This window comes from Macaca mulatta, chromosome 4, assembly GCF_049350105.2.
Source record: "Macaca mulatta isolate MMU2019108-1 chromosome 4, T2T-MMU8v2.0, whole genome shotgun sequence".
Classification (NCBI taxonomy): domain Eukaryota; kingdom Metazoa; phylum Chordata; class Mammalia; order Primates; family Cercopithecidae; genus Macaca; species Macaca mulatta.
This window is the reverse complement of record NC_133409.1, coordinates 134,867,031-135,011,209: the sequence shown is the minus strand read 5'-3', so window position 1 is coordinate 135,011,209 and position 144,179 is coordinate 134,867,031. Positions and strand designations below refer to the sequence as shown.

At 41.3% G+C, this 144,179-nt stretch overlaps 1 protein-coding gene and 1 long non-coding RNA gene across 3 annotated transcripts; both read right to left on the bottom strand.

Annotated features, from left to right (window-relative positions):
* Positions 1–43,491: 43,491 nt before the first annotated feature.
* On the bottom strand, positions 43,492–116,881 carry TNFRSF21 (TNF receptor superfamily member 21). 2 transcript variants are annotated; one of them, XM_015136511.3, is made up of 6 exons: positions 116,387–116,881; positions 93,833–94,484; positions 91,837–92,331; positions 66,098–66,363; positions 47,027–47,255; positions 43,492–44,907 (listed from the first exon to the last, which is right to left on the bottom strand). In XM_015136511.3, exons 1-6 carry the CDS (start codon positions 116,480–116,482, stop codon positions 44,678–44,680), a joined length of 1,968 nt encoding a protein of 655 aa, XP_014991997.1. In that variant the 5' UTR covers positions 116,483–116,881; the 3' UTR covers positions 43,492–44,677. The 2 variants fall into 2 exon arrangements, with proteins under 2 accessions (XP_014991997.1, XP_077855949.1); XM_077999823.1 differs by lacking the exon at positions 116,387–116,881 and adding an exon at positions 110,110–110,305.
* Positions 80,577–83,234, bottom strand: LOC114677598 (uncharacterized). The gene is made up of 3 exons (XR_003728960.2): positions 83,082–83,234; positions 80,944–81,007; positions 80,577–80,712 (listed from the first exon to the last, which is right to left on the bottom strand). It is a non-coding gene; the product is annotated as an uncharacterized LOC114677598 (long non-coding RNA).
* Positions 116,882–144,179: the final 27,298 nt, after the last annotated feature.

The following is a 144,179-nucleotide window of genomic DNA, read 5'->3' as shown; positions in this document are numbered from 1 at the left end:
AGATTGACGGTGGGTCTGCCTTTCCCAGCTCACTGACTCAAATGTTAATCTCCTTCAGCAACACCCTAGGAACAATATGTTGCTTCCTTCAATCCAATCAAGTTGATACTCAATATTAACCACCACACCTTCTAATACTTAATCATCTCATTGAAGAAAAGGGGATGAACCTAGAGTAGGGTAGATGAGAAACTCTCCCCATGTTTTGTTATAAAGTATGTGCACTCAACAAAGGGACCCAGCTGAGGCAGGGCATCGATGGCTGAAGTCCAGACACCATTCCCCTCCCCAAATCTTGTGTCAGCTAGAAAGAAGGGACACATTTTTGTAATTCATTCACCAAAAGGGTACTCACATAACACACGCTAGGTTGTGAAGTGCCCAGGGCCTTTCTATTATGCACTTCAGGGCCTAGAGTGACACAGTTTTGTCACCTGCACCCTGCCCTAAAACCAGTCCCTGGACTCTGCTGTTAGGAGCCATGGGAGCATCAAGGAATTGTCAAAGAAGCCCAGGCAGGAAGCTGGTTCCATTCCTCAATCACATGGTGAAGAAGTCGGTGCTAATGCTTCTCTATGTGATTGATTGAACCTGACTATATAACCTTGATTAGATATTGTTTCCGTGGACAAAGTTCCTACAAGTTGCCACGTTGCTATCTTCCCAACTCCTGTTCATTCTGTCATGTTGTGTGTTTAATGCACATTGTTTCCTGGTTAAACCAGTTTTCAGTGTTGATATTTAATACATTTACCTTAAAAAAAAAAAAAAAAAAAAAAAAAACCCTACAGGGTGTTTCCATTTGTACAATGAAAAGTCAAACAAACAGGCCCCATAACTGCCACTCAAATGGTAACATGGCCCTTTTGTTAAGAAATACAATAGCATAGGCCTTCTTTTTCATCTTCTTTCTAAAGTTTTCCTGTACCCTGTCAGCAACTTCTTATAATGAAGAGAAGATACTTATAGTTACTTAGATTACCATGGTATGCTCTTGATCATTTACATATATGTAAACTTAAAATCTATCTTTAACCCATAACCACATTTCTATACTATTCTGACTTGTGAGAAGATGACACATATTCTCAAAATTATCAAATCTTTTATTATGTCTTCCCACAACAAGAAAAATACTACCACTACAAAAACCCCAGTTAGCATCATAAACGTATTTCCCAAAACATTACTGTCTCCCTGACTCCTGTTCATTCTGTCATACATTCAGTTTTGACCAAATGGTCAGTTGTTCATAATAGTTTCAACCACATAGTAAATAATGGTTTGATACAAGGTATAAAAACCGGAGATCAGGGTCTCGTGTTCCCTCTGCATCCCTGAATGTCCAAGACTCTAATAAGTTAATTATTCTTCAAGTGCCTGGAGATAGTTTGCTTCTGTCTTCCAGTCTTCATCATTTTCACTGTTATTTTTCCACTTCAGATGTTGTTTTTCTTCATCCATGTCAGCAGTATGTAGAGACGATGCTGGAGGTTTCTTTTTTGTTTTTTCAACATTTATTTTAGATTCAGTGGGCACATGTGCAGGTTTGTTGTCTGGGTATATTGCATGATGCTGAAGTTTGAGTACAAATAATCCTATCACCCAGGTACTGAATGTAGTACCCAACAGTTAGTTTTCAATACTTGCCCCCCTCCTTCCCTACTCTAGTAGTCCCTATTGCTGCCATCTTTATGTTCCCAATGTTTGAGTACCTGATGTTTAACTCCTAGTTATAAGTGAGAATATGCAGTATTTGGTTTTCTGTTCTTGCATTAATTCACTTAGACTAATGACCCGCAGCTGTGTCCATGTTGCTACAAAAGATATGATTCCATTCTTTTTCTTTTCTTTTTTAAATCTTGGATATTTTAAATTTATTCTCTGGTTGAATCATGCTTTTTTTATGGCTACAACATTCCATGGCATATAAGCACCACGTTTTTTTATCCAGTCCACCATTGATGGGCATCCAGATTGATTCCATGGCTTGGCTACCGTGAATAGTGCTGTGAGGAACACGCGAGGGCATGTGTCCTTTTGATAGAACGATTTGTTTTCTTTTGGATATATATTCAGTAATGGATTGCTGGGTCAGATGGTAATTCTGTTTTAAGTTCTTTAAGAAATGTTGGAGGTTTCTTATGGGCTGTAATTAAAAGAGAATCAGGGAAGTCTTCCTAAAATATAGACACCAACAAGTACCACAAGCCTGAAATCTCCAATGAATGAACCTCCTTGGGTGTAGGTGTTGCCTTTCTCTAGGATCACCTATTTCTCCTCTTGGCATTTTATTACACAATTTTTCAAACACAGAGAAATGTTGAACTATGTGTGCAGTGGACACCTCTAACTGCAGGTTCTACAATGGGCATTTTTGCTGCGTTTATTTATTACAAAACTAAGCATCTATCCCTTCATCAATACATCATATTTTTATGCATGTCAGAGTACATTGCAGACATCACTACACTTCACCCCCAAATTCTGCAGCATGTATATCATTAACTAAAGCTTAATATTTGTTCATGACTCCTTTTTTTTTAAGGTTTTATTTACATACAATGAAATGCACAGATCTTGAGTAAACTAATGGGTCTTACTTTGGATCCTCTTTTAAGATACAAATATTATCCGTGGAATAACTCCTGAAGTCTTTCATGCCTGAGCATGAATTGGACTTACTTGTTAGCCTTTTTCTTCATATAGAAAAACCCATGACAAGATGGAAATACATAGAAAACAAGGCAAATGGAATGTGGAATATATTTCTAGTTACCTACAATATTACTGTGAAAATCAATACTTCTAGGAAACATCATTTTCACTAGCACTTATAAGGATCTTCTGTGTGCTAAGGCACTGAACTGATTTCTTTATAAGCATGTATTCAATCTTCACAACAATCATGAGGTATATGTTGTTATTATTATTATTGTAGAAATGTGGAGATGAAGGTTCAGAGAAGTCAAACAACTTGCCCAACATCACGCAGCTCACAAGTGGTACAGCAGAAACTCAGAACTGGGCAAGTCTGATTCCCCAGCCCCACTCAATATCAACATTTCACCAGTATTTACTGAGCACTTACTAAATTCCTACCACAGTTCCAGGCATCTGACACACAGTGGTAATCAAAACTTGATGCCTAGAAGGGCTTACAGGTTAGTAGAGGAGATACATTAAACAAATGAACACATAAATTTTGTTTAGTAAATGAATTTTCATGGAAATCATGAGTGGTAGATTTCATTAATCCCTGATAACGTATTGCAAAATGAAAAAAACTAGATGCCCAAAAATAAAATTGGTCAAAGGCAACAGTTCTAATAAGCATGCCAATGGGATTAAAACACAGATCAATTGAAAATGAAGACCATTAATGGCACATGGTAGTTTTCTTTGTTGGCAAGATTTTGCAAGGCTAAAGAAAACAGAAACAGATGCAGTCAGCAAAATCCTTAGACTGAAATGGAAGCGAAAAAGAAGACAAATTCAGTTGAGCACAGAAAACAAATTGTACAGACTTAGCCTGTGACCCTGCTGACCTGGAGAAAGATGAAATAGCCCAAGAGGTAAAGATCAACAAAGAAGAAGCACATCTCAGAAAATTGGGTAACATAAGCAAAAGGTTCCCAAAGAAGACAATAATCTTGGGGGGAAAAGTCACCAAAGTGCTGTTTTTTTGTTTTTTGTTTTTTAAGAACTCTTTTCACATAGCCAAATAGCAGGATGTTCTATTGCTTTTACATTGGTACTCCTGATAAGTTGTATCCACACTTACAATTACACAGAGCACGTATATACCTAGGATCCATCTACAGCAATTGAGACAAATATTCCTTAAATACAGAGATTTAGGGCCCAGTTCCATAAGAGAGAACAATGGGGAATCAAATTAGATTGCGTTTGTCTTATGTCTTAGAAGGGATGAGGGAAGATTAGTATCATTACAAAGATTATTACAATGATTATTTTTAAAAATATTTAAATCGGAATCTCTGAGGATAGGGTTCAGATATCAGTAGTTTAGGTAAGCTTCTTGGATTGATTCTAATGTGTAGCCAGGGTGAAAAAGCATTAGCTTTGAAGAAAGAGCCTGGGGGTTGGAGTCAGAGAAGTGTGAGTTTCAGTAGAAGTTACCAGCCTTGTGGTCTTAAAGCAAGTTACTAATGTCTATTTCTGTTTTCTCTTTTAGAAAATTGGGATGAGAACATTAATCTTATAGGACTTTTGTGAGTAGTAAATAGGACAATGTAAATGCAGCCTTTAACAGAGTGCCTGATATGGCAGAGAGGTGCCATTAAAGTCACTGAGGCTATTCTTTACACATGTCCTAATAGCAACAAATACATATCAGATTTGAATGATTTTGCAATGGCTACACACCAACCAACTCTGCCTGGATTATTAGGAGATGCCAAAATGACTTATTTCTTCCCCTGTTACACACACATGTATACACATATATTTACACACACACACAAAGGCAATGCTGTTCAAAGGAAGCAGCAATTAATTTCTAGTTGGGAAACTAAGCACCCAGGACCAGAGGAAAGGGAGAATAGGAAGGTAAAATACTGTCAGGAAGGGCGGAATGAAGAGCTACAACAGTATCTCAGGATGCTGCGGAAGGTAGGTTTAGACCCAAAGACAAAGAACTGACATCTTAGAAAGCCAGACACAAACATTAGCCTGAGATGAGGACTGTTGGTTTGGGGAACAGGAAGAAAAATCAAACAAGTTAAGGACTCTCTCCAAAGGAGGTCTGGGATCCGTCTTGAATTTTTATGCTCCAAACTCTGTATAGTTAGGTCATTTATGTAATTCTTACTGCCTGTGGCAGAGTTGCTGCTGCTCTGGTCTGAATGTATTTCATAATTTCCAACAGTAATACCTAACAGCTATTAAGCACTTTCTGTGTGCCAGACATAGTGCTAAGCCCTTTATATGCATAGAGAGAACTATATGGAATAAGCACACTCTTCTTCCCATTTTACCAATGAGAATGCTTTGAAAGGTAGTTAACTTGCTAAGACTCACACACTTAGTCTTGTGGTAGGAATATGACGCATCCAGGTCCATCTAATTCCAACACTGAGGCTCTTAGAACTGTGCTGTGTGCCCATACCTACTGGTGTGAAAATCCCTTTACTAATTAACAAGGATTTGCCCAGCAACTGCTTTGGGGAAGAAACATCAGGGCAGCAAGATGAATCAGACAAGGTTCCTACTGTCACATAATGTGCAGTACCTCAAAGGAGCCAGATAAATGTGCACGTATTTATTAAAAAGAGCCATGTGTGAAGGGTTGCCAGACACAAAACACAGGGTGTTCAGTTAAATTTCAATTTCACATAAGAGACAAATTTGTTTAAGTATTTCCTATGTGATATTTGGGACATACTTAAACAAATTTATTTGTTTGACCTGAAGTTGAAATTTGACTGGGTGTTCTGTATTTTATCTGTTTACCTGTATTTTATCCGTATTTTATCATGTAATTGGTTTTATGACAGAGATTTAAAGTGGAAACACGGAAGTGAGAGCTCTGGAAACAAAATCAAGGTATGAGAAATGGCAAACAGATGGGATGCCAAACTAACTCAGAAGAAAAGAAGATTGTACCTAGTTGTGTAGTTAGGAAGGGCTACAAGGTAGTATTTAAGCTTAACCTTAAAAGGTGAATAGGGTTTGTTTGTATGTGAAAGAGCAGAGATGACGTTCCAGGTCAAGGAAACAGTGTGAGCAAGGGTGTGGAGGTGGGGAAAAGCTAAGTTATAACTCAGTAATGAATTGAGGTGGTTTAGAACATGACTTTTTCTGAGTCCAGAGTCCATAACTATTTCATCTCATGAGTTAGAGAAGAATGAGGTCTTCACAAGGTAAACACCAGCAATAGCGGTTGGTTGGAAACAGATTGTGCAGGGACTAGAATGCCAGGCTGAATCCTGCAGGCTTAATTAAAAATAACTCAGTATGAGGGAACACATAACCTTTCAAGATAATTCCATGTCCAGATCACACCTAACAGAGAGACTCCAGCAGCCTTTGGGAGTGAGAATGAAGAGAACAAAAAGAGCCCCAAAGCAGGTCAGTCAGCCAGATGCTGCCCCCACCACCCCTGGGCCCACATCTGTGAGGATGTCCCACAGTGTAACTTGGTGTAATGGAACCAAGAAGGCCCATGGCATTTTATTGGCCAAAGATGCGTTTGGCTTCAGCTAGATGTCTGTATCCAAGGCACAATGTCTACCTTATACTTGTTTTTACCCCCCCCCCAAAAAAAAGAAGGAAGAAAGAAAAAAGAAAAAGAAAAAAAAATGCACAGTGCATCTCCCTTGTAAGTCAGAGAAAAAATAGGAAAACCCTTTAACAAACTTCCTCATAGTTGTGCTGATCCTTAAAAATGCTTTCCTGATGAGTAGTTGGCCAGAGAGGATAGTCATTCTAACCTTATCTGGGTTGCAAAAATGTGTCCTTTCATCCAGTTGTTTCACCTCTGGAGGGTGGAGTGTGAGGAGACTTTGGAGTAAGGGTGGGAGGTGTTGGGGCAGGTAAAGTGGACAAACATGTGTTGTCTGCTTGTCACCAATGACTCATTTGAGAGCACCTGCTTTCTTGGGGCTACACTTTCACATAGTTTCTCATCCTGAAGAGCACCTTACCACATAGGCGTTCACCCAGTTACTCATCCAGCTGAAGCTCTGGAGAGAGACAAAGAATTAATCAATTAATAACCACACCCAAGATCTCAATATTGAAGAGCTGTGTGAATGATGTGCATTGGGGGTGGGAGAGTCCTTTAGGAAAATCAGCTCCTCACAGGCAATACGTTGACTGAAACCTTTCCCAGCCAGGAAAAGAGCCATAACCAAAAGCAGCTGCTATTTGCAAAGGTATGCCAAATTTTCAAAAGTATTTAGTACCCAGTGTCTGTTCGGGCCAAGAGCTACATACCTTTGAAAAGTGGCAAATTTTTTCTGTAATTCTGATGTTAAATTCACTTAATTTTTTTTTTATCTCGATCATGCTGAATGCAGACCAAAGATACCAGTTTGGCAAAACTAATTTATGGAGATAGAAATTAGAATAATTGCTACCCCAGAGTGGAGGGGAGGTTGACTGGGAATGGGAAGGTACACAAAGTAATTTTCTAGAGTGATAGAAATGCTCTGTATCTTGATTGGGCGTGGTCGCTCACGCCTATAATTCCAGCACTTTGGGAGACCAAGGCGGGTGGATCGCTTGAGCCCAGGAGTTTGAGACCAGCCTGGGCAACATGGTGAAACCCCATCTCTACTAAAAATATAAAAATTAGCTGGATGTGGTGGCATGTACCTGTAATCCCAGCTATGCAGGAAGCTGAAGCAGGAGAATCGCTTGAACCCAGGAGGCAGAGGTTCCAGTGGGCTGAGATTGCAATACTGTGCTCCAACCTGGGTGATAGAGCGAGACTTGGTCTCAAAAAAAAAAAAAGAAAAGAAAAAGGTATATATAGTCTATATCTTGATTGGGGCGTTAGTTTCAGATGAGATACATAAGTTAAAACTCATCAAATTGTGCACTTAGTGTGTATTTTATTGTAAAGAAATACCTATTGTAAATACCTTGATTCTAAAAATTTCTTTAAATGCCTGCTCCCTAATAGCAGTTAAGAGTCAGTTTTTGCCACATGCTCTTGGAGACCATCTTTTGTCTGGAGCCTGAGTTAGCCCTTTGCCAAAGAAGAGATTTCAGCAAATTCTACACCCCCATAAAGTAATCCAGAAAATCACTGGCAGTGACAGTCAGAGTTTACAAAATTCTCCATAGCCATGAATTTTACATTTCAATTTCGTTTTGTATTTTAGCATGTATTAGAAAACATATGACTGGGTGCAGTGGCTCATGCCTATAATCCCAACACTTTGGGAGGCTGAGGTGGGAGGACTACTTGAGCTCAGGGGTTTGAGAGCAGCCTGGGCAACATAGTGAGACCTTGTCTCTACTAAAAATTTTTAAAAATTAGCCAGGCATGGTGGTACATGCCTGTAGTACCAGTTACTTGGGAGGCTGAGGTGAAGGAATTGTTTGAGCTCAGGAGGTGGAGGCTGTAGTGAGCCATGATGATGCCACTGAACTTCAGCCTGGGCAACAGAGTGAGACTCTGTCTCAAAAAAAAAAAAAAAAAAAAAAAAAAAATGAAGTGGCCCAGTAATTACATGGGTTTACAGATGTTTCTCAAGTGAGACTAAGTAGAGAGTGATTGTGACAGCTATTACTAGTTGCTAACATCTTCTTACTTCATTTACAGAACCCCAGTTTGGTTCAGGAAGCAATGTTCCAAGTTTAAAATATTCATGTCCCTAGACTACGTTGTAGCTGTGGTGACTCTGTGATCCAGTTCTGGCCAATGAGATATAAGCAAAAGTCTACTGGATGGAGATTTGGGGAAAACTATTGTTTTCCTGATAAAACGGATCCCACCATGGGCAAGTGCCTTTTTCTCTTTGATTCTTCTCTGTCCTCTGTCTTCATCATGAAAATAAGGTGAAATGGTTGGATGAGGTACAGCCATCTTTGACCATTAAGATGCTAAGGGTGGCAGAGCTGGAAGGAAGAAGGAGGCTGCTTCCCAACCATAGTCTCTTCATTACACAAAAAACTCCTCCCACTTTGGTTAAGCTACTGAAGTAGGGTTTCTTTTATATCCAGCCAAATCCAATTCTGGTAGTTTAAAGATTTTAACTTAAAAATATGAATTAACTATAAGTATAGGCAGTACACGATCTTGCAGAAGACCTGAGTGTGAGACACGAGGAACGGGGGGTCTAAGAAACACGGGACTATACTGTGAGCTCCCTGAGGACAGGGACCACATCTGATTGTTGTTGTTACATATTTTCATGAGCCCAGCACTCGGACATAGGAGGTGTCCAATTTGTATTTGTTGGATGAAACTCTCTGCCAAGTTAAGCAAGGAGCCATATTTCAAAAGAGCTTATCTCCCAGGCCCAAAAAATCATTTTCTTTATAGGAACTTGGTAGGGACAGTCCTGAATTTAAAAGGTTTCTTCTTCAACCAAATTCAAATTCTTCTTGAGGCTAGAGAAGGGTTCCATTTCCTCTTGACACATCCTTATTAAAGGAAGACAATAACCATACGATGCCATTCAGAAAATTAAAATCGGGAACCCAGTGCAGATTCTGAGACAGGGTTGTTCTCTGATAGTATATCTGGACTCACAGTAAGGTTCTAGCCTTCCTGTTGAGGATTACAGTGAAAGACCACCAGAAAGCAAATGTGCCATGCTTGTTTGCTTGGTGGTGAGGCTGCATTTGTGCTTATGCCCTGGTGTGTTGGAGCTGCCTTGCAGTGGTGAGAGTTGATTGTGTCTATCTTTTACCACCTCCTGCTTCAGTGACTTCCTGCTGTAGCTTGAAATGGGCCATGGTGGAAGTATTTACTCTCTGGAAATAAGCAAATGTTACAAATCAGAGTCCCCCCAACCCATCCCGCTCCCAAGAGCTGGTTATTAAACATCTACCAGTGTACCACTGTGCTTATCTGTCACTGTTTCCTCTCTCAGGTAGTCACTGTAATGCCAATAATGATAGTGCTTTACATTTGGATAGTGGGTTCCAGTTTTTAAAGTATCACCACATAAAGGATTTCATTTGACTCTCTCAGCAGCCCTAAGAGGTAGACAAAGACTTTGTTATTTGCCTCATGTATTAGTTTCCTATTGCTACTGTAACAAATTGCCACATATTTAGTGGCTTAAATGGACACAAACATATACCATCTTAGAGTTCTGGGAGTAAGTCTGAAATGGGTCTCAAGGGGCTAAAACCAAGGTACTGGCAGGGCTGTACTCCTTCTGGAGGCTCTCGGGAGGAATCAGTTCCTTGCCTTTTCTGGGTCACAGAGGCCACTGCATTCTTAAACTCATGTTTCCATCAACTTTCCATCCTCAAAGCCAGCAACAGCATCATTCTGACTTCTGTTTCCATGCTCACATCTCCTTCTCTGACTCTGACTCTTCTGTTCCCTCAAAAAGACTCTTGAGATTCCATTGGATCTACCTGTATAATCCAGGATACACTCCTCTCTCAAGATCCTAAATCACATCTGCAAATCCCTTTTTGCTGTTTAAGGCAACATGGTTACAGGTTCCAGGAATTAAAATGTGAACATTTTAAGGGGGGAAAAGGGTCATTATTCTGCTTACCATACCCCCTTTTATAGACAAGGAAGTCAGCTCTGTAAGATGATGGCTCTGGTTAAATTCATTTAGCTGTCAGTGGCGAGGAAAGAGTTGGCTTGAGGCCCATGCTTTTCCCACTGCAGTGTGCTGTGTCTGTAAATATTTGTCCAACACCTGGCCCAGGGCAGGGGCACATTCTGGGGCAAAGGATATAGTGGATAGCTGGTATCTGGGAGACTGAACCTGTGACTTTATGGGCCCTCCCAGGTCCATGCTTCTGCTGATGACACATCCTCCACTTTTCTTCCCAGAGTCTCTGAGAGACCTCAGAGTTGGGAATACAATTACCTAAAGTCTCTCAGAACTAGATTTTCCTTCTTTTTTTTTTTTCTTTTTTTTTGAGACAGAATCTTGCCCTGTCACCCAGGCTGCAGTGTAGTGGCGTGATCTCGGCTCACTGCAACATCTGCCTCCTGGGTTCAAGTGATTCTCTTGCCTCAGCCTCCTGAGTAGCTGAGACTACAGGTGTGCACCGCCATGCCCAGTTAATTTTTATATTTTTAATAGAGACAGAGTTTCACCATGTTGGCCAGGCTGGTCTCAAACTCCTGACCTCAAGTGATCAACCTGCCTCAGCCTCCCAAAGTGCTGGGACTACAGGCGTGAGCTACTGCACCCAGCCCAGAGCTAGATTTTCTATGTGTTGGCTGAGACATAACTAAGGGCTTACCAAGACACATGGACACATTTCCTTCCACCCACTCTTTAGCCACTCAGCACTCTGACCCCTTTCTTTTCTGGGACTGAGCTTCCAGCCTCATAACTCATGGCACTTTCTATTCTGTCTCTCAGGTTATCATCACCTCCCTTCCTCAGATGAAATAATATGTAAATAGAGGAAACTATTAGGATGTCAGCTCATCATAAGGACATCTGTGACACTCAAACTGATTGGATTCAAATCAGAAGAAGGATTAGAGCCCCCCCCCACTCCTACTAGTACTCTATGCCAAGAGAAGGCAGCAGCTTTAAAGATGCTGAATTCGAAAGCTTGTGTCCTTGTTCACATACTCTTCTTCCAATTCATGGCCTGACTTTGGGCAATCACTTCTTCTGAGCCTTCATTTCCATCTCAGGGTTGACACAAGAAGCAGTTCACTCCTTGGAATGCTATAGCATAATGTAAAAGTGCTGGATCTAGCATCAGACTTTCTGAGTTCACAATCCTCGTTCCGCCAGTTATTAGATGGGCAAAGTTGGAAAAAACACTTCTCTATGTATCATTCTTCTTACAAATAAAATGGAGATGCTAATGATATCACCATTTTACAGACTTATTGTAATGATTGAATGACTTAATGCAGGTAATGTACTTTAGCATAGTGCCTGGCATATCATAAGCCCTCAATAAATGTTAGTTATAGTTGTTGCAGGTCAGTGATTTTTAAACTGTGGTCCCTGAACCAGCAGCATCAGCTTCACATGGAAACTTACTAAAAATGCAGATTTCCAAGACCGTTTCAGACTTTCTGAACCAGGAACTCTCAGGATGATTGAACTGAGTTTCTCAGGCCATTGAATCCTTACAAAAAAAAATCTGTAAGATTGTGACATTATTAGCATCTCCATTTTATTTATAAGAAAAATGAGACCGAGACAAGTGTTTTATTCAACTTCGCCCATCTAATAATTTGTGGAATCAGGGTTGTGAACTCAGGCTGTGGCCTAGCAATCTGCGTTTTAACAAACCCTGCCGGGCGCGGTGGCTCAAGCCTGTAATCCCAGCACTTTGGGAGGCCGAGGCGGGCGGATCACAAGGTCAGGAGATCGAGACCACGGTGAAACCCCGTCTCTACTAAAAATACAAAAAATTAGCCGGGCGCGGTTGTGGGCGCCTGTAGTCCCAGCTACTCAGGAGGCTGAGGCAGGAGAATGGCGTGAACCCGGGAGGCGGAGCTTGCAGTGAGCCGAGATCGCGCCACTGCACTCCAGCCTGGGCAACAGAGCGAGACTCCGTCTCAAAAAAAAAAAAAAAAAAACCCACAAACCCTTTAGAGGATTCTGATGCTACATGCTAAAGTTTGGGAACCACTCATGTAGATGCTTCTAAAATCTCTTCCAGTTCTGGAATTATATTATTTCATGCAAGGTTACACATGTATCCAAGGCCCCCAAAATTATTATTATTCATGCATGTTGTTCCACAAACATTTATTACATCTCTCTTCATATTAAGCTCCGGGGCTAAAAAGCAAAGACATAGCTTGTGACCTCAAGTAGTTTATAGTCTATCTCATTAGCCTTAATTTATAAGTTTTAAAATATATTATTTGTAAATTTTTCTGCATTTGATTCACGACTACCTGAGTTTTACTATACTAAAAACAGCATTCTTTAAACAAAAAATTCTGGTGGTTACAGTTAGAGTAAGATATTAGCTAAGTGACCTTGAAACTCCGTTTCTTCGTTTTTAGAACGAGACTAGTAATACCTCATTCACTAATTTGTTGTGAAAATTAATATAATTAAATGTGATGACATGTATGAAATGACAGTTCGTTATAAATGTCTAATAATGGTCAGCTGGGTCACTATTTGAGTCTAGTCATAATTAAGTATTGTTGATTAGTATTGATTTGGCTTTACAGTTTATGTTGTTGATATTCAAACAAAAAGAAAATGGTTCAATTCATTGTATGTTGAAATCTAGCTCCTCAATGCTATAAAGAGCATACATCACATTCACGTTCTCTTTTTTAGAACTCAGGTGATGAAGACCATCTTTGTAGTTCAGAAATAAATCAGAGAAGTAACTGGTATTTATCCAAAAGGCCACATTAGAGCCAGGAATCAAAGAAAATTTAGACCAGCTACAGTCTCCTCAGCTATTTATGGTGTAACTTTGAAATTCCCTTGGAAACCTCCCTTTTGATTCTATCTCAGAACATGTTATCTGATTAACTAGGCAGTGTACAGGTTGCAGAAGAGTTTCAACTCTTTGTTTAAAATCAAGGACCTGCCCCTGAGTGTGAACTGGAAACAGAGCCCTTAAAGTTATCCAAATTCAGTTCAGCAAATATCACCTTGCTGAAAGGCCATGATGGACTGCTTTTGAAGTTAGTTTTGAAGTTTCTTCAACCAACAGGGCTCACTCTGAGCTTGGAAACTTTCTACACATCAGGAGAAGAATAGCAACGATCCGATTCATTGAGATGAAGCATTCTGCCTGCTTTTCCTTTATCCACCAGAACTAAAGAGTCTTCCTTGAAAGTTTCTGGGGTGAGATTTTAAATGTGTGCCAAGATCTTGCTGCTCTGTTAAGTCTTGGCTAAGGAGAAAACAGCTGCTGAAAGGTTAATCTATCACCTTGAGTCCTATCTACAGGTAGGAACATGTCTTCTATTTATTGAATCACACTCTTTAGGTACTAGCCCTTCACTACTGCTCCTGACCTTTCACCAATCTCCACTTGTTCAAATCTAAATGGCATCTCACTTGCCAATGAATCCATGTAAGCCTTGGAGTTTTAACAAAACAATAGTCCCAGATTCTAAGGTGTAAGACAGTAAATTAAGATAATGTCTTGAGGGCTTCGGTGTTGAAAATCTAGCTCTTGATAAGTGCTATAAGAGACACGGTCTAAGATGCTTTTTGTCTCTTTGGGTAGCTCATTTGTCCACAGGGATGTTCTGTAGGGATCTGGAATTTAGCACCTTCAGACCTCAAACCATCATCATCTTAATTCACTGAGTGCCTACTATGTGTGTGTCATGTCCTGTGCAAGGCATGTTTCTTACCTGACCTCATTTCAATCCTCACAACCCTGCAAGGTTGATTTTATCAATCCTATTTTACAGGGGAACAATATCAAACCTCAGCCTGGTCACATAACTTAGCTAAGAATTAATGGCTAATTCAACAAAAATGAGATTGGTCTTCAGGCCCATCTGACTCCAAAGCCCATATTTTTCCTAATTTAGCTAGTGGCACAAAAATCAATCCATGTGTTCACAACAGAACACTGGGTATTAATTGCTCCCTCCCTTGTATGCCCAAAGACCTCTCTTCCATCTGATGGGTCATCAAACCTTATAATGGCACCTTTTAAATGGATTTCTTTCTGCCTTCTTCTCCATCTGCATCTCTAGCCCTCTGGTTATGATCAAATAAATAAAATTTCCTCCTATCACTTTCTGCACTCCAGTTTTCATGGCCCTCCAATTCATCCTTCATGCTCTTCTTGGAGTCATCTTCCTAAGACTCAAACCTGATATCTGTGTTTAGATTTAGGTGTTACAAGCAATGGAAGTAAAGTATGGCAAGTACTAATCTGGGAAGATAGGTAGGTACTATGAACACTTAATAAAAGGCTCCTAAATGGTTAGGAGCAAGGTTTGGGGAGTAGGAGATAGGAAAGGCATCCTGAGGGAAATAATAATTCAGCTGATCCATGAGGGTTAAAAAAGAATTATACAGGTATAGTGTGTCAAGGACTGGGCTATTAAGACAGGAAAATATATGCATGAAGACTTGAGGCAAGAAGGGATTTAAAGAGAAAAGGGAACTGAGAATAGAGATCAGAGAAAAAGAAGGAAAAGCAAGGTGTTGCAGAAGCCAGGGGATGAGACTGTATGAGAAGGCAAGAGTGGACCACAGTGTCAATGTTGCCAAGACGTTAAATAAGATGAGAGCAAAGAGCGTCCATTGGATTCAGCCACGGAGAAATCACTAATGACTGCACCAAAAGCCCTTTGAGTCAGTGATGTGAACAAAAGTTAGGTCAGTGTTGAGAGAAACAAATGGACTGTGAGGCACTGGAGACTGGAACTGTAGACAAATCACGCAAATTTAAAACATGTCATTATTTTTTTCAGATTCAGGGGGTCCATGTGCAGGTTTGTTATGGATAGATTGCATAATGCTAAGGTTTAGGCTTCCGCTGATCTTGTCACCAAATAATGAACATAATACTCAATGGGTAGTTTTTCAAATCTTACTCCACTCCCTCCTTCCCCACTCTAGTAGTCCCCATTGTCTCTTGTTCCCATCTTTGTGTCTGTGTGTACCCAATGTTTAGCTTCCACTTATAAGTGAGAAGAGGTGGCATTTGGTTTTCTGAATTAATTCACTTAGGATAATGGTCCCCAGCTGCATCCATGTTGCTGCAAGAGACATCATTTCATTCTTTTTTTATGAGTGTGTAATACTCCACAGTGTTGGAGTTTTCTTTCTCCAATCCACCATATTTTCTTTATCTAATCCACCACTGATGAGGACCTGGGTTGATTCCATGTCTTTGCTATTCTGAATAGTGCTGTGATGAACAAGCGAGTGCAGGTATCTTTTTAAAACACCATATCTTTATGTTATTTGTTCATTCTGGACCATTTTCCTCCTTTCTTGCTTCTTTCACTATCTTGCCTATACCCTTCACACCCAATTTCTTTTTCTACTGAAATCCTAGCCATTCTTTGAGACCAAATAAAATACCATCACATCCTGAACTTGCCTGCATTCCTGGTGGTTAGAATGTAGTGTTCCGTACTTGCCACATAAATCTTTGCTGAATTAGCAAACTATTCCCATCTGACTGATCACATGACATCTCCTTTGTGTGCCTGTTATAGTACTTTCTTCTTGCTACCTTTTAATCTTTTTAGTTGTACACACCTGTCTGCCTGACTATACAACTTGATGACAATGAACTAGCTACATATTAGTCATTTTTAAACATCTCATATTTCTCAACTAAGTGCATTGGGCACTGTTGTCAATCAAATTGAATTTAACTGACTATTCTTGGTCTTGCATTGATTTAAGCACATTACATGATCTTTGTCCTTAGAGACAATGATTGTTAATTGTATCTATAATGGAAATGAAAAACCTTAGGATTTGCTAGTCATTTTTAACTTTTCTAAGTATCTCCACTATGATTCACATGCTTTCCATATTCTGAATTCTGTAAGTCATTATCAGATTGGTTAATTCAATATATGTGAATGAATACTCTGCAAATCAACTCGGTGATCCAAGTGAAACAACTCAACTTTTAAGTTGAGTCCTCATGTCGCAACTCATTAATGAAGCTGAGTTATCTATTCACACATTGCTCTCTTTTCAAAGAATGCCAGGCAATTGTTAAACCAAGCCAAACTAGAAAAAGTAACATTGAACTTTTGGGTTTCTAGGGACTACAACCAAAGGAAGAAGTCATATTCTTAAATCCTAAGCGCCCAATGATCATTTGAGAAAGGCTGATTTAAAGGGGGCAACAACAGTAGCTACAATGATGGATAAATTATTATGTTGTGGGTGGATTTTCAAAACCTTAAAACATTTTTTGTTGTTGAACATTTTCACAGAAAAACATTTTTGTAGTTGAATTTAAAAATTTTTGTAGTTGACAAAATTAAGATCTACTTTCATTCTGTTTGACCAGTACAACTTATAAGCTCCAGTTTTTAAGTGTTTTGGAATTTCTACCAAGCATATTTCACAATTCTTCTGTAGTAGAATCTGGAATTTTTGTCACTTTCCCTTCAATAAAGTCCCACCCTTCACTGCATGTTAAATATCAAGCAGAAAGAGATAAACGACTTATCCCCAGCTCACATAATATAATTGGGATTAAAATACAAAGGTCCATTTTTTTAAAGCAAAATTCTGAAGCAACTATGGCTAAATAATGATATTTAATAAAACTGAATAATGGGTACCCAGGCAATTGCTATATTACTCTCTATTCTTTTCTCTAGGCATGACCTGTACATTTAAAATAAGGGGGAAAATATCCATATAGTCCAAAAAGTATTAGAGAACTGAAGCAGGGAAAGAGTTTCTTGTATTGATTTTTAATTAACCAAGTTCTCCACTTGCCCCATGAGCACTTAGAGGTTGGAGATATTTCTTCGGTTTTCAGAGGAAGAAACAAAAATAGTTAAGAAAAAAAAAATGATTCCAGAGCAAGGCCAAGTCAAAGCTCAAGTCAGAGTTAAAATTCCTGGGGTATCAAAGGAAGGGAGGCTTTCTTCAAATATTTATTGGCATAAAGGACATTCAATTAGTACTTATCCAATTAATTGGTTGCTTATTTAATAGGAGTAAAAGCTCAACACCTTGGGACAGGTGGCATATGTCACCTTCTGCTCATCGCCAACAATGGTAGTGTGGGCCCAAACTCAGGAGACCATTGTATGACCTTCTTAGTAGTGGTGACAACTTAACACAAAACAGCTCCTACTGAGGAGGATCCCTGCTTTTGTACGGTGGCTGACCCAGGAGGATGGGTACTGTCAATGGCCTTGGTATTGTAGAGCAAAGTTAATGAATCCAAAGACTAGGAAAAGCTACAGGACCTAAGGGCAAGAAAGAGCAGAAACACCCTAAAGAAACTAATTGTCAAGCAATTTGCCCTCATTTTGCCAGCATTCTGTTGTTACAGAGGTAGCTAGAAGGGATGGATTTGGTTGGTGAAAGAGGCCCCAAAACAAGAGAGTGCATGGTGGCTCTGCTACAGCCCTTTAATTCTGCTCTCTCCTTCAGTTCAATCCACAGCATCGATTAAACACTTTCAATGAGCACCAATGGTAAGAAACTACACTATCCTTTCTCTTCTGCCTCCTTGATGTCTTCTCTCTCTCTCCCTCCCTCTCTCTCTCTCTCTATCTCACACACACACACACACACACACACACCCCTGAAACTGTGAGCAGCTTGTTCTGCCCACAGGGAACCTGTGTCCAAAGTCCATGAAACGTCACTTTAAGCAACTGTAGAGAGTAGAATGGTGATAAAGGAAGGTAAACTTCAACTCTAAAGAAAGATATTGCCTGAAAAAAATAAACTGATCTTTTATCAAAGCTCATTTCATCACAGCTGTTTCAGGACTCCTTAGTACGGTTTACTCATAATCTAGTTACAACACTTGACTGAACTTCTCCTAAGTGCCACAGCAGCTACATATGCATCCTGCGTCCACCTTTCCAGGCACTGACTGTTCACCTTATCCCCAATGTCCTTCACGGATGACCCCCTTCTCTCTGTCCAACGTTATCTCCAACTGCCCATGAAATGCTTCCTCCAACAGGAAAGTTCAGGCTTGTCATGGACCTGCTCTTTCTCAGGTGCATATTGGTTCAGGTTCCCTTGGGAAGTCTCCAGTGTCCACCATTCTAACCAGAATCCTTCCAAGCCTTTGCATCTCTACCCCAGCAGGCATGCCCTCTGGAAGTCTTCAAACCAGGAAGCTCCTCAGCTCCTGAAAACTCGTGAGGCATTGACAGTCTCTCCCCTCACTAGGAACTTACCACATAAATTCTCTGTGGGGACAGTTACCTGTCTCCCCTAACCAAACTGAAATCTTCTTTTAAGCTGAAAGTTTGAATTGCAGTCTCTGAGACAGCATCATGGGCCATGGCAGGGCCTTGAGCACCCTGGGTTTCCACTGCAGGTGTAAGAGAGGAAAGCGGCGGAGAAGCTCTGGCAATTCAAGGAAATGGAAAGAGCACAAGGACCAGGACGTGCTGTGACTTTGAGATGACATGAGTGTATTAACCATGTAGATTTTCCCTTTGTTTTGTCTCAGCTCAGGACCTTAACAAGGTGCAAGAGGTGGAAAGGATACAGGTCATATGTACCCTGAAGCTTCTTGGGCAAAATGTAAGTCAAAATCCCCCTCTCTGGTGAGAGAGAGAGAGATCGGAGTCAGAGCCACAGGAAGTACAGGGGTGTGTGTGTGTGTGTGTGTGTGTGTGTTGTCTGCAGAATGACTCCTCCATGGCCATTGATTTCATGCACCTCTCTGAGCAGCCACAGCCCTGGTTAGAGTTAAGATTCCACCCAGGCCAGCACACTGAGACTGAGAAGGTCCTAGGGGGAATTCTGAAAGGCTAGAGCTGGAAAGAACTTAGAGAGCAAGAATCCCAAGTCACCCACTGCACAAATGGAGCAGTGGAGCCTGCAGCTGGTGCAGAGCATGGACCAAGCAGGCTACAGCTGAGCAAGAACAGCCACTCAGGCACTACCTTGGGGTGGGGCACACATGCCCACGGGGAGCCTTCCTTGGTACTATAAAACACTGCCAATGCAAAAATACAGGAGCAGTGAGACTCAGCTTCTCATTAACTGGCCATCCTGGGCTTGGCAGTACATGTTGTCTTTCCAAACCTTGCTACTGGGCCTGGCAGTAAAACTTCTCCTCAGAGACTCCACAGGGGAATCAGAGGTGGGTAGAGAAGGTTTAAATAAGTGCAATGTATGAAGAGGTGGGGAAGAGGGATGCCTCAGTGGAGAGGGGCACACAAGGTGAGCCAAAGAGAAGCCAAGGTCAGCCATGGACATATGACTACAGAGGCCTCTGGCCGAATTGAGCAACGCGTTTTCTCCTGTCTGCAGGGGAGGAAAGTCAGACGAGGCGCGTTCTGGGAGGTGCTTTTGAAAATCCCTGCCTGCAGAATCCTTTGGCTTACATCACCTATAAATGTTAGGTGACAGCATAGCCTAGAGGAAAAGCTGATGGTAAGATGAGACCCAAAAACAGACTGTGAGGTCCATCGGAAAACTCCAGCCTTCCCAAGGAGGCCACCAAAGCTGCAACTTGGAGTCCAAAGCAGGGCCAAACCTCAGAATATGGCAGTTCCTTAGGGACTTCTTGTCAACTTTTTGTCTGAACCTGCCTAAGGCCAAGATATCCTGTGCCTCATGCCAGCCTCACCCTCCTGAAGTATGCTTTCATCTCACCCCTCCGTCATCAGATCACTCCCCTGGTTTCATCCTGCCTCCTGCTTCAAGTCTAAACTTTGCTGCTCCGTTCCAGGCCTCCACAATCCAGCCCAGCCTCACTCTCCATCCTAGATTCCTCCCTCACCTCCACACCTTCCACTTTACTGTCCCCTGCACTCTGTGCTCCCTCCTGACTCTGTGGTGTCTTCCCCCACTCTTCTACTCAGATAGTCCTGTTTTCTCCCTCTGGCTAAAAATAAGTTACCTATTCAGCAAAGTGTGGCTCACTTCTTCCACGAATCCTTCTTCTTTACCAATGCACACCCATCTCTCCCTTCTCCAAATGTTGTTATAGCACTCCAATACCCATACCAACCCCAATTATGTTACTAATGCCAGTGCTGACACTATCACTGATAGTAAAACTTATGCTGACCTAAACTGTAAGTAATTTTGTGTTCTAGCTCCTTTAATCCTCCAACAATCCTAAGAGACATATACTCTGATTATCCCAATATTACTTGCCTGAAAACAAGAAAGGAGATAGAGTACTCCAGTGGTAAGTGTCTTCATATTTGGTGGATATTTAATATATAAGAGGCCCTCAGTGGCATCCAATGAGAGGAGAAAGCTATTCCCACTTCTCGGCTATAGGGCCATTGCCCCCCAAATAAATCATCCCTGACCTGACTCAGGGTCCAGGATAACCAGGTTTCAGGCGAGGGAAGCGGGAGCATAGGGAGAGTTGCATTTATCATCGTAAATATCTTAGGTCTTGTTAAATATCTGATACATTACATGTGTGCATTACATTTTGTTGAAGCCATGTATAAACATTCAATTACTCTTCCTTGGCCTCCACTGAAGCAGAACTCATTGTCCTTTTAAGGATTTATTTTGTGTTTTTTATAAGGATGAATAATTTCAAACATACACAGAAGTAGAAGAGTTTAACAAATCCCAGTGTACCTGTAACTCAGATTCAGCAATAATCAACTTACAGCTAGGCTTGCAGATTTTCTAAGGGAAAAAGCTTAGGAAGCTTTTAAACTTTGTTCCATTCACCCCTCACCCAAACTCAAATTATTTTAAAGCGTATCCAAGACACTGTACCATTTCCTGATGAGGATATTTCAGAGAGAAAGGAAAGAGAGAAGGGAAACATACATTTTACATAAATTTTACTTTTCCTAAAACAAGGGATGAGACCTAGGAAAAAGGAATGCAAGACACCCTGTTCCCAGGATGGACAGAAAGTGACTAATTCTCCATTTTAATTGCTTCACCACTTTATATTTATGCAGTGTATTCGTTACCATTGTTGTTGTATATGTTGCCCTGTAATTTGTAACTTTAAGGATCTCACTTGGGTTTGCCTCATCAACTCCAGTTGAATTGGAAACACCTGGTTAACAGCATCCACATTATCTTCTTACTGGATTTAATGTTGTATGTTCTTGTGTGCCACATAACATCTGGCTTGCCTTCCTCTCGTCTTTCCTTCTTAATGTCCTTCCTTCCTTTCTTACCAATCCCCTAACTTCCTAATAACTTCCTTTCATTAATCTCATATTTACTGGGCACAGCTCCTGGCATACAGTAGACAAAGTAAAAATGAGATGGGAACATCTAGATGACTTGTTGGGACTAAGAGGTGGCAGGAAAGTCTTGCAGAATAAGAATGAATTAGCCAATTAAAAAAAAAAAAAAAAGAGGTAGCAAGCAGTTGACCATGGAGTAAGGGCATTCAAGGCAGAAGCAGCAGTTCCAGCAAGGATCTGTGAAGGAATTTGGGGTCCATTTGGAGAACTGAAAAATGCACCATGTGACTGGACCAATAAATTTGAGTGGTAAGGGGGTAGAAAACAAGGACGGTGGAAAATGTAGAATTAAGCATAGTTGAGAGCTTCGATAACAATATTGATTGCAGTCATGGGGAGATGGTTTGAGTTGAGCTAGGGAGAGAGGGGGAATTCTGCTACGATAAAGATACATAACTATGATGCACTCCCCAAGCACCTGAATTTACCAAAGCACTTTTCAACTTTGACATCATCTTCTATGAGAACATATTCTCCCAAGACTAATTTATCTTTTTGATAATTAACTAAAGACTGTTTCCTCCCCCAAAGATTTTTCCTTGATTAAGAACTTGCATGTCAGCTGGGGAAATCCATGGCATGCATATTTATTTAGTTTGCAAACATTTCTTTTCCCAGAAAATGTTTTCAAAACAGAAATTAGACTAGACCTTACGTTTTTTTTTTACAGATTTGTTTTACTTCGTATAACGAAATAGAGGCAAAATAATTATAAGATGGGAGGGTGAGAATGCAAATAATGATTTTTATTGTGGTGGTTGGTTTTTTATTAGGTTGACTGTATCTGCAGTGCACCTGTGGAAACTTACTTAGAAATGTTCAGTTCATGGCACAAGAGCTGTTTGTTTAACCATGTAGCTGAGACTTTGAGCTAGATCTGTAGAACTCAAAATGAAATTTAGTGTTGTCAAATGGCTGCTGAATTGGGGTTGTGTAGATAATCATTGCCACTGAATGATGTGTTCTGGCTATTGTCACTGCCCGCATTTGCTCAGCAGTTAAAAATTCTAAACTTTGCACTTGATTTGTTGCACTTGATTTGTTGCACTTGACTGGTTTCAAAGCTCAAGGGCTGGATGGGTAATGTTTTTAAGTTCCGGGGGTCATAAATTTCAATTGCAGTGCAGTATGCACTAGAGAGCTCTGGAGTGAGAAATGTGATTAAATGACCTCTAATGTACATTCCATTTACATAATACTCTAGTCCTTGAGTCGCAGATGTCTGGAGCTACTTAGTAGATCATTTGTTTTTCTAAAGTAAAACTTAACAAAACTTCTGGAAGATGATTTAATGATCAGTTTGAATGGTGGAGGGAAGCATTCGATCATCCTGGGATCTAGTTTCACACTTTATGAGATTTAGGTTCAGGATCCACCAAGAACCTTGTTCCAGTACAATGCCAGTTTTTCTGCATCCAGACGTGACATCATTTCCGCCAATTTGTTCTCTCATTTAAGTCAGGGGATTATTCACCCATTTCTCTCATTTTCAACTCATGTTTTTCTAGGCTTTGATTATACTGTCTTGCTTGACCCAACTCTCACATTTCACCCAACTCTCACCCTTATTTTGTAAACTCAATTGCGCCCCAACTCTAGGTATAGATGTGATTTTAGACAGAGAGGAAGAGCTGTTTGGAGGGCACTGAGAGCCTAGAATCTCTGTCTTTAATCTCCTACCTTCAGACTGCCACTATGAGGGTTTCTACCTCCTATTTCCAGATTTCAGGCACTAGTTACCCAACATATGCTACTAGCTTTTTTGATACTAACATTCTGCTGTCTGAGCTTTAGCTGGCGTCTCACCCTATTCCTGCCTGGAGTTACGTCTGAATGTTATACCGTGAGATCTTGGAAATGATCCTTGCAACCTACAAGCCCTAGACCCCTGGGACTAGGAATCAAGTCCTAGATCCCTGACACTAGCATGTGCCCTCTGGAACCTGCCCCACATGTCCTCCAGCCAGGCTCGCATGTGGACCTTCAGACTGCGTTGACTCTATGGATAAGCTGGGCTTATGATCCTACAATTCCCCAGTCAGCTCCAGCCCCTGCCAGGCCTGAACCCTCACTTATGACCCTGGACTTGGTTTCTGCCCAAGGAGAAAGTGAAGGTGAAATCTCTAGCTCTGCCAAAACCTTGCCTCAGTTATCAGCATCACATCATCACTTTCTAATTGCTTTTCTCTGGTGTCAGTTTTCTTTCTTATATGTCCAGTCACTGGTCCCTGACCTGGAGCTTGACCTGACTGTGGTTACAGTGTCTGTCTGATGCCTCTTGCTTCCTTGAAACTCTCAGAGTCTCCTTAGCTGCTGGAGTATTACCTTACTCTGATATTTGGCTTGAATATACTCTGACCTTCCTGGCTTTAACCAATAGCTGCTGTGGGCCCAGGACTTCTGACCCCAAATCCAGCTTTATTTCAGTGTCATGATGTAGCTCAGTGTCAACTGGATTCTATTCTGAAGAAAATAACTATTCCATGAGACAACAGGCCTTGGTTAAAAAAAAAACACACACACACACAACTGATAATTGTAAACTATGTATTAGTTAGGAAGTATGTATTTCATAATCATGTGAATTTGGGAAATGATGTGTTAAATAATGTTAAGCAGGTGACTTCATGGCAGGACTTTTTGAGTCTATTAATATGCTACTAATGAGCATAATAATATTCAAGGAAGGTGAAGGGGGTCAGAGTACGCAGCTTTTTTCAAATGTACTGGCCTACTGAAGTTTTTCCTGTAGAACACTCTACACATCTCGCCAAAACTTTTCCAGAACACTTTGTGAGAAATCCTGAGTGATTTCAGCTCCAGCTTTTGACACTGACCTGGATCCACTCGAACAGGGAAATTTCCCTCTGTCAGAACCTAAACAGAGCATGTTGGTCAAGACATCTTTGAATATGAGAATGAAATTGGATCCTTATTTTACACCGCACACAAAAATCAACTCAAAATAGATTAAAGACTTAATCATAACACCTTAAACTGTAAAACTCCTAGAAGAAAATATAGGGATCTAGGAGTGGAGGACAGGCCAAGATGGCCATTTAGAAGCAGCTGCAACTCTCACGGAAAAGAATGAAAATGACAAGTGAATTTTGCACCTTCAACGGAGGTATCCACGTTCTTGCATTGGGACTGACTAGGCAATCAATGTGACCCACGGAGAGCCAGGAAAAGCAGGATGGGGCGACAGCCCACCCAGGAGTGGCACGAAGCCAGGGAAGTCCCCACCACCAGCCAAGGGAGGTAGTGAGTGATTGTGCCACCCTGCCCGGGAAACCACACTTTTCCCACAGATCTTTGCAACACTTGGATCAGAAGATCTCCTTGTGAACTTGTCCCGCACCCCTAGGGCCTTGGGTCTGATGCCCAGAGTTGTGCAGGCTCTTGGCAGCTTCTCAGGCATGCACAGAAACCCAGGAATTTTTGCATACTCTGGCCCCAGGAATTCTGGTGAGGCAAGAGATCGGTCTGTGCATTCCCCTAGGAAGGGGGCTGAAGCCAGGGAGCCAAGTGGCATCATTCTGTGGACCTCACTCCCATGGCACCTCACAAATTAATACCCACCGGCTTGGAATTCCAGCCAGCCAGCGGCAGCAGGCTGGAGAATACCTGAGACAACTGAGTTCCAGAGGGGGGAGGGGCAGCTGCCATCTCTGCAGCTCGAGTTGGGGGTCCTGGCCTGCTGACTTTAGAGAGTTTGGGCAGTCCAAACCATGAGGAATTCCCCACAGTGCAGCACAGTTGCTGTGGCAGTTCACAGCCAGACGGCTTCTTTATGTGGGATCCCAATCCATCCCTCCTCACTGGGAGGGGCCTCCCTGTGTGAATTTCAGCAACTCTGGCCAGGATTTTACTGACAAAACCCTGATCTCCCTGGGACAAAGTCCCTGGCGGGGAGGGGCGGCCATGGTCTCTGTTGTTCAGTGGACTTAACCTTTCTTGCCTGCTGGCTCTGGAGAGTATGGGCAGTCTGGATGAGAGGGGTTCCCCTCCAGCACAGTGCACCTGCTCTGCCAAGGGGCAGCCAGACTGCTTCTTTCAGCTGGTCCCTGATTTTGTTCCTCCTGACTGGGTGAAACCTCCCAACAGGGGTCTCCAGACACCTCCTACTGGAGCGTTTGGGCCCCCATTAGATGAATCCCCCTGGGATAAAGCTTCCAGAGGAAGGAGCAGGCTGCCATCTTTGCTGTTTTGCAGCCTTCACTGGTGATACCTCCAGGTGTGGAAGGGACTGAGACAATTAGGATCTGGAGTGGACTCCCAGCAAACCACAGCAGCTCTACAGAAGAGGGACCTGACTGTTAAAAGAAAAACAAAATAGAAAGAAACAACAAGAACAACATCAATGAAAATGACCCCACAAAAACCCCATTCAAAAATAAGCAACCTCAAAGACTGAAGGTCGATAAACCCACAAAGATGAGAATTAATACAAAAATGCTGAAAACTCAAAAAGCCAGAGTGCCTCTTCTCCTTCAAATGATCACAACACCTCTCCAGCAAAGGCACAGAACTAGGCTGAGGCTGAGATGGCTGAACTGACAGAAATAGGCTTCCAAAAATGGGTAATAACTAACTTCGCTGAGCTAAAGGAGCATATTCTAACCTAAGAATCATGATAAAACATTACAGGAGCTGATAATCAGAATAATAGCCAGTTTACAGAAGAATATAAATGACTTGATGAAGCTAAAAACACACATGAGAACTTCACAATGCAGACACACAAGTATCAATAGCCAAATAGACCAAGCAGAGAAAAGCATCTCAGAGACTGAAGACTATCTTTCTGAAATATGACAGGCAGACAAGATAGAGAAAAAAGAACGAAAAGGAAGAAACAAACATCTGAGAAAAGACTGAACCTACTACTGGTTGGGGTACCTGAAAGAGAGGGAGAGAACAGAACCAAGTTGGAAAACGTACTTTAAGATATCATCCAGAGGCCAGGTGCAGTGGCTTACACCTGTAATTCCAGCACTTTAGGAGGCTGAGGCGGATGGATCACTTGAGGCCAAGAGTTCAAGACCAGTCTGGCCCCATCTCTACTGAAAACACAAAAATTAGCTGGGTGAGGTGGCATGTGCCTGTAATCCCAGCTACTCAGGAGGCTGAGGCAGGAGAATCATTTGAACTCTAGAGGTGGAGATTGTAGTGAGTCAAGATTGCACCACTGCACTCCAGCCTGGACAACAGAGTAAGACTTGGAATAAAAATAAAATAAAATAAAATAAAATAAAATAAAATAAAATAAAAGAGTATCATCCAGGAGAACTTTCTCAACTTAGCAAGACAGGCTAACTTTCAAATTTAGGAAATCCAGAGAAACCCAGTAACATACTCCATGAGAAGTTCAACCCCAATACACATAATCATCAGATTATCCAAAATTGAAATGAAAGAAAAGATAAGGGTAACCCGAAAGAAAGGTCAGGCCACCCACAAAGGGAAGCCCATCAGACTAAAAATGGGTCTTTGAGCAGAAACCGTACAAGCCAGAAGAGATTGGGGGACAATATTCAACACTCTTAAAGAAAAGAGTGTCCAACCCAGAATTTCATTTCCATCCAAATTAAGCTTCAAAAGCAAAGGAGAAATAAGATCCTTTTCAGACAAGCAAATGTTGAAGAATTCATCACCACCAGGCCTGCCTTGCAAGAGCTCCTGAAGGAAGCACTAAATATGGAGAGGAAAAACTGTTAACAGCCACTAAAAAAACACTGAAGTACACAGACTAGTGACACCATGAAGCAACTACATAAACAGGTCTGCAAAATAACCCGCCAGCATCATGATGACAGGATCAAATTAACACATAACAATATTAACCTTAAATGTAAGTGGGCTAAATGCTGCAATTAAAAGACACAGAATGACAAGCTGGATAAAGAGTCAAGACCCATCAGTACGCTGTATTCAAGAAACCCATCTCATATGCAAAGACACACATAGGCTCAAAATAAAGGAACGGAGGAAAATTTACCAAGTAAATGGAAAACAGAAAAAAGCAGGAGTTGCAATCCTAGTTTCTGACAATATAGACTTTAAACCAACAAAGATCAAAAAAGACAAATAAAGGAATTACAAAATGGTAAAGGGTTTGATTCACCAAGAAGAGCTAACTATCCTAAATATATATGCACCCTATACAGGAGCACCCAGATTCATAAAGCAAGTTCTTAGAGGCCTACAAAGAGACTTAGACTTCCATACAATAATTGTGGGAAACTTCAACACCCCACTGATGATATTAGACAAATCATTGAGACAGAAAATTAATGAAGATATTCAGGACCTGAACTCAGCTCTGGATCAAGTGGACCCGACATATAACTACAGAACTCTCCACCCAAAACCAACAGAATATACATACATTCTTCCCATTGCCACATGGTACTGACTCTAAAACTGATCATATATTTGGAAGTAAAACACTCCTCAGCAAATGCAAAAGAACTGAGATCATAACAAACAGTCTCTCAGACCACAGCACAATCAAATTAGAATTCAAACTGGAAATTCACTGAAAATCACACAACTACATGGAAATTGAACAACCTGCTCCTGAATGACTCCTGGGTAAATAATGAAATCATGGCAGAAATCAAGAAGTTCTTTGAAACTAATAAGAACAAAGAGACAATGTACAAGAATCTCTGAGATGCAGCTAAAGAAGTATTAAAAGGGAAATTTATAGCACTAAATGCCCCACATCAAAAAGCTAGAAAGAGCTCAAACTGACAACCTAACTTCACAACTAGAAGAACTAGAAAACCAAGAGCAAATAAACCCCAAATCTAGCAGAAGACAAGAAACAACTAAAACCAGAGCTGAACTGAAGGAGACAGAGACAAAAAAAAAACCCTTCAAAAAATCAACAAATCCAGGAATTGGTTTTTTGAAAAAAAAAAATTAACAAAATAGATAGACCACTAGCTACACTAATAAAGAATAAAAGAAAGAAGAATCAGATGGACACAATAAAAAATGATAAAGGGGATATCACTGCTGACCCCACAGAATACAAACCATCGGAGAATACTATAAACACTTCTACGCACATAAACTAGGCAAGAGAAATCTAGAGAAATAGATAAATTCCTGGACACATACACCCTCCCAAGACTGAAACAGGAAGAAACTGAATCCCTGAACAGACCAATAATGAGTTCTGAAATTGAGGCAGTAATAAATAGCCTACCAACCAAAAAAACAGATGAGGAACAGACGGATTTATAGATGAATTCTATCAGAGGTACAGAGAGGAGCTGGTACCATTTCTACAGAAACTATTTCAAATAACTGAAAAGGAAGGACTCCTCCCTAACTCATTTTATTTAGCCAGCATTATCCTGACACCAAAACCTGGCAGAGATACAGCAAATAAAAAAATTTCAGGCTAATATTCCTGATGAACATTGATACAAAAATCCTCAATAAAGCACTGACAAACCAAATCCAGCAGCACACCAAAACTTCTATCCACCACGGTCAAGTTGGCTTCATCCCCAGGATGCAAGTTTGGTTCAACATATGCATATCAGTAAACATAATTCATAACATAAACAGAACTAAAGACAAAAACCATATGATTACCTCAATAGATGCAGAAAAGGCCTTTGATAAAGTTCAACATCGCTTCGTGCTAAAATCACTTAATAAACTAGGTACTGAAGGAACACGCCTCAAAATAGTAAGAGCCATATATACAAACCCACAGCCAATAAACTGAATGGGCAAAAGCTGGAAGCATTCTCCTTGAAAACTGGCACAAGATAAGGATGCCCTCTGTCACCACTCCTATTCAACATAGTATCGGAAGTTCTGGCCAGGGCAATAAGGCAAGAGAAAGAAATAAAGGGTATTCAAATAGGAAGAGAGAAAGTCAAATTATCTCTGTTTGCAGATGACATAATCCTTTATCTAGAAAACTCCATCATCTCAGCCCCAAAACTTCCTAAGCTGATAAGCAACTTCAACAAAGTCTGAGGATAGAAAAATCAATGTGCAAAAATCGCTAGCATTCAGATACATCAGCAACAGGCAAGAAGAGAGCCAAATCATGAATGAATTCCCATTTGCAATTTCTACAAACAGAACAAAACACCTAAGAATACAGCTAAAAAGGGAAATGAAGGACCTCTATAAGGAGAACTACAAATCATTTCTCAAGGAAATCAGAGAGGACACAAACAAATGGAAAAACATTCCATGCTCATGGATAGGAAGAATCAATACTGTGAAAATGGCCATACTGCCCAAGGTAATTTATAGATTCAATGCCATCCCCATCAAGCTACCAATGACTTTCTTCACAGAATTGGAAAAAACTACTTTAAAGTTCATATGGAACCGAAAAAGAGCCCACATTGCCAAGACAATCCTAAGCAAAAAGAACAAAGCTGGAGGCATCATGCTCCCTGACTTCAAACTATACTACAAGGCTACAGTAACCAAAACAGCATGGTACTGGTACCAAAACAGATATATAGACCAACAGAACAGAACAGAGGCCTCAGAAATAACACCACACATCTACAACCATCTGATCTTCAACAAACCTGACTAAAACAAGCAATGCGGAAAGGAATCTCTATTTAATAAATAGTGCTGGGAGAACTGGCTAGCCATATGCAGAAAATTGAAACTGGATCCTTTCCTTACAGCTTATACAAAAATTAAGATAGAGTAAAGATGTAAATGTAAAACCAAAGACTATAAAAATGCTAGAAGAAAACTTAGGCAACACTGTGCAGGACATAGGCAAAAGCAAAGATGTCATGAGGAAAATGTCAAAAGCAATTGCAACAAAAGCAAAAATTGACAAATGGAATCTAATTAAACTAAAGAGCTTCTGCACAGCAAAAAGAAACTATCATCAGAGTGAACTGACAACCTACAGAATGGGAGAAAATTTCTGCAGTCTATACATCTGACGAAGGTCTAATATCCAGAGGCTACAAGGAACTTAAACAAATTTACAAGAACAAGACAAACAACTCCATTAAAAAGTGGGCAAAGGACATGAACAGACATTTCTCAGAAGAAGACATGCATGCATCAAACAATCATATGAACAAAAGTTCAACAACATAACCAACCATTAGAGAAATGCTAATCAAAACCACAATGAGATATCATTTCACACCAGTCAGAATGGCTTTTATTAAAAAGTCAAAAAATAACAGATGCTGGTGAAAAAGGAATGGTTACACATTGTTGGTGAGAGTGTAAATCAGTTGAATTATTGTGGAAACTGGTGTGGTGACTTCTCAAAAACCTAAAGGCAGCAATTCCATTTGACCCAGTAATACCATTACTGAGTACACACCCAAAAGAATATAAATTATTCTACTATAAAGACACATGCACACATATTCATTGCAGCACTATTCACAATAGTAAAAACATGAAATCAGCCCAAATGCCAATCGATGATAAACTGAATAAAGAAAATGTGGTACATATACACCATGAATGCTATGCAACCATAAAAAGGAACAAGATCATATCCTTTGCATGATCTGATGGCGATCATCACGGATGGAACTGGAAGTCATTATCTTCAGCAAACTAACATAGGAACAGAAAACCAAACACCACATGTTCTCACTGACAAGTGGGAGCTGATGGATGAGACCACATGGACACATTGGGGGAACAACACACACTGGGGCCTATTGGCCGGGGAGGGAGGGAAGGCATCAGGAAGACTAGCCAATGGATGCTGGGCTTAACACCTAAGTGATGGATTAATCTGTGCGGTAAACCACCAAAGCACACGTTTACCTATGTAACAAACCTGAACATCTTGCACATGTACCACGGAACTTAAAATAAAAGTTGAAGAAAAAAAAGAAAATATAGGGATAAATCCCCTTGTCATTGTTCTTGGCAATCACTGCATAGATATGACACAAGAAGCACAGGCAACAAAAGCAAAAATAGACAAGTAGGACTACATCAAACTAAAAAGCTTCTGCAGAACAATGAAAACCATCAACATTGTGAAAGGGCAAATTATAGATTGGAAAAAAATATTTGCAAACCATTTATCCAACAAGGAGTTTTTCCAACTATATATTTTCAAAATATATAAGGAACCCCTACTACTCAATAGCAAAAAATACTAATATCCCAATTTAAAAACGGGCTAAAGACTTGAAGAGACATTTCTCTAAAGAAGACGTACAAATGGTCCACAGCTATATGAAAACATGTTCAATGTCATTAATCATTAGAAAAATGCAAATCAAAACCACAATGAAATATCACTTTGCATCTGTCAAGATGACTGTTACGGAAAATTTTAAGGTAATTGTTGAGGAGGATGTGGAGAAATTGGAACACTTTCACACTATTGATAGGAATGCAAAATGATGCAAACCCTATAGAAAACAGTATGGAGGTTCCTCAAAAATTAAAAATAGAACTATTGTGTGATCCAACAATCCCACGTCTGGGTCTTTATCCAAAAGAATTGAAATCGGGATCTTGAAGAGATGTTAGTGCTCCCATATTTATTACAGCACTATTCACACAATAGCCAGGATATAGAAACAACCTAAATGTCCATCAATGCATGAATAGATAAATAAAATGCATATATAGACAATGGAATATTATTCAGCCTTAAAAGAAAATTCTGTAATGTGTGACAACCTGGACAAACCCTGAGGACATTATGATAAGTGAAATAGTCACAGAAAGACAAATACTGCATGATTCCATTTATATGAGGACTCTAAAACAGTCAAATTCATAAAGGCAAAGACTGGAATAGTGTTTCCAAGGGGAAATGGGGAATTAATAACCAACAGGTCTAAAGTTTCAGTTAAGCAAGATGAATAAGTTCTAGAGACCTACACTACAACATTGTGCCTATGGTCAACAATACTATATTGTAAACTTGAAATTTTAAGGGGGTAGATTCATGTTAAGTGTTCTTAACACACATAAAGTGAATTTTTTTAAGAAAATAAATAAGAATGAAATTGTAGTAAGTAAATAGAAGTAAGCATCAGAGCATTTTCCTTTTTTTTTTTTTTTTTTTTTTTTTTGAGACAGAGTCTGGCTCTGTCGCCTAGGCTGGAGTGCAGTGGCAGAATCTCGCCTCACCGCAACCTCTGCCTCCCAGGTTCAAGCGATTCTCGTGCCTCAATCAACCACCACGCCCAGTTAATTTTCGTATTTTCAGTAGAGATGAGGTTTTACCATGTTGGCCAGTTTGATCTCAAACTGCTGACCTCAGGTGATCCGCCTGCCTCAGCTTCTCAAAGCGCTGGGATTACAGATGTGAGCCACCACACCCGACTGAGATAGCACTTTTCAATTTTAAATTCTTACTTAGTTGCATGTCTTCGTAACTTTTTTATTTTTTATTTTTTGAGGCAAGGGCTCACTCCAGTTGCCCAGGCTGTAACACAGGGGCGCAATCTCAGCTCACTGCAGCCTTGACCTCCCACGTTCAGGGATCCTTGAACCTCTGCCCCCCAAGTAGCTGGGACTACAGGCGTGCGCCACCATGCCTGGTTAATTTTTTGTATTTTTAGTTAAGACAGGATTTCGCCATCTTGCGCTGGCTGGTCTTGAACTCCTAGACTCGCGCAATCCTCCAGCTTCGGCCTCCCAAAGTGCTGGGATTACAGGTGTGAGACACTGCACCCAGCCCATAACTTTATAAATTTAAGTTTGTATCACTAGACACTTAGTTGAATGACTATAATAAAGAATATTGACAATACCAAGGACTAGCATGGATACAGCGCAAGTGAATCTCTTATACATCCATATGGGATTATATTACAAGATAGTGTTGTAGTAGTTATTCAGAAATTATTTTACCCAGATAGAGAGGAAAAAGGATCCTTGGGAAGTTTTCGTTTTTAAAGCAGCTCTTAGAACCAGGCCAGCAACCTTTGATATGCAAATACAGGCTATTAGAAACTGGGTCCACCCAAACATGGCAATTGCCTCGGCCTTCTTGCCCTTGCCCCACATGTTCCTGGCAACATGCCCAACCCCACATATCCCCACGTGTGTAGAACCTCAAGCCCTCAATTTGCATATTAAAAGGCTAGAGTGGGAGTGCCAGATTTTTCACTGGCTAAGTGAATGACATACCTGGTCAAACCAATCCCCTGAGCCCTATGCAAATCAGGCACCGCCTCCTCCAGCCTACTCATAAAACTGACCGGTATCCGTGGCACTTAAGTTGCCTCTCTCAGCTTTGGAGCCCCCCTCCCTCTGTCTCTTTACAGGGCAGCAGTCTTCTTTCTTTCTTCCCCCTTCTTTCTTGCCTATTAAACTCTACGCTCCTTAAAACCACTCCGCGTGTGTCTGTGTTGTTTTTTCCAATTAGACTGGAGACAAGACCCCTGGTGTTCCTCCGCTGATCAGAGCCGTATCAATAGTACCACTACTGCGAAAACAGCTTGACAGTCTATTATAAAGTTAAACATACATTTACCATATTCCCCAACAATCCTACTCTGATGTATTTACCCTAAAGAAATGAAAACTTAGGTCTGCACAAAAACCTGTATATGAATGTTCATAGCTTTATTTATAATAGCCAGAAACTGGAAACAGTCCAAATGTCCTTCAAAGTTTGAATGGTCAAGCAAACTATGGTACATCTATACCATGGAATGCTACTCAGCAATTAAAAAGAACAAACTTTATTTTTCTGTTTTTTTCCTGCTACAACAAAAGAAACTTTAAAATATTTTTTACAGACATGAGTGCTTTAAAAAGCTCTTAACCATTATGGAAATGAAAAAATTAATCATTAATGTTAGTGTAACAGACCTCTAAATGTTAATACACTGGCAAAATAAAATAGACTTAAAATGAAAATGAATCTTAAAGCTCTGCTCTCTCTGTAAGAACATTTACCTTCTATTTTTCTTTTTCTTTACAGGTGATAATGATTACATACAATTACATACTGCTAATATAAATAGTTTTTATATTAATGACACACTTTTTAAAGTAGTCTGTGGAATTTGTTCAAGTTCTTTACAGATGCTGGAAATTAGACTTTGTCAAATTCATAGTTTGCAAACATTTTCCCCCATTCTGTAGGTTGTCTCTTTACTCTGTTGATAGTTTCTTTTGCTGTATGGATGCTCTTTAGTTTAATTAGATCCCATTTGTCAATTTTTGCTTTTCTTGCAATTACCTTTTTTGTCTTTACCATGCAATCTTTGCCTGTTCTTATGTCCAAAATCGTATTGCCTGGGTTGTCTTCCAGGGTTTTTATAGTTTTGGGTTTCACATTTAAGTGTTTAATCATGTTGAGTTGATTTTTGTATATGGTGTGGGGAAGGGGTCTAGCTTCAATATTCTGCATACGGCTAGTCAGTTATCCCAGCACCATCTACTGGATAGGGAGTCTTTTTGCCATTGCTTGTTTTTGTCAGCTTTGTCCAAGATCAGATGGTCATAGGTATGTGGCCTTATTTCTCAGTTCTCTCTTCTGTTCCATTGATCTATGCTTTTGTTTTTGTAAATTTACAAGAGAAAAACAATCCCATTATGAAGTGGGCAAAGGATATGAACAGACCGTTTTCAAAAGAAGACATACATGTAGCCAACAATCATATGAACAAAAGTTTAACAACATAACCAATCATTAGAGAAATGCTAATCAAAACCACAATGAAATACCATCTCACACCAGTCAGAATGGCTATTACTAAAAAGTTAAAAATAACAGATGCTGGTGAGGTTGTGGAGAAAAAGGAATGCTTATACATTGTTGGCTGGAGTAAATTAGTTCAACCATTGTAGAAATTGGTGTGGTGATTCCTAAAAGACCTAAAAGCAGAAATACAATTCGACCCAGTAACACTATAACTTGAGTATATACACCAAGGAATACAAATCATTCTATGATAAAGGCCAGGCACAGTAGCTCATGCCTGTAATCCCGGCACTTTGGGAGACCAAAGTGGCAGATCACTTGAGATCAGGAGTTTAAGGCCAGCCCCCGGGCAAAATGGTGAAACTCCATCTCTACTAAAAATACAAAAATTAGCCAGGCATGGTGGCACACACCTGTAATTTCAGCTACTTGGGGGAGGCTGAGACAGCAGAATCACTTGAACCTGGGAGGTGGAGGTTGCAGTAAGCCGAGATCATGCCACTGTACTCCAGCCTGGGCAACAGAGCGAGACTCCATCTCAATAGAAAACAACAACAACAAAAAGAAAATGTGGTACATGTACACCATGGAATACTATTCAGCCACAAAAAAAGAACAAGATAATCTCCTTTTCAGGAACATAGATGGAGCTGGATGCCATTATCCTTAGCAAATGAATTCAGGAACAGAAAACTAAATACCACATGATCTCACTTGTAAGTGGAGCTAAATGATAAGAACACATGGATGCATTGAGGAGAACAACACACATTGGGGCTGATTGGAGGTTGAAGGGTGGAAGGAGGGAGAGAATCAGGAAAAATAAGTAATGGGTAATAGGCTTAATACCTGGGTGACAAAATAATCTGTACAACATACCCCTATGACACAAGTTTACCTATATAACAAACCTGCACATGTACCCCTGAACTTAAAATAAAAGTTAAGTTTTTGTTTGCTTGTTTGTTTGTTTGTTTTAAGTCCACAAAAATCTCACCGTATTTGTTTTGTTTTCTTCTTAACACTGATATACAAATTGGGACTCTTCATTCTGGGGAAAACATCAAGTTGTCTCCAGCCCCATCCAGGTGAAGAATTTCAAAATCATGAATAAGGAGTACTGATATGCAAAACAATTGTGGTCAGATCTCAAGGGGATTATGCTGAGTGATATAAGGTCAATCTCAGAAGGCTATATCCTGTATGATTCCATTTATTTAACATTCTCTAAACCACAAACCTATAGCGATGGACACGGTTGCCAGGGTTTACAGTGGAAAGTGAGGTATGAGTATAAAGTTAGCAGAAGGAAGTTTCTTTGTGTGAAGAAACAGTTCTATATTCTGTTTATGATGGTGGTTCCCAAGTGAATCAATACATGTGATAACATTTCATATCCACCCCCAAAAAAGTGCAGGTTAAAAGCTAACATGAACTGTGTTCTGTAGTTAGTAATAGTGTATCAATGTCAATTTTCTGATTTTGATAGTATCTATGGCTACACAAGATATTATTCTTAAAGAAAGCTGTGTGAAGAATAGAGAAACTATTAAAATACAAAACTAGGTGAAGAAAACAGAAACTCACTGTGGTATTTTTGAAACTTGTGTGTCTTGGCTGGGCGTGTTCGGGAGTTTGAGATCAGGCAGAGGTCGGGAGTTCGAGATCAGCCAGACCAATATGGAGAAACCCCGTCTCTAGTAAAAATACAAAATTAGCCGGGCGTGGTGGCACATGCCTGTAATCCCAACTACTAGGGAGGCTGAGGCAGGAGAATCGCTTGAACCCGGGAGGCAGAGGTTGTGGTGAGTCGAGATGGCACCTTTGCACTCCAGCCTGGGCAAAAAGAGCGAAACTCCGTCTTAAATAAATAAATAAATAAATAAATAAATATAAAAAAAGAAAGAAAGAAACTTGTGTGTCTTAAATTATTTGAAAGTACAAAATCCTTTACTAAGGAAAAAGCCCTCTACCCCAAAATTCAATTTCAGTTCAGTCCAGGTGAGAGGCTCTAGGAAAATAGGAATCAGATCCACTTTATTTGCCATTTTGTCTCCAGGATTTACCACCATGCCTGGCTCACTCATCTCTACCACAAGCCTTCCTGGCTATACCCTTTACTAGCTGTGTGACTTTAGGAAAGTCACTGTCTCTCTTCGCCTCAGATTCCTCATTAGTAGAATGGAAATAACAGACCCCACATCATAGGATTCAGGTTAAGATTGAAGAGTGAGTAATGCCAAGTGCTTTCAATACTTTATAGGAAGAGTCTGTCCATGAGGGGACGTATATCCTTTCTATCCTCTGAGTATGTGATATGCACAAAGGAATAGCATGACTGGGCCTCATGTCTTATCTTATCTTATCTTATCTTGTAATGATGGTAAACAACAAGCCCGGGGAAATGGTGGAACAACCAATTTATAAACGATACGAAATCCTTGCTTATAAAATCATGTCTACAGTATGCCTATATTTTTCCCTTTGTTTTCTTCCCCTTTTCATCTTCCTTCCTCAAGCTTTGAAATGCATGGAACTGCAACTGTCAGCCCTTTGTTTTTGACACAATTTTCTTTAAAATTAATAAGAAAGAAGGTTTACAGTAGGGGATCTTGCAATATTTTTCCTTGATTCATATTTAGTTTCTTGCTTTCCTAGTATCTTCTTCATATTACTATCACTTCACTCGGATATATTTGATGATGTTCATAAGTCTATTTCTCTTTCTAAGCTGTGAATTCTTGAAGCCAGGATCATGCATTCATTTATTTATTCAACATTGTAGTGACTGAACAACTACCATGTTCCGGGCATGGGTCTAGATGCTGAGAATACAGCAGCGAACTAATGCCTTGTTCTCATTGGTAGTTATAATCTTGTATCACATTCCTCTTTGTACTTCTAGCTTCTAACATAGTACCTTGTAGTTGCTCAAATGTTTCATGGATAGATGAGTAGAGTGATGGAATGAATGTTTCTGTGGGAGAGTGTACTACATTTAAACAGCAACAACAACAACAAAAAGCCCATACTATGAAATTGGCTGTTCTAAGTTTCTGGAAGCAGTGAGAAACAATTGTCATGGGATTCTTGGAAATGAACTGTCTTTCTGCCTCTCCCTTCCCCATGAGATTTCCTGTTTGGCATGTTACTGTGGATAAAGCAGTAGATGAGTGACCATGAGACAGTGCCAGTGCAGAACAGAAGTATCTCCTTTGGAGAGATGAACTGCTAAAGGATCCTTAAGAAATCTTTGATATTTTTCCTCACAGAGACATTGATTATGAGCGATATGTTTTTTTTTCTTTTTTTTTTGAGACGGAGTTTCGCTCTTGTTGCCCAGGCTAGAGTGCAATGGCACGATCTAGGCTCACCGCAACCTCCTGCCTCCCGGGTTCAAGCAATTCTCCCGCCTCAGCCTCGTGAGTAGCTGGGATTACAGGAATGCACCACCAGGCCCAGCTAATTTTGTATTTTCAGTGGAGACAGGGTTTCCCCATGTTGGTCAGGCTGGTCTCAAACTCCCGACCTCAGGTGATCCGCCCACCCCAGCCTCCCAAAGTGCTGGGATTACAGGCGTGAGCCACTGCGCCCGGCCTGATTATGAGAAATTTCTGTGATAAGAAATATAAAAAGATGTTTTGGCCAGAAATTAGCTACTCTGTCCCATCTCTCTAAATTTCAAACTTTGAATTCTCTCCATTTGAACTTTGTATTACTTTTGTGTTTGTGATCTAAGCCCAAGAAAAGGATGTCAAATTCTCACGAAGAGGATGTAGAGGGGTGGGGAAGGTGGCCACTTCTCCTGGAGAGCAGGGCAAGAGGCTGATTCCCTTTGCAGATTTTACTCAAATGCTCCTCAGAAAGCTATTGCTAGCATTTTAAGTCTAGTGCATACGACTCTTACCTTGGGCTTCATCAGTGCACATTTCCTGGAAGCCATAGAAACATTCTACAGTTTTTATTTACAACTTTTTGAATTCAATAATATATACAAATATTGTACTACTCAAAACGCTCAAAATAACAAATCATGACAAGAACATGTCCTTCTTTGCCTCCTGTCTCCTTGCTAGCCCATTTTCCTTCCTAGAGGCACCCATTGGCATGTTTCTTATGAATCCTGGCAAGCTATCCTATGAATATCTATATTGGAAATCCAAGACTCCAAAATCCAAATGTGTTTCATGTAAACAGCTACTTCAAAGTCAAGTACAATAAAAGCCTTTTTAAAACTTAATCCTTACTCAGATGAGTGGATTTTGTTTTCTACTTACGTTCAAGAAAGGTAGTAAGAAAAGAAGTAAAAAGAGATAGCTTGGAATAATAAAAGAGTGCTGACAGGGGCTAAGGTGACCAGGCTCCACCACTAACTAGCAGATGTGAGTCTAGCTCCTCCACCAGAAAACCACAGGGCTCTCCAGGTGATGTCCAAGGCTCCTTCCAATGTAAGGACCTCAATTCTGCTCAACAAGAGATCACATCTTTTTTCTCCAGTCAAAGGCCAGCATAGGTACCTGTTGCATCTGCAGTATTGTACAGTAGATTGCTGCTCCAAATGGCCCAGTCTGAGACTCTAATATAGTCAGGGCAGTTTCATGACTCATTATATTTCACTATATCTCTTTGAAAATTGGCATATCAAATATAAATACAGTAAGTTAAATCATAATAACATCATTTCCCAAATATTCTTGACTAATAATACCCTATACATTTTGCTAAAAACCATGAAGAATTGATTACTGTACTTGCAGGTAGGTTCATCAATGCAATTGAGCTTGAAGGTGTTGCCTCATCAGTGCTTGGTGTGTATCAATTCTTAGCATAATCATATAAATCTTACAGTAAGGTTATGGGTCCTAAAGCAAACGTGCAGAGTCAAGTAGGCTATAGAAAAACCACTTTTCAGTTACAGATCTTCAGGTTAACTCCCTGCGAGGTTTGTTCATCAGATCTTGGGTGAGGCTTGAGAAAGGCTCTCTTCCTAAGCTCTCTTAGCTGACTATACATTGAGATCCCCTGGAGAGCTTTAAAAAATGCTACTCAATCCCATTACTGGGTATATACCCAAAGGAATATAAACCATTCTACCATAAAGACACATGCATACATATGTTCATTGCAGCACTACTCACAGTAGCAAAGACATGGAATCAACTAAATGTCCAAGTATGGTAAACTAAATAAATAAAAAGTAGTACATATGGAATGTGGTACCATGGAATACTACACAACCATAAAAAAGGATGAGATCATGTCCTTTGCAGGAACACAGACGGAGCTGGAGGCCACCATCCTTTGTAAACTAATGCAGGAACAGAAAGCCAAATACTGCATGTTCTCACTTATAAGTGGAAGTTAAATGATGAGAATACATGTACATGAAGAGGGGAACAAGACACTGGGGCCTATTTGAGGGTGGATAGTGGCGGGGGGAGAGGATCAGAAAAAATAACAGATACTAGGCTTAGTATATTATTTGGGTGACAAAATAATCTGTACAATAAACTCCTGTGACAAGAGTTTACACCACACACACACACAAACACACACACATATATACAATCCGCCCATGGACTCCTGAACCTAAAGTAAACCTTTTTTTTAAAGCTCCCCCTCCACATAAAAAAAAATTAAAAAATTTAAAATGAAAAAAAAAAGTGCTGCTGCCTGAGTCCTATCTCCTGTGATTCTGACATTGTTGGTTTTGTGTATGACCTGGGCATTGGGTCTCTCAAAGTGCTCCTGCTGATTTCAATGTGCAGTCAGAATTAAGACCCACTACTGTAGAATTTGCCCAAGATTGTCTGGTTCTGGAAATCTCTTTGGATCATCAGAATCTGTTTACTTCTCTCACATGGAAGTGGTATAATCTCCCATATTAGTGCTACCCTTTGCATGAAACTGAGGCATAATTGGCCTGTTTCAGGCTACCCAGTGTTATCTGACGACCAGGAGCATCCACATCACCCAGGAGCTTGTTAGAAATGCAGCCTCAGGCCAACTGCAGTGGCTCACGCCTGCAATCCCAGCACTTCGGGAGGCCGAGGTGGGCGAATCACGAGGTCAGGAGTTCGAGACCAGCCTAGCCAACATAGTGAAACCCTGTCTCTACTAAAAATACAAAAAAAAAAAAGTAGCCGGGCATGGTGGCGGGCACCTGTAGTCCCAGCTACTTGGGAGGCTGAGGCAGAATTGCTTGAACCTGGGAGGCAGAGGCTGCAGTGAGCCGAGATTGTGCCACTGCACTCCAGCCTGGGTGACAGAGTGAGACTCCACCTAAAAAAAAAAAAAAAAAAAAAAAGGAATGCAGCCTCAGCCCAGTCCCACAGACCAATTAAAACCCGATCTGCCTTTAAGATACCTAGGTGCTTCATTTGCATATTCAAGTTTAGGGAGCACAACATAGTGGCCTCAAATTCTGCATTCCTAACACAATGCTTCCTAGTGTTATGGATACTGCCGGTCCTCATCCACAGTGGCAAGGATCTAAAGCACTTTCTCTAAGTGTGGGAAACTCATTCTGGAATTCACCACAAACCTGAATCGAATTCTCTCCGAAACTGCCTTTTTGACTGACGGCTTATTCCCAGGTGATTAGTTACATGAAAGTTTGAGAACCACTGATGCAGGCCCAACTTTTTCCCAGAGCAGGAATCATTCTCTTATTTGAAAAGCAGCTCAGTCTAATTGCACTTAGCCTACATCAGCCTAGAGGAAAGTATATTACCCTCTGGAGAAAACTACATCATCCCTTCCTTAGCCCTTCAAATAACTGAAGCTCATCTTTCTCCTGCTGCCTGGTCTTCATTGTCAGGCTTAGATTTGCTGACAGTTGCTCCTCATTCTGTTTCTTACTCTTCTTGGTCTCCCACTATATCCCCCTGACACGCTGGAAACCTTTCACTTCAGCCATACTCCTCAAAGTAAGACAGCCCAAAGCTAGAGGAAAGCTCTGAAGCGAGCCACACAGTATAAAAATGACACTATCATCGGCTCTGATCAGAACTTTTTATTTTTTAATAATGCAGCTGGAGGTTGCATTCGTTTTAGAAAAGATATGTGTCATGTTAGTTCAATATTAAGCTTTCATTTAACCACATGTCCTATGTTCCTTCCCTATGGGTCATCAACTGATGTCACCTCATTCCAATACTTTCACAAGTACCGACTGAACTTGCATATAGGGCTTTACTTATAACCCAAATAAATTTCATCACTGTGATCTCTGCCCACTATTTCAGCCAATAAGGAATTTCTGGTCACTGGCCCTACATACACGGAACAGTCAGTCTTGGATACAGATAGTCAGAAGACATGGATTCAAGTCTGATCTCTACAACTTTGCTATAGGTCTTAGACAAGTTATTTGGCCTTTATAAGCCGGTTTTTTAATCTATGAAATGGACACAATAATAGTACCTATCCTATAGTTGTGAAGATTCAATAAAGTAATATAAAAATTACTTTGTAAAGTATAAACCTGTGTAAATGTGAGTTATTAATGAAAGCATCGCAAGATACAAGGTACAAATAATCCACAAACTTAACCGTAATAACAATTTGTTCATTCTTTGTGCTTTCTACCCCCACGTGAAATTAGTGGCAGTTCTGAAATCCTCTGAAATGCAAACTCTTGTCTCCTCCACTACCATCTGTGACCGATTCTAGTTTGCTTTCCTTCCTTACAGAGTTTCTGTCTTTTGTCGACAAAAGAAGGGGAAAGCCGGTGTAAGAACCAGTGTCATTAAATACCAGGATAGTTCTCTAGAAACCAACCATGTGGAAGCGGATGAAACCAGAAAAACCCTTTAATGTCGTTGACGTGGGTGTCCAAATGTTCAAGCAAGGCATCCACTTCCAGTTTCTCATGGGAAGAGGAACTTAAAATTGCTGAGGTTCTGGTTGTTGGAATTCTGTAGAGCCATGGTCCCCAAGAAAAGGGAGACACGCAATGAATACCAACGTGAGATCTCACCCTGCCTCAAGACCATGAGAGTCCTCTGAACTTATTCAGGAACAATGAGGTATCTACCCATTTCCTATAATAAGGACAGTCTCAAAAACTGAATTCTCAGATTTAACCCAAAAGACTAGGAAATGCTTGGTAGTTTTCACTGAAGTCTCTCCCTACGAAACTCCAGGTACCTTTCCAAACACAAACCTTTGCAAATTTCCACGATTTACAGATTAGAATGGCTGAGGTTTTTAGAACACACATACTTTTGCAAAAGACTAATCAACACACAACTAGAGGAAATGTACAAAGCAAGAGATTTAACGATTAAATACACTCGGACTACTTAAGTAACAAACACCTAATGTTTATTAATAAATTAGTACACTTGAAGGCATTTTTCTGATATCGGTCCTTCACCACTACCCACGAACCCCGCCCACAAAAAGGGAGTCCACGCCACCTCTGCATTGGAATCTGGCAACTGAGCATTAGAAGGTACATTTGTAAATGGGAGCATAGTTGCAAATATATCAGACAAGGGTTCTTATAGCTGCAGCCATTTTTAATTAAAGTAATTGGTGAAGGAATCCCACCAAGACCAAGGCCTTGAGAGCAGATTGGACCTATTGACTATATGTATATAAAAAACAAGACATATGTTAAAGCAAAGCTGGGCAAACTCTCTATGGAAAGGGTGCCACTGGCACTGGATTTTGACTTTCCAAAGTGCAGCAATGTGTTCCAGAACAGCTCAATTCTTAAAAGGTGAAGTTCTTTGGTGGCCCAGTTGTCAAGCCACTTAAATAGCAAATCCTGATGGCTTGAGGATATCATTTCTCCAGCCCAGAGCATATTAGCATAAGAAGAGTACAAGTAATCAAGCATTCTACACAGTGTCCAGGTGAAAACCATACAATCAGCAACAGTGTGGTCAAGTTTCAGCCATGAATATGAACTATACAAGACGTATTTAAACGATAACTCAAAGTTGAATTGCATTACAGTAACTCAAATGGGGTCTTAAATTTTCTTAATCTTTAAGAAAATTTATAAAGGACAAATAATAATAAAAATAGTAATAATATTTGTTTTTAAAAAGTAGGTGTGAATGTTAAGAGACTTAAAGACTGCTTATAGGATTCACAAGATGCCATTATACTTTTAAGAACTTAAGAGCCTCACAATCCAGTGTGTGGGAAAAGTCACACTGCATTTATGGTAAGTTAAGTAAATTTAAAGTGCACAGAACAATCTTGAAAATACGTAAGAAGGCAAAATGGAGAAAATATGGAACTTAAAAAACTTTAGTGGTGGGTATTTCACAACAGTTACACCTTGCAAAGGCTTATAAACCAACTTCCCAGAAGAGTTATTTAAAAAAAGAGAGAGAAAGAAAGAACTCAAGCACTGGCCATATACTCTGTTAAACACACACACACACACCCCAAACAACAAAAATCAGAAACAGAAGAAAATAAAAAAAACCACCCTGCCACTAAATTCAGTAATTTCCAGAATGCAGTAACCCTATGTTCTACAGCAGGTCAGGAAGATGGCTATAAACAGAGTCCAGGAGGGTCTGGCTGGCTTCCTGGCTCTTGACTCCAATAATTTCGAATAGCCGGTCCAGTTTGTCCTCAGCCTGGGGAATCTCTTCAATCACCCGCAGCTCCTCAGGATTTAGAATATGGAGCATGTCATCAAAGATAGGCTGCAAGTCACAGGGGTCCAGGCGTACCTGCCGCAACACTGTGTCCTTCTTTTCTGCAGAGAAGAGAGGGAAGCAAAGACAGCTGTAAGGTGACTGTACTGGCAAGGCCTGGGGGAAGGAGAGGGGGTCCTGGAGAGAGATACATCTATTTCCTCCCCAGCCTATTATTATCCTTCCTCCATTACAGTGAGAGAGTGAGTGACCCTCTGGCACATTCGAAACAACACAAGAGTTTTTACTGGCATTGCACGTGTAAGATAGCAAACAAGATTTGCCTGATAGAGAGCAGCCAAGGTCTTGCTTGAATAGCTTGCTGAGGTATCGTTAATGTGACATTTGCTTAGACTTAACTAACTTCTAAATTATTTTGGAATTCAGAAGGTGAATGGTGAGATACTTAAAGAAACCAAAGAAACAAAAACACAAAACTAAAAAACTTTTACTACTTTCCCTAGCTGTAATGTGTTTACTAAACTAAGATATACATAGGCCCACGCCTTTTCCAAATGATCAAAAATTCTAAGACAAAGTAGTCTACTTATCTGACTTTCCGATTACATTGTGATACTTTAGAACTAAACCGCTGCGAGAGTAAAAGCACATAAATAAGAAAATATTATTTCTTCTCAGGTCATACCTTACATTGGGATGAGGAACTATAACTTTTATTACTATCAAAAAGCACCTTTTGTAAAACATAATATATAACATAAATATAAACTAAAATATAAATATTTTATGTAAATGTAAAAGAGATTAATATAAATATACAAAGTATATAAATTATAAATATGTAAATAAAACATTTTATAAATACATAAAATATCAAATATAACCCTTTCACTAAAATATAACTGGAATTACCCAAAACTAGAAAATTTCTTTAAAAACTGTCATAGTGTATGCTAATTCCCTAACCGATACTAAAAATTAAAAGTTGCAAATTCTTTGCCAAAACTACCAATCCATAATGTTTAAAATATTGGTATTTGCAATGTAGTTTAACAAAGTGAATTTTGGGGTATTTTTAAGTCACTAAAACCTGTAGTTTTCTTTCTTTTTTTTTTTTTTTGAGACAAAGTTTTGCTCTTGTCACCCGGTCTGGAGTGCAGTGGCACGATCTCAGCTCACTGCAACCTCTGCCTCTCGGGTTCAAGTGATTCTTTTGCCTCAGCCTCTGAGTAGCTGGAACTGCAGCGGGCTAATTTTTCTTTTTTTTAGTAGAGATGGGGTTTCATCATGTTGGCCAGGCTGATCTCTAGCTTCTGGCCTCAAGCGATCCGCCAACCTCAGCTTCCCGAAGTGCTGGGATTACAGGCGTGAGCCACCGCACCCGGCTAGAACCACTTTATCAATGATGCTCAAGCTTGGACATTGTGCCTACCATCTGGATATGGTGCCAGCCAGAGCCTGGACTTATAAAGAGGCAAATGGGGCACTCGCCCCTGGTACAAAATTTAAGGTGGCACCACAAAACTCAGTAGTCAAGTTAAATTTCAACGAAATGGGTTTTTTTGGTTTAGGGGTTTTTTGTTTGTTTTTGAGACAGGGTCTTGCTCTGTTACCAGGTAACAGAGTGGCACAAACTCCTGGGCTCAAGGGATCCTCCTGCCTTAGCCTCTGGAGCTGCTGGGACAACAGGTTAATTTTTAATTTTTTGTAGAGACCACGTCTTGCTTTGTTGCCTAGGTTGGTCTCGAACTCCCGGTCTCAAGTGATTGGCCCACCTCGGCCTTCCAAAGTGCTGGGATTACAGGCATGAGCTGCTGCGCACGGCCTAAAACCTGTACTTCTGACTCTTCAGATAAGTTCAACTTTAAATCTTTGGACACAGCAAGCTTGGTAAATAATTTTCAAAAATCTTGCCAGACTACATTTTGTCAGGCCTTCCCCGAAACACTCATTTGATAGCATCATGAGGCCAAAGGGTGGCCCATAGCTCTCCACCAGGCAGTGTGAGCTGTAAAGATTTCGGAGGCGTGTCTTCGCCAGCCAATGGCAAGGTTTTTCTCCGGCCAGCGTATCTTGAAGTTTTGGACTGGTCTTCCTGGGCAGGTAATTCAGATGACTCACCTCTCAACTACAACTGGACTGTGGAAGGGGAGGGACAAATCCCAGGGGCTCTTCGGGGGGTTTAAAGTGCGTGTGTGAGGTCTGCTGAGATGCCTGTACCTTTGGTAATAAAGGAACCGTTCCTGCTTAGCGCCGAGGAGCCGCTGGATGTAGAGTCACAGCGGAGAAGGGGCTCCGACTCATCCACGAAGAAGCCCTTGTTCTTGTCCTGGGGGGAAGGCTCCACCGTCAGGAGAGCGGAATTCTCAAGTTTCGCGTTGGGGCTGGGGATGGGGCTCGGGCTAAGCGGGCTGGGGCTCATCGGGAGAGCCAGTTTGTCAGTTTCCAGCTGTAGGAGGGAACATTTTTTTTTATTATATATAGACAAAAACAAAAACAAAAAAACAGTAAAATTAAAATCCCTCCTCAGAGGCTATTTTTTTCCCATTTAATATTTTATATATTCATCCTCCCATTTCAGTTGACCATAACTTATTTATATGATTACTAGACATACACACAGACTTTTAAACCCTTCAAAACTACAGTGAGGATATGCATGAGTACTAAAAACTGGGAGGCATATGAACCAAGCTATTATCTCAGGGGATTAGAAGGGAACATGGGTGTAAGGAGAAAGATCCCCAATTTAAAATATAATTTTGTAGAGCCGAAAGGAGTCTTAGATATAATTTAGTATTATGAGCTGAATGAATTATGCCCCTCCATGTTGAAGCCCTGACCCCCAGTACCTCAGAATGTGACTATTGGGAGAGAGGGCCTTTAAAGAGGTAATTATGGTAAAATGAGGTCATTAGGGTTGGCTACACTCCAATATAACTGGTGCCTTTAATAAAAAGAAGAGATGAGGACACAAACGCACACAGAGGGAAGACACAGTGAAGACGTGGTGAGAAGTCAGCCATCTACAAGCCAAGAGAGAGACCTCAGAAGATAGCTTTCTAAGGTTCCAGAATTGTGAGAAGATCAATTTCTGTGGTTTAAGCCCTCAGTCTGCGATCCTTTGTTACCGCAGTGCTCGCTGACTCTTACACTCAGCTTCACAGGGAATGAAACTGGGGCCTGGAGAAGTGAAGTGACTTTCTTAACTAAGGGCCACAGGGAAGTCACAGAACTAAAACTAGACCCCAGGTTTTCTGACTCCCATTTCAAATGCTCAAGAAAAAAACTGCTAAAATTAAGAATGAGAACAGGAGAAAATGAGAGGCGTCAGTGGCTGGGAGGAGAGAGTAATGACCGAAAGGACAGAACAGAGACTGTGAACATTGCATTCTGGAGTGGGGAGGTCAGAGAGACAATACCAAACATACAAGATGGTTTCAGATAAAGATGGTGAGCTTCACCACCACTCTGGCTGGTGGGTAGAGAATGGATTTTAGGGAGGCAAGAATCAAAGTAGGGAGAGCAGTTAGGACGCTCCTACAGTGGCTACATACAGTATGACTATGACTTGTACTGGGGGTGTGCAGTGGAGATAGTGGGGAGTGATAGGTGATGTGACCTCATTTTACCAGTGAAGTGACTGGGGCCCAAAGAGAGCACACAGCTACTGGGAGAAAGCAAGCAACTCAGGCCTGCTTGACATCTCTCTTTGGCCCTTTCATTTGAGAAAATACATCAGAACTCTGGCAGGCACTTGTGGCCTCTCCTAGTAATTGACTTTATCTTTTTATTGGCTCTTCCGACATGGATTAAAAATCCTGGGAGCCAGCTGGCCCGATCACCCAGAGCAGGGTTCAGGGAATGATGGGCACTCTCCCCAAGCTGTTAATCACCACTCAGAATCCTCAGCCCTTCACTCACACACTTCAAGTAAAATGTTTTCAAGCTCTTCGACGAAGATATTGATATTTCAGAGTATTACAAGGAATAGTTATATAAAGCACAAACCAAACACAACTGCTTCTTTTACAAATTTTAAGGCCTGAGAAATTCTTGCAACTGATTTCAGATTGTGAAAGACAACTGATGACTGACTGCACATGTCTAATGTTCCAACAGCGTTTTTCCTCTGAACCACCACCCTCGCCCTGCTGCTGCTTCCAGTGCAAGTTTCAGACTTGGGAAACATGCATACCTAGCAGTCCCTTTCTGATCTACAGACAAATGTTATGTATACGCTTGTAAAATTTTAATTCCATTGACCCTGGCACGTGCCCCTCCTCCTTGAAAATGCACATGGCCATTTATGCCAACACACTTCATTTATGTTTTGTTTTGTTTTTTGTTTGTTTTGAGACAGAGTCTCGCTCTCATCCCCAGGCTGGAGTGCAGTGGCGCGATCTCAGCTCACTGCAAGCTCTGCCTCCTGGGTTCACGCCATTCTCCTGCCTCAGCATCCCCAGTAGCTGGGACTATAGGTGACTGCCACCACGCCTGGCTAAATTTTTTGTATTTTTAGTAGAGACGGGGTTTCACTGTGTTAGCCAGGATGGTCTCAATCTCCTGACCTCCAACACACTTTTTAAATTCATTCAGTTACACAAAGAACATTTGTCTACATTCTGGTTCTCGGGGACAATACATTGGAAGACATGGTCAGTCAACATAGTACACTGTTCTTGCTTAAAAAGGAAATTCCCACCCACAAATCACATGCCAACAAACCAAAAAGTCCACCCACCCATTTCCTAAATTCATTTGAAAACTTTAAATGTTTAATTTTCCCCCCAATTTTGCCAAAAGGTCCTATAGCAAAAATTAAGCGCACGATTTCCAACATAATTGGAAAGACAGAATGCTGAACTGATGCTCTCCTGTAATTAGCAATGAATCAGGTGAATATGAAAATGCCCCTACAAATGATACTAGCATCACAACAGAGCTCACAAGCATTGCTAAAGTCAGAGACCATTTAAAAATCATCTTTCTAGAAAATCTACTCAGTTACTAAGTATAAGTATCTCTTAATTTGTGCAACAGTAGCTGGTTGCATTCTGACTTCATCTAAAGTTGTTTTCATTTTTTCTCAAAAGAAAAAATAATGTTCACAGAAATTTCTTTCCTCGCTTTACCATAATATATACAATATCCATCAAAGCTGGTTTGCAGTACTGCTACTGTACTAAGCATTGTGTTACTTCTGCTTTCTAATCAGAGCACCGAGTCATCAGAATATGTGGAATAAATTAATTGCTTGTTTTATTAATTCTGAAAGTTCATGGTTCAGTATTCTGAGTTTAGAGCCAATGAAGAACACCTACAATAAGATTTAGATATTAAAGAGAAGACAAATACTCTAAACAAGAAAGCCGTATTTCCAGAGAAGAGGATCCTCTTATAAAAACTTTGAGCATAAACTTACCAAGATACTCATAAAATAAAATAATTTATATCCTAAGGTTCTTTGAGCTTTCCAAATTCTCTATAAAGATATATTAGGCTGGGCACGGTGACTCACGCCTGTAATCCCAGCACTTTGGGAGGCCGAGATGGGTGGATCACTTGAGGTCAGGAGTTCAAGACCAGCCTGGGCAACATGGTGAAACCTTGTCTCTACTAAAAATACAAAAATGAGCCAGGTGTGGTGGCGTGCGCCTGTAATCCCAACTACTTGGGAGTCTGAGGCAGGAGAATCACTTGAACTCGGGAGGTGGAGGTTGCAGTGAGCCAAGATCGTGCCACTGCATTCCAGCCTGGGTGACAGGGGGAGACTCTGTCTCAAAAAAAAAAAAAAAAAAAGAAAGAAAGAAAGAAAGAAAGAAAAGAAAAAAGAAGAAAAGATATATTAACTTTTACAGCTAGAAAATCAATAAATGTTGTTTTTAAAAGCAGCCACCACCGATAAGTATATTTTCCTTCGGCTACCTTGAAAATGTTGTGACCGCAGCAGCTCTTATTTATATGGGTAGCCAAGAAACAGGGTAGCACGAAGATTATCAATGTGGCTGAGCTCCTCTCTATACTTCTGTGAAATGTTCATGGACTTGGCATTCATACCATGCCCCAACTTATTTCAATGAGGCAGATATTAAGAAAATGTGTCCTGTAAAGGCAATGTATCTGTCACTTTTTTGAAGCTCCTTTGGAGAAACTTGAAAACTATAGTTCTTTTTGCTTACTGCCGTGACGTAATCCTAACTTGGAAGACTCACATGAGAAATGAGGTGGGGACAGTAAAAAGACCAGAATGGTAGGGGGCATGGAGTGCTCCCAAAGCAGCCCAAAAGGGAACAATTCTATTTTGTGAACTTCAAGAACGTGGCATTTCTTCTGGCCAAACAAGTCCCAAATGTCCTTCTGATTAGTTTCCATGCAAACACACTTAGTCCTTCCAGATACTTATTAGTCCAAACTGATAAGGGAAGAAAGATAAATGGTTCAACTTACTCAAGGCTGAGTCACACCTAAAGCTCTGCTGCTGAACTAACAATTTTCCTTTCCAAGCATCTCTACCACTGAGTACAAGGAACCATCCAAACGGATTAGGTAAACAGACTACTGCTGGAAATCTGGGAATCTGAACATCTCTGGGCTACTGAGTTTGGTAGCAGTGTTTATGAGAATAATGATTTAACTTACATCTGGATTGTACCACAGTGAGCCATGACTGTCATCATTGCCCTTCCCCATTTCCAGCTGTGACCTTGCCAACCCTACATTCCCACACCAACCAGACTTCTAAAAAACTGAAGGACCCACTCTAGGTGCTCAACCAAATCAAAATTGGAAACTGAGGCTGGGTGCAGTGGCTTACACCTGTAATCCCAACACTTTGGGAGGCTGAGATGGGCAGATCACTGTAGGTCAGGAGTCCAAGACCAGCCTGGCCAACATAGCGAAACCCTGTCTCTACTAAAACTACAAAAATTAGCCGAGTGTGGTGGCACATGCCTGTAATCCTAGCTACTCAGGAGGCTGAGGCAGGAGGATCACTTGAACCCGGGAGGCAGAGGTTGCAGTGAGGCAAGATCGTGCCACTGCACTCCAGCCTGGGCGACAGAGCAAGACTCCATCTCAAAAAAAAAAAAGAAAAGAAAAGAAAAAAGAAAAAGAAATGGAAACTTTAGCTCAAAAATAATTCTCCACTTCTAATAACAAACTGAAAAATCACTTCCCTGTTGACTGGCCTTTCCTGAGATGACACACTGGTGAGGGTTGCAGTATTCCCCTAGGCCCTGGGGATGGCAGAGCCATGGATGGTAAAGGAAAATCCTTCCAAGTTTTATTCATGACAAGGGTGGTAGAGAAATGAAATAAGATTTCGAGGCAGCAAGATCTGGCAGCATTCCTGAGTAGACTCTGAGAGCAGGAATGGGTGAGAACTCCAGCCTCAGCTGCCACCTGTGTGGCATGCACTTCATGTTCCCCATAGTCAGCTCCTAAAAATCAAAGTCATGACAATCCTGGAAAAAGCATTGCAAGAAAAGAGAGACGACGTAACACTACTAACTGTGTGGTGCTAGGAAAACCACTTCCCTCATCAGACCTGTGGTCTCATTTCTAACCTAAACAGGTTAGACCAGGTCACTTTTGTGTTCCTTCCATTCAAATTATGTCTTAGTTATTGCTGGTTTTACTGTTGCTACTTCATTCTCCTCATGCCCTAATCCCCCACTCCATTTCTCTTTCCCCTTCCAAGTTACCCCCAACTGAACTACCTACTCAACTAAAGTTTACCACAAAGTTATTTTCAATTACTACCCAATTACTATCTCCCTGTGGTTGCACAATCTGTTTTCATAAAACTAATTAATGACTTTGATGCAACAGTAACCCCCTGAAATGAAGTACTAATTACCTGGCATGGATGCTCTTTGCCAGCCTGCTAACATGGTTCAATTGAACCCCTTGGCTCCTGACACTACCCAGTTCAATAACACCAGGCCCCCTTTCCCTAATATAACCAGATATGCCTGATAGTCCCCAGCAGAAAGCTCCTTACAGTAAAGTCGCTGTTTTGATTTACTTTTCCCTCCAGACCTCATTCAACACTTAGAAAGAAGGAAGAGTTCTATGTTACATTTGTGAAAATCTCTATCACTTTAATAATGGTTTTTAAAAGCCCTTTGCTAAATCTAACTGAAACTTATTGCTGTTCCACATGAGGTAACAAAAACAGACCCGAAGAAATAAGCCATTGCCGGTACTGTGCTAGGTGACTCAGCAGAAAGTATCTGTGATTCGTTTGCTGCTAAGGAAGTTGTATCAGCCCCATTTTATAGATGAGGAAACAGAGGCTCTAAGAGGTAATAACTTGCCCCGAGCCATAGAAACAGGATTCAAGACCAGGTCTGTCCAGTTTCAAGGTTACCCTCTTTGCTGACAAGTCACTTCCCTGTCTGGACCCCACAGCATTTAGAGAGAATTGACAAAACCTGTAATCTGATCACAAGCAATCACATAACCACAAGGCATTGCCTGAGCCCCTCTGCCAGAGTGAAGGGGGTAGAGGTGAGATCTGTAAGTACCTGGGACTCAATGGCAGATTTACACTCCAGCTGGATGATTGCCCTGAGATAAATATGAAAAATTCTGTAAGTACCAGATACCTCAACTGTAGTCAATAACTTTGTTTTCTATTGAAAATATTTCAGATCCCAACAGACCAGTGGCTGGTTTAAAAAAAAAAAAAAAAAAAAAAAAAAAAAATCAATTTCTACTAAAAGTTTATCTCAAAGGAATTCTAGTCACAAATAAATATAAAATTACAACTATTTAAGAATTATGATATTATCTCAAGCCCATTTCCCCTGCTTTCCCAGCTGTCCACACAATCAAAATCAAATTAGATTTCAAGACCTTCTATAGGCCTATATAGGCATATAAGATTGGGCTCTGGGAGGAAAAAAAGGCATATTTCCTTTGCCAGAAAAGTATTTCTTGATATCTGAATCTATGGGGTCTTTAGAGAAGAGGAATTCAGATAATAAGAAATGCTTTCTTATTCAAATCTATGTGGTTCCAGGATTTCAGATATAAATGAGGGTTCATATAATAAGGGTTACCAGCCTGATCACAAAACAATTTATCTGAATCTATTCAATTCCTAAGTTCCGACACTGTAGAATACTTGTATATAATGGTTTCTCCCTTAAAAAATAAAAACAAATACATCACCCTAAAAAGAAAAAGTTTCAAATGATGAGAGACAATGATTTTTAAAATTATTCTTCTGAGTGTGAATTCTTGTTCAATTCAATCCCGAGTAAGGGGTCTTCACAAGTAGAACCCAAATATACTCAAATATTTTGCAAACAAAAATCTTAAGAGGCAAATGGAAAAATGCTGATTTCTAAACGCTTGAAAGGATTATCAGTTATAAGAAATTTAGGGAAAGTCTTCGAAACGGGAATATGGACTGGAAACGTATACATACATAGATAAAGCAAATATGCCAAAATGTGAATAATTATTGAATCTAGATGGTAGATTTATTATTTGTGGTAATGTGCTTCCAAATTTTCTTTGCTTTGTAAGGCTTCTCTTAAAACGTTATTTTAAAAAATTAAAGAGAAGGGCCAAGAGTTAAGTAACTTTAAGACAAAAATTCCCCAAACTTTTCCTGAGCTTCTGATCGTTGAGTTAAAACCTCTTGTTTTCTTTCCTTCTTTCTTCTTCTCCTGTGCAGCGCAGACTTTAGTGCATGAAGCAAGGAGGTGCTTCCACTGCAGAAGTAGGGAACAGCACCAACACTTAAATCTAAATTGTCCATTGCCAAGTGGACAGCGAGGGCCATCTGCTGTCTAGAGCTCCCTGGGATCACTGGATGTCATGGGATGGAAGAAGGAACAGGAGTACACCACCAAGATGTTCTGCTCAGCTTCCTTGGGAGCCCTTAAGCCAGGCCACAGAGATGCATAGGTGAGTGAACCTTAAGCTGGGAGCCAATGCAGAGCCTGCAGAACAAACTCACCCACCATCAAGGGAATCTAGGATTAACCTAGCCAAAAAAATGCCAAAACCACTGGGGAATTAGTTTTAAAAACTCCCACTCACCCTAGATCTGTTCAAGCACAAAATAATGAAAAGGTTTTGTTTCAACTGCAACCTTACTTAAGGCATATGAAGTTAGCCTAGGTTAGCTGGTCACGGTGGGTTTCTTGCTTAAATACCCCAAACTCAAATCGAGGTAGTTGGCTATAATTGTCTGTATCTACCTTGTCTTAGAATTCTCATTCTAAGAGTTAATTTCAAAATTGAGCTCCGACATCTATAAATCCACCCCCATTTAAGTCAAAGTGTCAATAGCCAATCCTTGCCCTAAGCAAGAGAGCTGTGCCTTTCCTGTATGTACAGGAGAAAAGTCACAACGAATAGTGCTGCACAAAGCTGCCAAAGCTGGTAAGAACCAGCTGGCTCCAGAGGAAGGGAAAAGCAGGGAGGGCCCCCCTCCAACCGCCCCGCTGCCGGCGTGGGTGTCTGCAAGCTGTCCAGGCTGCTGACATCAACGGTAATGGTGCTGCAGCCCTGAGCTGACTCACTGACTAGCTTTCTCAAAAAGAGGAAGTGAGGACAGTGAATAAGTGGGTTCTCTTGATTCAGAGCTGGAGCCCACTCACGTTAGAATATGTTGCCAAGCCTTCTGAGAGCTCAGCACCATCAGAACATGAGGAGATCATGCTCTGTTGGAAATTCCTTACGTTTCCCTAAACTTCTATTGGAAAATCTTTCCCACAAAAAAGCCTTTCGATAATCCTATCCATGAGAAAAAGTTTCACAAATCTTTTTAAAGCTTGCCATAAGACACTGTGGAGGATGGAAAGAAATTTCAAAGGAAACTCAAGACCTTGAAGTAAGAAGGCTTAAGTTCATCTTTATGATTCAGGCTTTTTGAACTCAACAAATCTGATTAAATTAGCATTGCATACTAAGTCCATTAATTAGATTCATGCCATTAGAATTACAATGCATATGGTCTACAAGTCTAAGTTACCTTTGACTTTAACCTCTGACTTCCAAGTCTCGGCAACTCAGTTTCCCTCCATGGTGGTAACTACTGTTACCAAGTCACAATATACTCGTCCAGAGATAGTCTATACTTATACCAACAAATAAATACATATATTCTCCACCCCCCTTATTTTTTAAAACAGTTTTTAACATCTATGTATATACTGTGTGTGTATATATATTTGCAATATGGTGGCACAATGTACATACTGTTTTTTGTTTTGTTTTGTTTTTGTGTGTCTCCCAGGCTGGAGTGCAGTGGTGCAATCTCAGCTCACTGCAGCCTCCACATCCCGTATTCAATTGATTTTCGTGCCTCAGCCTCCTGAGTAGCTGGGATTACAGGCACGCGCCACCAGGCCCAGATAATTTTTGTATTTTTAGTAGAGATGGGGTTTCACCATGTTGGCCAGGCTGTTCTCGAACTCCTGACTTCAAGTGATCCACCCACCTTGGCCTCCCAAAGTGCTGGGATTACAGGTGTGAGCCACTGTGCCCCATCCTACATATTACTCTTCACCTTGCCTTTTCTCGCTTAACCCTTCTTGAGGTTAGCACATGAAGAGCTGACTCACTTCTTCTGACAAGTGCATGCTGTTCCACTGTATGGATGTTCAATAACTTACGTAACCAGTCCTCTAGTGAAGGGCATTTGTAGATCTCCTCATTCTTTTGCTATTACACATGACACTACAATGAATACACGTGTACTTGCATCATTCGGAATGCATGTGAACCTGTGTAAGATATCTTCCTAGATGTGGAATCATAGGTCTCTGTGCCAGCCTGAGAGGTTAAAAATCTGCATGTTTAAAAAGTCTTCAGTTTTCCTTCTCTGTGAACTGTCTTGTTCACAAGACTGCACATGGTTTTCTTAATTTGTAAAAACTCCTTATTTTTCAAGAAACTTAACCCAATGTTTCAAACAATTTCTACCTGTGATTATTTTGTCTTTTGATTTGCATATAGTGTTTTCTGGCTTGTGTATTTATTGTTAAGTAGTTGCATTGTTCTTGTACGGCTTCTGTGTTTTATGTTATTCTCTACTGTTGTGATTATAAAAACAAAACATTTCCCCCAAGTTTTTTTTTTCTAATACTTTTTTGGTGATAAGTTATTTTAGTTGTTGGGCATTTAATTTCAGTCTGTCCTCTGAAAGTCCAACTGTAGATCAATCAAAGTTTCCTCTGTGGCAACTGTTTATTAAAAAATCAGGAATGACATTAGTTTCTCCCAAGGAAATGGTGACAAATAAATGATGAAAACCTCGAAATTAACTGATACAAAATAAAACCTACCGCTGACCATGTGCAATTCCTCATCAGCAAGTGTACCTGTTATTGACACTTGGGTTATAACGGGATAAGGGACGCTTTCACAAACACAGAGCGGAGAAGCTAGGCCAAAGCTGGAAGCTATTCAACTTTATCCAAATTGGTGCTTTGGCTTTAAAAAGAAAAAATGAAAATATGCTCTCCTGCACTGGTAACTGATGGAGAAAATAAGTTTCTTTTCACAGTATTGATTCTGATTTCCTCACAATGCACTTTTTAAGAAAGACAGTAAAGGGGTGGGAAATGTCATCCACTAATAGACCCAGCCTCTTCTGAATGGTGAGATCCTCTGTCTCAGAAAAAAATTAAAGCCCACTTCAATCCCTCTGTATAGAAGCTTCACAGAATATATTCTCAAGTCTGGCTCACACATCTATCCCTCCTATAAAACTGTCAGTATCCTAAGGGATGATTCTGTTTTGTATTTTGTTTTGTTTCATTTAGTATCTCAGTGCCTGGTACAGGGCTCAATACATAATAGGTGCTCTGATAATCTATCAAATAAATTGTCTGTGTTAAATTATCTCAACCTTAAAAGCAATACTAATAAGAATGTGTGTGTGTGTGTGTGTGTGTGTGTGTGTGTGTGTTGGGGAGGGAGTGTACATTAATATAAAGACCCCAAGAATCTGTTTCCTAGACTTTTCTCCTTACGATCTGCATACAGCAAGCTCAACTACTACATTTTTTTAATTCTATGATGCGTATTTTTTTTCACATTTTAACATCTCTGAAATGGGGATGTCTCTCACAATTATAATTAGCAGTATTTTATTTCTTTCTCAGTAATACATAATGACAATGGTACATCTTACAATTGACATGGGATTCAATGAAATATAGTAATATATCTGTATTAGTCAGTTTTCATACTGCTATAAAGAAATACCTGAAATTGGATAATTTATAAAGAAATGAGGTTTCATAAGCTCACGGTTCTGCAGGCTGTACAGGAAGCATGATTGGGGATGCCTCAGGAAACTTATAATCATGGCAGAAGGCAAAGGGGAAGCAGGCATGTCTTACCTGGTCGGAGCAGTGGTGACAGGGGGAGGTGCCACTCGCTTTTATACAATCAGATCTCGTGAGAACTCTATTGCAAGAACAGCGCCAAAGCGGGAAATCTGCCCCCATGATCCAGTCACCTCCCACCAGGCCCAACCTCCAACACTGGGAAATTACAATTCAACATGAGGTTTGGGCAGGGACACAGACGCAAACCATTTCACTATCTTAATTAGAACATACCCACCTATACTTCTCAGGACCATGAAGCTTGCTAAATAAACCAGTTATGGAGCACCCAGACAGTGTTTGGGACGAAACAGATACTTAGCAAATGCTGGTCCACTTTCAACTTAATGGGCACTTATTGAAAACAGGATGCATTTGCTGTTAAGTCAAAAAAAGGGCAATGTAGAATTCAAATCCCAACACAGAAAACAGTTGCTAAGATGTACTGAGCCCCCTACTCTATGTCAAGTGCAGGACTGGGCATTTACACTCACCTCTAGTTCTCAGCGAGATCTTTCCAAGACACTTACAAAGAAACTGAGGCTTGGAGACTTTATAGGACTTGCCCAAGGTCACATAGTGAGTGGCAAAAGCAAAATTCAAACCCCATTCAGAGGGACAAAGTCAAATTCTTGAATGTATCAGTTCCTTCTAGTAGTTCCTGGAGATTCAAAGTGCGATCTCTAGCACGTGACGTGAAATGGGATATTAAAACCTTACTTCTATGCCTTAAATATTACAGAACTGTTAAGGGTTTCTAAAAAGCTTGCTACTGAGCAAAACAAGAATATAAGTAAAACAGACGTTCTTTGCAGAGTCAAAGATTTGAGAAGCCCTTAATATGAAAAAGCAGGTGGGGCTTCCTAGGAGGAAACCAAATGTGAATGCTTCAGGAAAGAAGACCAAAATACAGTCTTGAAAAAAAACTAGTCTGATTTTTTAAAGTGACTTTCAAATGGACAAATATATATCTGCTCTAGCTTTCTATGTATTTTTTTGGCCGGTTGAGTACTCTTTCACTCTGATGCTTATAATTCCTCATGCACACTTCAATGATAATTATTTGCACATGCATCTCCATTGCCACAAGTGAGTTATTGAAAGGCACTGACCACTTCTCTTCTTTACCCAGTACCAGGCACACAGCTGGCGTCTGACAAAAGGTTGTCGACTAACTGAATGAAACCTTGGACTATGATAATAAATAGAACAGCCTGAAATGTCATTAAAAATCTAAAGGCTATTTATAAACATTGCTCCTTTATGCCACAATGACAACTTTAAACACAACCATAACTAAATGTTCCTGGTTCTAAGTGTGTCAGTCAGCAATCCCTTTATAACGTCCTCTTCTCACCACCACCCCAGAAGTTCCCTAGAGCCCGCAGTCACACCCTACGAATTAAGTAACTTGACCTTAAATAACCCTCCATGCTGTAGTAACACGGCAGAGGGCAGCTGCTAGATAATATGCAAGTTTAGCTGTTACCTTAGGTCCTCAGGTCTTAGGACAAGAATCCCTGTTTTCTAAGAGATGACAAATAGGAAAATTAATGACAAAGACTAATTTGAACAGCCAAAAAGTCAACAGTTAATGTACAGCTGGTAGTTGCTTCAACTCAGCCTCACTGTATTAAATTTCTGAAAATAGCTGGTCTCAGTCAGACCCGTAGATAAGGACAGCTGCATCCTGCAGCTGGTAAGCAAAAAATCAGTAACTGTAGTTCCCTCTGCAGCAGAGGCAGGAGTGCTGTTCTCACCAAAATAGAAGGGCCAGTACTTCTCTAGCTGTTGGGATTCTCCGAGTTGATTATACAGAGCAAAGCCATCCAGGCTCCAACACAGAGTCTACTATAGTAGAGAGAGAGAGAGTGCCTAAGTGCACAAATGCTCTGTTCCTGAGACATAGGTCTCCTATGTGGTTCTGGAAAGGACTAAAATACCCTAACAAAGAATCATTCTATTATATAGAAATCAACAACCACCACCACAAAACACTGGCGGTGGGTCCACTGGCTGTTAAATTATAGTGTAGTTTTCATCTACTGAATCTTATGGAAGGAGAGATAAGAAGTAGAGCATGGATTCTCCACTCCACTGCCTGCTTAACATCAGTCCTTTATAGTTGTGAATCTCTGATCAAAGCAGACAGCTAAAGGAACAATTTATATTATTTTAAATTGTTGCGGTTGTTTTTAATATCATCATTTTTAAAGTATCTATAAAATTTCTTTTTCTGCCCCTTTCTCTCATGAAGCAATGAAGGGAGGCTGAAACTCTAACCACAGATATAATACTTCTGAACCTAGCTGCTAAGCATCACTTTAATATCTCACTCTAGTACGGCCCACAGTAATTTGATTATTAAAATTAATTTTGATAACCACTCCAAGTGTGAAGGGCAGGTCCTGTAATTCCCATTTTAAAAGGAAACATCTCAGAGTTAGAGAAATTGTTTGCCCACGGTTTCCTATGGAGAAGAAACAGACTCCCTTCCTCCCACCCTGTCCAAGGCGCAGGGAAAGAGTGTACTGGTTAAGTCTCTCTGCACATACAAAGGCTGTAAAATAAAAGAAGGGAGCGAAAACAAAAACAAAAACAAAAACATGGAAAACCAAATCATAAGGAAAACCAGAAATTCACTTGCTCAATTTTGTTTCTCTTTTTCTGCCCGCTATTGAGGAAGCAGACCATTATCTGCCTTGCTAGAGAAAACATCCCAGCCAGCCTAGGAACATGTGCTCAGGCAGTAAGCAACACATACCTACAGTTAGCTGGGATTTCCAGCTCTGGGGCACTGAACCCAGATAGCAGCCTTCCTGCTCGGCCATCTGCTTTCAGCAGTCCTGGAACTGGGTGGACATCCCCACCCAACACTAAGTGACCCTCAGTATTCAGCACCTAAAAGACCCATTATGTGTATGGGTTTTCACTAGTTAGGAACATTCTTCCATCTCTTTTGCCTCCAGAGCCTGGAAATAATTGCAATATTAATAGTCAACATCTGACAAGGGCTTACAGTGGGTCCCAATCACCTCATTCTCAGAGTCACCCATAGGACAGGCTCTCATGTTGTTCCTATTTCTTCATGAAGAAACTGAGGCAGAGAGGCCAACTAATTTACTCAGATCCCCAAAGTGACTATGTTGCCAGGACAGGGATTTAACTCGGCACACGTCTCCATACTGATGTTCTGATCAGAGCCTTACTGGCTGGTTAGATGGCGATCCAGCACATTCCTCCTCCCGACCTTCTTGGATTTACTCCTTTAGATTATCTAACTATGTGTCAATTTCTTCCTTCCATCCAAGTGTAAGCTTCCTTGATGGCATTGACTTTGTCTTACTCATCTTCGCATTGCCCAAAGTGCCTGTTATAATATTGTGCACAAAATTTGTTATGTAATATAGATTTAAAAATAAAATCACATCCTCTCCTTTACTGGTTAGCAGGGGAAACTTAAACCCAGGCATTAAACGACTAAAGGAAAATAACTGGCAAGCTAGAATTTTATTTCCAGCTATCCTTCAAAAAACTAAGGTGAAATAATGCAATTTATTTATTTATTTAGAGGGCACTTTTCAGACCAAGAAAAACAGAGTTTACTGCTGGAAACCTATACAGAGAAGTATTCTTTAGGCAAAAGAAAAATTATCTTAGGTAGAAGTTGAAGCTCCAGGAGGAAGGTATTAAGAACAGAAAAGATCAATAAATCCGTGTGACTCCTGACTGTGTAAAACCATAACAACTCTGCCTTTTAGCAGTATTGAAAGTGTAACCTGAAAATTCATGAAAACAAAAGCAAAGTGTAAGAGGAGGATAAATAGGATTCAAGCCTTCTAAGGTTGTTGTAGTATCTGTAAAATTGTAAGAAGTACATTTATTACCTATATGTCATAATTTAAGTACGTGTGTTGTAATCCCTTGGGTATTCATTAAAAGTGAAGTAAAAAATGTGAAATTAACAAGCTAACAGATGAGGAAAAATGGAATAAGAAAAAAATACTTGATTATTTCAAGAGAAAGTAAGAAAAGATGGAGAGAGAGAGAGGAAACAAAGAGGACAGGACACATTGAAAACAAAGATATGGTAGATTTAAACCTAAATATTTCAGTAATTACATTTTTAAAATTACATTTAAAAAGCAATTATATAATTACATAAAAATGTAAACACACTGAAATTCTCTAATTGTCAAAAGCTATCAGACTAGATTCAAGGAAAAAAATCTAAAATATATGCTTCTTACAAGAGACACTCTTTAAATAAAGACAGAGAAAAAATCAAAGTAAAAGGATGGAAAAAGAGATAACATATAAATTGGAATGCTGTATTAGGGCAGTGTTTTGTTTTTTAATAGCTTTGGCAAAATTGCAATAACTTCCAACTATCATCCCACTGCTTTGCTGCTTCTTCCAAATGCTCATGTCCCAGAAGGGAAGAATAGCTTTGATTCTGGAAGGCTGGGTTCGGTTTAGATGTTGAACTTGAAAGAAGAGGGTGCTGAAAAATACAGCTCATACCTCAGATAAAGAAAGAGTCAGACTCTGAATGGGTGTAATTTAAAAATGGCGAATAGGCCACCATGGTTAATAATGAACTGGCTGTTCTTGACAGAGGCAACTAAAAGCCACACCAGGGTTAATCCTTTGAGTGGAACATAACATAGGCACCTTCAGGCTTATGAAGAGAAAAAACATTGACCATTAAAAAAAATGGTCATTTTTACCCATTAAGAGTCCATTAACTCCTGGGGCAAAGCCCCAAATCCCCAGCAGTACCACCATGCAGAGGGAGTACAAGCCCATCACAGGATGAGAATAAGAAGTCTCAATTAAGCCCCCTGCCTTCTGATTCTCTTGTTAGCCAGGACAAACTTCAGAAATAAACTATGGACAGAGAGTAACATACTGTGCAATTACCACTTGAGCATCCCTAATCCCAAAATTCAAAATCCAAAACTTTTTGAGCGCCAACATAATGCCACAAGTGGAAAATTCCACACACGAGTACTTAACACAAACTTTGCTTCATGCACACACTTTTTCTAATTTTGTATAAACTTACCTTCAGTCTATGTATATAAGGTATATGTGAAACATAAATAAATTTCATGTTTAGACTTGGGTCCCATCTCCAAGCTATCTCATTATGTATATGCAAATATTCCAAAGTCTGAAAAAATCCAAAATCTAAAACACTTCCAGTCTCAAGCATATCAGATAAAGGATACTCAACCTGTAATAAGAACTGGCAGCCAGAAATCCATGTTCATTGGCTATTAAAATTAGAGTTAGAGCTGGATCCAAAATGCTGCTAGACATTGATGTATATTATTACAACGTGAAATAAAAAACTTAATATTGCCTTCTGAGCCTCCATCATAACTCACAGGGTATAGCAGAACCAAAGAGAAAGCTGTAGAGTGCTTTGACATTACTGTTCTCAAAAAATAAATAACAAAAAATAGCTACTATTAGAATCTTTTGGTATTATAGAAGAGATAAGGGGAAGGAAAGGATTAAAGTGTACAAGAATTTGGCACTTAGGAAGAAGGTGCTTTGTTCTCTTATTTGTTGACCTAATGATTTTATTCTTTTTGACACGCACTCTCCCCTTTTTATTTTTCTATGGGCCCACCATAGGTTTGGGTTAACCAAATCCTAACCTTGCATCAGTTGTATGTTATCTTTCTTTTTTTTTTTTTTGAGATGGAATCTCGCTCTGTCGCCCAGGCTGGAGTGCAGTGGTGCGACCTTGGCTCACTGCAAGCTCCGCCTCCCGGGTTCACGCCATTCTCCTGCCTCAGCCTCCCGAGTAGCTGGGACTACAGGTGCCCGCCACCGCACCCGGCTAATTTTTTGTATTTTCAGTAGAGACAGAGTTTGATCATGTTAGCCAGGATGGTCTCGATCTTCTGACCTCGTGATCCGCCCACCTCGGCCTCCCAAAGTGCTGGGATTACACGCGTGAGCTACCGCGCCTGGCCATGTTATCTTTCTTTTAGGCATCATGAAGAACATTAGGTGACTTATTCTCACGTATCTAAATCCTTCTTTGAGCCTTAGGCTTGTCTTCCAGCTCTCTCCTTAAACCCAGTCTCTAAGAATGCATGGCAATGCTTTGCCTCTAAACTCCCTATATTCAAACTGCAGCCATTTTACCTAATTGGAGGGTTAACATCTCCCTCACTTTTCCCCAAATCCAGCTACATAAAGCCTAGTTTTAGTTTTGAATAATATTTCACACCTAAATTATTTCTTAGAAAGTCATAAGACACTGGTGTATGCCTTTGAATGTTTATCACTTGGGTCTATTAATAAGTATTTTTTTCTGAAATTCCACATTTCAAAGAAGTTAAAAATATGCCAGGAGCTTTAAAAGACCACCTTCAAAGTCAGTTAGCACCTATAAATTATTATCATCCAGTTACTTGGATAAAAGATTCACCTGATAAATGGTTACATCAATTGTCAAGAAGTACTGCGCTATCAGTATAAAAAGATAAAAGAATTTGGACTTCTTAAGTACAGAAAGTATACTTAAGCATAAGTATAAAGTATATAAAATGGAATCCTTTGATACACAAAATGTGATATAGAATGACAGTAAATTGATGTCATAAAAAATCTCTACCTAGCTCTTTTAGGTAACAAGTTTGGACCACCGGAATAATAACACAGACCGGCCCTTTAAATCTTTTTTTTTTTTTTTTTTTTGAGACGGAGTCTTGCTCTGTCGCCCAGGCTGGAGTGCAGTGGCCAGATCTCGGCTCACTGCAAGCTCCGCCTCCCGGGTTCACGCCATTCTCCTGCCTCAGCCTCCCGAGTAGCTGGGACTACAGGCACCCGCCACCTCGCCTGGCAAGTTTTTTGTATTTTTTAGTAGAAACAGGGTTTCACCGTGTTAGCCAGGATGGTCTCGATCTCCTGACCTCGTGATCCGCCCGTCTCGGCCTCCCAAAGTGCTGGGATTACAGGCTTGAGCCACCGCGCCCGGCCTGGCCCTTTAAATCTTAAGTGGGTTTTATCAAGTCTTAGTGGCAGCACTTTCTTTACTTTGGGAATATGTTCTGAAACCTGAATCGAAGTCTGTGGAAAATATGATTCAATATCCAAATCTGTACTTTATTCATGGCCTTTCAGGGAAGTACATACAATTAAAGAAAGGTTAAGTAAAATGAGTTACATCATGGTCCTAACTACCATTTGTAGAACACTTGCAATGAGTCAGGCATTTTATATGCTTTATTTCTCATCTTAATCTTATATAGCAGGCTTGAAAACGTGAATAACAGAGGCAAGGAAAGTTGAAGTAACTTACCCTTCGTCACCTAAGCTAATATGTACCAGAGCCAGGAGTTAAATCCAGTGTTGTCTGGCTCCAAAGCCAGGGTTCATTGGCTATAAAGAAATCACACTCCTGGGTCCCTTCAGTTCCCATCTGATGTGCTCCACGAACAACCCAAGGAGGAGAATCAGTTCTGTCATCAACTGCTGCTAGCACCACCTGCATCCTCAGGATGCGAGAATGCTGCTTTCATAAGCCACTTCACAAAAACACCCTCTGGAGGAGAGGCGGGTGTAGTAAAAAGCGTATTTTCCTGGTTTTGTTCAAAGTGTGCCACGCAAAATGATATGGTAAATGGGGTAACAGAGAGCTTTTAAAAATAATGATTCATACTCTGCCTCCTGGAGATTCTGATGTGACTGGTCTGCAGGTAGGGTCTGAGCATCAGTATTTTTTTAAAAGTTTTCTAGATGATTCTAATGGACGGCCACTGAGAACCCCCATCCTAGAAGTTAGGGTGCGTGTGTGTGCGCCTATCCACCGAATATGTTATTTTTCTTTGTTCTCATACAACTGATAAAATTTGAAGCATAGGGGCAATAGGTCAGTGGTAAAGACACACAACCAGGGCTCCATTACCTGGGTGGTGTCTTCCATCAGCCCACGAATCTTCTCCACAACATCGTTTCTCCGGTGCTGGCGCAGGGCGCTAATTAGCTGGGCGAGGCTGGCCTCGGGTCCCCGGATGGTCCAGTGCTGCAGAGCTGCGTAGGCCCGCTCGTGGTCGGCTGTGTACCCGTTGGAGAAAGCAGCAACTTCCCTCTCACTGGCATTGCAGAGAAACTGATAGATATCTTTCCACTGGCTTCCCACTTGGGCTGCTACAAGCTTCAGGATGTCGATACCTACACCAGAGAAAAAATAAAAAACAAATGAGGGCTTGTAAGGAAAGCTTCTTATCTAAGGCAGCTCTGTTTTAATGAATGACTAGAAGAGGCACGCTTTCCTATCGCCCTGTGTCAAAGGAATGCATTGCCTCCCTTAAGCACTTGGCACAAGCAGCTCATCTTGTGGACTAGCTGGTACCCTCATACAAATTTCACTTCCTGAGTGCGGAACCAGAAGAAGGAGCGATCACGGAATTATAATAAATCAGACCCAAAACGATGTTTTGAAAGCCAAACCCAAATAAGGTATTCACAGTGATTTCTGTTACTGTAGTAATCCACCCTTGTTGAAGGAGAGGGGTGGATAAGTTCCAAGATCCCCAGTGGATGCCTGAAGCCATGGATGGTACACAGCCCTTTACACACTATGCATGAATTTATTTTTCCTTCTTCACAATGTCGTGGATAGAAGATTCCTTCTTCTTGTAGATCTTAGCAACCTCAGCATACAATTGGCTTTTTTTTCCCTTTTATTATTATTATTATTATTATACTTTAAGTTCTTTTCTTATTAAGTAGGGAACTTTCACATTTTCACTTAAAGGAAGCACTTTATGGCCGCTGGCATATCCAAATTGTCAGCATCATTCCTCTTGAGTTTTGGGCCATTATTAAGTAAAATAAGGGTGACTTGAACACAGGCACTGTGGTACCAGTACCGAGACAGTCAATCTGATAACCTAGACGGCTACTAAGTGACTCACAGGCAGGTGAGGTCTCCATCATGGATATGCGGGACAAAGGGATGATTCCCTTCCCCAGCAGTACAGAGCAGGATGGTACAGGACCGTGAGATGTGACCACATTACTCAGAATAGTGCATAATCGAAAACTTAACTACTGTACTAAATACAACAGTAACCAAGTAAATTAGAGGCTCCCATCTAAAAAACATGGTGACTTCATGGCATTTAGAAAAAGGGAAGCTGCAAATTAAAACTGCAATGGACTTTACCCAGCACTGTCTAGGTAAAAGGTGTTCAAGTTCTGGGAATGGTGTCCTTTATATCAACTGACAGTGTGCTCAGCTGTTCCAGGCCAATGGAAGCATTCCTGAAGAACACCTAACTTGTGTTCAAAGTCATGTTCAACAAGCAATTTTCTAATTCATTATTCAGTCTTCCAACTTGACTTGCATAGTTATAATGAAGACAGCAGCCAAAAGGACAGTGTAATAACAATAGCTGTTATCTTCCAGGTATTATGTTAAGGCATTAGCTCACTGAACATCTTTATAAGGCATTAATATTTCAATTACACAGGTAAGAAAAAAAAATACACTTAGAAAAGTTAGGCTACTGGCCCAATATCACAAAGGTAGTTGAGTTGGTTATTGAACCCAACTCACCAGGTTTGCAATTGAAATCCTGTATGTGTAACCACTATGAAATGTGACAATATTGATGGCACCTTCCAAGAGGAAGGAAATGCCTTGGCTTATAAATGACCATGATTGGTTATTCTGACAGACAGCTGTCCCCAGTGATTCAATATATTGTTATTCTGGCTCAGCAGTCACTTGAAAACCCAGTGAGTGTGCATTTGTGGTCCCCAGATCTGATGAACAGATGAAATGGTGATGATGAAACTGGTGAATTGCAAAAATCAAATCTCAAGATCCAAAAACTCAGGATAAGCACCTGGCACCAACCCTTCGTGAGGCGAGGCTCTCCCTGAGTAGCTCAGTTTGGTGTCTCTCTTTACGGTATCTTCTCTCTGCAATTACCATCGGCTTTGCCAGGATTTACATGTGGGGTGCATATATCACCCTTATAGTAAGGGTTCTGGTATTTTACTACAATGGGTGAGTAAGTCCTCTGAATCAATGTCATATCTTTGTTTTTTTTTTTTAGATGAAGTTTTGCTCTTGTCACCTAGGCTGGAGTGCAATGGCACAATCTCGGCTCATTGCAACCTAGGCCTCCTGAGTTCAAGGGATTCTCCTGCATCACCCTCCCAAGTAGCTGGGATTACAGATACCTGCCACCACACCTAGCTAGTTTTTGTATTTTTAGTAGAGATGAGGTTTCATTGTGTTGGCCAGGCTGGTCTCGAACTCCTGACCTCAGGTGATCCGCCTGCCTCGGCCTCCCAAAATGCTGGGATTACAGGTGTGAGCCACCGCACCTGGCCAATATCATGTCTTTGAATGAGGCCATGCTCACTTGCCCTGATAACATAGCTGTTCTAGTTAACAATATCTTAAAAATATTTACTAATCAATAAAAAAATAGGGTCACATTCCCAAGTGAGGCTTAGAAGAGAAAGGAAAAAAGAAGAATAAAGAGGGGCTTACTGTTCTGATTTCTCAGTCAAAGGTTTCCTAGAAAAAAAAATTTTTTTGCATCCATCAGTTGTTCAGAAAAATATTTATAAAATGAGCTGTCAATTATTGCCAATAAAAACAATAATAATTATAAAAATGTCTGTAAAAACGAAGGACACTGTGGCTCCTCAACATGCATTCTTACTCTGCCGAGCAATCCTACTGAGGCAGATGATGTGGAAGGCTGTATACACATCCTGAACCAATCCACTGAAAATGGTTTTCAAAAATAAGTTCCTAGTAGAAGGCTGTTTTCTTGTCAACTATAAAAGTAGAATGCTGGCTGGGTAGGGTGGCTCACACCTCTAATGCAGCACTTTGGGAGGTTGAGGCAAGTGGATCACTTGAGTCCAGGAGTTCGAGACCATCATGGGCAACATGGTGAAAATCCATTTCTACAAAAAATATAAAAATTAGCCGGGTGTGGTGGCATAGGCCTACAGTCCCAGCTACTTGGGAGACGGAGGTGGGAGGATTGCTTGAGCCCCAGAGATGGAGGTTGCAGAGCCAAGATTACACAATTGCACTCCAGTCTGGGCAAAAGAGGGAGACTCTATCTAAAAAAAAAAAAAAAAAAAAATGTAGATTGCCACAAAAAATAAAAAAAGGACGCCACAAATTGAGTCATTACTGTACTTCTCACAGTTTTCCCTGGCAGTGTGACGTTACTTGAACCAATTGCTTTTCAGTTTTCTGAGCAATGCTTAGTCAGATACAGAGTTTTTGATTTCAAGCAAATAGACTCCTCAGAAAACCCATATCCGATTTAAAACCCTGCAGGTAGCTTTAAGGAATAAGCCAGCTCTTTGTGGTTGATGTGGTAGACTCTTCCAAACACCAAGTCTTGTTAGTCCCTGAATCTTAATTTAGATCAATTTGACTAAGGCCCACAGTGTCTTACATGAAAACATGACCGCGTTTTCTGGTAAGTAGGACCATTGCTTAAATCCTCATAATGCCAATGACAGTGGCTTTGGGCAAACCTCTAACTGTCATGTCCATTTCCTCATGTGTACAATGGAGAAACTCACTAGGGTCACTGGGGATAAGCTGATTAACATTTTCTATAGAGTTAATTTATTTTTGGAAGTGATCCCATCATTATGAAAGCTCCACATACAGAGCACTAAACTTAAGGCTCAATACATTTCAGATGCAAATACACGGCCTTTACGAAGTAATTACAGAGTTTAAAAGGTTTAAGTTTAACAACCACTCCTTCTTCCAAAACCCAGTACTGTATTTATCCTTTTTTTAAGGCACAAAATAAAGAAAGAAAAAAAACCCCACAAAGAATAGATACAATGAGATTTCCCATAAACTAAAATGGACTGGAAGCTAAATTTAAGGTCTACGAATCAGGTTTCATCTTATTCTCTCTCTCAACTAGATTCTCTACTATGAAAACGTGAGGTCAACTCCATGAACTGATTGGGGTCGCCAATGTTCTTTACTGCTGTCCTCTCCCTCCATGGAGTTGATAAATCAAAGATAAATCAATGACTTCCTGAGGGGATACCAACCTTTTAGTCTAGCACATTATCACAAAACCCCAGTGAGGAGACCAGACTGGGGCTTTGAATGCCTTCTTTGTTTAGGAAAAAGTGTTAGGCAAAAGAAAACAATCAACTACATAGAAAAACAGGAGGATGATTTGCCAAATTGAGATAGTTACCTCTTTGGGGAGGGGAAGGAGTACAGAAGGGATTTCAAAGGTATTCATAAAGTTCTGTTTCCTAGGCTGGACAGTGGAGAAATGGGTTTTCTTTTCATGTTATTACTTGTATTTGAGATTTATTTTACTATTCCTTTTTAAACTGTCTATATAACATACACATATATAACACACACATATATAAGATGTGTTTATATATACTTTATAAATACACACGATTAAGTGTTCAATTTTGTTGGCAAGGAAATCGCATGCAGAGGGGTTGGTGACTAGTCCGGGTCACCCACCCAGTTAGTGGTGTCTCAGTAGTGGTTAATAGGGAATATGATGTAGTGGAGGAACATTATTATTTGCTGGAATTACTCTCCTCAGGAATGGCCATCCAGCCTAGGATGAATGCACTCAAGGCTGGCCACAGTGTGTGTGCTGCCTCCTGGTCTGTTATTATTGACCAAGTATATGTTGGTGCAAAAGCAATCGCAGGCTGGGCGGGTGGCTTATGCCTGTAATTCTTTGGGAGGATAAGGTGAGTGGATCCTTGATTCAGGAGTTCGTGACCAGCCTGGCCAACATAGTGAAACCCTGTCTCTACTAAAAATACAAAAAATTAGCCAGATATGGTGGTGCACACCTGTAATCCCAGCTACTCAGGAGGCTGAGGCAGGAGAATCGCTTGAACCTGAGAGACAGAGGTTGTAATGAGCCAGGATTGTACCACTGCACTCCAGCTTAAGCAACAGAGTAAAACTCTGTCTCAAAAAAAAGTAATTGTGGTTTTTTTTTTTTTTGGTCACCAAAATGGCAAAGACCACAGTAATTTTCGCACCACCTAATAGACACTGGAACAGTTTCCCCAGGGACTTTATTTCTTTTCTTGTGATCTCGGCTCACTGCAGCCTCTGCCTCCTGGGTTCAACTCCCACCTCAGCCTCCCTAGTACCTGGGACTACAGGTGCGCACCACCATGCCCGGATAATTTTTGTATTTTTAGTAGAGACGGGGTTTCGCCATGTTGGCCAGGCTGGTCTCAAACTCCTGACCTCAAGTGATCTGCCCACCTCAGCCTCCCAAAGTGCTGGGACAACAGGCATGAGCCACCGCACCCTTTATTTCCTTTCTTTAAATCTATGATACCCTAAAAGAAAGAGAAAAAGAGAGAGAAAGAGAGAAGTCAGCAAACTTTTCCTGTAAGGACAGCAGTAAATATTTGAGGCTTTGAAAACCATACAGTCTCTGTCATGACTCCCCATCTCTGTTGGAGCATGAAAGCAGCCACCAACACCACAGATGAATGTGGCTGTGTTCTAATAAAACTCCATTTACAAAAAAAGTAGGCTGGATATGGCCCACAGGCTGTAGTTCTCCAGCCCCTGCAATGACAGCAATTTAAAGAGACCTTGGGTAGGACTGTCAAACAGCATAAAGATTTAGAAAAGCATTTCATTCAAAGAAAAGAAACCACACTCAGAAGACAATGAAAGTTCCCACTCCAATTATTAACCTCAATGTGAAATGACAGTGACATGGAGACCACCTCTCTGCTTGGCCGGATGCCCAGTCGTCTGTCCCATTGGAGTTCCCAGAGTTTTCATCAAAATTGGTGACAGTGGCTGTGTTGAATTGATCTAAATTGTTTAACTGGATGTGGTGCCAAGTGTCTTTTTCCTTACGTTGAAAAGTAGCACAACCCTCAACCCACTGGAGGGCTGATAGACAGGGGCATAGAACATCACGTTGCCTCTTTTTCTGTGTGTGAGACAGAGTCTCACTCAGTCACCCAGGCTGGACTGCAGTGCAGTGGTGCAATCTTGGCTCACTGCAACCTCCACCTCCTGGGTTCAAGAGATTCTCCGGCCTCAGGCTCCCGAGTAGCTAGAACTACAGGTGTGCACCACCACGCCCAGCTAATTTTTGTATTTTTACTAGAGACAGGGTTTCATCATGTTGGCCAGACTGGTCTCGATCTCCTGGCCCCAAGTGATCCACCTGCCTAGGCTTCCCAAAATGCTGGGATTACGGATGTGAGCCACCGTGCCCTGCCAACATTGCCTTTTCCCTTGGTGCCAGATCCTGGAGTTCTGGAGAATGGATGAAGTTTCTGGGGAGGTCATCAAAGGAGTCAAGCCCTATACATCCGAGGCTCTAATAGTCAGGAACTGTCTGAGAAGGTGGCCCTGGCCCCTGGAGAAAAGTACGAGGATGGGAAGGATCAGGTAGTGGGAAGATCATCGGTAGTAGTTGCAAGACATGGTTTCAAACTCCAGCTTTGTGACTTGTTAGTTGTGTGACCCTGGGCAAATGGCAACCTCTCAGATTTCACTTTTCACTTAAGTGAAATAGAAACACCACCTCTTATCTGGTAGAGTGGTTAAGGAGATTTATGCGATCAAGCATTAAAGACTCCTAGGGTGGCACGTCAGTACAGTTCAGCTCTCCTTCCCCTGCCCCTCCATTTTTGCCTGGACAAGTGTCATTGGGTCAATGAACCTAAAAGATGGGAAGAGTTCTATACAAACACAGGTTTTAGCATCGGGATTACTGGTGCTAAACAATGGAGCCAAGCACCAGACTCCCGGCTTCCTGTGTTTCTTGGAACCTCACACGTACACGTTAGGAGATCGCTGAAGTCATCCACAGGAGGGGAAATGTGGAAGGAAAAATGCTGCTGCCACCACGTCTGCCACATGCAGGCCATCACAGCCATACTCAATGGCTTCTTCCAAGCGAGCTGGTACTGACCTGATCCCCAGCCAGAGAGCTCAAGAACTGAGGTATGAGCTGATAAACTGGTTATTATGGAAGAAATGGCAATTTCCAGTGCAGTAGAAAATCTTGAATTACATATTATCTGGGGGACAATCCTAATTTGAAGCTCATTTTTTAAAAGCTGAATATCAGCTTCAGGATGCAAAAAGGGGTTCCTTCTCTTTTAATAAAAACCCATATTGACCTTTGTAACTAGAGAAAATATGAAGGCTGTTTTCCTCGTGGAGATAAATATCTGAAATGAATGTCATCACTGAGAAACCATATCAAAGCCTTCCTTGGAAGAAGTATAAAGGACAGTGAAGACAAAGTCGGAGGAAGCAAAGGCTGCCCGGAACTACACAACATAGCACTCAGTTTCATGCTGCACAACCACGCTTCATGCAGAATGGGTGCATCTAAGAGATAGGTTTATAAACTTTTTGATGGTATCAAACTCATCCTATAAAAAGATTCAGGCACCCCCAATACATTTTGTTACACGTAATGTCAGTTCTCATTATTCTTCTAGAAAGAGAGTTGTAAAGGGATAAATAATGAGAAAATTCCCAGGGAGGCAATTAATACACAACCTCCTCCCAGGACAGATGACTCCACAGTTATCCCTGTGCCAGTTTCTCAACACACACACAGCAGTCTCCTGAGATGTACACATGGAAGATGGGAGACATGAACTCAAGACAACCTCCCTTCTAACACCCCCCCAAACCTCCTCAAAAGACATGCTCCTAGTAGGCAAGCACTGTGTCCATAACCTTACAAGCTGCAGATACAGGGACAAAGATGGCCACAGCACATACAGCAAATATAGAAAGCAACATATGTCAAAGTCAGAAATTGGAATAAAAGCCTGGCTTTAACATTACTGGAATCGATGTTCCACATACAATGGTCACGTCCTCAAAGGTGCCTTTGAGGCCAAGCCCAAGTCCACACTGCTTTGACTAGCAGTATCCCCAGAACTTATCAGAGGAATACCACAAATATCTTTGGATGAATGGATGAGAGCCTTTTTTTTTTTTTTGTCATCTCTATCCTCTTAACTGAGTCTCCTCACCATCTGTCATCTCCTCAGCTTCTGTAACCTAAGCCACTGAGAACCTGAGTGGCCCCAGGCCCACACACACCCTAGCCTTGTGGCCCTGCCAGATCTCCAGCCTCTACAATAATGAGACGAAAGAACAACGGTTCTATGGTGTTCTGTGCTCACCAATGGGTGAAACCTGGGCTCCCAGGAACCCCGTTCTTGTACAAGGGCCTCTCCCTCTGCCAGTGGCCTCTTCCCATTGAGAGTAATCCACTGCATCCACTTTAGTGGTCAAAGCTCACAAGCGGGGAAGTTCTCCCAGATTCTCCCACTGCAGCAGAATCCTTCTGCTGGGATCAGCTGTCCAAGCTGCAGTCTCTCCGGCCTAATAACAGAGTAAGTGTTCCTAAAAGCAACATACCCACATGTACCTGTGATTCATAGTAACCAGTATACCATAGCGTGGTTAAAAATTTGTGTACCAACAGCAGTAACTTCCAGTACATCCACTACAGAGGAAACTGCTTTATTAGTGCTGGGAACTATGTATGCCCCAGGTTAAAAATAGTCCTTTCCTAATTGAGGTGTAAAAGTTAGAAGATCTGTTTAGATTTTACTTTAGCTGCAAAAAAATTATTTCTGAAGCAGAATTTATCACTATCTGGTTGAAGGTTTAATAGACAATAACCGTAAGCTCAGATGAACCCTGGGGACTATTAAGAAAGAAAAAGAAAATGAAAAAACAAAAAACACTGTGCAAAGATCTCTTGAAGTAAATGGACAACATGTTTTCCCATGATAGACTATCAAAACAGTAGACAATTTTCCAAATGGAAGAAATATCACTGATACTGCGAGGAAAACGAATAATCTTTTATTTCATTCCACTGGGCAAAAAACAAAACAAAAACATCCCTCCTTCCTCTTTATCTCAGCCTGTTTTTGAAGCTATCCCAAATACCTGAAGCTGTTAACTTATTCATTCAACAAAAATTTATTGAGCATCTACTTTGTGCCAGACACTTTTCTAGGTACAGGCACTTTTCATGGCAGTGAACAAATGCCAAGTGAAACAAAATCCCTTTCTTTGTGAAGGCTACGTTCCATTGTGGGGAAGTAATAAAACATAAGTGGTGTTAGATAGGGAGGAGAGCTAAGGAGAAAAGCAAAGCAGGGAAAGAGGATAGGGTAGAAGGTGATGGGGCTGCCACATCTAAGAGAAGCCTCACAGAGGTAGCATCAAGCCCTTAATGGAGAAAGCTGTGCAGATTATCTGCAGAAAGAGGGTTCTGGGCAAAGGGAGCAGCAGGTGCAATGGCAGGAAGGGTATTGGCATGGACAAGATGGAGCAGGAAGGCTGGCATGGCTGGAGCAAGTGGGCCAGGCAGAGGGACCAGTAGGAGTCACAGAGAGAGAAAAAATTGGAGTTGGGAGAGTGCAAATCACATCTGGCCTTTAAGTTGCTACTCTGCATTCAACAGAAAGTCACTGGAGACCTTGGGGAGAGAAATGACACAGTCTGACTTTACATTTAAATGATATCATTCCAGGTGTTAGGTCAAGAATACACTGAAGGGGGCACAGATAAAAATGGAGCAACCAGTTAGAGGCCACAGCAGTAATCCAGCAGAGGTAATAATGGTCTAGGCCAAAGTGGTGTCCGTGGAGGTGATGGGAGATGGTGGACTTCTGCATGTATTTTGAAGGTAGAGCTGACAGACAGGATTGGCTAATGAGTCAAATATGGGGCAAGAATGTAATAAAGGAATCAAGGATGCTAAGGTTTCGGCCTGAGCAAGTGGAAGGCAGGGGACCACTTTCTGTGATGGGCAATTGATGTGGAGGTATGGTTTGGAATTTGGTGTTAGACATCTTAAGCAGGAGGTGCCTGTTAAACATCCGGGTCTGTCAAGCAGGCAGGAGCATATTTCTATAGTGAGTTCAGGTAAAAGATCCAGGCTGGAATACGCACTTGGGAATTACCAGCAGATAGATGGTATTTAAAGTTGTGGGTCACCAAGGGAGAGAGTGTGTACATTGAAAAGAGGTGCAAGCACTGAGTTCTGGAGCTCTCCACTGTTTAGAGGTCAGGAAAATGAGGAGGAACCCGCCATGGAGACAGAGAAGAAAAAGCCCAAGATGGAGGAGGAAAACCAGGACAACGTGGTGTTTTGGAGGCAAAGGGAAGAAGGTGTTTCAAGGAAAAGGGAGGTAAGAGTGTCAACTGCTGCCCAATAGGCCAAGCAGAGGAAAACTGAGAACTGAAAAGTGGCGTTAGAATCATGTTGTCAGACTCTATGGAAAAAAGGTGAGACTGCAGCTGAAAGATCGCCATATTTACTAATTCTAAGACACCTGAATGTATATTTTAATCAATGCCTTTTCATAGTTTGTTTGTAGTGTTTCCTTTTTCTCCTTAGTGGTGTATAAAAGAGTGGTATGTCTCACAGTTAACTGTGTCTCAGATTTGGTGAAATATAGTAAGAGGTTTTTTTTACTTATACATTTGAATTCACCTATTCGTTAAAATTTGACACATCATCAATAAGCCTAATATGTCAAATTCTATACATACATTGCAATGTTAGCCACCAATTACTCGTGAAGAACATCAGCAGAATTCCAGAAATTCCTCCTCTTCTGCAAAATCTGCTTATGTAATACCTGACCAGGTTGACTCAAGGACATACATTTTTAGATGTATTTTTTCTATTTGTATTTGAGTCCTATGTGGGGGAAATGCTGATTTGCTTTTCAATATCCGAAACAGCTTAAATTTAAAAGCTGTTAGTTAAAACAGAGAGTGACATATACATTTTAAAAATAAATACCTTAGGTCGGGCACAGTGGTTCACACCTGTAATCCCAGCACTTTGGGAGACCAAGAGATCAGGAGTTTGAGACCAGTCTGGCTAACATGGCAAAACCCTGTCTCTACTAAAAATACAAAAATTAGCTGGGCATGGTGGTCCCAGATACTCAGGAGGCTGAGGCAGAAGAATCACTTGAACCTGGGAGGCAGAGGTTGCAGTGAGCCGAGATCACACCACTGCACTCCAGCCTGGGCAACAGAGCAAGACTCTGTCTCAAAAAATAATAAATTAATTAATTAATAGCTTCACCCTAAAGGCTAGAGAACAAAGTCACTAGAGGGCGGGTCTGAGGAGAATAACAGTCTCTGACTTCCAAAGTCAAAGGCCATGCCTCTGGCCACCTTGTGCATAAGATAATGCTTTTTAGGCTACAACCATGAGAGGCTTTTTTCCTGCCAACAGTTTTGTGTGCTTTATAATCCTCAAACACCCTAAGAGGTTAAAGAGAAAGGTGCTGTCTACTGGAAATGGCGTTCCTGGACTCAGAGGTGGAAAAGGCAGTGGGATGGGGGTGGGGGTGAGAACAGTCCAACCCCGCCGCTGGAAAATGACTGCGGATGACTGCGGCCATCAGCCCGGAGCTGGAACACTAGGACACAGCAGCCTCTTAAAGGGAATAACCTGCTCCTTTCAGCCTGGCTTCCTGCTGTTTACACTTCAAGCCTACTTCCCATAGGAAATTCGGGCTGACAGACAGGATGACTGTCTGGAATTTTTAGTCTAAAAGTCTACCTGGCAAAGGAGGGAAAGCTGCTTTGGTTGCAGCAACTGCTGCTGCTGTTGCCACTGCTGTCTGGTGCTGAGAAAAACATCAAGTTCAACAGAAGTGAGTTCAGATTAGAAGGACTCCATTACCTCTGACTTGAAACAGCCTCTATTTCTTAAAACAGCCTTGTAGAGCCTTCAGCCATTGGGTGTCTGGCTTTAGAATTTTTCTATTTCAAGTAATTTCTGAACAAGTAGGAAATCTGAGTGATTTCTACAGAGGAAAATTTACTGCTGATGACAATTTTGTAGGCGTTTTATTTCAGAACAAGCTGGGCTTTGCTAAGGTAAATAATTTTTTTCTTGATTGAGCAGTTTTGGTTTTTTTTGTTTTGTTTTGTTTTTTAAATCAACCACAAAAGGTTAGACCTTTCTAGCACCAAGTAATTTATGGGAAAATCCAGATTCTGATCATTAAGGGACAGTGTCTAGCGTCAGATCAGTGCCTGACTTTAAAACCTGGCACTGCTACTTCCTAGCTATGTGACCTTGGGGAAGTTACTCTTCAAACCTCAGTTTCCCCATCTGTAAAATAGGAATAGTAGTGGCCTTCCTTATAGGGTTATGAAAATGGAGTTGATATTTATAAAAACTTAGAACAGGACATGGCACTCAGGAAGCATATCAATCTTTGTTAAAGAAAAGTAGAATGTGAAAACAATGTAGCAGAAGGAGCCTTTCCTATAAAGGTTAAAAATGTATATCACAGTAATCACATTTTATGTCATCTTTGCATTCCAAATCACCTCCTGATCTTGCCTATGCTGGTAGTAACAAACACCCCATAACTTCATTTTAAGCAAAACCAAAGTGGCAAAGTGCTAACATATCATCCCTAACACACTTGATTTGTTCATTTCCAAACACTGCATATGGTGGTTTTAATGATTCAGATGAAAGTTTTCTTAAGCTATTCCTGATACTTGATTGAAGAGTTTATTAATATTGTTCAAATATATCCACAGCACAGTTTACAGTTGATCAACTTCTGTCACCTAACCACTGAAACCTCTAGGAAATCTTTGTATAAGAAATATGCAATTCGACTCCTACAACTGCACTGCGTTGCAAATGTACTCCCACTATTGGACTGGCCCTTACTACTTACCCTAGAAAGAGGGAGAAGTCTGCAGGGTTTTGAGTCTGGGAGATGGGTTTTGTTCACAACCCCCAATAAAGACAAATTCTCCCACATTTGACCAATCCTAAAAGAGGAATCACACTTGGGGAAGGAAGGAAACATTTTTTTCTAAGCCTGTGGTTGGGATTCATAGGAACTTAGAACTCTGAACTGGGCTGTTATTGAGTAAACCATTTTTGCTGGTTTGCTAGGGAAAGAGGGATGTTATGATTTGCTTTGCTTGAGTAGTACACTGTGGATAAGGGATAGAATGGAAGAAATAAGAAATGTTATCACCAGAAATTCAAGTCCTAAAATATAACTTAATTCAATATATAAATAAGTACGCTAAGCAAATTATGTCTTGGTTGTTAAGCAGCGTTATTTCCCCAAAGAACACTCTTTACATTCAAATTGAGACATCAAAGTTATGCTAATAAGAGGTTCGACCACCAAGCCAGCTGGTCTGTACTTTAACTTAGTATTTGAATTTCAATCCTAAAATACAGAAGGGGTTGGTTGTAGGTTGTTTCCAACTGCAAGTTTCAGTTTTTGCATCTCCGAAGAGAAGGATTTTAAGATGAAAAGAGACATTACAAATATTTGAATCCAAGACCTTTATCATTAAGGTGAGCAAAATCAGGCCCACGGGGTCCTTCTCTCTGCACAGCTTCCCTCCCGAGCCAATGCTGCCCCACTCCACACATCTCCCAATGAGCAGGTTTGCTTTTTCACTGGTACACAGAATATTCCCTTCTTTCGCCTCCCAAGGCTGCACCCATCAACTTAGCAGGTGCCACCCATCCTGCAAAAGCAGCCCCGTGTGAGTAAATTTCCTTCCTTCCAGCCTCTAATATTGTTAGTCAGACTACCCATGCCACAGTCTGATTTTCTTTTTTCTTTTTTTTCTTTTTTTTGTTGAGATGAAGTCTCATTCTGTCACCCAGGCTGGAGTGCAGTAGTGAGATCTCGGCTCACTGTAACCTCTGCCTCCCAAGTTCCAGTGGTTCTCCTGCCTCAGCCTCCTGAGTAGCTGAGACTAGAGGCACACACCATCACGCCCAGCTAATTTTTGTATTTTTTAGTAGAGATGGGGTTTCACCACGTTGGCCAGGCTGTTCTCGAACTCCTGACCTCAAGTGATCAGGCCCCAGCCTCCTAAAGTGCTGGGATTATAGGCATGAGTCACCATACTTGGCCTCACACTCTGATTTTCTTTTCCACTCTTCTTGTACTGGTCAATCTTTAAGGCATTTTATAGTCAAAGTTCCTAGTGCAGTTGTTGCCTCTGCAACCACTTCTGGCCTATGTGACTCATTATAAATTTTGACCCTAGACAGATTTCTACTTGGGTTGAAAATCAGATATAATGTCCCTCCGCCTGACCTCAGCTCTCCATGAATGCTTCAGTATGGCTCATCTCCCTGACCTTGTGGGGAAGAAAAAGGGGCAACCAACCTGGCAATTTTATCAATGTTACATATTATATCAATCAATCTGCACAGACATCCCATGAGATAGGAGTCACGCCCACATTACAGGTGAGACACAGGCTCGGTACCATGGCATAGACAGGACTGATATTCAAAACCCAAGTATATCTGACGCATAGCCCTCACCTTTCACTGCACTATGCTGCCTCCCAGGGTGAAGTAAACAATTATCAACCCCATCTTTCTGAATCTTGGTTGCTTCTTTGAATATAAATCTCTTGAATATGTCTCTCCATCAACCCCCACTCCTCATCATGGGGTCCTAGAAAGGGAAACAAGTAGAAATTGAGGAGAAATATGTTGCAACAGTGTATTTGTGATGGTCTAGGTTTCAAGCGTCTGTCCACACCTCCACTCCTCCTTCACCAAAGGATGGAAAGGTAAGAGTGAGATGCAGTGTATGCACTAGTTCCCAGCTCCGGATCCAAAACCATATGCCTGAGAGCCAGTCCCGGCTCACCACTGACTCGCGGTGTGGCCTTAGTCAACTTACTTTATCTTCCTGTGCCACTGCTCCTCGTGTAAAATTGGCATGATCCTGACATCATAAGATTATTCTGAGAATTCAACAAGAAAATATATATAAATCCCACAGAACAGTGCCTGGCACATCATAAGCATTCAGCAAACAGGAAGTATTATTCTCTCCCTTCCCTCACCAATAATAAGGCTCTCCTAGAGGAACTTTCTTATAGATTTATCCTGGACGAGAATATTTTCAAGTAAAACTGAGTTAAAGTCAGAGAATGTCAAAAGCAGCCAGAAAGGTGCTCAAGTCTCTAAGAGGGTTCAAGGAAAGGAGACATGAAGAAGAATACCTTTGTCTCTTCAAGAGAAAGGTGGGAAGGTTTCATGCATGTTGAAAGAGTTTAAGAATTCCTTTAAGTTGCTTTCACCTGGAGCCAAGATCACCTAATTTATCTCACAGCCACCAGTTCTTTCACCTCCCGCAGCCTGAAATCATCCAGGTAAAAGATGCTCATCAAAGGTAGACACATACCACTTCCCCTTCTGGCTTGATTATCATCTGGGGACCATTACCAGTGTCACCCAGGTTATCCAGGGGGAGATAGCAGGTCAAGCTCTGAGACACGCCTTCCATCCCTGCCTCCTCATCTACCCTATGCCCCTGATAAGGGCCAAAGGGCTATGTTCCTTCATTCCTTTGCTTCCCTAACCTCAGTCTCCAGTATCCTCATTTATCTTCTAGGTTTTTGCATCGCCTGTGTGTTTTCTCATTCAAGAAACTTGAGTAATTGTTTACAAACCAGAATGTCCTCTGCACTGAGCAGAAGAACCCTGCAGTCCTTTGACCAGGAAAGCAACATGTCAAATATAAAGAGCACTGTCTCGGGAATTAGAGAGCCAGGCCTTGGCTTCCCTCTAACCCTACTGGCCATGTGACTTCGGGCAAGTCACCCTTCCTTCCTGTGCCTCAGCTTCATCCTCAGTATAATGAGAGGAATGGACTAAGTGAATCTCTTCTAACCCTGACTTACATACAAACACACACACAGACACACACACACACACACACACACACACACATTCCCCATGATCTTCATTGCTCTCCAACTTGTAAATTTTCCAAAAAATAAAATGAAAACAAGCACTACGTTACTAAAGCCTAATAAGCCCTAGTCCTGGAACAGTGCCTTGAACATGGTGTTCAAATATATATAATTAAATAAAAACATCACAAGTTAAGCAGTCGAATAACAAGTCTTTTTAAAGATTATTTTCTAGTTTTTCCTTTCCCCTGAGATCCCTTAAGAGTGAACCTGGTTACAAACTTATCCCAAACTTCCCTCCATCATTTCAGAGTAGGATAGCATGTTTACTTCATATAATGTATTTCCCTGCTTTAGCCAAATTCCAACTAATTCAGAATTGGGCAGACATTTAGCTTCTATTTAGGCAAATAATGCAACCTATAGATAACAATAACTCTCAACCAAGAGATAATACACCAAAAAGCAGAACAAAGAGGGAGAAATATCATCTAAGACAGCGAATAATTCCTCTCTAATTTAATATCTCTCATTTTTCCAGGAAGAAATTTGGTTGTCATAGCTAAAAATATACCCTGTGGACAAGAGGTCTACCTGGGCCCCTGGAAAGCCACCTTCTTCCCAGCAGAGCACTTAGCCTGTAACCTGCATGTGAAACCAGATGTGGACATTGCCTTTCTAGAAGTGAAATAAATTATTTCTATAACCCCGGCCTCCACCCATATATGAGTGACAGTTTTCTCCATTTGCAAGAATCACTTTTATGTTATCTTGTAAAATTTAAGCACGTAGTCCCAACAAATTACAAAGATTCACTGATCTGTGGTAAACATGTAATTTAAGGAAGTTTTTACTGGGGAGAGTCATGTTCACACTAATAAGCCATGATCAGAAATACTAAAGTTAAGAAGAATTTCCAGTATAGCCAAAACCTGCACCTATTTATTAATACTTAAGAGACTGGGAGGGTTTTACTTCCAGGACATGTGTATCCCAGAAGCTGGCTACTCTCTACAGGTGGATATGACCTGTTGACCTCTTACCAGCCCATACAAGAATTGAGCAACTTTTCCAAAGCAAGTAAAGCATTTACTAGGTATGTAAATACCTCGTGACCCACCTTGTGACCAATGCAAGGTTGTTCTCAGGAGTTCTGTTTATGGCTGGGGCTCCTTGGCTCATATGAAACCAAAGTGTCCCTCATCATAAATATTCAGAGATGGATGAAACCTTTGGATAGGACTTTTCCATTCCTTTACAATCAGGCTGCATGCTAGAATATTATAATTTTTGGTTACACACTTGAAGGGAATGAAAGACTCAAGACATTACTAGTTCTATAATAACTGCTCAATTTCAATTACTACAAAAATATCTCACATTCGGAAGTAGGATCAAGATGGCCGAATAGGAACAGCTCCGGTCTGCGGTTCCCAGCGTGATCGATGCAGAAGATGGGTGATCTCTACATTTCCAACTGAGGTACCTGGTTCATCTCACAGGGACTGGTTGGACAGTGGGTGCAGCCCATGGAGGGCAAGCTGAAGCAGGACGGGGCATTGCCTCGCCTGGGAAGCACAAGGGGTCAGGGGATTTCCCTTTCCTAACCAATAGAAGGCCCTGACAGACAACCGGGAAAAACAGGACACTTCTGCCCAAATACTGCACTTTTCCCAAGGTCTTAGCAACCGGCAGACGAGATTCTCTCCCATGCCTGGCTCAGCGGGTGCCACACCCACAGAGCTTTGCTCACTGCTACTGCAGCAATCTAAGATCGAACTGCGAGGTGGCAGCCTGGCTGGGGGAGGGACATCTGCCATTGCTGAGGCTTGAGTAGGTAAACAAAGCAGCCAGTAAGCTCGAACTGGGCAGACCCCACCACAGCTCAAAAAGCCTGCTTCCTCTAGACTCCACCTCTGTGGGCAGGGCATAGCTGAACAAAAGGCCACAGACAACTTCTACAGACTTAAACGTCCCTGTCTGACAGCTCTGAAGAGAGAAGTGGTTCTCCTAGCATGGCATATGAGCTCTGAGAAGGGACAGACTGCCTTCTCAAGAGGGTCCCTGACCCCCATGTAGCCTAACTGGGAGTCACCTCCCAGTAGGGGCCAACAGACACCTCATAAAGGCAGCTGCCCCCTAGGATAAAGCTTCCAGAGGAAGGATCAGGCAGCAATATTTGCTGTTCTGCAATATTTGCTGTTCTGCAACTTCCGCTGGTGATACCCAGGCAAACAGGGTCTGGAGGGAACCTCCAGCAAACTCCAACAGACCTGCAGCTGAGGGACCTGACTGTTAGAAGGAAAACTAACAAACAGAAATGAATACCAACAAAAGGTCATTTGCACCAAAACCCCATCTGTTGGTCACCAACATCAAAGGCAAAAGGTAGATAAAACCACAAAGATGGGGAGAAACGAGAGCAGAAAAGCTGAAAATTATAAAAATCAGAGCACCTCTTCTCCTCCAAAGGAGGACCTTGTGACCTAATTTAAATAGAAATTTTCACTAACCTGCCCTCACACTCTCATAAACCTGGGGGAAAGTGCTTTCATGTTGCAGTGAGCACACAATCCTTCTGTGGCTTCAGGTTGGCATTGAGCGTGGTCTCTTCCCTCTGACTAGCAGCGCAGTGTTCTCCACCCTACAGCACATTGCAGGACCCCTCAGGCCAATGTTTTTCCTGATAGAAACCAGCAAGACAGTAGGCACACTCAGGTAAGGCACAAATAAACTGTCACACTGATCAAAATCTGGTGGCCCTTCTGTGATGGGTTCAAGTCTCCTGATTTTGCAAAGAAAGATGAGATGAAAAGAGAGGAAGTGCCTTGCCTGAGATCATCCAGTCTTTTAGTAGCAGAACAGATCTGAACCTCAGCTTTCCCAGACCCCCTCCTCTCTTCTCTATGGCTCCAGTTTGGCAAAGAGATGAATTGTAGCAGGTACATGGCATGTACACCTGTGAGGTGGACCCATACATAAGATGGAGCTCTCCCGGTGAAAGCTGACATCTGTTAGGAGATGGAGGAAGCATAGAACAATTTTTAAAGGAAAATACAAGGACAGCTGCCACCTTTTCCTTGCTCCCACTCATAGCTGATGGTTCTCCTTTGTTACTTAACCCTTCAGCAGACTTAGAAACAGTTACTGCTAGAGGAAAAACTGAGCTCGAACTGTTGAAATTCGAGAAAGTCTCCAAGAATCAGACTGTTTATCCAAGCTGTGCAAGCCAGCAGAAGGTGAAAAAGAAGCTGCTAAAAGATGACCAGTCTATGGTGTAGACCAGATGCTGGTACACGACAGCCTGCAGGACAAACCACCTGTTCTTGCAAATAAAGCTTTGCTGGAACACAGCCACACCCATCATTTACATGGTGTCTCTGGCCACTTCATACTACTGACTTTCAAACAGAGTGGAGTAGTTGCAACCTGTAATCCTAAAAATCTCCTAGATTCTCTTAAAATACTTCTTAACTTGCTGACCCGTGGTATAGATAGCTTAGGGAAAATATTGTTTTGGACAGCATATATTTACATCCAAGTCTAAAGTCACTGAAGGTCAATCCATTTCCACACTAGTTAAACATAAGCACCCAAGCATTTACAAAGCTGCCTTGGCCTTTGAATTAGCAGGGTTCTCTCTCCTGGCATCACCCTGCTCTCCAGTGTTCATTGGCTGATGTGTTTCACTTTGAAATAAGCAAATCAGATAAGGGATGTCAGCAATCTTTTCCTAGTCAGTTTTTGCGTATATTAAGGCAGTGCTGTTATAGAAGTCTCCTTTAGCTCTGAAAAATAATTCTTATCATCTATGGCAATTTAGTATAAAGAACCCACCTGAAGGTCTCTACGTTTAAATCCCTAACACCAACATCAGTATAAGTCAACAAGAAAAAAACCAATGCAATGTCTTTAAAACAATACGGTCTTAAAAAGTATATGTAGATTAGTTAATTTATGGGTGCTGTACACCAGTGCTATCCAAGAGAACTTTATATGATGATGGCAGTGTTCTCTATCTGTCCTATCCAATATGGTAACCACAAGCTATGTCTGGCTACTGAGTACTTAAGATGTGGCTGGTGCAACTGAGGAGCTGAATTTTTAACTTTAGTTAATTTTAGTTTTAAATTAAATAGCTCATGACGCTAGTGGTTACCATATGTGCCAGCTTAGCTCTGGACCACCCCTCCTCGAGCCCTATTCCAGGCATAGGGAAACACACAGTAAGACCCAATGTCTTCTCTCTAAGAACTTAGAAGCTATGTGGGGAGACAAACCACATAGCCACAAAGAGTTAAACAGTGACAGATGGCGAGAGCTAAAGGAATGAAGAAATTGCATCTTAGAATCCAGTTCTACAGGATAAGACCTTTGCCCTTTTGCTGTAGTGGGTACAAAACAATCTGCTTGAGAAACAGTGCCTGCCCCGACTGATTTCATAATCCCTGTTGCAGCTGATTTAAAGGAGATGCTGCCTATCTACGGCATGTGCCTCATGTAACTACGTGGAGAGGGATCACTGTCTCTAACAAATGCTTACTGCAGTGTCTCCTCAAGGCAGAGCACTGAAGAATGTGCTAATCAGAAACTGAGCAGGTTTAAACTATATCCGATTCCTTTGTCTCCCACCTTTTTTCCCTCACTTTTCTTCACAGTCTGAAGGAAAAAGGAAATATGATCCAAGCCAGAAACTGCCGATGTTTTGTTCCTTTAGTCACTTTGCAGAGCTTCTTTGTCCATAAGTACTTTCAGGGCAATTCTTACTCCTCACCTGCTTGTCAAACTTCCCCTCTAAATTTCTAGGCCAACTCGTTGCTGAGAACAAGACTTCCTACTTTTTTCAAATGGTTAAAGAGGGAGGAAGAATGGGGAGGGAAGGGAGGAAGGAGAGGAAGAAAGAAGGAAAAGGGAAATAGTAACGGCACAAATTAAAAACAGCAATGAGCGAACAGCAATTGGGTTCTGTTCTCAGCTACACTGTTTTTCAGTTGGGACTGGAATACACTTTTGTAGCCTCCATAGCTATAAGGAAATGAACAAAGTGTTTTCAGCTCATTGGTGACTTTTCTTAGTGCCATGTATGGCCAATTGTATAGGGATTAAGTTCTACTATCTTTACTTTTGTTCTTTTGTGACAAAACAGATCAAATAAAAAATGTTTTCCATGTAACCTAGTGGTTAATGTGAATCCACATATATCCTTAATTTTTAATTAAATTGAACTTTTTGGACACTCCCCCGCCACTTACCCCATTATGTTGAGGTTATACAACATAAAGAAATACATCTTTTAAAAATGATAAAAGCATGACAAATTGAGTATTAACAATATTCTTTTTTTTTTTTTTTTTTTTTTTTTTTGAGACGGAGTCTCACTCTGTCACCCAGGCTGGAGTGCAGTGGCGCGATCTCGGCTCACTGCAAGCTCCGCCTCCCGGGTTCACGCCATTCTCCCGCCTCAGCCTCCGAGTAGCTGGGACTACAGGCGCCCGCCACCGCGCCCGGCTAGTTTTTTGTATTTTTAGTAGAGACAGGGTTTCACCATGTTAGCCAGGATGGTCTCGATCTCCTGACCTCGTGATCCACCCGCCTCGGCCTCCCAAAGTGCTGGGATTACAGGCTTGAGCCACCGCGCCCGGCCAACAATATTCTTATCTTGCTGACACTTCAACCTCTTAACTATAATTTTGTATATAAACATTCTGAAGTACTTCCAATTCCTGTTGCTGAAGTAGATATACTACATGAAACCACAGTCCAGTCCCCAAACACATACCAACATCTACCAAACATAAAATTGCTCTGACTTCAGAAAGGAAGAAAGCGTACAAAATACCACAGCACCCTCATTCTTCCATCTCCTAGCCATGTGAGGCCTCATCTTATGTTTCCAATACTAGGACTCCATGAAAGTACGATTGTAGCTTTTAAAGTTTTTCACCTTTAAAAACTGTAAGTCCATGGTAGATGAAGATGGATGAGTAGAGCTGAATAATAAAAGAGGTTTCTGTTCGCAAGAAAGACGGAAACCAATGGCCTAGCTTCAGAGTTCGGAGGATCTATATGGCATCCAGGAGCATGACTTGTTCTACTGAGGGTAGGCAGGGATAAGTAAGACCTCTGATAGAAAACAACCCAAGGCTAAGCCATTTCCTTCCCACCTTATCCTCATGAACAATTCAGTGTGAAATAGACAAGGACCAGGAAAAGATCTTATTATACAGGATTATCTGCTGGCCAGAACTCAGTGCAATCAGACCAACAAAGCCCTGTTTCTAGAAGCCACTCTGAGCACCTGCAATGGCTTTACTAAACAGAACCTCTCTTTGTAATAGGATTTTACCCGGTTGCATGTTTGAGACTAGCAATTTGGAAAGAAAAGACTTTCCTTAGAAAAGCATCTTAAATACAAATATCCCAATGCAAAAATCTGAGGAACAAGCCTAAACTATTGGAAGAGACAGTTATGCCTCAATGAAACTACTGTAATTTAGTTTGAAAAGCACATTGCTGAGGTACTGCTTTCACAGAAGGGTAGGATCGGGCTTTGTTTGATTTGGCACTTCCATTATTTTTACAAAGTAGGATATTGTTTTAAGGACACAGGCATAGTAGTTTATAAGGTTACTATGGTCATAAGAACATCTAAGATCATTATATTAAATTGCTTTCTGCTGCTGGACCAGTTTTTACTCTACCACTTGCTGTGTTCTCAAGAATTTTAAAAACCAGACTGCAAAAGAGAGTTTTAAAATGTAGCTGATCATAATCTAATCTATAAAAGCAACTACTAAAGGAACGGAGTTGCTTTTGTAATAAAGTGAATAATGAGAGGACAGTTCCAGATATTTAATTATCTACCAGGATGTTCACATTGTTTTCTACTAATTGGGTAAATCTGCAACAGAACAAATATCCTGACTAGCCACTTACAGGGCAGTTTAATGCAATTCTGATCCTAGACTGGATCCTACACTAGAGAAAAAAAGTATATTATCTACCAAGGGCGTTATTGCGTCAACATACAATATTGGCAAATGAAAGGCAAAGGATTGTAACCCTGCTAAATTTATTAAGGTTGAAAACTGTAGTATGTTTTCTGCAGAGAATAGTCTTATTGTCAGGAAATACATGCTAAAGTATCAGGGGATAAAAGGCCATAAAATAATTAAGAAAAAACATTTTTTCCATGTATGTATGTGTATATATGTACATAATTATGTATTATATATTACATGTTATATAATGTATAATAAGCTATTCTATAATGCATATTTTATAATATAAAATCTATGTGTGTGTGTGTGTGGTTTTTTTTTTTTTTTTTGAGATGAAGTCTCACTCTGTGGCCCAGCTGGAGTGTATGGCATGATCTTGGCTCACTGCAACCTCTGCCTCCAAGGTTTAAGTAATTCTTCTGCCCCAGCCTCCTGAAGAGCTGGTACTATAGGCATGTGCCACCACACCTGGCTAATCATTGTATTTTTAGTAGATACGGAGTTTCGGCATGCTGGCCAGGCTAGTCTCAAACTCCTGACCTCAGGTGATCTGTGTGCCTCAGCCTCCCAAAGTGCTGGGATTACAGGCATGAGCCACCGCACCTGGCCCTATAGGTGTATTTTTTATGTAGAGAGAGCAAACGATAAAGCAAAAGAGCAACATGTTAATAATAGGTAAACGTTGGCACAGGTATATAGGTATTCTTTGTACTGTTGTTGCAACTTTTCAAAAGTTTGGAAATATGTACAAATAAGATTTTTTTTTTTAATTAAAAAGAAGGGGGCAATTGAAGCTTTCCCCAGACAGGCTTCCAGTAAATAGTTGTCTTATTCAAGTTTATGCAGGATTAGACTGCTAAGACCCAACTAGGATGTTTGCCTCTGTCCGACTTTCACTTGACTTTTGACCATTTACATCATAGGTGTCCAATCTTTTGGCTTCCCTGAGCCACACTGGAAGAAGAATAGTCTTGGGCCACATAAAATACACCAACAATAACTGATAAGCTTTAAAAAAAAATGCTGGGGGAGGTGGCTCATGCCTGTAATCCCAGCACTTTGGGAGGCCGAGGCAGGCAGATCACCTGAGGTTGGGAATTCGAGACCAGCCTGACCAACACGCAGAAACCCCATCTCTACTAAAAATACAAAATTAGCTGGGCATGGTAGCACATGCCTGTCATCCCAGCTACTCGGGAGGCTGAGACAGAAGAATTGCTTGAACCTGGGAGGCGGAGGTTGCAGTGAGCCGAGATCGTGCCATTGCACTCCAGCCTGGGCAACAAGAGCTAAATTCTGTCAAAAAACAAAACAAACAAACAAAAAAACCCTCATAATGTTTTCAGAAAGTTTATGAATCTGTGTCAGGCCACATTCAAAGCTAAAACTTAAAGCTGTCCTGGGTCAGGGGTTGGACAAACTTAATTTACACAAATCAACAAGGGGAAGCAAAATGAGTTGCAAGACTTTAACTTTTCCTAAATTTTTCATTATAGAAGTAGCATGTACTTAGTACAGACAACTTGGGGAAAGTACAGAAAACTAATAAAGAAAAAAGAAAACCATGCATAAATCCCACCACACTGGGGAAAAAGAAATGTCACTTTAGCATATTTCCATTCAGTCTTATTCTCAAGTTTTATGAGAGTTGGGATTATATTCTATAAAGTATGTGGTTTGGTGTTTGTTTTTTTCCTTTAACCTAGTATAAACACTTTCCTGGCTAAAATCAAAAACTTCATAAAATCTTGAATGTCAACATAATATTCCATTCTATGAATACACCATAATTTACTTAGTTATTTCCCTAAAACTGTCCTTCTGTTGTTTTCAATTTCTGTGAGACATGATGTTAGTTTAAAAGTTTAAGATCTTTGTGCTTATAACTTTGTTTCAATATTTCTGATTATACCTTTATGATAGAGTCACAAGAATGGAATTGCCATGCCAAATGGTATCAATATTTGTAAGACTACAAAAAGCCAAACTGCTGTTTAGAAAAGTAGATACACCCCTTTCTCTTTGAGGGGAGAGGACACACCTGAATGGGGTTATCAAAACTGGGCTGAAGTTTCATTTAGGATTTAAAGAAAGGGAAGTTAACTGCACAGTCTGAAAACTGCAGTCTTCAGATCAAACTGAGCTCTGAGACAAGTTCTGTAAGCTATTTTTTTTTGCCCTCAAAAGAGGAAAGGCCAAAATATTCCAGCCCATATGCAACACATGCTGACTACCAGGAAAGTAACACTGAGCCTCAGATGATGACCGACCTATTAGGCTTCTGGGGTCTACAATCCAAAAGACCATCCTACCCTCCTGACAGACATGGGATCCTAAAAAGTTAAGTGGGGAAAATACATATGTGAGGAAATTGTTAGGAATCTAAAAGCAAGGTTCTGACTGAAGAAGGCAAACTTATGACAAGTTGGGTTTTGTCCCCTTTACTTGCTTCACAGCCTAATCGTATAGAAAAAGCAAGTGCTCCAACAGTCAGGAGTCTCGTCCTATCTGTCCTCAAAAACAACTAGCCTCTTGTTTGGATCAATGTTGCCAAACCTCTCTGAACTCAAATTCCTCATTTGTTAAATGACAAGGTCAAACAAAGTCCCTAGGGGTCACCCAGGTCTCTGATTCTGCAACATTGTTCTGTTTTAAAGGCACCAGGGGAAAAGGAGGAAGAGAGATTACTCTCTCTGAATGTATTACTTCTAATAAGACAGTCAATCTCTTTTTCTATAACACGACTGGATCAAGTAGTGTTTGGTCTACGAAAGAGATTCCACAAACTATGCATTCCCATTCCTTCAGAAAACAGGGACCAGGGAAAAAGCAGCAGAGAGATCTGTGAGCAAGGAGAAAAGAGAGAAGGCTCACCATGGCCATTGCAGTAGTAGATCCATTTCTCCCGGTTCTGGGTTGGAGTCATGGATTTCTTCAGCCCTGCCTTTTCCACAATGGCACTGGGATCCTGCCGGGGCCCCTTTTTCAGAGTCCTCGAGCTTTTCCGGATACTGCACACCACAATCACCACAAGCACCAGCAGCAGGAAAAGCACAATCATCCAGGGCAAATGCTCATTGATGTCAAAATGCTTGTGTAGGTTCTGTCTAGGATGTCCCCTCTTGGGGCCCTTGATGGGCGTGCTGGACTTCTCGCCCCCAGTGGCCTCCATGGACGGCAGCAGCTTCAGGATGTGTCTGTGGTGGGGGCCTTGCTGGTGGTTGACTACCTGAAGGTTTGGGAGGGTCTTGTTCACGTCTTCCTTCCCCCTTGCTGAGCTTGTGTTGTCAGGGACTGTCCCTTCCTGGATGCTACTCAGTACCTTTGGTCTAACAGAGGCAGAAGAGTTGGATTCTGTTGAGTTCATGCCTAGAAAAAAGAGTAAGGAGGGGGGAAGAGCTTTTCCATATTTGGGGATCTATACATTCCCTCCTTTCCCAGGTCATCTCCAAGCTAGGCCAGATAATCAAAGATGAGATGACCTTTGGGGCTTAAGAATAAATTATGTTGCACATTTTCATAAAGACCCTATGTGGAAGGCAAAAATGGAACTGAACCACTAAACTCACTTTCTTACACCAAAACCAAGGGCATCCTTAAGGATCCAACAGCTGAGCTTGACAGCAGCTTCTCCTGTACTTCATATACTGAGCAGGCACATACATGTGCAGAGATCTAATCAATTCTTATTTTCAGTTTTCAGAGAACCAGTTCAAATTTAATTCTTTTGTCCATCCTCCTTCTCCCACCTTTTGACTATTTTATGATGCAGTGGTAAAACTGAGACTATGACTAAGATAAAGAAAAGAAATCAAATGCAAATTTGACTAGTGAAAGACTTGGTGGGACAGGTCAGTGATTAAGAGCATCTGTTAACAAGAGATTAAACAAAATTTGGGCTGGCAGCTCAGCGGACTTCTCTCAGAGAAGTCTCCACAAGTAATCTTCATTAAGAAGTATGAGAGATGGGAATCTTGAGTCCCAAGAGACAGGACTTAGCCTAAGAAAAGCTGGAGTGGCCATCTGAACTCTTGGAGGCTGTTTCTTCATTTCAACTGGCATTTGTAAGATGGCTCTCTCCACAGGGTTATCATGAAGGCTAAATGTAATCATGCATGAGAGGACACTAGGAGGAACAACTCAAGTGGGTCATCATCTCATGAAAATTACATTCAATCAAAAAGGATTTGAAAATAAAGCATAAATTTTATATTCTGCTGGAGGTTCTGATGGAAAACTTGAATAATTGATACAAGGAGTAAAGTTAAAATCATTGGGAAAAACTAAAGTTATTATTTTCCAGACATGAGTGCTAGTTACCTTCAATCTGATACAAATTTGCCTATTTCCTGATGCTTCTAACTTTCCTACCCATTCTTTGCCCTACCTGGATTCAAAATTCGTCCCTCGCTCCCAGATGTAATGGTATTTTCTCCCTTTCTCCCTCTTTCTCTGCTCCTGCCTGAGTCTGCCTGGGACTGACTCCATGTTGGAAAACTTTTAATCTGGAAGGAACCTGAAACATCTAAATCATTCATTTGTTTGACAAGTTTGAAACCGAGGCCTGAAGAGGTTAAGTGACTTACATAAGGTCACACGCTGTCCTTGTTTCTCTTGGTCCATATTTTATAGCTTAATGTGACCTAGTTTTTAGATATTTGATCTCCCCTAATAGAAAACTTCTGAGTCTACATGTTTCTACTAAGTCCAAAGAAGCCAGATTTAATTAGCCACCATTTGAAGGCCTCTTCTCCAAGGGGTGACTTTGGAATAACAAAGTGGAGAAAACATCTTTGGTATAAGCCCACTCTTGGTACCGCCACTGGGCTCAAAGCCTTCCTCAAATAAATAATTCATGAGGTTAAGTTACCTTTGGGAACATAAGTGGAGGAAGGGACTTCATGGGAATCCATGTGCTCTGGGCGTGAAAAGATGGCTGTGCCAGGGGAAGGTGAAGTGGAGCTGGAGAAGGACGGAAGTGTGCCACAGACGTTGTCTGCCTCCTTGGTCCCCGGCTTGATCACCACCAGGTTCTGACTCAGACAGTCTGTGTATGCTTTGCATTTCATCACACTAGAAGGCACATCTGAGAAGGTACCCCGAGCACACTGCTTACACCGCACATCCTCAGTCTCTGTCCCTTTCTTCCGCACACCCCAACCCACAGGACACACCGTATGGGGGGCACAGGTTGCGTTAGACTGGAACATGCCAGGTGGGCAAGTGCATTCTCGGTCAGTCAAGGCAGCACAAGGTAATTTCTCAATCATTGGCCATGGGCATGGCTGACTACAGTCATGGCATTTCTCTATGCCATTCTCATGCCTGGTAAAGGTCCCCACAGGGCAACTGCTGCAGACACGCAGGCTTGTGTTGGTACAATGCTCAGAGACATAGGTTCCTGCTGGACACTTGTCACAGGTTAGCACCTGGCCGGTGGCACGGTCAACATGGCGGTATGTGCCAATGAGATTCGAGGCCTTCTGTTCTGGCTGAGCTGTGGTGGTGCTAAGCAATCCAAGCTGAAAGAAACAGAAGGGGAGGGAAAGGAACAAAAACCAAGAAGATGTTACATAGGAGCAGGGGGGAAAAAGGGTCAACAATTCCAGCACCACCATCATCATTCCTGTTAAAGATCCGACCAGGACTGCATCCTCTTGACAGCGTGCTGCAACACAGTAGAACTACAGAAACGAAGACGTGGATCCCATCCTACAGCTTGATCTACTGGCTGTGATGCTTTGGTTTCATTGCCTGACCTTTGCCTCAGCTTCCTTTTTTTCCATTTGTAAAATGAAACTGACAATGTATCTCAAATTGATTATAAAAATCAGTTGAGAATATGGATGTGAAAACACTTCATAGCTGAGATTTAAAATGTTATATACGGCTGGGTGCAGTGGCTCACAATCCCAGCATTTTGGAAGGCCAAGGCACGCAGATCACCTGAGGTCACGAGTTCGAGACCAGCCTGGCTGACATGGTGAAACCCCGTCTCTACTAAAAGTACGAAATTAACCAGGCATGGTGGCACATGCCTGTAATCCCAGCTACTCGGGAGGCTGAGGCATGAGAATCGCTTGAACCTGGGAGGCGGAGGTTGCAATGAGCCGAGATCTTGCCATTGCACTCCAGCCTGGGTGACAAGAAACTCTGTCTCAAAAAAAAAAAAAAAAAAAAAGTTATATACTAGACAAAATCCAAATGCAATAGGAAAATAACTTGCTAAATAGTTCTCTTCCTCTCCCCAACCCCAATGTTAAGCTGCCATTTCATGGTGGGAGGACAGGGCAGCTGAGAACCAGGAAGGCATGCATTCAAGCTGCCACTTCCACAGCACCAGATTGCCTGCTTGGCATTACCTGACAGTCACGGCATGATTTTTTCATACAGTTTGCATATGTGAAGCTAAACTTTTATTTATTTGTCAAAACAGAGGCGGGCCTTTGGCATTTTTGTAATGTGCTTTAATCAACAGAGTTGATGCTTTTAGATTCACATTCACACCCTGTTTGTTCAGCCTTTGAAGACCATAGCTACGAAAGCATGGGCCTGCAGCCACCCAGGAGAGGAAGCACAAAGCTAGACCCAGCAAGAGGGAGTCAACAGGCGCTTAGGGGAAAGGAAATTATATTTGCGGGACTAAATCCTGAGGTCCTTCTGAGAAGACAGTGGGGGAGAATAAGAATATTAAGAGAAAGGTTTTCTGCATTAATCAATATTGAGAAGTTCCAACAGTTTTCACTATCCTTTATGAAATGCACAAAGTTTATGTGTCAGGCCAATAATGGCTGCCTCAAACTACCAGCTACCCAGCAGGGCAAATTCCCTCTAAATTGGCTGCTATAGCAGTGACTAAGAGAATATATCAAAAAATTTTTTCATAGTGATCAGTTTCTGTCTTTTTAGCACCTTGACACTTAATTCAAGGTTCAATTCTCTCCCATCCCAAAATTTAACTATTTGAATCAAAAGTATTTCCCTGAAGTCCCTTCCCCTATCCCAGAGCTGCCCATCTAGTTAAATGACAATATTGAAAACTAATTTTCAGCTTATGACGGTATATTCATTTTTTCTGTCGAGACCCTCCCCCCTGCCAAAAAAAAAAAAAAAAAAAGGACAGTTGTTGATTCTCTTGTGAAGAAGCTTAACCTCATCTTAGAGCCTGGAAAAAATCTCCTGCTTGATGATAAAATCTGTAATGTCTTCCCTTTTCCCTTCTGACTTTACCTTTTGTTTTCTTGTTCCTTCTATTTGCAAAATAAGCCCCAGCCACCTTTTTCCGAGCACAGCAGATGCACTGGATAAAAGGAACCATCCTGCGGAGCCCAAGTTACATTTGTCAAGAATACCAGCTGGGCACAGTGGCTCACGCCTGTAATCCCAGCACTTTGGGAGGCCAAGGTGGGCAGATCATTTGAGGACAGGAGTTCGAGACCAGCCTGATCAACATGGTAAAACCCTGTGTCTACTAAAAATGCAAACATTAGCCAGATATGGTGGCGCATTCCTATAATCCCAGCTACTCAGGAGGCTGAGGAGGGATAATTGCTTGAGTCTGGTAGGCAGAGGTTGCAGTGAGCCGAGACTCCGCCACATTACTCCACCCTGGGCGACAGACTCAGACTCCATCTCAAAAAAAAAAAGAAGAAGAAGAAGAAGAAAAGAATACCAACGATGGGATTAGACCCTATCTCCCCACTAAAGACCCAACCCAAGAGGTTGCAAAAGTGGCTCTGCTCTGTACTTCCTGGCATGTCTACATGCAAAAGCAGTTTTACATAGCTGCGGTGTTCTGAAAGTTTGAAAGCTGTATTAGTAACCCAAATGGCAGCTTATTACTCTTCAATTAATGAAAGAAGAGAACTGAACCCAAGATCTGGGCAGGGAGTGGTGGTCCACGATGAATATCACTCTGATGCGTTGTGCGATCTAAGTCAGCCTCCCTACCTGTGTGGGAGGATGGGCGGTCAGACACACCCACACACTCACCAGGGTGGCTCTGCAGAACGAGCACAGGAGGTCATGAATAGCAAGCATGTGTGGATTTGGGTATGGAGTTGGGGTAGGCTTCCTACAGCTTTCTATATTTCCCCCCAGATATGCACTTCTAAATCTAAAGTAAGGAAACCTGATTACTGAGTTACCAAAGAGGTTTTCCCAGCTATACATAAAACCCACCTCCAAACGCCACAGCCTCCACACTCTTTCTCAGACTTTAAGTGGATTTTAGAGCTCTTTGTTCATTTGGAATAATAGATCAAGTTTCTAATTAAAGCAAAACTCGGCCCTGTTTAAACTGTATCATACTGGGTAACCCACTTTAGACAATGTGTCTCTAAAAAAGAACCTTTAAATTACCTCACACAACAAGAGACAATTCCAGTTCCCACAAGCAGAGCCCACAAACAATGATCCTTCCGCAGTCGCATGCGAGCTGAACACTAGAAATGAGATATGGCAAAAACTAGACACTATGAGTTCATTGGACAAATGCTTATTGACGATCTAATAGGTGTGTGCAAGACACCATGCCATGGGCTGAGGATAGAACCTTGAGAACTCTATTCCAGCCCTTATGAAGTTTACATTCTAGCCTGGGATGAATAGAAAAAGAATATACTCAATTCTCAACTCCTGACCTCAAGAAAAAGTAATTACTCGATTAGAATTGAGATCACTGCTGAGAAAGAGAAATATAGAATCCTATGACAGGGAATTTAACAGGCGCTTCCTAGCTCAGGGAAGTTAGAGAAACATTTTGATATAGCTCTTAAGGATGGAGAGGCAGAAATTAACTCCAGGTCAGAAGCAGTGAAAGGGGGTTAGACAGAGGGAGCACCAGAGCAAAAGTGTGAAGCAGAAGGAAGCTCAGTACAGGAACTAAAAATCTTGTGGCTCTATCTCAAGATGGAACAGAGGGGCCACAGTTACATCTGAAGAGCCTCCACGTGCTGATCTTAATTCAAAATGCAATGAGAAGTCATTAAATGTTTACATGATAGGTGGGGGGAGGAGGCATATAATTGCACCTGTGAATAAAAAAGCTATCTGCTTCAGAGCAGAGGGTGAAAGGGGTATATGGGAGAGTAGACGAGAAAACTCAGTTAGAGGGTGAAAACCAACATGGAAGGTGGTGGTGACTCGGACTAGGGTGGTGGATGTGGAAATGGAGAGAAGGTGACAGATTTGAGGGCTCAGGTTAGCTGAAGTTGGTGAATGATTACTTATGGAAGGGGAAAGAGGAAGAAATCAGTGGTTTTCAAACAGGACTTAAGCGAGCACTGGACAGAACACAGCTCTCAGGATGCCCCTTAGACCAGGGAGCAGGGGAGGTAAGCTCCAAGCCCCCCATCTCTGCCTAAACCAAGCATCTCCACTTTACCAATTTGCTAATGCGGCTTTCCAAGTAAGAATTTATTTGCAAGGGGTTTATTCCTGAAACAACTGAAAATCACTGAACTAGAAGGACCTCGAAGGCCTCTTCCAATTCTGAAGTAAACAGTTAACCCAATCTGTGCTGCAAAGCTGGAGGGACCGCTCCATGGGCTCTTTTGCCTGAGTGAAACCCTGCTGAGAGGAAGACTTGGCAATATCGCTTTCTCTTTATAGAGACTCAGATGGCACCTGAGAAAAGCCATTTTCCTAAGGCCTTTTAGTCAACTTATGATCTAAAACTAGGGCTTTTCCCACTAGCCTGGTGGCAACCCTCTGATTTCTAAGAAAATTAAAACACTGTAGAAATTATTCCCAATGATGATCTGGGAGTGAAGCAATGGGAAATGGGGATGAGGTGGACCCTATTCAAAAGTGGCATTTAAGAATGTTTTCCATATAATATGACAACAAGTTGAGATGCCACCCAAAGCTAATGCTAGGAAAACACCTGAATTAGGGGACGCAGTCATTGAAAAGTACAAGAGAGTGGGAGCCAAAAGATCTGAGGCTGAGTCCTACCTGGTCAAGATCCTTAATTCCTTCATTTGTACAGAGCTGGATAAACTAGATCGGAGACTCACCAAAGCCTCGGGTCTCAAAGGCAGCATCAAAATTACCTGGAAAGCTTTTTTAAAAAAAAATCACATCCCAGCCCCATCATCTGAGATCACTGTGGGTCTGCAATGGGGCCAAGAATTTATTTGGTTTTAGCTTTGGTTCATTTTCTTTTTAAGCTTTCCAAGTGATTCTGATGCCCATCCAAGTTGTGGACACCCTGAACTAAGGGCTCTAATCTCTGGTTCTAAGACACATTTTGGAGACAGCCCAATCACACTCTCCGTACCACTCTCTCAGCCTCTTAACCAATCTGGCACTTTTAATTGTTTTAATATTGCCCTGTATTAATTAATATTTTTATGATGAAAATAAACATTCATGTAATAATTCTAATAATTAGGAACTAAAAAGTAAAACATTTAAGTCTCTGCTCAAATGCACTCATTTCCAGAGAGACTCTGTTAATTTTGGTGCACATCTTTCCAGACCCTTTTCTGAGCATTTACACATAATACATACGTACATGCATGCATACCTTAAATTGGCTGTTCCCATTGATTTTTGTTTTGTTTTGCCTTACACATTCAAGGGGACTGTGGATACATAGTGTTCTGTGATTTGCTTTTGTTCATCTTCTAACACTGCATCACTAAAATTTGCAAGTCGGACTAGGTTGTATTCACCTCTAACCCTCTAAGTGTTTACAATTATTTCTGTCAAGTTCCACCTTCCCCGTAAAGCCTTTAAAATTATTCCTAGACACCCAGATTCCAAGCAGATGAGTGAACTCTTCATCACATTTCCTGTTTCTGTTCATCTTATTGGTGCCTAATTATATATTGTCTTGTGATGTTTGCTGATGGCCACTTAAGTGTATATACTTATCTTCCCATAATGATTACAAGCAGCTCAAGGCCAGGAACGACCACATAGATTGCATTTCCTCCCTTGCACAACTACCTCAATAATGAAGATCATGGGAATAAGAAGCAAAGCATTCTCCAAGCCAGGGGTCAGCAAACTAAATCCCACATGCCAATTGTTCCTATAAACACGTTTATTGGAATTCAGCCATTTATGTGGGTATTGACTGTGGCTGCTTTCATGCTACAGTGGCAGAGTTGGATAGTTCCAAAAGATACCTTATGTCCTGCAAACTTAAAATATTAGCCAGCCCTTTACAGAATACACTATATATACTATATGCTGGATAATATACTATCCAGCCCTTTATAGAGAAAGTCTGTCAACGCCTGCACAGGGCAGTCAAAAGAAATGTCAAAAAATACAGAGAGCAGAAGCTCACTCACAGAAATCGTCAGACCTCTGAGAGTTTAGCAATGAGTACTGAGATCTTGGCTTCCTTTCTTGACACCCACTCCAACTCACACACCAAATCTCATCCTTTCATCCCCTGCTTAAAACTCTCAATCACTTCCCACATGACTCAGGATGAAAGGCAAAGTCTTTAACAAAGATAGGGCTTTCTCTGGAATGCCATCCCTGACCACCTCTCCACTAATAAAAACAAGTTTCACAAGATCCTCTCATTCCCATTTTTTCCCCCAGTATGGCCACCACAATTTTGTACTTACCCATTTTTCTGTTTAGCATGTCTTCCCCTATGGATCACAAGCTCCATGTGGACAAGGATCAGGTCTATTTCATTTACTGGTGCTATCCATGCCCTCAAGGACCCGACTCATGGTAACGTCTGACAAGTGTTAGTTGAATAAATGAATGAATGGACTTACAGACCATACATAATTAGAACCAGCATATTAGAAGTGGTGGTAGAGGAAGTTGCTAAAGATGAGTGCAGGTTTTTTTTTTTTTTTTTTTTTTTTGAGACAGAGTCTTGCTCTGTCGCCAGGCTGTCTGCAACCTCTGCCTCCTGGGTTCAAGCTATTCCCCTGCCTCAGACCCCCGAGTAGCTGGGACTATAGGCGCCTGCCACCACGCCCAGCTAATTTTTTGTATTTTAGTAGAGACGGGGTTTCCCCATGTTGGCTAGGATGGTCTCCATCTCCTGACCTCGTGATCCGCCTGCCTCGGCCTCCCGAAGTGCTGGGATTACAGGTGTGAGCCAACATGCCCAGCTGAGCGCAGGTTTAAAAGCAAGCAGGAGAAAACCCAAAGCCTCCACAATGTAGCCACAATAACTCAAGAGATAAAGCAGTCTGGCCTTATACCCTTCAGTACAAGGGCAGATACTTCATTTCATCTCCAAAGACCCTGAGGACATCACTCTGTTTTAACAGAATGACAAATGGCTTACAAGAATTACACTCTGCAGGGTACTTAAGGTGACAAGCAAATGTATCAAAGAGTTAAAACATTCCCTCCTCGTTTCTTTCTTTTTTTTTTTGAGGGGGGCCAGGGGGTCTCACTATGTTGCTCAGGCTGATCTCAAACTCCTGGCCTCAAGCATTCCTGCCACCTCAGTCCCCGAAAGTGCTGGAATTACAGGCATGAGCCACTGGACCCAGCCTCCCCTCTTATTTCTTCAAAAAAGATGATACTAACTTGGTGATTAGAATTATAAGCAGCATAATAAGATTATCCTCTGGAAGTTATCTATGCTCTGTCCTAGTTTAAACTTTAGTTATTTGGAAAATTTCATTTATCCAAGACATTTATTTCACCAACAATGGATACATGAGGTAAATATCAGTGTGCCATTCCAAACTATACAGGATTTATGAGCACTATAAAATGCCTACTGAATGACTGATTAAAAGGTAAACCCAGAACAACACAAATTTCAAAAGAGGGAGGAGGTAGCTCTAAATAACCAACTCTAAGGACTCCCTGGGTCTCAGCATTAACCCTGGTGAGCCACATCACACCTCTCCTGTTGTCACTTCTATTCTAGGACACAGAGATGGGCCTGACTAAGGACAGGAAGCACCCAGATCTGCAAAGACATGTCAGAATGTTGATGCCTATTTATTTAACAATTCTTACTCCATGACCTCATCCTTCAAACAAACAAAACATTCCTCACAGCTGATGGTTACAATATATTTTTGTCATTCTTGTTCCCTATCAAACTCTAATAATTTTTAGTGGAAAATGAGCAAAGTCAAGGCAGCGATACACTTTTTTTCTATTCATAAAGGGCAGGCAGAGACACTGCCTATGAGTTTGTTGTAGAATTTTTTTAATGCTGCATAAAACTAATATTTGGAGAGGAAACCTGTTACTGTAGAGATGATAATGCAACCAAGTTATTCCTGAGATGGTGAATCTAAAACATGGTAACAGATGATCAAAAGGCAAAAGCCAGGCAGAGCTAGACCTTTCAGAATTTCTGATCATTTTATTTTGAGCATCACATTAAATATGTCATATCAAGACACTGGCTGCTTAGAATTCTGTAGATTTGAAGTGGGGGGAAAGGAACGCTCAAAGAGGAAGGCTTCAAGGACAGAGCTTCCACAAATCACAGACAGAACTGTTCCCAGTTATGTTATATACATTTGGTCAACTCTCGCATTTGCTACTATCCTCTCTGATTTAAAAAAAAAGTCTTCTGTTGCTAAGACAAAAGCAGGGACCATTTTTAAAACTGGCGAATATAGAGGATGCCAAGGCTAGAATGTGCTGACTGCAGGACTGGAAGGAGGCAAGCTCAGGGGACACTGGAAAAAGGAAAAGCCATGCGAGACTTAACCCAGGTGCTGTTTTCCCTGGAACCTGCAATGCAGGAGAGTGTACACTCAGCAGCACTCAGTCCTGGGGCCAAAGAACCTCATCTCCTTCCGTGTCCTTAGAAATAACTATTTCTAAGACTTCTGCATACATGAAGAAGCCAAGAGTAGGCTACCCATTTATTTAGTCACTAAGTAGTAAATGAATTGGCATTCCATGCAAGACAGGAGGAAAGATGCAGAAGGAATGTTACTCTGTGCTCACTAAGGATTTAAAGAAAAGCCTATAAACCAGGCAAAACCAATGACTCCAGCCAGTGCAGCAACTCCAGTATAAAAGCACACATAAACAAAACCTATTAATATTTTAGCCTATAGCGTGCTGAGCAGCCCAGATCTACCAGGTACTAGCTAGGTGTGATAGTGTGATCTAATAAATATATATTTGGTCTCTGTCCCTGGTTTCTGGTGCACAACTCCTAAAACCTTAAAATCTCCAGTCATAATAGTGTCTTTTGTATGCTAATGAGATGATTGGTGGCTGGGGGCTGCTAAGTAGCTTCAGGATAGGGGCTGGTCCTAAGAAAGACCAAGGTATGATTGAAGGGTTGGGACTTTCAACCCCACCTCCAACCTCAGGGAAGGGGAGAAGGACTGAAGGTTGAGCTGATCACCAAAGGCTAGTGATATAATCAATCGTGTCTAAGTAATGAAGTCTCCGTAAAAGCCCAAAAGGACTGGGGTTTGGAGAGCTTCTGGACAGCTGAACACCTGGAGATTCCCGGAGGATGGCGCACCCAGAGAGGGCATGGAAGCTCCATGCCCCTTCCCACACACCTTGCCCTATGCATTTCCTCCATCTGGCTGTTCATTTGTATCCTTTATTATATCCTTTATTAAGAAACTGGAGTTGGGCGTGGAAGTACATGCCTGTGGTCCCAGCTACTCAGGAGGCTGAGTAAGTAAAGTGTTTCCCTGAGTTCTGTGAGCCACTCTAGCAAATTAATCAAACCTGAGGAAGGGTTTGTGGGAACCATGATTTACAGCTGGTCAGGCCAAAGCACAGGCAAAATAATCTGCGGCTGGTGCTTGACATCAGATGTTGGGGGCAGTCCCCCGGGACTGTGTCTTTAAACTGTGGGATCCGACCCTACCTCCAGGTAGACAGGTCAGAACTCAATTGAATTAGAGGGCACTCAGTTGGTGTCTGCTGGAGAATTTGGTGTCAAAGGTGTTGTATTGAGCCTTGTGTGCAAGTAGAAAAACACGTTGGATTTTTTTTATCCTTAATTCTGGGTGGCCTTGGCAAATGACTCACTTCTGTGTCTCTGCTTCCTCATTAGTATAAAGGAGTTAATTAGCAATACCTACTCTTCAAAGACTGTCTTGAGAATTAATTGTTAATACAGATAAAGCAGGCAAAACGTGTCTGACACATAGTAAGCATTCCATAAATGTTATTTTAATTATCCATCCCGCCAACTTAACGATGTACTATATTTTAACAATCTTTTAGTTTTTTACTTTTATTTTTCAAATTTTCTAACCAGTGATGGAAAATCCTTTCTCTTTTTACTTTTCTTTTTTTTTTCTTTTTTTTTTTTTTTTTTTGAGTTTTTTGAGACGGAGTCTCGCTCTGTCACCCAGGCTGGATTGCAATGGCACAATCTGGGCTCACTGCAACTTCTCCCTCCTGGGTTCACGCAATTCTCCTGCCTCAGCCTCCCCAGTAGCTGGGATTACAAGCGTGTGCCACCATGCCCAGCTAATGTTTGCAGTTTTAGTAGAGGTGGAACTTCACCATATTGACCAGGCTGGTCTTGAACTCCTGACCTCAAGTGATCCTCCTGCCTCGGTCTCCCAAAGTGCTGGATCACAGATGTAAGCCACTGCACCTGGCCAAGACAATCTTTCAAAACACCCCAATTAAAATGCGAGTATTCAATTCCTGAGAAGTGTATCAAAGACTTCAGATTTTTAAAAGCTATAATCCTGAAACAAACCATCCAGGACTAAGAGCAAATAACGAAACCAAAAATACAGACTGCACAGCAAAGAGTTAAAAGAGAAACATGGGTCCACTAGCATTTTCAAAACATTTACAATAAAAACTTGGTATACAGCAAATGAGAAAACACAAGAGAGCAGAAAGGATTTACTGTTAATAAGTACTTTAGATAACTGGAGCAAAATTTAAGTAAGCATGTCCCACAGTGAGTTTCCCTGACCTAGTCCCATGAGATATTAATGATTCTACGGTCTTTAAAAAGAGTGAGCATGGGAGGGCAAGGGGAGAGGATCGCTTTAACCCAGGAGCTTGAGACCAGTCTGGCAACACAGGGAGACCCCATCACTACAAAAAATTAAAAAAAAAAAAAAAAGCCAGGTATGATGGTGTTCCAGCTACTCAGGAAGCTGAGTGAGGTAGGAGGATCACTTGAGCCCAGGAGGTTGAGGCTACAGTGAGCTGTGATCACACCACTGAACTCCAGCCTGGGTGACAGAGCAAGACCCTGTCCCAAATTAAAATAAATAAATAAACATTTTAAAAGAGTGAGTAAGCTCCAGTACCTGCCTGTTTCTGCTCACAAGCTAAGATTGGTTTTTACATTTTAAATAGTTTCTTTAAAAATCAAACAAATAATCATATTTTGTGACATATAACAATGATATGACAATCAAATTGTAGTGTCCACAAATAAAGCTATCTTGGAACACAGCCACACCCAATCTCTTAGGTATTGCCTAGGGCTGCTCTCAGCATTCAAACACAGAATTAAGTAGTTAGAGCAGAAATCACATGGCCCATAAAGCTGCACATATATACTATCTGGTCCTTCACAGACAAAGTTTACCAGCCCCTGGCCTAAAACTTTAGAAAGTGCTCCTGATTAGAGCCTTCTCTCAGAAAGGCACAATTAATATTAACCTATTGACGGCTCCAGCAGGCCCTGCAGGAGAGCTGCCAGAAATGGTGACTTAGTTGAACCTAGCACTCCCTAAACATATTTGACCACAAAACCCTTTCCTTATATAATCAGTATTACTGTCTTGCAGAACATACTAATGTAGTTCTTACCACAAATATGACACTAAAGTCCGAAAAGTCAACAAACCCAACGTTTAAAACATCACATAGAAAATTCAAAGTTATCAGAATAGTTCATTGCACCTGCAAAGAGATCAATTTCTGTTAAAATGAACAGCACCAACAAAATGAAAATATTCTCAGACACAAAATATTTTCAGACACAAACAAAGAAAAAGGTTTAAAAATATAAATCTCAGCTGGGTGCGGTGGCTCACACCTGTAATCCCAGCACTTTGGGAGGCTGAGGCAGGAGGATCACTTGAGGTCAGGAGTTTGAGACCAGCCAACACGGTCAACATGGTGAAACCCCGCCTCTACCAAAAATACAAAAATTAGTCAGGCAGGGCGGTGCACGCTGTAATCTCAGCTACTCAGGAGGCTGAGGCAGGAAAATCGCTTGAACCCGGGAGGAAGAGGTTGCAGTGAGCCGAGATCGTGCCACCTGCACTCCAGCCTGGGGGACAGAATAAGACTCTGTCTCAAAAATAAAAACATAAATCTCAACTTTTATGTTATTAAATATAATAATATTAAAAGTAGAATGTAAAAAAGACATACACTGCTAATAAAAGCTTATAAAACTAAAAATGTATATAAAGAATTCATGCAAATGTGGCTAACATAACTCCTACTCAACAGTTATAACAGAGGGCTACATGAGTACATAATTACAAAGGTGATCATCCTATGGATAAATGTCTGATATCCCTAGGAGCTATTGAAATTCAAATTTGCACAACCAAGGACCCTCACATATCTATAATTAAAGCAGCATAAATAAATTATAGTTATAAACTCCAATACTGGCAGTCTTGTGGGCTAGAAAGCACATTTATAGGTGGCTGGTGGCATTCTAAATTAATTCAGTTCTTCTGGACTACAGTCTGGCAATGTGCAGCAAAAGCCATAAAACTGCCCATTCATTTCCTTTGACCCAGCAATTCCACTTTGAGGAACGCACTTTGGGGAAAAACCAAAAAGGAAAAAGAGCCATTGGTTTATACAGAGACAACTTCATTAGTGCTGCTTGCAATGGAAGACCAAAGAGACAGCAAGCCAAGCATCCAACAACCGTAGAATGGCTCAACACAGTGCCAACTGGAGGGGATAGAGCTATTAAAAAGTGGCAGCCATAAAGGCTTGAAAAGAGTGAATCACAGGCACCTCAAACTTATTCAATATGCATCCAAACTTAAGGCCTCTCAGTTTCACCCACTGCTCCCCAAGCCTTCCCTTTCAAAGTAATCAGACCACCATAGACTGCTCAATGTGGGAACCTAGGAATCAGCCTTGATCACTGCTTTGTTTCAATATCACCTGCTCCTTCCTATCTCGCCATCAGCAAATCTCTCCAAAATTTCTATCTAGTAATCCCTATCTTCATTGTCACTGCCACAGCACCATCATCTCTGCCCTGAATTACTGTAAAAGGTGCTAACTGGCCTCCAGCTTCTATGCTCCCCTTCTCTAATTAATTCTCCACAGAGTTGCCAGTGAGTTTTTTTTTAATTGCATTCAAGTCATATTATTACCCTGCTTCCCACTGCACTGAGTGATGTCCTGATCCCTTAAAGGATCTTGTATGATTTTGCCTCTGCCTGCCTTTTCAAGCTCGATCCATTGTCCCCATTCACTGAGCACCAACCACCGTAAATCTTCTTTCTATTCTCTGAACATGTAGGCTCTTTCCTCCCTCTGGGCCACCCCACATACCATCCTTCCTCCTGGCATATTCTTCCTTCTGTTCTTTAAATGGCTGGTTCTTATTAAGCATCACCGCTTTTATGGCATCCAAGAAGAAAGCCCATGAATAGCCTTTCACTATCATATACCCAAAGTCTAGCAATGCCTGACATTTAATAGATGCCCCATAAATTTTATTAAATGGATAAAATATAAATATCTCTCTCTAAGATAACAGAAAATATCTACACTAAGAAAAGTAGAACACAAGCAGGTACATACACATTAGTTTTAACTATACATAAATACTGTAAACAAAGGGAATTGAATTGAAATGACACATAAAGAGAATTCTACACCCAGTAGGTTCTTCTAGTCTGCCAACTTACATAAGTTTAAATTGTTCTTTCTTAATAAGTCAACTATTCTTCAGTTGTAGTTCAAAGGACTGAGATGTAACTCTAGCTCCAACTAACCTCTAACTTGTCTAGAATGAATGAACAGTTAGTTTAAATCAAAATCCTTCTGAAATTCATTAATCATTTATTGCTTAACTGCTATGTGTCAGGACATTGAGCCAGAAACACAAAGATGAAGGGCATATTGTCTTTGAGAAGCTGAAAAACAGTATTAGCCCTGAGCTTTTCAAATGAGGAAACACACACAAACCTTGTCTACTTTGTTATTTTTCCTTGACCAGGTCAGCAAGGTTTAAACCCAAGAGGAGAGTGGAGTCATGGACTTCTACACATAAAGGAACAGCAAAGATTGAATCATGATATAGTTAGGATGTACGTCCTCTCCAAATCTCATGTTGACATGTGATCCCCAATGTTGGAGGGAGTCTTACGGCAGATGTTTGGGTCATGAGGTGGATCTGTCATGAATGGCTTAGCATTGTCCCATTGGTGATAACTGAGTCCTCTTAATTCCTACCAGACCTGGTTGTTTAAAGAGCCTGTACTTCCTTCCCTCTCTCCTGCTCCCTCTCTCACCATGTGACACACCAGCCACCCTTCCCTTCTGCCATGACTAAAAGCTTCCTGAGGTCTTACCAGAAGCCAACCAGATGCTAACTCCATGCTTCTTGTACAGCCTGCAGAACCACGAGTGAAATAAACCTCTTTTCTTTATAAATGACCCAGTCTTGTGTATTCCTTTATAGCATCACAAAACGGATTAACAAAAATATCCAGCTAGATTATTCTGGGGACCTGTTACCATTTGCCTTGGAATCTCTTTCTTCCTTCCCAACACTCCCACCTCTCCTCATCCTGGGTAAGCTGACCTGGCCGTATATAGGATGAAATCAAACAATGGTCTTGTCCCAAAGGTTATTTGGGAGACCAGAATTCCAACCTGTTTTCCAGGACAAATGATTAAATAATTTCCTCTCACCCTTTACCTTTTCCTAGTTTACTCAGTCTCTACAACCTACAAAGCGATGTTTAAAAGCTTACTTAAGCGAGTGCTACCAGTCAGTATGATAAGCCACACACAAACACATGACCTCTGACACCCCTCAAACCATGGAGTTAAACCGGTTTCCAAGAGACCTGAAATGAAAAGTGAAAAAAGGAAATACTAATAACAGATGGTACAAGCCCGTGCACTTATCCTATACAAATAACTAGGCTGGCAGCAAAGAAAACCCTAAAAGGTCCTCAAGTTCTCAGGATAAGTGAGATAAAACTACATTGCTAAGCAGAACCCATGTCACACTGTTACTCACTAAACAAATATTTTTCAAAATGACCCAAGTAGCAGGAAAGTAAAGCATTCATTCCCTATTTATAACATTTCAATTTACAGGAGTGTCTTTCCATCTTAGCCATGGCACCATTGCCCGTCAGAGCCACACCATAGGAAAATGCTGGAAAAAGCTTACCAATGACTGCATACCCTCCCCTTTCAATCGTTGGTCTCACTTTATGACCAGCAGTTTTAGTTAAACTTCCAAGTACCATCACGGAGCAGAATTGCTCATTGAATTTCTGGAAAGAGAATGTTCAACTCTAGGGTAAAGTCATTCTCTTTACAGAAAACAAAATTCTGGTAAATTAAGGTGACCTCTCTCTCCTACCAACAACTTTCAGAAAAAGCAGTGTGCACAAAGCCACATTGACCTAGATTTAAATCCTGTCTCCAGCAGTTGCCAACTGCAGGACCGTAAGATTTTTCAAACTCCATTCGCTTATCTATAAAATGGGGCTAATGCTACTACCTCATAGACTTGTCAGATGTATTGAGATCATTTGTAGAAAGTATTCAACACAATATCAAAGATAAGTACTCAATAAATAAGTGATAGCAATATCAATGATTAATATTAACACCCACTTGCTTATTCCTCCCCCTCTGGGTTCTCAGAGCTGAAGCCCTATTGAATCCACAGCTGCTCTCATTTGATTCCAGGACTCATGGACTCACTCCTCTCCTCTCTCCTAAATCCATTAAGCTCATGCTCCTTTTCCCAAAACGGATAGATTTGCAAGGGAGCCAAGCAACAGAGCCACACAGCAGTACTGAGAGCAGCAGAACAAATAGAAAAGTATACAAAGATTAGATAATGAGCCTTGCTATGACTTAGCTTACTAAGTGCCCCCCCTTACTTTTCTTGTTTTTATTTTTGTTTAGCACAAAGTCTTAGGTATAATTTTTAAATATGAAGCCACAGGGCAACGTCCTGATCCCCACCCACACCCTGCTCAGCCCCACACCTGCCTGAGATCTCTCTGAGCGCAACTTTCCCACCACCACACACATCTGTCATCTCGAAGCCAGGATAAATCTTCTGGTGGCTTTTAACACCTCTCAAGAACACTGAGATTGCTATTGCCCACTGATCTCACTGAGATCACTATTGCTCACTATTGCTTTGAGTCAGCAGCCTAAATATCAGTGAACCCCACCTCTGGATAGTCCTCAGTCCTGCCTGTACTCACTGATATCTGCCAGGTTCCTCCCAGGTTATAACCTCTGCCCAAGCTCCTCCCCTCTTGGATTCAGGCTAGAAATGAAGGTGGTAAGAAAGCCAGGTGGCAGCGTGCAAGCCAATTTAGGATTCCTATTTTATTTTTTGGTATTTGACAAACACAAACACTGGGGCAAGGCCAGTATTTATTCATGATCTCGCCCCTATCCTAAATAATCAAAGCTCAGCAGCTGTTGCTGCTACAGCCACAAAACCCAGCCTTCTGCTAATGCTAAATGAGGATCCAACTTTGGGGACCAAATTGATTCCTATTATGGCTCCTATTGTCATTCTGTCAAACAGACATATCTTTGTCTAATGGTCCACACTGAGTCAGCTCCAAGTGATCACTGGACACAAGCCCAAAGCTCGGAGATAACCTGGGCTCTTCCTGTCACAGAAGAGAAGCACCTGAGTTTGCCAAGAAGTTGCTGATGACCTGGTATCACCGGAATTTGCCAGGCCTGCTTGGGGAAAGAAAGCCAACAGAATATTATTGCTTACTGGAAAATAAGCATGAGGAAAAGTCACTCAATTCATACCAGCCCCTGAATAACAGCGGTCTGATAATGCACATGACCATTTTGTGTCACCAAAAACCAAACCAAAAAAAAAAAAAAGACGTTTATTTAAGGCAATTAGAGTTTACATGCCTTATGAAGGACCAGCGGAGCACAAAATTAATTTGTAAACGGTCTATGCAGCCTCCAAAGAGGCTTCGCCTCTCATCTTCGTGGATATAGTTGCCTGAAAAGCTAAAGTGTGATGTCTCCACATTCTGGTCTATAATGCAGAAAGGACAAAGACCATCTGCCAGAGCCAGCCCAGAAGCTCACACCTATTTGTTCCGACCCAATGAGAGCATACCTGGAGAAAAGGACTGTCTGCAAACTGCCCCAGAAAATAGAGCATTAACTGTGCTTACCATATCCTGCTTGATAGACTTTGTCAACATTTAGCCACACTAAAACATGTCAAGCAGGCATTAGGTGGATATATGCCTTTTCAAGTCTCCCTTTTTTTCCTTCCCACCTTAAGGTAGTCCTTAAATCCCATTTACAAGGAACTTTTTTTATTGCTGATTTGATTTACTTGTGTAGTTTATTTACACTAGAGGTTTGCTTGTTTTGGACTAGACTTGAAGAAGATTCAAACACATGTCTTCAGAAACAGTTCAGATGAGAGAGCTCAACTCTGTTATATACATTTTGAATGTGATGATAACCCATGGGGTCGGTCAGGACTCCTGCAATCCAGGACAGGTTTTGCACTCCCCATTCCTCTGATTAGAAGTTGCTTTCTCTACCGAGGCTAATGTATGTCATTCTCAGATTTGAAAGTGTTTTTTTTTTTTTTTTTCTCTGATTCTCAGACCAACAGCCAAAGTTACTTCAGGTGTTTTAAAGATTTTAACATCAATCATATTTTGTGTATTACGGTAAGTATAGTACCTTCATCCAGTGATTCCATATGAGCGAGTAAAACCCAACCAGCACTGGTGATGGCCATGTTCATTTTATATACCATATATATTGTACCTTCATGGCAAGATCCAAACCCCAGTTCATCCCTGGGTTCCCACTGCCCAGGATAGTGCCTCACTTAGAAAGGGTGCTCCATGCAGGTTCATTTGTAAACATGAAAAATGAGTCACTTTCCCAATAGAGTATTTTTTTTTCTCTCAACCAAAAAATATAGGGTGTTAAATCAGTATTTTTTATGCTCCCTTCCAGCTTTCTCATTCTAGGATTGTAGAGCTAAGATATATAGGAGGGAGAACATCTTTTGGATATAATATCAGCTCTAATTTAAAGTTCTGCTTGAATTTGCCACCAAGTCTTGACGTGATTCAGAACTTCAGCCCCCACCAGACCACTCCACGCCTGCCCAAACAGCCAAAGTGAATTGCCAATGTGCCAGGTAATGTACTTTGATAAATGAAGATCAGGAAGTAGCACTAAGCTACATGTCTAGTTTCAGTAACAGAAAAACACTATTACTTGGCACTTTCTAGGCAAACACACAGCTGGACAGGCTATAACAGCAAATAGCCCTCTATCTGGAATTCATAATGCTTGCAAAAGAGTGTTTTCTAAAGCTTCACACCTGATACCCTTACCAGTTATGGCTCCCTTCTCTTCTGACTGCCTCACTGCGAACATCCTATCTACGCAGCTAAAGCGAGCTCCCTGAGGGCAAGAGGCGTCTCTGACTATGTATTGTCATGCTGGGCAAGCCATTCTAGAGCATTCCTTATCAGTGGAACAAACCTAAAGGTCTTGTCTCTGCCTTACAGAGATATGATATAGCAAGGGTGAGTGTCTCAGGCAGGAAAGTACAATTGGTAAAGTCAAGATGGTGGAAGGTAATCTTAGATTCTGAAGACAAAGCACATCCATGCACATTAGACTTACTGGGTGTTGAGCAACAAGAATGTTTTGTCCACCTGAGCCCCAGACTTTTGAACCCAGCTCTTGTCTTTCAGTGTATGTTTTACTTCCTATTATCATGCAGACACTCATCAGAAGTAGAAGTGCAAGCAGCAAGAATACTTCCTTCCAAAAGCATTCCTGTAATTCTCATTCACGTTCTGTAATGAACCAAACCGCCATCTTAACTGTTCCCCAACAACAACTTCTCTGTTGTTACATTTTATTACCAAGCAATTTGGACTTGTGAAACACGCAGTGTAGCACAGGGCTAAAAGAGGACATGAGCTGAAGAGCTGGGCAGTCCTGAGTTCTGGCCCCAGCAATATCACGTGCAAGCTGTGTGGCCTGGGACAAACCAATGAAATTTCGGGAGCTTCCATTTTCTCAACTATAAAATAGAGATAATATCACCTGCTTCACAAAGATGCTATGAATACGTGAGATATCATATACAAAGCACCTGGCATGTAGCAATTGCTCTCTCTATACATATACAATTGCTATATATGTGTGTTTATATATTATGTCATATTGTGTGCATATATATTTGTATTTTTATAAGCTTATAGTAAGCTATCTTTCATGCGGTTAGCCAGTCATGACAAACAAAAAGTCGCAACACAAAAATGACGACAATAAATATTGTCACACAAAAAGGGAGATATTTGAAAGAAGAGCGTTAGAAGACATAATAAACAGAACACTTTATTTGGATTATTACTTTTTTAATCTAACTGCAATATGTGGGCATGCCACTAACTTGCCCACCTCCCCCAGTAGTGTTCTGAGTACCCTGCCACGTGTACCCAGGCTCCAGTACCTGGTGTCCATCATGTTCACATGGCCAATGATCCCAATGGGATAAATACTCCTTGGAACAGTATCATGAGATCACCATTTTACACATTAACAAAGCCTGTCCTGTGGACTTGGGCACGCAGAGTAAGAATGTGAAAGACAAAAGGCATTTCCTCCCCACCCTGGATGGGGATTATAACATAGTCTCTGCTGATTCCTGGCACACCCTCCAGTCACCCTTCAGGATGAAGGGCTCAACCTCATGCCATTCTATGAATTTAACTGAAGTCTTTTTAGCATAGCTAGCAGAAGAATAAGGAATCCTGTACTGGTTATCATCTTGAGACTGCTCCTAATCCCCGTTAGAAATTTTATTTTTTTCAAAGCAGCCAAACTTAAATTGTCAGGTCTTCAGTTGCAAATCTAGTGCACAATTTTTAGGATAGGTTGAGTTTGATGACTTATTTTTTATTTTGGTTTTTGAGACAGGGTCTCACTTTGTCACTCAGGCTGGAGTGCCATGGCATGATCGCAGCTCACTGCAGCCTCAACATCCTGGGTTCAAGCCATCCTCCCACCTCAGCCTCCTGAGAAGCTGGGCATACAGGGGTACACCACTACCACACCCACCTGACTTCTTATAGAGATGGGGTCTCACTATGTTGCCCAGGCAAATCTCGAACTCCTGAACTCAAGCAATCCTCCCACCTTGGCCTCCCAAAATGCTGGGGTTACAGGCATGAGCCAGGGCGCCTAGCCTGATGATTCAAAAAAAGGAGCTGGACCTGGCCGGGCGCGGTGGCTCAAGCCTGTAATCCTAGCACTTTGGGAGGCCGAGACGGGCGGATCACGAGGTCAGGAGATCGAGACCATCCTGGCTAACACGGTGAAACCCCGTCTCTACTAAAAATACAAGAAAATTAGCCGGGCGAGGTGGCAGGCGCCTGTAGTCCCAGCTACTCGGGAGGCTGAGGCAGGAGAATGGCGTGAACCCGGGGGGGCGGAGCTTGCAGTGAGCCGAGATCGCGCCACTGCACTCCAGCCTGGGGCACAGAGCAAGACTCCGTCTCAAAAAAAAAAAAAAAAAAAGGAACTGGACCCTTTCTCAGTTAAAGCAACCTACCGTTTGATTACACCAAGATCTTTGTTTAATTACCTACCTCATGCTAAAAGGTAAAATAAATGGAGTATTGCACAATGACTTAAGATTTAATCTGGGAATGGACTCTATGAGGCATATAATAATCAGATGTGTTGGAAGCACCTGAAACATAGTAGTGGATAGTAGCGGATGTACAGCCGTGAAAAAGGAACCGATGATAATTCTCACTCCACTGAACTAGGATCAGTGTTCCCATGGATCTAGATGTGTTTCTCTCCACACCAAGACTGTCAATTCAGGTTCATTGTCCCAAGAGACTCCCCCACTACTGCTTACCATCCACCACACTTGTTTCAAAGATATAAACCTTGGCCATGCCATTAATAAATGGGCAGAAAAGAGTTTCTGAAGGGAGACTGTGACTTGCTTCATTATAAATGCTAACAGTAACAAACTTTTCTTTAGTCTCTCTCTTCCTCTTAAAACACACACACAAGGAACCAGAGTGTCTGTAGGATGAATTCCCAGGCCATAGCAACTGCAATGCCCTGAGATCTAAGCAGTTCTTGGCTGGCCAGGCGTTAAGCCCTTTTGGGGAAGGAGACAGCAAGCCTGCTTTTCCCTTACACAGCGCTGCCATGAAAACAAGCTCTTGTTTTTTGTTTTTGTTTGGTTTTTAGCTAAGAATCTCCATCCTTCCTGCAGGGATAAAAGATAGGCAAGGGAAGCTCAAGGGTTTGATCTCAAATTTTCTTCCATCTAACTTGCCCCTTCACCCCAGTAGTTGGAAATAAAGGGAGGGAATTTGGGGGAAGTTGAGGGTAAGTTTTTGGTCAAGATGATTCACCCGAGATGTGGATGCAGCTTGGGCGATGAGGAAGACTGCGCCACCCTGCAGGGTCACCTGCCTAGCCACAGGTAAACGAGGGATCGGAAAGACCGCAGAAAATTCATCTTCCTTTACACACATCTCCTTCCCCCTCCCCCCATTCGAGTGCCAGCGCGCTGGCTGGCTGGAAGCCGGCGCTTTGGAGGCGCCGGAGAGTGGGTCTAAGGGTGATATTTCGGCAGGCAGAACCTGAGACCCCACCCAAGCCAAGAGGGAAGAGAGAGGGTAAAGGGATGGAGGCGGGGGCTGCTTGCGCTCTGCTCGGGAATGCACCGCAAGGCAGCACCCGGAGGTCTCCGGTGTCCGGCGCGCACCGGTACCACTCTCTTCCACTGCCGTAGCATCCCGACATGACATTGCAGCTGCAACAAAGCGCCGGGCTCGGCCGGCCCTCGGAGCCCCACACCGCGGCCCCGGCCCCACACCAGGCAGAGGGGCAGTGGCCAATGGGTGGAGGGCTGTGGCTGCGGGCGTGGGGAGCTCGAGGTAGGCCGAGTAGGGGGAAAAGCCCTCAAATGCGCAGAAGCCGGGCGGCCACCTCTAGCGCCTCCTCCAGCAAAGCCAGACTGCAAGGAAAACAATTCGTCTTCATTCCCCAGCCCCGGCTGAGCCCTGTGATTCCCCTAAATAACCTAGTCGAGGCCCTCCGGTGTGTTGCCTTCCCTTGCAAACCCCTCAGTGCCCGTAACCCAGTCGGCCGGGCCCCGCGCCCCCCGAAGCCCCGGCTGGGAGATCCGCCCGGCTCCCGGAGAGCGGTTCCTTCTGCTCCGGCGCCGCCGCCACCCCCGGTCCCCGCAAGCGCTCACCAGCAGAAGGGAGCCCGCGATCATCGTGGCTCTGGCTCGGCGGGCGATGCGGCTGCAGGAGGCGAGGGCGGTGCTGCTGCTCGCAGAGGTCCCCATGGCTGAGCCGGGGACTCGCAGGGGCGCCCGGGGCGCGCGGCCCCACGGCAGCTGGAATCGGCGGCTGCTTCTGCCCAGCGCCGCATCCACCGCCGCCTCCCGGGCCGGGAGCCCATCTACCTCCAACACCCCATGTGCACTGCTGCAGCCGGGCAGAGGAGGGAGGCGGCAAGGGAGGCTCTAGGGGCGCTCAGCACCTGCCCAGCGGCGCGGCCGCCCAGGCGGGGAGAAGCCGCCGCGACTGCAGCCCGCGCCTCCGGGTGCTCTCCTCCGACAGCGGCTGCGGAGAACCAGGGAGGAGGGCTGGGCGCGAGAGATCAAAGAAACAACTTCCCATAGCGAAGCTTCCAGCCACTGCCAACCACCCTCCTCCGCTGCCCAGACTGGCCGGCGAGGACTGAGTCGGTGGCCACCGGGCGCAGGGACACACGTGGTGGCGCCGAAGGGGCGGGGGAGCGGCCCTTTGTGATGTCACGGGGGAGGAGGCCGGGCTCTTTGTGCTGTTGGAAAGAGGAAGGCGTTCCAGGTACAGCGGGGAGGGAGAGGGTGCCCCTTGGCGTTCGCTGAGGGAATTGCACTCTCCTGTTGGCCCAGGGAAAGCGCTGAGAAAGCATTACACCCCTAGTCTAACTTTACTTCTTTTTTCCAAGATAATTCCAACTAAATTATTTCAGCTGCAGACGCCTTTCCATTGTTTCGGACACGATGACTAAATCAGACAGCGGTGGTGAATAGACCACAGAGCACTTAGATCAACTGCGTGACAAAAAAGGAGACCTGTGCGTTGCTTCCCCAACTTTGCTGCGCTGTGGAATCACCTGGAGAGTTTAAAACATATATATTTATTCCTGGGCCCCACCTCTAGAGACTCTGATTTAATTGGAACAGGACCTGGCCTGGGCATTGAGGTTTGTTGCTGTTGTTGGTTTGTTTTTTAAGTTTTCAAGGTGATTTTAATATGGGGCAAAGTTTGAGAACCTCTGGGCTTATGAATGCAATTAAGGAAATCCAAACTAACAGGATTTAAAACCCAGAGTCAGTGATTTTGGGTCCATAGATGGTCTTGGAGAGACTCCTTGAAATGTGTCAAAGATGCATTTTCCTAATTTAAAAATCAAGAATTTAGAATCGGATTATCACTGAGATTTTTTTAAATCAAACTTTCCCCAAAAAATAATGCTAAAAAATTTTGAGTTGATTTCCAAAGGCCTTGTCAGGATGTGGATGGCAGAAGAGGTAGCACTCTGCTTCAGAAGGAGAAATGGAATATTCTCGTGGATGCTGGCATCTCACACACTTCTGAATGTGAGAGAGCACCTATTATCCCTTTCTTTGTTTCACCTGCAGGAAGGCCGAGTCTCCTGACTGTGGCCACCATTTCTAGTATCATGTTATCCATCATCTAGGTACTGACAGCACACGGCACACTGTATTGATATTACCTCTTCAGCCATCCAGTCAACACCCCTAAGTTGGGAGCCCTATGGCGCTGGGCTTATCTTAGCCTTCTTTGGTCCCATTTCAAAAGAATCACACTCTTTAAACTATCAGCTTCAAGATCCAACACCCAATGCTTCTGAAGGTAACTTGCTAAGTCATAAGTACCAATGATTTACTTTATTAGTTAATATGTTGTCCTTTGGTTCTTTGTTCTATGCACACTTTGGAAGAAACTAAAATTAATATGAGGGTTAATTCCAATCTATTATTTCAAACATGTGTCAGTATTGTCTATAAATGTTCGAGTGGGTAAAAAGCTACAATATATAACCTCTAGTGAAATTCAAAGAAGTTTTAGAAAATATTGCCACTAAATATGGAGTTTTGGGGAGAGGATGATGGTTGCACTTGCCACTCTCTAGCTATTTTCAGAAGTTGAAAGAGTGAGGGATAGGTGCTGTGTTTTCATGCATAACAGTATCAATTTTTTCTTCAAAAATTCAAATGACTGGCCAATACTATTATAAGGCTGTTTTTTTTTTAAGAAGTTACATAGGTATTAAAGAGGAGGAGGCGCTTCAAATACGTTTTTATTTAGTCCATTTTACTCCTTGCATCCAAACTCACATTTTTCATGGTAATATCTGATGGATTTGCTCTAAAAAGTTGGGCAAGTTTAGAGTTTAGTGTCTGGGTTACTATGCAGGTATAAGAAGTTCTCAACTATTTATCTTCCTAAAACTAAAAAAAAAAAAAAAAATGGTTTACTTGTGCTTGGAGCACTTTGAAACTTCATGAATTCCTGGTGTTCCATTGATCACATCAAGTTGAAATTTAATATACATTTTAAGAGATGAAACAACTTACTCAATTCTGTTTACTACTAACATTTAAATACATGTCCCTCTATAGAGTGACAGATTATAGATAATTTGAATCTAGATGCAGTGTGAAATTTTATTATTTTGAATTGAAATGTATAAATGCCTTCCATTTTGAAGTAACAATGCTGCAACCATTGAATAACTCACTACCACATTTTCAATATGGTAACTCAACATGTCTGTTTTCTGGGAAAAGATAAAAATTCAGTGATATATAAGGAAGTTCCTTCCCAAGTTCCAAGGAAGGAGGAGATATGTGTTGATAAATCATAATTATAGTTAAATTTTAAAGTAAGGCCTAAGTGAGTTAATCCAATGTCATCTTTGCCATAAAAATTACTCTGTCTCCACCCTCCATCCTAACTGTGGACTTTCTGTCTTTCTGCCAATGTTGTACAATTTTCCTAGTTTTCCAGCCTCAAAAATCATTGCTAATTCTTTCCTCTTCCTTAGTGCATTCCAATTAATGCTCTTCTTACCTTTCATTTTTTTCTATTTTATCTGTCTTTGTTGTTAAAAACCTGATATATACATCTGGATACTGAAGAAATCACCAGATGTACCATCTTATCTTTTTTTTTTTTTTAACTTATCCTGCACACTTTCAGAAGTTCTAGTAAAATTTCATTTTCAAAAAATCTAAGTACTCATTCTTTATAATGAAAATAACAATTGTCCACATTTTGAGAAGTGACTGCTGCATGACAAACATCCTGAGCTGATCTATGAAGGAATGACAGAAAGTTGATGGGAAAAGGTGTGAGCATAGAAAAGGTGCATGGATTAGCTGAATTTAAGCTCAAAGGGAAGAACTTGAAATATGTCTAAGCAAGGCTGGACAGGGTGGCTAACACCTGTAATCCCAGCACTTTGGAAGGTCAGGAGTTCGAGACCAGCCTGGCCAACATGGTGAAAACCCATCTCTACTAAAAATACAAAAATTAGCCAGGCATCCTGGCAAGCAGCTGTAATCCCAGTTGCTCAGGAGGCTGAGGCAGGAGAACCGCTTGAACCCAGGAGGCAGAAGTTGCAGTGAGCCGAGATTGTGCCACTGCACTCCAGTCTGGAGACAAGAGTGAAACTCTGTCAAAAAAAAAAAAAAAAAAAAAAAAAAGAAAGAAAGAGAGAGAGAGAGAAAAGAAAAGAAAAGGAAGGAGAAAAGAAAAAGATATGTATCTAGGCAGTGGCAAGATTGTTTCATTGCAATGCATACTAAGTATCTATGTATCTGCTGTGTGTCCGGCACTATTGGCTACTGCAGATACAATATCTCCCCTTGAAAAGCCTAATCTTCAACGTCTCCAGAGAAGAGAAAATAAAAGGATGATTCAAATACTGCAGCTATAATACAGATACGGGTGGCAGAGATTGCCCTTATCCCACTTGATAAGTGTATACCTATTTTCAGCTGATCCCATGACTCCCCAGAAAAAAAGACTACATTTCCCAGCTTCCAATTGTGCTATGCATGGCCATGTGACTGAAGTTCTGGTCAAGCTGAATTGTCATATGTGCCTTCTGGGAAGCCTTCTCATTGGCTAAGACTTAATTATCCATTATCCCTCTCATTCCATGTGTCATCGAGACCTGATAATTTTATCTCAATCGAGTCTAATTTAATTATATCTCTACCAGTTGTGTCCCCTGCCCCTTCACAATATCCCTTCTGCCCTAGGTCTTTTTCCTAGATGAGTACACAAACCTCATGATTGTTCTCCCTGCCTCTAGTGTTGTCTGGACCTCTTAGTCCTGCAAAAATCTCTTCTTCATATGCTAAGGAAAATGAGCTTTTCAGAATCCAAAACTGATCATGTTCTTCTCTCACCAAAAATCCAGCAGAGTCCTCATTATCCTCAATTTGAAGTTCAAAGTCCTAGTAAAACTACCCATATTCTGATCACTGCTTATGATTGAACCCTCTGCATTGCTACAATATGGCACATAGAGCCTTGCTTACTATATCCAGTTTAGTTTTCCATTCCCACTGCCTGCCAATCTCCGGGGATCCCTACCCCAAATTCTGCACAGTAATCCGATTTGATTATTCTGTTCCTTAACTACGTTTTTCCTGTTGTGCTTCCAAGCCTTTGTTGGAGTTGTTTTCTTTTCATTTCCCTTCTCATGAATCAACCCTTTAAGATCAAACTCAAATGGCACCTCATCTGAGAAGCCGTTCCTATTGCTCTCTCTTCACCTATTCTACCTCCATTTGGAACTAGCTGTTCCTCTTGTGAGTTCCATGTGTGTCTGTTATAGCATATGTGATATTATACTATAGTTGCCTTATTTCTGTGTGTCCCCAGCCAGACTTTGAGCTCTTTGGGGTCAAAGTTCATGTCTTAGTTATCTTCATATCTCCATACTCGAGATTTGAGATAGTTACCTAGCTCAATAAATATTTGCTGAATGAAACAAACTTGGAAAGTTTGACAAGCAGCGTAAGAGTTAACACACATGATGTGCCTTTTCTTTTTCCAAGTCTTAATTCAAACATCCTGAGTTGTGCTATCCAAACAATAACAGATTTAATATTGTGTATTACTAAAGTGCTATGTACCAGACTTGGGTTAAACATTTGTCAGCAGTCTGGTTCTTTAGAAGAATTCATTTAAGAACCTGCTGTTCTTTGGCCTAAGAAGGAACATCAGTCAGTGAGCAACAGATTGCAAGATTAAGTGCATGAGCATGCGTTTGATCAAGTCTCCATGGTGACATGCTACAAAGATGGCACTCTTGGATAAGATAAAATGGGGACAGAATTGCAAAGCAGGCACAGTTCCAGAAGCTTCCTTCTCTCTTGGATGATAAGAAAGGAATAATTTGAAAACTAAGATGGCCAGTCCCTTGAGGATAAGATACTTCTATCCCACTCCCAAGAACAGTGGGGCCATTTATTTCCCTTCTCTTAGGAAAGAAGCTGCAAAATACAAAGCACTGTGGAAAAGGGAGCTCATCTGGAATTGCCCATTCCCCATCTGCTTTGAAGTCTGTATGTGTAATGTTTTCATTTTGCCATAAGCTTTTCTCACAATCCTAAATCATTTGTCCCTTACTGCAAGAGCTGGTATGAAAATAGACCTTGTTCTTCACCCTTCCCTGCTCTAGCTAAAAGAAATTTTAACAGTTTACTCAAAAGGCAGTGGGCTTGGGGAGCCACCAGGTATTGGATCAAATCTCCATTATACTACTTATTAACTGTGTAAATTTCAGCAAGTATCTTAATCTTTTTGCATCTCTTCACTCGTAAGGCAGTCAAAAACTATCTCATAGTGGAGATATGAGGAATAAATGAGACAAAATCTATAAAATTTCCAGCACAGGACTTGTCCCTTAGTATTTACTCAATAAATTAACCTTCCTTTCTGAAATCCCTTTTTGAAAGTATAGTCTTTTATAAACTACTCAGATTAAAGAAGAAACATTGGGTTGGAAAGTTAGAAATTTCTTCAGACACATTAGAATTTAGGGTTATGATAAATAGAAAAATTGCTTACTTCGATATTGATGCAATGTGATGTCATAAAAGGTGTAATAGCCAGGAGATCTCACTTCTGGTCTTGGCTCTGGCATTAACCAGTAGTGTGATTTTGGACAAGTCACTGTACTTCACTGTATCTGCTTGGATTATTAAGCTTCCTCATGTGAAAAATGATAAAAGTGGACTAAATGATCTTTTATGATCCTTTTCTGTCACTGAAGTGCTAGGATACTAATTGGATCATGTGGTATATTTCTCTTGATTATGAGAATTGTGGGCTGTTTGAAGTAGGAAAAGAGTAGATTAAAGAAGGAATTATTTGGGGAGTGGGAGGTCCAAGCAGATGCTTTGAAGTGTAGAGGGATCATGGAACATAATTAGCTTCTGTTCAGGAGCTGTTTGTCCAGTTTAGGAGTTATCAAGTCATTGTCATCTCCAAACTTTTTACTTGTTATCTCTCTCTGATCTCCTTTCATCTGCGCAATCACCAAGTAGTTACTGAGGGCTCGCTTTGGCCGAGTGCTGTGCTAAGAGGCAGAGTTGCAAGCAGAATATCAGGCAAGGTCTCTGCCTTCCAGAAGCTTTCAACAAAACCAGATTGATGAGATTAACATACATGAAAGCATATGGTACAGACTCATAATTTAGTACCGAGATATGTGACCCAAGTTATACGCATAGAGAAGGATTAAAAAAAAAAAAAAGATTATTGAGAGTTGGAGTACTTAAGCAAGGCAGAATAGTTATTCTTGAATATGGGGAAATTTTGTATTGGAAGAAATCAGTTGGGTTTCTGAGCCAATGAAGCAAAATAAGCAAAGGTGCAGAAACAAGGAAGACACGACATTGCCATTTGACACTCTAAGCTGTTTCCTATCTAACCAAACACTGCGCCCTTTTCTCTGTGCTTCAGCCCTGCTGAGCCTGACATGTATTCTCATCATGGTTTCTGATCTATCTACCTCTCTGCTTTCCCTGTTAGTTATCCCTTCTCCTATTGTCAAGTCACTTGCCCCAGAGCCATGCTACAAGTCCTCTCCCTGTGGCCTACCATTCCTATCTTACAAGGTTCATCCCGGTTGGCATAGCCCTGCCTTTATTTTCTCAGATCTTACCCTGTGAACATTCAGGCTTGTTAAAGAAATCTTGTCTACACTAACAGAACTCCATGCTATTTAACTGAACTTGGTCCTCACTGCTCTGTGAAAATCAAGTGTTTTTTTTTTTCTTTTTAGACAGAGTCTTGCTGTGTCACCCAGGCTGGAGTGCAATGGCACAATCTCAGCTCACTGCAATCTCTGCCTCCTGGGTTCAAGCAATTCTCCTGCTTCAGCCTCCAGAGTAACTGGGATTATAGGTGCACACCACCACACCTGGCTAATTTTTGTATTTTTAGTAGAGACGGGGTGTTGGGAGCAAGCCCCCAAAATCCGGTCATAAACTGGCTCCAAAACTGGCCATAAACAAAATCTCTGCAGCACTCTGGTATGTCCATAATGGCCTTCCAGCCCAAGCTGGAAGGTTGTGGGTTTATAGGAATGAGGGCAAGGAACACCTGGCCTACCCAGGGTGGAAAACCGCTTAAAGGCATTCTTAAGCCACAAACAAAAGCATGAGTGATCTGCATCTTTAAGGGCGTGTTCCTGCTGCAGTTAACTAGCCCAACCTATTCCTTTAATTCAGCCCATCCTTTCGTTTCCCGTAAGGGATACTTTTAGTTAATTTAATGTCTATAGAAACAATGCTAATGGCTGGCTTGCTGTTAATAAATATGTGGGCAAATCTTTGTTCAGGGCTCTCAGCTCTGAAGTCTGTGAGACCCCTGATTTCCCACTTCACACTTCTGTATTTCTGTGTGTGTCTTTAATTCCTCTAGTGCCGCTGGGTTAGGGTCTCCCTGACCAAGCTGGTCTTGGCAACAGGGTTTCACCATGTTGGCCAGGCCGATCTCCAACTCCTGACCTCAAGTGATCCACCCACCTCAGCCTCCCAAAGTGCTGGGATTATAGGCATGAACCACTGCATCCAGCCACAATCAAGCTTTTGTCTTATGCTGATTGCCCCAACTTCTTTCTGTTTTTCTCAACTCCTCTGCCCACCCTCCTTTGCCCTTTCACTCTCATCAGGTAATCTTGATGATCATGATTCTGTAATGTAAACTCCCTCCACTTCCTTCTTTACAAGTCTAAGTAGGCCTGGAATGGTGGCTCATGCCTGTAATCCCAGCACTTTGGGAGGCCAAGGCAGGTGTATCAGGAGGAGGGGAGATTGAGACCATCCCAGCTAACATGGTGAAACCCCATCTCTACTACAAATACAAAAAAATTAGCTGGGCACGGTGGCACACACCTGGTATCCCAGCTACTCAGGAGGCTGAGGCAGGAGAATCGCTTGAACCCGGGAGGCAGAGGTTGCAGTAAGCCAAGATTGCACCACTGCACTCCAGCCTGGGTGACAGAGCAAGACTCCATCATAAATAAATAAATAAATAAATAAATAAATAAATAAATAAACAAGCATGTAAACAAATAAAACTGTAAGATCCCTTACACTTTACCCTGCAACCTCTTCAAGTTACTCCTTGGTCTTTCCTCTTCTTTTTAGGAATCAACATTTTGGAAAAGTAACTCTTTTCTTCCAAGTCGGTTTTTTTAATCTCTCTTGAGATTTCCTTTCATCAAACCACAGTCCCCACCCCCACCCCCTGTCATGTCCCCGGTACTCCTGCTCCACAGATCCTTCAGCATTTGTGCTGCTGAATCCATCTTCCTCCTGAGTATGCATTGCCATCTATTGGCTTTTGCTGTTGTAGCATTACCTTGAGGTGTCTAATTTTCTCTCTTTGTTTCTGCCTTATTATTTGTTTCAGTTTTCTTTCTCCCTAAAAATATAGACATCTCCCGATGTTCTTTTTTCAGCCCTTTCTTTTCTCTCCATGCCTTCTCCTTGGTTATGTATTTATTATCACAGTTTCAGCTGTTTCTATTCCTTTAACTCTCAACTCTTCACCTCTGGCTCTATCATTCAGTCAAGACCCATTTTCATTTCTAGCAGTTTGCTCAATGCCACTTCTGCAATATGGAAATGGCCCTCAAACTCAACATCTCAGCCAGGCGCAGTGGTTCTCACCTGTAATCCCAGCACTTTGGGAGGCGGAGGCTGGTGGATCACCTGAGGTCGGGAGTTCGAGACCAGCCTGACCAACATGGAGAAACCCCATCTCTACTAAAAAGTACAAATCTAACCAGGCATGGTGGTGCATGCCTGTAATCCCAGCTACTCAGGAGGCTGAGGCAGGAGAATCACTTGAACCTACCTGGGAGGCGGAGGTTGCAGTGAGCCAAGATTGCACCATTGCACTCCAGCCTGTCAAGAAGAGTGAAACTCCGTCAAAAAAAAAAAAAAAAAACTCAACATCTCTGAAGCCATTCTCCTGTTAACAAGGTCACAGCTCTAAATAAACCAACAGCTCTTTTTGCAATCACTGTTTCTGTTTTGTTTTTTCATTGGTTTGTTTGTTTTTAGTGACAACACATTTCTTCCCCACTCATAGGCCTGGTTCCCAGAATTGTCTCTGAGTCCTCGTTTTCTTTGCTTTCTCATACCTCCTACCTCTACTCTGCTGCTAAGACCTGTACTTTAACAAAGACTCTTATATCTTTATATGCCTTTCCATTTCTTTCTAGCAACAAACTCATTGAAGTTTTGAACAACGTTGCTTAGTTAAATTCATTAGCTTTATACCTGGGCTACTCCTCACTAGTCCCTCTCCTCTAAGACACTTAAACACCATGGCTAAATTAATCTTCCTAAGTAACAGACTTGATTATTTCTCACAGTTGTTCAAGAACCCTCAATAGCTCCCTATTGATTGAAAACTGTGTATGAAATTGTCAAGGTAGCATTCAGGGCTCTTCACAATATAGCTTCAAACTCATTATCCACCACTCTCAGCTACAGAAAACATGAATATCTCACTGTCCCCAGAGAATACCTTGCATTTTCCTACTAAGTGATTTTGTTTAGTCCATTTTCTCTGTGTGGAATCTCTACCAGTTAACATTATCAAGCAAAACTCATTTTAATATTTCTCTCTTTAATAGTTCTCTATCATTGATTCCATTCAATTCAGCAAACATTGATTAAGGACTTTCTATGCAATGCGTGCCATACAGAGGTGTGCTCATACCTTTGAGCACTGGGAACAATATTGGGAAGACAGCCGTATATATAAATATCTTCATATTTTCATGTTCTGTAATGAATGTCTAGCATAGAGCCTGCCACAGAGATTATGCCGTACAGATTTGTAGAATGATTGAATAATTAAGCATTTTATGAGATGCAAATAGTGCAATACCAGCGTACATGAAGTAAGGATTCATTCAACTGAGACACCACCTGGGAAAGCCTAAAGAAGAAGTTGGATTTCCAGCGGAGGGAGGCTCTGCAGTCTAGTAGGTAAGACCACAGGCTTGACAGAAAGTTAAATTAGATGCTGTTGTTCTGAAAACCATCTGCCTGATAAAGAGAGCCTGGAAGAAACAACCTTCTCTCTCCAGAAGATTCTCACAGTGTTTCTCCAGCCTGCCCTCTCTATAGAATTCTACCTTACATCTTTCTTCTTCTCAGCATCCAGGACTTCCCCAAACCTTTCTGGGATGTGTCCCAAGAAAATTCCAAATTATTTTGTATAGGAAAACCTTTATATACTAGAAAAGAAAGTTTTACTTTGTTATACAGAGTTCCTTGACTTCCTTTGTCTTGATACCATGAAGCGTGCCTTTCAATTAGACATTTTGCAAAACAAAGGAGTAGTTTTTCCCTTTTGCTAACTCCAAATGAAGAAATCTGACTCCATTTATGATGAGAGCTAGGAAAAGCTTTAGGGTAGTATAGTTTGAAGTACTACTAATCACCACATATATGAAACATTTACTATGTATCAGGCACCATATAAGTCCTTTACATACATTATCTCATTTGATCCACACCGCAAACTTTTGCAATATGTGTTATTAGTATCATCATTCCCATTTTGTAGATGGGCAAATTGAGGCCTAAAGAGATTTTCTGACAAATGTAAGGCACTGATGGGGACAAAATTTAAACCGAAGTCTTGTGGCTTTATATAGCTCATCTCTTTAGCTAATGCATGGAGAACTGCCTCACAGTAATAGGTTGTTGGTTGTTGGTTATTGTAGAAGATCCTGTGGATAAACAGGTACTACACCTACTCTCTTGAGCACTATTGTTAGCCTTTATAATTGGTAAGGGCATCAGTTAAAGCCTCTGACAAATGAACAAGAAACAGCTTTATTAGCAATTAAAAAACTGGATCCAGAGTCATTTAAGTAATAAAAATGTAATGAACAAGTGGGATTCATCCCAGAGATTCAAGAATGGTTCAACATATGTAAGTCAGCAAATGTGATACATTAACAGGATGAAGGATAAAACCATACGATCATTTCAATAGATGCAGAAAAGGCATTTGATAAAATTCAACATCCTTTTATGATATAAAAAAAAAAATCTCAACAAATTAGGTTTAGATGGAATGTACCTCAACAAAACAAGGGCCATTTATGACAAATCCATAGCTAACACTGTACTCAGTGGGGAAAAGTTGAAAGCGTTTCCTCTAAGATCCAGTATAAGACAAAGATACCCACTCTTGCCAGTTCTATTCAAGTTACTACTGGAGGTCCTGGCCAGAGCAATTAAATAAAAGAAAGAAATAAAAGGCATCCAAATTAAAAGGGAAGAACTTAAATTGCCCCACTTGCAGATGACATGATCTTATATATAGAAAATTTTAAGGACATCATTAAAAAGTTAAAACCAATAAATGAATTTGGTAAAGTTGCAGTATATGAAATCAACATACAGCATTTCTACACACTAACAGCAAACTGCCTAAAAAAAAAAAAAAAAAAAGAAAACAATCCCATTTATGATAGCTACAAGAAAAGTTATGAATAGTTGAACAAAAGAGGTTGAAGACCTCTACACTGAAAACTATAAAACCTTGATAAAAGAAATTGAAGAAGACATAAATAAATGAAAATATATTCTATGGACTGGAAGAATTAATATTGTTAAAATGTCTGCACTACCCAAAGCATTCTACAGATTCAATGCAATCCCTTTCAAAATAGCAAGAACATTACTCACTAAAAGAGCAAAAAACAGTCCTAAAATTCATACAGAACCACAAAAGATCCCAAATAGCCAAAGCAATCTTGAATGAAAAGAACTAAGCTGGAGACCTCACACTACCTGACTTCAAAATTACACTACAGAGAGATAGTAATGAAAAGAGCATGGTATTGGCATAAGAACAGACATATAGACCAATGAAACAGGATAGAGAGCCCAGGAATAAATCCATGTATTTACAGGCAACTGATTTTTGACAAAGGTACCAGGAACACACAAGGGGAAAGAACACTCTTTTCAATAAATGATGCTGGGAAAATCGAATATCCTTATGCAGAAGAATAAAATTAGATTATTATCCCATATCCTATACAAAAATAGACTCAAAATGGATGAAACACTTAAATGTAAGACCTGAAATTATATAACTATTAGAAGAAAACTTAGGGGAAAGTCTCATGATATTGGTCTGGGTGATGGCTTTTTGGATGTGACCTCAAAAGTAAAGGCAACAAAAGCAAAAATCGACAGTCAAATGGGATATATCAAGCTAAAAAGCTTCTGCACAGCCAAGGAAACAATTGACAGAGTGAAGAAACAACCTACAGAATAGGAGAAAATATTTGTAAACTATGCATCTGATAAGAGTTTATATCCAAAATATCTAAGGACCTCAAACAACTCAATAGCAAGAAAACAAACAACCCAATTTAAAAATGGTCAAAAAGATCTGAACAGATATTTCTTAAGACATACAAATGGCCAGCAGGCATATGAAAAAAATACTCAACATCACATATCATCAGAAAAATGCAAATTAAAACTGCAGTGAGACATCAATTTACACCTGTTGGAAGGGCTAGCATCAAAAAGACAAAAGATTACAAATGTTGGCCAGGATGTGGAGGAAGGAAACCCTTGCACACTGCTGGTGGGAATGTAAATTAGCACAGTCATTATGGAAAACGGCACGGAGGTTCCCTAAAAAACTAAACATAGAATGACTATATGTCCCAGCAATGCCCCTACTGGGTATATATCCAAAGGAAATAAAATCGATGTGTTGAAGAGATGTCTGCCCTCCCATGTTTATTGCAGCATTATTCACAATAGCCAAGATATGGAATCAACCTAAGTGTCCATCAGTGGATGAACACATACAGAAAATAAATACACATAATGGAAAACTATTAAGTCATAAAAAAGAAGAAAATCTTATCATTTGCAGCAACATAAATGAAGCTGGAGGACATTATGGTAAATAAATCAGGCCCAGAAAGACAAATACTGCATGATCTCACCCATATGTGGAACCTAAAAAAGTTGATCTCATATAAGTGGAAAGTTATAGAAGTTACCAGGGCCTTGGGTAGTGGGGAAGGGTGGATTGGAGAATGTTGGTAAAGGAATACAAAATTTAATTTAGATAGGAGGAATAAGTTCAAGAGCTCAATTGTACAACACAGTGACTACAGTTATTAATATATGGAACTCCTGAAAAATGCTGAGTGTGAATGTATTCTCTTCACAAAAATGACAGCTTTGTGAGGTCATGCATGTTCATTAGCTGGATTTAGTCATTCCACTGTGTATATACATGTGTACGTGCTTGTGTGTGTGTGCATATATATACACACACATATATGTACATGTATACATATATGTATATATACATATGCATACATATACACATACGTGTGTGTGTATATATATATATTTCAAAATATCATGTTGTAAATAAAAATACATAAAATTTTATCTGTCATTTAATAACAAATATATTTAAGCCTTAGTGCAGTGGCTCAAATCTGTAATCCTAGCACTTTGGGAGGCCAAGGCAGGGGGGAATCACTTGAGGCCAGGAGTGGAAAACCAGTCTGGTCAACATATTGAGACCCTGCCTCTACAAATAAATAAATAAATTTTTAAAAGAAGAAAAAAACTTGAACCCAGGTCTGCCTAACTGGAAAATTTGTGCCCTTCATTTGTTTGTTTGTTTTTGTTTTGAGTCAGGGTCTTGCTCTGTTGCCCAGGTTGGAGTACAGTGGCTCAATCACAGCTTATTTCAGCCTCAAACTCCTAGGCCCAAGCAATCCTCCGACTTCGGCCTCCACAGTAGCTGAGACCACAGGCGTGAGTCACCATGCTCAGCTAAATTTTAAAAATTTTTGCAGAGATGTAGACTCCCTATGTTGCTCAGGTTGGTCTTGAACTCCTGGCCTCAAGTGATCCTTCTGCCTCAATCTCCCACAGTACTGGGATTACAGGTGTGAGGCACTGTGCCTGGCTTTATACTGTTTTTTTAAAAATACACCAGAGTGGGTCAATTGGTCCCAAGATGGCCGAATAGGAACAGCTCTGGTCTGCAGCTCCCAGCATGATCGACGCAGAAGATGAGTGATTTCTGCATTTCCAACTGAGGTACCTGGTTCATCTCAGTGGGACTGGTTGGTTGGACAGTGGGTGCAGCCCACTGAGGGCAAGCTGAATCAGGGCAGGGCATCATCTCACATGGGAAGTGCAAGGGGTCAGGGATTTCCCTTTCCTAGCCAAGGGAAGCTGTGACAGACTGTACCTGGAAAAACGGGACACTTCCACCCAAATACTGCACTTTTCCCAAGGTCTTAGCAACCGACAGACAAGGAGACTCTCCCCCATGCCTGGCTCGGTGGGTCCCATGCCCACGGAGCCTTGCTCACTGCTAGCACAGCAGTCTGAGATCTAACTATGAGGTGGCAACCTGGCTGGGAGAGGGGTGTCCACCATTGCTAAGGCTTGAGTAGGTAAACAAAGCAGCCAGGAAGCTCGAACTGGGTGGAGGCACTGCAGCTAAGCAAGGCCTACTGCCTCTATAGACTCCACCTCGATGGGCAGGGCATAGCTGAACAAAAGGCAGCAGACAACTTCTGCAGACTTAAATATCCCTGTCTGACAGCTCTGAAGAGAGCAGTGGTTCTCCCAGCATGGTGTTTGAGCTCTGAGAAGGGACAGACTACCTCCTCAAGTGGGTCCCTGATCCCCATGAAGCCTAATTGGGAGACACCTCTGAGCAGAGGCCAACAGACACCTCATACAGGCAGGTGCCCCTCTGGGCTGAAGCTTCCAGCAGAAGGATCAGGCAGCAATATTTGCTGTTCTGCAATCTCTGCTGGGGATACCCAGGCAAACAGGGTCTGGAGTGGACCTCCAGCAAACTCCAACAGACCTGCAGCTGAGAGACCTGACTGTTAGAAGGAAAACTAAAAAAAAGAATGGAATAGCATCAACATCAACAAAAAGGACATCTACACCAAAACCCCATCTGTAGGTCACCAACATCAAAGACCATAGGTAGGTAAAACCACAAAGATGGGGAGAAATGAGAGCAGAAAAGCTGAAAATTCTAAAAACCAGAGTGTCTCTTCTCCTCCAAAGGATCACAGCTCCTCGCCAACAACAGAACAAAGCAGGACAGAGAATGACTTTGACGAGTTGACAGAAGTAGGCTTAAGAAGGTCAGTAATAACAAACTTCTCCAAGCTAAAGGAGCATGTTTGAAACCATTGCAAGGAAGATAAAAACCTTGAAAAAAGGTTAGATGAATGGCTAACTAGAATAAACAGTGTAGAGAAGACCTTAAATAACCTGATGGAGCTGAAAACCATGGTACGAGAATTTTGTAATGCATGCACAAGCTTCAAGAGCTGATTTGATCAAGTGGAAGAAAGGGTATCAGTGATTGAAGATCAAATTAATGAAATAAAGCAAGATGACAAGGTTAGAGAAAAAAGAGTAAAAAGAAATGAACGATGTCTCCAAGAAATATGGGACTATGTGAAAAGACAAAAATCTACGTTTGATTGGTGTACCTGAAAGTGATGGGGAGAATGGAACCAAGTTGGAAAACACTCTTCAGGATATTATCCAGGAGAATTTCTTCAACCTAGCAAGGCAGGGCAACATTCAAATTCAGGAAATATAGAGACCACCACAAAGATACTCTTTGAGAAGGGCAACCCCAAGGCACATAATTGTCAGATTCATCAAGGTTGAAATGAAGGAAAAATGTTAAGGGCATCCAGAGAGAAAGGTCAGGTTACCCACAAAGGGAGGCCTATCAGACTAACAGCAGATCTCTTGATAGAAACACTATAAGCCAGAAGAGAGTAGGGGCCAATATTCAACATTCTTATTCAACATTCTTAGAAAAGAATTTTCAACCCAGAATTTCATATCCAGCCAAACTAAGCTTCATATGTGAAGCAGAAATAAAATCCTTTACAGACAAGCAAATGCTGAGAGATTTTGTCACCACCAGGCCTGCCTTACAAGAGCTCCTGAAGGAAGCACTAAACATGAAAAGAAAACCAGTACCAGTCACTGCAAAAACATGCCAAATTGTGAAGATCATTGATGCTATGAAGAAACTGCATCAATTAACGGGCAAAATAACCAGCTAACATTATAATGATTGATCAAATTCACACATAACAATATTAACCGTAAATGGAAATGGGCTAAATGCCCCAATTAAAAGACACAGACTGGCAAATTGCATAAAGAGTCAAGACCCATCAGCATGCTGTATTCAGGAGACCCATCTCATGTGCAGAGATACACATAGGCTCAAAATAAGGGGACAGAGGCAGATCTACCAAGCAAATGGAAAGCAAAAAGAAAAACAGGGGTTGCAATCCTAGTCTCTGATAAAACAGACTTTAAACCAAGAAAGAGACAAAGAAGGCCATTACATAATGGTAAAGGGATCAATTCAACAAGAAGAGTCAAATATCCTAAATATATATGCACCCAATAGAGAAGCACCCAGCAAGTCCTTAGAGACCTACAAAGAGACTTAGACTCCCACACAATAATAATGGGAGACTGTAGCATCCCACTGTCAATATTAGACAGATCAATAAGACAGAAGGTTAACAAGGATATTTAGGACTTGAACTCAGCACTGCAACAAGCAGACCTAGTAGATATCTACAGAACTCTCCATCCCAAATCAACAGAATATACATTCTTCTCAGCACTACATTACACTTATTTTAAAATTGACCACATAATTGGAAGTAAAGCACTCCTCAGCAAATATAAAAGAACAGAAATCACAACAAACTGTCTCTCAGACCACAGTGCAATCAAATTAGATCTCAGGATTAAGAAACTCACTCAAAACCTTGCACAACTACATGGAAACCGAACAACCTGCTCCTGAATGACTGCTGGAGAAATAATAAAATGAAGGCAGAAATAAAGATGTTCTTTGAAACCAATGAGAACAAAGACACAATGTATCAGAATCTCTGGGACACATTTAAAGCAGTGTTTAGAGGGAAATTTATAGCACTAAATGCCCACAAGAGAAAGCAGGAAAGATCTAAAATTGACACCCTAACATCATAATTAAAAGAACTAGAGAAGAAAGAGCAAACACATTCAAAAGCTACCAGAAGGCAAGAAAAAACTAAAATCAGAGCAGAACTGAAAGAGATAGAGACACAAAAAACCCTTCAAAAAATCAATGAATCCAGGAGCTGGTTTTTTGAAAAGATCAACAAAATTGATAGACCGCTAGCAAGACTAATCAAGAAGAAAAGAGAGAAGAATCAAATAGACGCAATAAAAAGGATAAAGGGGATATCACCACCGACCCCACAGAAATACAAACTACCATCAGAGAATACTGTAAACACCTCTATGCAAATAAATTAGAAAATCTAGAAGAAATGGATAAATTCCTGGACACATACAACCTCCTAAGATTAAACCGGAAAGAAGTTGAATCTTTGAAAAGAACAATAACAGGCTCTGAAATTGAGGCAATAATTAATAGCCTACCAACCAAAAAAGTGCGGGACCAGATGGATTCACAGCCGAATTCTACCAGAGGTACAAAGAGGAGCTGGTACCATTCCTTCTGAAACTATTCCAATCAATAGAAAAAGAGGGAATTCTCCCTAACTCATAAAATGAGGCCAGCATCATCCTGATACGAAAGCCTAGCAGAGACACACACAAAAAAAGAGAATTTTAGACCAATATCCCTGATGAACATTGATGTGAAAATCCTCAATAAAATACTTGCAAGTCAAATCCAGCAGCACATCAAAAAGCTTATCCACCACAATCAAGTCAGCTTTATTCCTGGGATGCAAGGCTGGTTCAACATACACAAATCAATAAATGTAATCCATCACATAAACAGAACCAACGACAAAAACCACATGATTATCTCAATAGATGCAGAAAAGGCCTACAACAAATTTCAACAACCTTCATGCTAAAACCTCTCAATAAACTAGGTATTGATGGAACGTATCTCAAAACAATAAGAGCTATTTGTCACAAACCCACAGCCAGTATCACACTGAATGGGCAAAAACTGGAAGCACTCTCTTTGAAAACTGGCACAAGACAAAGATGCCCTCTCTCACCATGCCTATTCAACATCATGTTAGAAGTTCTGGCCAGGGCAACCAGGCAAGATAAAGAAATAAAGGGTATTCAATTAGAAAAAGAGGAAGTCAAATTGTCCCTGTTTGCAGATGACATGATTGTGTATTTAGAAAACCCTATCATCTCAGCCCCAAATCTCCTTAAGCAGATAAGCAACTTCAGCAGTCTCAGGATACAAAATCAGTGTGCAAAAATCACAAGCATTCCTATACACCAATAACAGACAAACAGAGAGCCAAATCATGAGTGAACTCCCGTTCACAATTACTACAAAGAAAATAAAATACCTAGGAATCCAACTTACAAGGGATGTGAAGTACCTCTTCAAGGAGAACTACAAACCACTGCTCAGTGAAATAAAAGAGGACACAAACAAACGTAAGTATATTCCATGCTCATGGACAGGAAGAATCGATATCATGAAAATGGTCATACTACCCAAGGTAATTTATCGATTCAATGCCATCCCTATCAAGCTACCAAAGACTTTCTTCACAGAATTGGAAAAACTACTTTAAAGTTCATATGGAACCAAAAAGAACCTGCATTGCCAAGACAATCCTAAGCAAAAAGAACAAAGCTGGAGGCATCACACTACCCAACTTCAAACTATACTACAAGGCTACAGTAACCAAAACAGCATGGTACTGGTACCAAAACTGATATATAGACCAATGGAACCGAACAGAGGCCTCAGAAATAACACCACACATCTACAACCATCTGATCTTTGACAAACCGGACGAAAACAAGCAATGAGGAAAGGATTCCCTATTTAATAAATCATGCTGAGAAAACTGGCTAGCTGTATGTAGAAAGCTGAAACTGGATCCCTTCCTTTTACCTTATACAAAAATTAATTCAAGATGGATTAAAGACTTAAATGTTAGACCTAAAACCATAAGAACTCTAGAAGAAAACCTAGGCAATACCATTCAGGACATAGGCACGGGCAAGGACTTCATGACTAAAACACCAAAAGCAATTGCAACAAAAGCCAAAATTGGGAAATAGGATCTAATTAAACTACAGAGCTTCTGCATGGCAAAAGAAACTATCATCAGAGTGAACAGGCAACCTATGGAATGGGAGAAAGTTTTTGCAATCTACCCATCTGACAAAGGGCTAATATCCAGAATCTACAAAGAATTCAAACAAATTTACAAGAAAAACAACCCCGTCAAAAAGTGGGCAAAGGATATGAACAGACACTTCTCAAAAGAAGACATTTATGCAGCCAATAGACACATGAAAAAATGCTCATTATCACTGGTCATCAGAGAAATGCAAATCAAAACCACAATGAGATACCATCTCATGCCAGTTAGAATGGCAATCATTAAAAAGTGAGGAAACAACAGATGTTGGAGAGGATGTGGAAAGATAGGAATGCTTTTACACTGTTGGTGGGAGTGTAAATCAGTTCAACCATTATGGAAGACAGTGTGGCGATTCCTCAAGGATCTAGAGCTAGAAATACTATTTGACCCAGCCATCCCATTACTGGGTATATACCCAAAGGATTATAAGTCATGCTACTGTAAAGACACATGCACATGTATGTTTATTGCAGCACTGTTCACAAAAGCAAAGACTTGGAATCAACCCAAATGCCCATCAATGATAGACTGGATTAAGAAAATGTGGCACATATACACCATGGAATACTATGCAGACGTAAAAAAGGATGAGTTCAAGTCCTTTGTAGGGACATGGATGAAGCTGGAAACCATCATTCTCAGCAAACTATCACAAGGACAAAAAACCAAACACCACATGTTCTCACTCATAGGTGGAAATTGAACAATGAGAACACTTTGACACAGGAAGGGGAACATCACACACCAGGGCCTGTCGTGGAGTGCAGGGAAGGGGGAGGGATAGCATTAGGAAATATACCTAATGTAAATGACGAGTTAATGGGTGCAGCACACCTACATGGCACAGGTATACATATGTAACAAACCTGCACATTGTGCACATGTACCCTAGAACTTAAAGTATATATATATATTAAAAAAAAGAACTATGTTTTCAGCAATCCCACTAGTGGGTATATATACAAGGCAAATACAATTGATATGTTGAAAAATATTTGAACTCCCATGTTCTTTGCAGCATTATTAATAAAAGCCAAGATATGGAAGAAAAAAAAGAAAATGTGGCACAGATACACCATGGAATACTATGCAGCCATAAAAAAGGATGAGCTCATGTCCTTTGCAGGGACATGGATGAAGCTGGAAACCATCATTCTCAGCAAACTAACACAGGAACAGAAAACCAAACACGACATGTTCTCACTCATAGCAGGGAACTGAACAATGAGAACACTTGGACACAGGGCGGGGAACATCACACACTGGGGCCTGTTGGGGGTGGGGGGCTTGGGAAGGGATAGCATTAGGAGAAACACCTAATATAAATGACGAGTTTATTGGTGCAGCAAATTAACATGGCACATGTATACCTATGTATCAAACCTGCATGTTGCGCACATGTACCCTAGAACTTAAAGTATAATAATAAAAAAAAATACATCAGAGTGATGAGATCCATCAAAAAAAAGTTATATATTATCTTTATTATTTTTAACATTGGATTTTGCCTTTTTAGTCCTTAATGTTAACCAGTTTAATGACTGCATTTAAAACACGAGGCTTATTTTCACCCTTCATATCCTCAAATATGAGCCCCGCAGCCCTCTGGCATTTTAGCTACAGCAGGCAGGAGTCAAGGAGGCCCACTCCCATGAACAGCAATGGCGTGAGGGCTGACTTCCCAGGGATCAGACTGCCCCTTCTTTTTTTCTATTTTGTTTCTTTACTCTTCTTTTGATCTTATGCTCTCAGCTTCTTTGTCCAAGCTCCTCCCTCTTCTCTCACCCCTCCTCCTACCTGACCCCTCCTATACTTGTGAACTCCTTACCACCCCAAATGCCAAGAATGTGAATTATGTAAAAAGGCAAAAATATGAGATGTAAACAGAACCAGACAATGGAGAAGTAAGCAAAATTGCTTTTCAAATAAAGGAGGAAAAAACAAATCCTCTAAAAGATCCTGTTACATGGTGGTGACTCAGATACTGGGGCTTGGAGAGGGATGGGTCATTTCAACTCTCACAGGAAGGTAACTTTGTCCTATACAGAGACTGTGATCTTGAGAAGTGTTAACTTCCCCCAAGGTAAGGTACTTGCGATACCGCCATCTAGTTAGAAATATGTGTTTGTTGCCAGGCGCGGTGGCTCAAGCCTGTAATCCCAGCACTTTGGGAGGCCGAGGCGGGCGGATCACAAGGTCAGGAGATCGAGACCACAGTGAAACCCCGTCTCTACTAAAAATACAAAAAATTGGCCGGGCGCGGTGGCGGGCGCCTGTAGTCCCAGCTACTCAGGAGGCTGAGGCAGGAGAATGGCGGGAACCCGGGAGGCGGAGCTTGCAGTGAGCCGAGATCGCGCCACTGCACTCCAGCCTGGGCAACAGCGTGAGACTCTGTCTCAAAAAAAAAAAAAAGAAATATGTGTCTCTGTTCCTGATTTGATAGAAGTGCTCTATCTTGTAGACAGAGGTGCTAGGAGAATCTTTTGTTCCAATATTTGGTCTTTGACCCTAGTTCCTGACACAGAGCTTCTAAACCCTTTGTAATTTCTTGAGTGATAGCAGTGTCTGATACAGAGCTCCTAAATCCTTTAGAACATCCTGGGTAATAGGAGCATCTTTTGTTCTAGTGAGGCAGGCAACTTTTGGTGGGCTTCTGGATAGCCTCAGGATGGAGGCTGTTTGCCAGGGGAACCAATCATATGACTAAAGGTTGAAACTTTAAGCCCCATCCCCTGATCTCAGAGGAGGCAAGAGGGGCTGAAGGTTGAATGGATCCTCGATGACCAGAAATGTAATCAATTATATCTATGTAATGAAGCTTCAATATAAATCCAAAGGGACTATGTTTTAGAGAGCTTCCAGGTGGCTGAATAGGTAGAGGCTCCTGCCCAGTAAGGGCCTAGAAGCTCTGTGTCCCTTCCCGCACGCCTTGCCCTATGTATGCATCTCTTCCATCTGGCTCTTCATCTATATATTTTGTAATATCCATTATAATAAATGGAGAGATTAAGTAGGGTGTTTCCCTGAGTTCTGTGAGCCTCTAGCAAATTAATCAAACTTAAGGAGGAGGAACTCCGATTTACAGCCATTTGGTCAGAAGTATAGGTGACCTACTCCTTGTGATGGGCATCTGAAGTTGGAGGGCAGTTTTGTGGGACTGTGCTCTTAACCTGTGAAATCTAACTCTAATTCCAGGTAGATAGTGTCATTATTGAATTAAATTATAGGACACCCAGTTGATGGTGTTAAAATAAAAACTTCAGCTGAATTAAATTTAAAGGAGTTTAATTGAGCAATGAATGATTCGCAAATAGGGCCGCCCTCAGACGCAGCAGATTCAGAGAGACTCCAAGCATGCCTCATGGTCAGAAGAAATTTACAGACAAAAAAGGGAAGTGACGTACAGAAATCAGAAGTGAGGTACGGAAACAGCTGGATTGGTTACAGATTGGTGTTTGCCTTATTTGAACACAGTTTGAACACTTAGCAGTCTATGAGTGGTTGAAGTATGGCCTCTGGGATTGGTCAAGACTCAGCTATTGTTACAGGCACATACTCCTAAGTTAGGTTTTCAGTCTTGTCTGCTTATCTTAATAAGGTTACAGTTCATCTACCAGGTCTCAAATATAAAATTACGGAGTCCTTCTCAGCCCATATTTAGTTTGCTTTAACAGTGTTCACTGGAAAATTGCTTTTGGTGTGTGAGAAAAAAAATCCCCACACACACTTTGGTGACCAGAGGTGACGTATTCTATATTGGGTGTGTAAGAAAAACACTTGGTTTTCCATCACATACTCCCAGAGCCAGGCGAGAATGCAGGAGGCCTGTCAGTAACGCCTCTAGGAGATACCAGAGGGCTTCTCGGCAGAGGTGACACATGAGCAGGCTATTGCTGAATGCAGTATGACTCTCCAGTGGATACAAGGAGAAGGGCATCTGTCTCCTACATCAAAGGAGCAGCCAAACAATGACATGAAGTCCTCAAAGCCCCTCCGTGGTGTGACCTCTGGAATCCCCTCCAACTTCATGTATCACTCCCTTCTGTGCTCACTCTGCTCCAGCCACACTGACTTCCGTGCTCTTCCTTAAACTTGCCAAACAAACCTTGCCTTGAGGATTTTGCACTTGCTGTTCTCTCTGCCTGCCAACCTCTTTTCTCACTCCTTCACTGTATTCTGCACTCACAGTCATCACTTCAGAGAAGCCCTCTCTGGCCCCCCTTCTAAAAGAGCAATCCCTGTCATTCTCTATCCACTTTCCTATTTTGCCTTTATCAGCATTTTTCTCTACCTGGCATTACATTTTTTCTTTCTGTGTTTATCTTATCATTTTCTGTCTTCCCCCATAAGAATTTAAGCCCTGTACTTACAAGACCTTTTTCCACAAGCTTCTTAGCAGACTTGGAATTGATTCCTTTGTTTTGGGCTGACTGCACAATTTTTTTGCCTTAGAATTTCATCACCAAGAAGCCTTCACACACAAAGTCTTCACAATCAGAGCAAATGTTTCTCAAAATTCATTTTTTAAATCCACATGGGATTTTCCTACCCTGTTTAACCCTTCCTATCTATCATACATTGGCTTTGTGAATTATCTCAAGCCTGAATTATTCTCCTCACCCCAGACTGTCTGCGCCCTGCCTATGTCAAGAATTCTGCCTTAGCACTGAGAACCTGCCTGAGATCTGGGGTTTAAAATGTCAGGTGGACACACTGGCATAATTGTGTTTCAGTCCAGACTTGTTGAGCTGCCTGGGTTCAGACCTGTAGTAGGTGGAGGGCTTGGTTACCCAGGGGTGAAGCTTACAACAGAAAGAGGGAAGGGCAAGCGTGTTAAGGGTGCATGCAGTGGAAGATTCACAAAGACAGATTGTAAAGTCTACCTGAGGAAGTGTGGAAGTGGGGACAGGCCATGGATGGTTGTGGTAAACTGAATAACCTCCCCCTAAAATATTCACGTCTTAAATGGCCAGATCCCATGAATGTTACTTTATATAGACAAGGAGACTTTGCAGGTGTAACTGAGTTGAGGAGACTTTGCAGGTGTAACTGAGCTTAGGATCTTGAGATGAGATTATCCTGGGTTATCTAGTGGACTATAAATGTAATCACAAGGGTTCTTATAAGACGGGGGACAGAAGGTCAAAGGAAGAAGAAGATATGTTGATGGAAGCAGCAACAAGAGTGATGCCCTTTGAAGACGGAGGAGGAAAGCTATGAAGCCAGGAATGTAGGTGGCTTCTGGAAGCTGAAAAAAGCAAGGAAAGAGATTCTCCCCTAGAGCCTCCAGCAGAATGCAGCCCAGCCTATGCCTTGAATGTAGTCCAGTAAGACTGATTTCGAATTTCTGACCCCTAAAACTGTAAGAGAATAAATTTGTGTTGTTTTAAGGAGAGAGAGAGAGAGAGAATTTTCTGCCTTAAGGCCAGGTGAGAGCTGTCAATTGCCAAGGTGTCTGCTGAATTTAACCAGGAAAACTAGCCACTCTCATTGGATCATCATCATCGCCATCCTCCTCCTCATTATCAGCACCTCCAGGATCCCATTGCCACTACCACCACAGCAACAGCTAACATTGATCAAGCACTTACCTTATGCCTTGGTATGTGTTTTACATGCATTATCTAATTTCTGTATTTACAATAATCTTGTATGGGAGGTACTATTATTAACCTTATTTTAGAGGTGAAGAAAATGGGACTAAAAGGTAACTTTTTGCACAGAAGTTTCATAGGCTTTCTACCAGGTGGGGAAATACACATATTTCCTATTTTATGGTTTGCCTGATGGTGCTGAACAGGGTTTGAGACCGGGAGTAGGGGAGGGGGCAGAGTAATGGACATAATCCCTTAGTATCTCTCTTTCCGATATCTGCTTCTTTCTTTGGTATTTGGGGTCAGGGAGCAGGCACACCAATCTAAGACAAATCTTAGTCCCTGATCCATGACTCTAGCAATGGTTTCCTGGAAGAGATCCCAGTAATAATAATAATCACTACTTTGCAAAGCTACTATGTACTCAGCACATTATTAATAGACTTTCCAATCTCCACAACTATCTTGCATGGTAGATATTACTGACATTTTTCAGGTAAGAAAACTATATCTCAGCTAGGTTAGATGACTGGTCCAAGGCCACGCAGCTAGTTAGTAAATGTCTAATCTTAGATTCAAACCAAAGGCTGATGCCATCATCTATATTGTTTCAATTACTCTAGGCCACTCTCTAACAACCAGCTCACAGAGAGCACATGTTGAAGTCCATTTCAGATTTATACCCAGATTTGAGTTGAGCATCTGATCTTATATGGCCAAAGAGACTTTGCAGATATAACTGAGTAAAGAGCCTTGAGATGGGGGGACTGTCCTGGATTATCCAGTGGGCCACAAATGTAATCACAAACGTTCTTCTACTGGTTTTATTTGGGCTTCAGTGGATGCTGTGCCTTCTGCAGTTCAGACTTCTTCTGAGACAGGCACTTAAAAATTGGAGTTCAGGCCTTTACACCTAGGTCACAGCTACCCCAACCCTGGGGTGGGTTGTTGACTGGCTGTTTGGCCAAGCAAACCTCAGTGTTTCATTCTGAGATATTCACAGGTTCTGGAAATTAGGACATGGATGTCTTTTTGGGGACATTGTTTAGCTACCACACCAGGTAACGCAGATCAACTTCAACCTTGGGCCTGAAGACCAAGTTTCTCCGTTTAAAATCTGGCTGTAGATTGAATATCTCATCTTATAGGACACTTTGTTCCAGTGCCACAACAGGTAAAATCCACTAGAAATGTAATGACAAATAGTTATCAAGTGTCTACTACTACATGCTAGTCACCGTGCTGGTCTCCAGGGATTTCAGAGTTTATGGTGCTGCGATAATTGCCAAGCCACATGTAGAAGAATGAAACTGGATTCTCATCTCTCACCTTATACAAAAATCAATTCAAGATGGATCAAAGACTTAAATCTAAGACCCGAAACCATAAAAATTCTAGAAGATAACATGGGGAAAACCCTTCTAGACATTGGCTTGGGCAAAGACTTCATGACCTAGAATCTAAAAGCAAATGCAACAAAAACAAAGATAGATACATGGGACTTAACCAAACTAAAAAGCTTCTGTATAACAAAAGAAGCAATCAGCAGAGTAAACAGGCATGTTTACTCCAGGAAAAATCTTCATAATCCATACGTCTGACACAGGACTAATATCCAGAATCTACACGGAACTCAAACAAATCGGCAAGATAAAATCAAACAATTCCATCAAAAAGTGAGCTAGGACCTGAATAGATAATTTGCATTAAAAAAGATATACAAATGGCCAGCAAACATATGAAAAATGCTCAACATCACTAATGATCAGGGAAATGCAAATCAAAACCACAATGTGATACCACCTTACTCCTGCAAGGATGACCATAGTCCAAAAATCAAACAATAATAATAAAGGTTGGCATGGATGCAGTGAAAAGGGAACATGTTTACACTGCTGGTGGGAATGTAAACTAGTACAGCCACTATGGAAAACTCTGGAAATTCCTTAAAGAACTAAAAGTAGAACTTCCATTTGATCCGGTAATCCTACTCCTGAGTATCTATCCAGAGGAAAAGAAGTCATTATACGGAAAGGATACTTGCACATGCATGTTTATAGCAGCACAATGTGCAATTGCAAAAACATGGAACCAGCTCACATGCCCATCAATCAAGTGGATAAATAAATTGTGGTATACACAGATACAGTAGATTACTACTCAGCCTTAAAAACGAGCAAAATAATAGCATTTGCAGCAACCTGGATGGAGATGGAGACCATTACTCTAAGTGAAGTAACTCAGGAGTGGAACACTAAACATGTTCTTACTCATAAGTGGGAGCTAAGCTATGAGGATGCAAAGGCATAAGAATGGTACAGTGGACTTTGGGAACTCGGGGGAAAGGATGGGTGTGGTGAGGGATAAAAGACTACACATTTGGTACGGTGTACACTGCTCGGGTGATGGGTGCACCAAAATCTCAGGAATCACCACCAAAGAACTTATTCATGTAACTAAACACCACCTGTTCCCAAAAAGCTACTGAAATTAAAAAAAAAAAAAGATAAAAAATACTTGAGTTCTGTAGGAAAAGAAAGAGCTAGACCATGTAAAGATCATGAGGGGAAAACATTCCAGACAGAAATGACTAGA

Excerpts from the sequence above, each read along its gene's own strand:
- TNFRSF21 (XM_015136511.3), bottom strand. The coding sequence starts at position 116,482 with ATGGGGACCTCTGCGAGCAGCAGCACCGCCCTCGCCTCCTGCAGCCGC. Across the intron at positions 92,332-93,832 it reads CTCCACTTATGTTCCCAAAG|GCATGAACTCAACAGAATCC; the intron begins GTAACTTAACCT and ends TCTTTTTTCTAG. Across the intron at positions 44,908-47,026 it reads CGGTTCCTTTATTACCAAAG|AAAAGAAGGACACAGTGTTG; the intron begins GTACAGGCATCT and ends TCTTCTCTGCAG.